The sequence below is a fragment of the Leptodactylus fuscus genome, chromosome 5, assembly GCF_031893055.1.
Source record: "Leptodactylus fuscus isolate aLepFus1 chromosome 5, aLepFus1.hap2, whole genome shotgun sequence".
Classification (NCBI taxonomy): domain Eukaryota; kingdom Metazoa; phylum Chordata; class Amphibia; order Anura; family Leptodactylidae; genus Leptodactylus; species Leptodactylus fuscus.
The window spans coordinates 132,208,535-132,352,713 of NC_134269.1; the positions used below are offsets into that span (position 1 = coordinate 132,208,535).

Below are 144,179 nucleotides of genomic sequence, written 5' to 3' on the forward strand. Positions count from 1 at the left end.
ATCAGGTTCTATAGGGCAGCAGTTCTTCTGTCAACCCCAAGAGGGAAGTGCTAATGGAATATACAACCAATAGGATCTCCTCCCAGTACTCACCCACACTCTCCTAAACCACAAGCCCCACCTGCTCACCGGCATCTGTGACACTAGCTTGGGAGGCAGGGGGTGCCCACTCTGCAGGCATGTAAAGTAGAGAGAAGAGGAGCAAGAACAACAGAGAGCTGCGGCAGCAGCACTTCTGTGCAGTTAAGTTGAGTGATCGGGATCAGAATTCCGTTCCCGATCTCTTTTAGGCGGGATAGGTGTTACCAGTGGAGGATCAGGTTCTATAGAGCAGCAGTTCTTCTGTCAACCCCAAGATGGAAGTACTAATGGAATATACAACCAATAGGATCTCCTCCCAGTACTCACCTACACTCTCCTAAGCCACAAGCCCCACCTGCTTACCGGCATCTGTAACACTAGCTTGGGAGGCGGGGGGTGCCCACTCTGCAGGCATGTGAAGTAGAGAGAAGAGGAGCAAGAACAACAGAGAGCTGCAGCAGCAGTGCTTCTGTGCAGGTAAGTTGAGTAATCGGAATCGGAATTCCGTTCCCGATCTTTTTTTAGGCGGGATTGGAACCCGATCGCGATTGTGAAATTTACTCGATCGCCGATCGGGATCTGATCCTGATCGCTCAACCCTAATGGAAACATATAAAGTATAGTTGAATGTGTCTATGAAAAGCTGGCCAGCCTTGATGGTCCAAAATAGATCTGTATTTAAGAAGGTAAAAACATGCACATTTATATATTTGGCCCAGGAAATATAAACTTTTGAGCACAACAGTACTCAGACCAAAGGCAAATTGTGATGAATCTAGCATTGTATATCAAAGGTTATATTATCACACTTTTTGCTTGCCTATGAAGCCTGAAATAGAATGCAATCCATCTGTTTATATTTAAGAAAAAATATGTAGGGTATTAGGATTAACAAATGTGCCTTTTGTCAAATATAAATCAGATTTCTTGCAAGTTACACTATGCACCCATAAAAACTTGCTGTTTTAGTGATTCATTTTCGAGTTGTAATCTACTCTAAACTAATCACTTCATCTGCTTTCTCCTGTTATCTATTTTAGTATTTCAATTCCATAAAAAGCTAGTGAAATCCCTTTAGACAAAATACATTCCTCCTTAGCCATTTTTTATTAAAATGTCAACTTGTACCATTCTTTTTTTCTACACAGTCTTAAAACTTATTTTAGCTCTCACATTATACTTTAATAATATTGCAAATCCTATGAACACTGGCTCACATCAGATATTTAGCCTGGATGCATAATACTTGAGAATCCACATTGATTCTCTTCACGGTCTGTCTCTACATTCGAAGATTTATGAATATTAAGTTCTGCTTGCCCCAAAGCAAAAGTATACTCACTAAGATATTTGCTGAGATCAGGAATCTTGATTCCCCTTCAAAAAGCATTAATAAGGTGGCACTAGAAGATGTGTGACATTCAAAAATATGAAGGAATTATTAACTTCTTTAAAATGAGAGAAATAATGGCTTAAAGCACTTGCTTGTAGGAGCCATGTGATGGCCATGATCCATACAGTAACATGTGTTGTTAGTTTTGGCCATATTGTATCAAGGTGAAAAAATGACCATATGCCCATTAATAGTGCAAAAAAAAAAATATCTTTATTATGAATCTGATATTTTTCTTTATGATTGATGTTAGATGTTCAAAATTGTGTTCAGTATAGACCATTGGTTAGCAACAAGACAAATATTGTTATAGAAATATAAATCATTGATGTTTTTCAAATAGTGGCATAAAATTCAGCATAAAAAAATTATAATAGATTGTATAAAAGTAGTTATTTCGGAAACAGTTTCAGCCTTTCGCTGTTACATGTAATATTGATGAATATACAGTATATATTATTTAAAAATAATATATTACCTATAATTAGTTGTAATACACAATTATATTTTTATACACATGAATGTAAATTAAAATAATAAAAATAAAATAACATATTTATAAAAAAAATACAAACACGTTGAAACTACTATGCCGAATAGACCGCAATTAAAAATATTAGTAATATTCTTCATATTCTTCTAGACCTAGAAGTACATTTGTATTTGTATATATTCACATACACGTTATTCTTCTCCTTAAATCATTATAATTACTAAGACCTAATGGACTTTGCGCCTCACATTTCAGGATTCAATGAGATTTCTATCTCAGTAGTATATTATGCCTATTGTCTTCTGAAATTGAAGACTCAATATGTTTAAAACTAGAAAATGTTACATTAATATCTTTTGATGATAATTATGTAAATGGTCAATAAATTAGGGACAACCTTCATCTTGTATAGAGATGAGCGAACACTAAAATGTTCGAGGTTCGAAATTCGATTCGAACAGCCGCTCACTGTTCGAGTGTTCGAATGGGTTTCGAACCCCATTATAGTCTATGGGGAACATAAACTCGTTAAGGGGGAAACCCAAATTCGTGTCTGGAGGGTCACCAAGTCCACTATGACACCCCAGGAAATGATACCAACACCCTGGAATGACACTGGGACAGCAGGGGAAGCATGTCTGGGGGCATAAAAGTCACTTTATTTCATGGAAATCCCTGTCAGTTTGCGATTTTCGCAAGCTAACTTTTCCCCATAGAAATGCATTGGCCAGTGCTGATTGGCCAGAGTACGGAACTCGACCAATCAGCGCTGGCTCTGCTGGAGGAGGCGGAGTCTAAGATAGCTCCACACCAGTCTCCATTCAGGTCCGACCTTAGACTCCGCCTCCTCCGGCAGAGCCAGCGCTGATTGGCCGAAGGCTGGCCAATGCATTCCTATGCGAATGCAGACTTAGCAGTGCTGAGTCAGTTTTGCTCAACTACACATCTGATGCACACTCGGCACTGCTACATCAGATGTAGCAATCTGATGTAGCAGAGCCAAGGGTGCACTAGAACCCCTGTGCAAACTCAGTTCACGCTAATAGAATGCATTGGCCAGCGCTGATTGGCCAATGCATTCTATTAGCCCGATGAAGTAGAGCTGAATGTGTGTGCTAAGCACACACATTCAGCACTGCTTCATCAAGCCAATACAATGCATTAGCCAGTGCTGATTGGCCAGAGTACGGAATTCGGCCAATCAGCGCTGGCCAATGCATTCTATTAGCCCGATGAAGTAGAGCTGAATGTGTGTGCTAAGCACACACATTCAGCACTGCTTCATCAAGCCAATACAATGCATTAGCCAGTGCTGATTGGCCAGAGTACGGAATTCGGCCAATCAGCGCTGGCTCTGCTGGAGGAGGCGGAGTCTAAGGTCGGACCTGAATGGAGACTGGTGTGGAGCGATCTTAGACTCCGCCTCCTCCAGCAGAGCCAGCGCTGATTGGCCGAATTCCGTACTCTGGCCAATCAGCACTGGCTAATGCATTGTATTGGCGTGATGAAGCAGTGCTGAATGTGTGTGCTTAGCACACACATTCAGCTCTACTTCATCGGGCTAATAGAATGCATTGGCCAGCGCTGATTGGCCGAATTCCGTACTCTGGCCAATCAGTGCTGGCCAATGCATTCTATTAGCTTGATGAAGCAGAGTGTGCACAAGGGTTCAAGCGCACCCTCGGCTCTGATGTAGCAGAGCCGAGGCTGCACAAGGGTTCAAGCGCACCCTCGGCTCTGATGTAGGAGAGCCGAGGGTGCACTTGAACCCTTGTGCACCCTCAGCTCTGCTACATCAGAGCCGAGGGTGCGCTTGAACCCTTGTGCACACTCTGCTTCATCAAGCTAATAGAATGCATTGGCCAGCGCTGATTGGCCAATGTATTCTATTAGCCTGATGAAGTAGAGCTGAATGTGTGTGCTAAGCACACACATTCAGCTCTACTTCATCGGGCTAATAGAATGCATTGGCCAGCGCTGATTGGCCAGAGTACGGAACTCGACCAATCAGCGCTGGCTCTGCTGGAGGAGGCGGAGTCTAAGATCGCTCCACACCAGTCTCCATTCAGGTCCGACCTTAGACTCCGCCTCCTCCAGCAGAGCCAGCGCTGATTGGCCGAATTCCGTACTCTGGCCAATCAGCACTGGCTAATGCATTGTATTGGCGTGATGAAGCAGTGCTGAATGTGTGTGCTTAGCACACACATTCAGCTCTACTTCATCGGGCTAATAGAATGCATTGGCCAATCAGCGCTGGCCAATGCATTCTATTAGCGTGAACTGAGTTTGCACAGGGGTTCTAGTGCACCCTCGGCTCTGCTACATCAGATTGCTACATCTGATGTAGCAGTGCCGAGTGTGCATCAGATGTGTAGTTGAGCAAAACTGACTCAGCACTGCTAAGTCTCTGCATTCGCATAGGAATGCATTGGCCAGCCTTCGGCCAATCAGCGCTGGCTCTGCCGGAGGAGGCGGAGTCTAAGGTCGGACCTGAATGGAGACTGGTGTGGAGCGATCTTAGACTCCGCCTCCTCCAGCAGAGCCAGCGCTGATTGGTCGAGTTCCGTACTCTGGCCAATCAGCGCTGGCCAATGCATTCTATTAGCCCGATGAAGTAGAGCTGAATGTGTGTGCTTAGCACACACATTCAGCTCTACTTCATCAGGCTAATAGAATACATTGGCCAATCAGCGCTGGCCAATGCATTCTATTAGCTTGATGAAGCAGAGTGTGCACAAGGGTTCAAGCGCACCCTCGGCTCTGATGTAGCAGAGCTGAGGGTGCACAAGGGTTCAAGTGCACCCTCGGCTCTCCTACATCAGAGCCGAGGGTGCGCTTGAACCCTTGTGCAGCCTCGGCTCTGCTACATCAGAGCCGAGGGTGCGCTTGAACCCTTGTGCACACTCTGCTTCATCAAGCTAATAGAATGCATTGGCCAGCACTGATTGGCCAGAGTACGGAATTCGGCCAATCAGCGCTGGCCAATGCATCCCTATGGGAAAAAGTTTATCTCACAAAAATCACAATTACACACCCGATAGAGCCCCAAAAAGTTATTTTTAATAACATTCCCCCCTAAATAAAGGTTATCCCTAGCTATCCCTGCCTGTACAGCTATCCCTGTCTCATAGTCACAAAGTTCACATTCTCATATGACCCGGATTTGAAATCCACTATTCGTCTAAAATGGAGGTCACCTGATTTCGGCAGCCAATGACTTTTTCCAATTTTTTTCAATGCCCCCAGTGTCGTAGTTCCTGTCCCACCTCCCCTGCGCTGTTATTGGTGCAAAAAAGGCGCCAGGGAAGGTGGGAGGGGAATCGAATTTTGGCGCACTTTACCACGTGGTGTTCGATTCGATTCGAACATGGCGAACACCCTGATATCCGATCGAACATGTGTTCGATAGAACACTGTTCGCTCATCTCTAATCTTGTAATCTCCGATTTAGCATGTTCTTCAAACCTCCTTCACATTAGTCTTTCCAATGTGGTTTAGTATACTTGGAGAATCCGTGGCAAGATCAAGCAGGACACTTATTTGTTCAATGTCTTGCTTTGATCTCAGCCTCCCATTGAAAATAATGGGCAGCAGACTCAAGGGGATGCAGATCCATCAATCATTGCAAATTCTGCTGTGTGAACATACACTAACTCTAAATTTAGAGCAAATTGCTTGAACAATACGGTAGGAGGTTGTATGTTTTTAAACAGTTGTTTAGCTTCCAGAGTCAACAGGGTAAGATATATCCCAGCCATGCGTAAGAGATACAGTAGTACTTGAACGATTGTGAAACATTCAGAATTTTCTATATTTATTCATAAATTTCACATAAAATCAGATTTCATGTCTTAAAAGTAAATAAAGAGAAACAAAACAAATAAAAAATATTGCACTTAATCTCATTTTATAGAAGAAATTTCCACTATCACATTTCTGCCAGTGACAGAAGTATGGAAACCGTTTCTTTTAGTATCTGGCGTGACGCCCTTTGTGCAACAATAACTACATCTAAACATTTTTGGTAATTGTTGATGAGCCCTACACATAATCTTTCAGCAAATTTAGCTCATTCATCCATGCAAAACAGCTTTTATCGGTGGGGTTCCACCAATGAAATGCTCACTTCAGGAGTTTGATTTGGCCACTACAAAATGTTAACCTGGTTTTCATTTAATCATTCTTTGGCAGAATGAATTCTGTGCTTAGCGCCATTGTCTGTATGATCCATATTCTCTTGAGGTTCATCTGATGGACATTTTTCTTTAGAATTTGCTGGTATAACATAGCATTCACTGTTCCATCAATAATGGCAAACCAGCCTGGCCCAGATGTAGCAAAACAGGCTCAAACTATTATACTAGCACCATCATGTTTCACAGAAGGTATGAAGTTTTGTATCTGGAATGCAGTTTTCTGTTCTCCAAACATAACATTTACTATTGTTCAGTAACCTCCTGATGGTGTACTCACAAACATTAACATTAACTAATGTGAGAAAGGCCTTTAATTGGTAAAAGGTTACCTTGGGTTTCTTTGTAACCTTCAAGCCTTGCCCTTGGTGTGATCTTTGTTGGTCAATCACTCCTTGGAAGGGTAATAATGGTCTTGAATGTCCTCCATTTGTTATTTGCTTGCTATCCCAATGGTTCACATGAGTTTGTCACTGACGGATATGTGATACTCTATGATTTTATCCTATAAATAAATCACCAAGTCTAATATTTTTTACTCTTTTCTGGATAAATGGGTGTTGGATTAAGAGATGGAGAATTTTGTGGGGTCTATAGATCAGATCAAATTGTCTAAAGGTATCTACAATTAAAGGCTTCATCCTAGACCCCTAACAAGTGAGGCAATATAATGGATTACCAATTGAGATTAATGAGAATTTTAAAACCATTTGTGCCACTAGTGTTATTCTTTGAAAAATAGCTCTATCAACCTCTTCTACAGCACATCTTCTTGTACTTCTGTTGCTCTCATTTTGTAGTGGCTTAAAAAATAAAAACCTGGGTTGGCCACCTCTTAAATACATGTGTCCACACTTAGCTAATTTCCAATTTACTTAAAGGGGTTGTGCCATTAAGGACACAGGATAGGGTGTAAGTGCCCAATCGCTGGGTTCCCAACCTCTGGGACCGCCAGCGATGAGGAACCAAAAATACCCGAGATTACAGTCTTAACAGCCCCATAAAAGGTTCACTAGCAAATCATATTTCTTCAAGTGTAGTGTCTTAAGATGCCTCCAGGTAAAATAAAACATTGTCCAAACAGGATACCCAACTATTATGTGAAAATAACTTAGTTACCCTAAGCCATTTTTACAGAAAACACTATGTTATAGATGTGGATGCCATTTTCCTGTACAATATTTTGTCAAATAATTTTTTTTTTAGAAAGAGCCATCAGTCCATTATTTTTAAATTCTGTACATACGATGTCAAAGAACAATTCCCGTGTCTACTCTGTAAATATATATTTTAATGATTTAATCACAGATAACCCTATTTTTCCAAATTACTCCCAATCACCGCGTAATATGATGGCGCCATACAAGTAAGCATAATAAATAATCACCCGCATACTGTACAACCAGAATACTGCTGGTGAAACGCACAAGTTTATATTTATCTGCATCCCTTCGATAGTCTTTTAAAGATGTCAGGTCAGAACACATGAAGTAGAATGTCTAAGTGTGTTTGAAATGTTTCTGTCCATTCTTATTTTTCAACTAAATTGACAAATGCTGGCATTGTAATGTTATTCTTGACAGTGCTAAGGTAAATTCATGATGCTAAAGTGAAATGATTCTGGCAGCTACCCGCTTTGCAACAATCAAATTGTGTGTACAGTGAAACCTAAGGCTACCATGTTGAAAAACAGAAAAAAAAATCAGAAAAACAAGCCATTCCCCATCCCACTCCTTGTTATTGGTCAATGCATTGATATTTTCATGACCGTAGATAATTTTGGCTATGGTTTAAATGAGTTATGATACAATATATAAAAATAAAGCTGAACATGATTAAATGAGTAGCAGATAATATAAATATACATATGTAATATAAAACATCTAGGAAGACATTTTGTTTGACTGTATAGATCCTGACTACATGGATTCACACTTACAGTTTAGCATTATTTAGAAACCAGTAGAAATATAATGGATCTCTCTTTATAAAATTGATGTTAAAAAAAACATACATAAATAATTCTTGAGTAAACCCAGCCAAAGACAGATAACATTTGGTTTTAATCTAATACAATACATTTGAATGAATCCTGCTCTAATATCATTTTGGCAGAAACTGAATGATGCCAGCTGGAAAATGTAAAGAAACTAAACTTCAGAATGTGTGAATGAGTCAGGGTCACATGACATCGGGCTGTGGCTGTTCTTTTATGATGTCATAAAGGGAATAGCGATATACAAAATCTGTATGCAGGCTCTGTTGGGTGAATAAAGATATCCTCCCATAGATGCAATGGAGCTGGGGCTGAATACGTCCCTAGTTATTGAATCAGATAGAATATGCAATGGTTATTTTTCATGTCAGATTCATAGGGAGTATGATATTTAAAATTGTCACATGAATTCATGTTCCTGCAGTAATATGGAGTTTGTCTACAGCTGTAATATGACCATGCATACAAGCCCAAAGTAGGACTAAAAAGAAATATACTTCCATATATATATGATATGGACATGTGAATGGATTCAGTCTCTTAGTTCTCTCAGTTTTTATTGTTTCGTTTTTCATTGAAGACGGAAATAGATACAGATAATGTAATTAATGAGATGCAGTAGTTTATGATAATTAACAATCATTTTAATGTCCAAGTGACTAAAAACTATTGGTAAACTTTTATCCAGGGACATTTCTGAAAATACATTTGTGTTATATCACATTTCACAATAATACATTTTACTATTTCAGCCTGAGACTGTGAATGGATCTTTGCAGGTTTCTCCACTCTGCCTAATAGATTGGAGTTCTGAACAGGGCATTTAGGACCTCTTAAAGGGGTTACCCTATTGCAGTCTCAGAAGCCCCACATCAGTGCATGGAACGCCGGCCTTGGAAGCAAACTGGCGTTTTGGTGAGTTCTCCTGATCACTGGAATGACGCTTACTTCATAGCCCGAGGATAAGGAATAAGTGTCAGTAATTAGACATAAATGACTATCTATTACATGGTTACTCGCCTTTTCCTACTGTAATAACTTATGACATTTTTTTCTAAAGAAGGGTTTGTCCAGATTTCAAGTAGGAAAAATGTTCTTTTTTTGGACACAAAGATCTTTACTTTTTCTATTCTGTTAAAAGGTCAACTGATGCAGCTGTCTATATAATTCATCTTAGGACAAGTTCAGTAGTATTAAGGTGGATATTGCATCAAGTATCAGATATAATCACTGGTGTGTATAGATTTACCAAGAAAGCCACACTTTTCAATATTTTTATTCACCATTTATTTCCATTAATCCCTATCCACATAATGAAGTACAAGTATAATACAGAAAGGATGAGGTATGTGTTGGAGAATGAATGTTACAGCTGCCCTCCAGCACTAACCCCTAGGGTTGGAGAAACTCTCTCTCCGTTGGTCCAAGCAATATGATTTCTGGAGTTGACTTAAGGGTCCTTGCACATGAGAGATTCCTGATGGGAAACAATGTGTGTGTGGTTATGATAAAGTGAGCTCCCAAATGATACAGTAATGAGCTAATAGCATTGCATCAGTTCATTACCGGACTGTTCGGGAGCTCGTTGCATCATAGCATCATATCTGACTATGATGCACATGGCGGAGTTCAGTCCAGGTCCTACCAGTCACACATGGACTGTTTTTGACAGTTAGGGCCCTTACTAAGGCCTTCAGAGATCCATACCTAAGATAAGCCCTAACAGATGTCTCTGTATTTTGTATGCACTGGCAGTAATGTATTGTCATACAGACTTCTGAAAGTACATTATGTTAAAAAAATAAAATAGGGATTAAAAATGTAAACTGATTTTAAATAAAAATGGATTTATTTTTTTTAATAATCCAGCCAAATCTAGTTCACTGCCAAGAACATATCTCATACACGTTACTTGCCAAGGATGTATAAGAGCTAAAATCCTGATAGCATTTTAAAGGTGAGAATCTTCCAGCTTAGGTACTATAGATCCCAAGATACAGCTATTTGAAGTACCCCCTCCAGCCTTAAATTCTCACCTAAACCAGTATGGAGGAGGGGGAGAGCAGTCGAGGAGATGACAGACTGAATGAGTATAGTAGTAACAGAATCCTATTCCTAACTGTAGATGTCACTGGGGAGAGGGGTAACTTGGACTATTGAAATTGGTAAATATCCACTTTCCCCCGTCAATCAGAGAACATATGTTACATATTGGGCTCTTCTCTTTTAACAAAAGTAGTGATAAGATGAGCCCTTACTTGTCTAATAAAGTTGGCATTACCATTGTCTTAATATCCCATGATAATACAATCCCTAGTGCTAAATATGGTGACCATTTCTCCAGCAGTATCAGATTTGTGTTACTATAATAGCTGTAACAATTATCACTAGACTAATGTCTCAATGCTAACGCATTTCATGGATGGAAAGCATTTCTGTCAGTCAGAAAAGACATTTTTATCCACTGTCTTTTGCCATTAAAAATCTGTATGAGGCTGGGGCTCCATATTGAGAAAACTCTACCTGCAAAGTGGATGGATTCTGGCTAATCCCATCCACAAATTGCAGAAAAGAATCAGCAGTGGAAATGTAACGATTTCAATTATACTTTTGGAAATGCTGGTGTCTTTTGTATGGGTATAATGGAAACAAGAAGTCTTTTGGAAGACTGCTCAAAACAAAGCGCAATGCATTTCTGCTACGGTCTTTTATGCAGGTTTTCTTGCAGCACAGCGTAGGGCCTTAGTATTAGGCAGCTTTCAGATAAAATGGTAATATGACATTTTTTTGCATCCATTTTATAGACTCAACACCCAGACCTCCAGAGAATTATCAGAACGAGAGTTCTGGTTATCACAGTATTTTCTTACTGCTGAACTGCATACAGTCTTCAACTGCTGTAATAAGTATCACGCGGTTCTGTACATTTCACCTGTATGCTTATATTAGGAAATTGAAAGCCTTTGGTTTACTGGCTGTTAGTGTACAGGTAAAATACATAGTATATATCTGGCAAACCCCTTTAAATGTATACTTCTAATACATTTACTTGTTTTCTATTGTTTTGTATGTATTAGGCTTTTAGTCTTACATAATGCACAAATTTTTCTTTACAATATATTAGACATGCATGCCAATGATGAATGACTTACAAAAAAAATATCTTCACAACACATCTTTTTTTTTTTCAAATTGAATTATAATAGGATCTCTTTTTATTTTATATATTCATTTATTTTAATTTTTAAGACATCTATTTAGCAGATCAATGCCTCAAAATTCTGAAGGTAGTTATGTAGCTATGTAGAACCACTGCCAAACCACAGAGAGGTTGAAAAAGCTTCAGAAATGTGTATGGTTTAGAAAGTATGCACTGCATGTCACGTGTGTGTGTGTGTGTGTATATATATATATATATATATATATATATATATATATATATATATATATTATACATGGTTAAGGGTCACGCTTGGGAATCAGTATGTGTAAATTTATATATATGAAGTAGGAACATTCTGCTTAAGAATAGATGAAAGACAAATAGCCAACGCATTTTAAACTCTCTATCGATAGACAATCCTTGTTTCTATGTGGAATTACAGCAGTTGTAAAACAAATTGTCGCTCACTTCTGTTTGCCATTAGTCTTGTTCAGAAACATTGCTAAAATAGTAAACATATACTGCTCACTTAGATATAACTAATGCTTCAACATATATGGATATTGCTTTTCAGATCACATGTTCTTTAAACAGCAGGAACCAAGAGAATACTGGTAAATTGCTCCATGAACTACTCTTTGCGATACATTATCATAACAACAAAGACTCAGTGTATAACAGACCTACACAAAAGAGCTGTCAATTTGGGAATCATTTTCTACTGGGGATCTCACAAGTTGCAGAGCCATTGTAATCTTAAAACCAAGTGGAGATTCAGAAGAATGTGGCAGCTATCCAATCCGCTCCTAACAAAGCTCTGAACTGAATGGTCCTGGCATTTATTTTAGCAAGAAAGAGAAGGCAGACAGACCGGAATGGTCTATTGTAGAACCATGGAAGTCATTGGTTGCTCAGCTTTTTTTAAAAAATCTCATAAACCAGGAAAGGAAACCATGTTTATTAATTTTTGGGCCAGTGATCTCTAGAAAGTAATTGCAATCCATTAAATACTTAACATAACAGGAATACAATTTTGCCACTTTTAACTTTAGGATTTTTTTTTGCCCGTCTATTTAACCCATTGTGAGTGTAATTTTTAAATAAAGGTTCTAGATGATCAGTTAGATTAATGGGTAACGAGACAAAAATGATGTGTGCCCAATAATTATCACACAAAAGTCATTATTCAAATGGGCATTTTAAATATTTTGGTTCTGATGTAATGCCAATTAATTAAAAAATATCTTTCTAGAAAAACAAAACAAAGTTCTATACATATGACAATCAAATGTATACTAAATGCGTACTAGAGATTTGTTTTGAAAGAAAATTTCATACTCCCAATGTCATTCCCAATTAAGTTCTCCAGGTAATGACCCCATTTGCATAGTGAGCTGAACCCACATGTGGGAATTTTAATGGGCACACCACCTGAGTACATTAATTGAGAGTGACACTACTTGAACTAGTTTTGTGCTTAGCCCACTGAAAATTCTACTCATATTATTTTTAATGTCAAGCTACAAGTCAAATTTCAAGATGATGGATTTGTTCTTTTTTTAAGCACAGAGTGTGAATAAAGGCATTCTGTTATGCACTGCACATCTTTACTTACCTAATGTGTAGTTCTCATTGTGGCCTGCACCGTGTCTTTCCAGCAGCTGGGATTTCATTTCTACATGACTGTGTTGTGTCTGGTTTCCATAAATTTGCACTTAATTGACAGTAAATAATCCATTTCGTTACTAAAATTGCTTAAAGACATTTATTTTTGGGGGTATGAAAGACAGCCAATTAGGGATGGCATTAAAATGGCAGACAAGTGTTTTTACCATATTATTAATGCTAGAAAATCAAGATTCGGATGATATATGTTGCCAATCTAGGAGCAAACTCTATATTTTAGAATAAGCATACTATATATAAAATTTTTAAGGCTAATGTGGCTTGGCTCCGTGCCACAGATTTCACTAGATTCTAAAGAGAAACAATATCCTGTTCATTTCCCCTAAAAATGGCATTTTACATTGTAATACCATTTCAGATTTTTCCTTTCAATAGAATAGAAACTGCAAAGAATATAAAATGCATTTTTATGTAAGCATAGCCTTAATATTACCTATGACATCATAAAAACACCAGAACAAAGGAAACACACAAATTGAAGTTCTGTTTAAATGAGAACTGTTACAAAAGCAATATAAAAGACAATTAGTATCCATGAAAATATGTTTTATAATCACTCACTTCATTGACATCTTATCAGTGCTTGAAGCCTGCATCGTCTCCCATTCTTTGCTCCATATATGACAATGCGATTCTGTACTTTAGTTATCAATATTTGAGCCATATCCTGTAAGATTTGGATATTGATATTGTGGCAATTTGCACTAATATTATATTTATTTATATGCTACAGTAGTGGAAATTGCAATGAAAATAGACTATTATGTGAAAAAGTGAGCTTTTAATATATATTATTTTTTCCCTATATTTCATAATTTCTTGGCCTTCTATACAACATTTTAAAAGTTCTCAAATTTAGTATTATCAAAAATGTACACTATGACATTGTGTCCTAAAACCCAATGTATGATATTCTAATCCCAAATCAAATTCAGATGTCCATTTGTCCATTGAGCCCAATCACTAATGTGCATCAGTGTGCCCTGGGCAGTCATGATGTAGTTATCACTGCATGCTGGGAATATACCACAAGACCAGTCCTTATGGAGATGTTCTGATCCAATTATCTAGTTATCATAATTTGACCCTTTCCCATTTTCCTGATTCCAAAACATCAACTTGAAGAACTATCTTAACTTTTCACCTCCTGCCTGATATAGTCAAATTGTATTCATTGTATCGGTCAGTGTCAATGTTGTGGCTGATAGTTGTTTTCATCTATATTGAATGTAAATTGATGCAAATCAGTTCCGTCATGCTCATTTTTTATCATTGAGATCAATGGGCGCCAGACTTGATGCAAACTTCTAACTTCATCAGTTTTTTGTGTGTGAATCCAGTCTAGCACTATTAAGCAATCCATGGTAATCTAATGGGACTCAAAATATTATTTTCATTTATAAAGTCTTGATTTCTCTAATTTGTCTCATACTGTCTACATATATTCCCTTGTAAAATAGATTAGTTGATCTTTTATAATATAGCAGGATTTGTTTTTCTTACATCCATTTACTATACATTACATAAAAGAAACTTCCAGCTCAAGTCCTACATAGATAATCTACAAGCAATACATGGGGGATCAAAACCCTGCAGAATTGTAGTAGTAACTCTGGATCTTAATACCTGATATAACTAAGGAAAAAAAGCAAAAAATAAGAGCTGGATTTGCAAAGTTTCTCAACTTGATACATGTGACTATATAGGTAAACTGTAAAGTGGTGTATAAGAATTAATATCTGACCACATCCAGACAGATATGAATCCCTAAAAGACAGGAACAGATCGCTTAACCCCCAAAGACACTGTAAGTAAGCAGTAGTTACTTCATAGTTAATATTTAATAACAATAATTAAAAATTTCAAACCCTGTTTTTGCACGTTTTTTTCACATCATTCTGCTCCTGGCCATGCAGATTTTCCATGCAAATTTTCCATTCAACTCTGGTCAGTTGTACATTTATAAAATATGATATTTCTTCATTTTGTGGCATTTCATTAACATTTAGGAATATTCCAAAAACTAACACTGACACCAATACACACTATAATTCAATTGCCAAATGTTTTGTCCATTTCCGTTTATGGAAATCATGTAAATAGCGCATAAATGTACTTAGTGTCTTAAATGGAAAGATTATAAAATATTCAAGAAAAATAACATTTGTATGATTTTACCTGCTTAAAAATGAACAAGTTCCCTTTGTGAAATGACTAAGACAAAAAAGTAAATTGAGATCTCTTAAAATAGCTATTGAGACTTTCCATTCTATTAGGGTAATACATCATCTCCTTTTCAGCAGCCTTTTTTTCCACAATAATATTCATTATCTAAGACCTGTTTCTAAAGGACTGAATATTCTAACAAGACCGTGAGCCTTTAGAAATTCATTTACACCATTTCCATGGGCTCAGTTATGATGAGTATCTTTAGGAAGTTTGTCTTGCATTGTTTAGAAAACATCTTTGTATCCGGTATACAGATCTCAAGCCGACTTCATATTTTATGGAAAACAAATTTAAATAAAATATTATGACGCTAGCTTCAGATGTGAAATATGATCATTAACAAAATATCTGGACACAATTGTAATGTACAGTAGAGACTAAAAAATTGCAACATAAATAGAAATGATTTAAATTAATTTTAATAATTTAGAATGCTGATACGTTTTTCTATTGTATTATTTAGATGCAAATTTAGAAACAGCTTATTTTTGTTTTGTATGTGTGGTTGTGAGGAGTAGAACATTTTTCTTTTCGTTTAGCTTTTCTAGCCAAATTATAAAATATGTCCTAACCTTTTGCAGAAATGTGTGAGCAACAGTCTCTGTTACAATCACATTCTTACCAATCCTGATCATGTGCTGTCTATATTGTGCATATTACTTCAGCAGTTAGCCACGCCCACCAATAATATGATATCGTTACTCATGATAGCAGTAGGTAGGTTTTATGGACACTGATGAAATAGCAGCATAGTAGATGCATAGGGAGACTAGCAACATGTGTTCCTCTCCCCTTCAATACATGTAAATACTTGATCGTCAGAATCATGAAGTGCACATCTTAGATGGTGTATTTTTGACCAAAAATTGAAAAAATGCATGTAACACATACTGTAAATGTATAATAAAGTAAACATATGACAATATACACAAATTATATACATACACACACATGCATGCAGATATAAATATATACTGTTTACATCATACATACATACATAAATATGTAGACATACCCAAAGATTATATGTGTGTTTGTGTAATATCTCTATCTATCTATCTATCTATCTATCTATCTACACACACACACATACACATCAAGACATAAAGAGTATTGCACATGGTCAGAAAGTGTACTGGGGATAAATTAAGAAGATAAGGATGTGAGGAAGTCTATGAGTTTGTACTGGGTGTACATGAAAAACAGCTTTGAGGCTGGGGCCCCACAAGATGTAAATGCCGCGATTTGCCCGCAGTGGAGATACAGCGGGAAAAATCGCACCATTTTACAGTGCAAGCAAAGGGGATGGGATTCATGTGAATCCCATGTCCACTTTGTGGAAAAAAACGCAGTGCGGACACACTGTGATTTGTAAAGCCGTTGCGGGTTTGCAAATCGCAGCATGTCAATTATATCTACGGAAATGCTGGTGGCTTTCCCGTAGCTATAATGGGAAGAGAAAGTCTGCAGAGGAAAACTCCGTGAACTTTCTCATCAAAGCGCTGCGGAAAGAACCGCAATGCGATCACGCAGTGGTTCTTCTCGCAGCGCTTTATCACTGTGTTTACGGCCCATGGGGCCTTAGCCTGAGGAGCAGTTTTTGGATGCTGGGAGAGGCTGCCCGGAGAAGCACTGACACTCCCACAACTACGAAGTGTAAACCCAGAAGTATTGCATGAGCCTGAAAATATTAAGATTGGTAAAAATGGTCCAACCATTCATAAAAGGTACTCATTTATGTTTGTTCATTCAATATATTAAAAGCATTTCTTGTATTTAGTCCCAGAAAATTCCTTTAAGTAAATCATTGCTTGGTGATCCTATGGAGACTCTAATGTACACATGGATCTGAATTAACAGTAAATTTAATTAAGCACTAAGTAGAATAAACCCTTAATTTGTACCTGTTTTCATGGCAATGTGTGTTTAATAGTACAACCATCAGAAACAATTTTTTAAGCATTTTTAGGCTATGGTCCCATGTAGTGAGATGCAGCAAAAAATTCTGCAGAAAAAACAAGGCAGAAATACATCACTTTTTTCTGCAGCATTTTTGCAAAGTTTTCTTTTGCTGACTTCCTGGCCTATTATACCTATTTGGAAAATGCTGTGATTTTTCGCACCATGTGAGTTTTCGCAACGCAGGGCTTCAACCTTAACATTCCCTATGCAAACTTGATTTGAAACTTGTATATACTACTAATCTTCTATTAAAAGTTTGTTTGCTAATAAAACTCTTCACAACTTTGGCAATTACCGTATGTACACTGCAATCCGTCATCCCTCCATACGCCACACACACACAGTACTCAGTGGATGATGTATATGAAAGGGAGGTAAAATGTGGAATCAGTTTACATGGCCCCAATATAGTCATCCATCCTAAGCAAAAGAAAGCACTTAAACACAATAATCCATGTAAAATAAAAATTCTTTATTTTTAAAATAACATAAATCCAGTTAACGGAAACAGTTCAATGTTTCATTTTAGTAAATAATATCTGTTGTGATATTAAAGTAATTTTAAACAAGATTAAAAAAAAAAAATGAAAGCAGATTAAAGTCCATCAGATCTGGATCTACATTATAGAGATATACATTTTCACATTGTTAAATTTTGTTCTGCTCACTAGGATGTTAGTTTTGCGTGTATTACTTAATACACCTTAACCAGAAAGAAAAGCACAGACTAAATCTGAACAAAGTATTTAGTATATGTTTTCTCTACTACAGAGATATTTATAAACACACAATGATAATTCTAGTGCAGAATATTAGCATAATACAAGCTATTTAGAAAGAGATCCCATGTCATTCACCATTTCAGATTAACTGTAACAGCTTTATTTCAGAAGGAACATGTGACTCTAATATTCGTATACATATATACAGTAATAAGTATCAGGTTTTAAATGATTGATCTGGAAAAATAAAAAAACACCAGTAACATAAATACAAATTGACATCTGAATGATTGAATATCCCAGAACCAAGAAGAAGTAAAGCCGATATATACCATATTACATATTATCCAGATTATATTTTTTAACCTTACTATAAAAAACACCTTGTGCAATCTTCCAAGATAGTTTTGGCACAGACAAAAGGATTGTAGACGCCTATCTAGATTTTGTTTCTACTGATATCAAAGGGAGACCTTTGTTATGATAGAGAAGGGAGATAATAAGAAAACCATACTAAGAAGTAAAATATATGGCTCTTTGAAGTCCCTCTGCTTTCATAGACAATTCTCATCTAACACTGCATGTAATTAATAGGCAATCATATATAGAAAAACTTAGGATCTTCAGAGGCAATGGGACAAAGATAATCTTACTGATGCACCTCTAGTTACTGAATCTCAGGCAAATCAAAATTGCTTATTATAGAAATCTAAACATGGTATAAATAGCAATCATGAACACTTCCAAAAAGCACAGTACCTTATGTTCCTTTCAAGTTTATTTACAAGTAATTCACGTCATTAATGGAGATCTAAAAATCCACCAAATACCCTTCCACATTTACAAATGTTCTATTCTCAGTTTGGAAAAATACTCGTCATTATACTTAAAATGGGGTACTCTGGGAAAAGCTGAAAATCCAGTTTTTGTAATGGGATGTAGTTGCCCACCCCTCTCCACCTAGTTTTCAATACGGCAGTCTGACTGTAAGCCCAGGTTTCAGGCACTGGTTACAATGACTGGTTCTTAGAAGTAGTATGATAATTGCTGCTACTATAAAAAATTGAGAGTCTTCAGTAGTTGATACCTTTTTTAATGGCTAACTAAAATGATGACAGATTGCAAGCTTTTGAGCCTCTAGACATGTAACCTATACCTGAGGAAGAGGCCTAGAGTCTCGAAAGCTTGCAAACTGTCATCATTTTTAGTTAGCCATTAAAAAAGGTATCAACTACTGAAGACTCTCAATTAGGGTTGAGCGATCAGGATCGGAAAAGATCGTATTCCGATCAATTCCGATCAGCGATCGAGTACATTTCACGATCAAGATCGGAATTCCGATCCCGATCTTTTTAGGTGGGATCGAGGTCAGAGGTTATTTCCCACAATGCTTTGCTACTGGCCAAGCATTGTGGGAAAAGCTAACAATGTCTGATAGGTCCCATAGGAATGAATGGATGTAGCCAGCACACAGCCTATGCCCCCTACATGCCGGCTGCGTCCATTCATACTAATGGGAGACTAGCTAACATCTCTAGTAGCTAACACTTACATGCACAGATCTCTGGTCTGGTCCCCGCTGCCTCCGCCTCCCAGGTTAGCGTTACAGACCTAGGAAGAAGGCGGGGCTTGTGGCTTAGGAGAGTGTGGGTGGGTACTGGGAGGGTAGACGTCACGTCTCCCCGCCCACACTCTACTAAGCCACAAGGGCCGCCTTCTTCCTAGATCTGTAACACTAACCTGGGAGGCGGGGGCAGCGAGGCGAGAAGAGGAACGAGGACAGCGGGGACCGGACTAGCGATCTGTGCAGGTAAGTGGTCAGCAAGGGGGACTAAGTAGCCAGAGGATTTTTTTTAATCACTACACAGTGTGGATTCTAACAAGTAAAGCGTTCAATATTTAGACTCCATGCTGTGTAGTGAATAGGATCGTTTTTAAAATCCGATCTCTGATTATTAAAAAAATCCCATTGACTTGCATTGGGATCGGAATTGGGATTGGGTTTGAATGGAAAATGATCAGAAATCGGATTTTAAAAACGATCCTAAAATCTCAAGATGAGCTCAACCCTATTCTCAATTTTTTATATTTCGTATCCACTGGCTAACACGGTACAAAGATATTTTTTCCTTAACTGCTGCTAAGGCACTAAAGTATGCAAGCAGGAACAGAACCAGCTATGGTAGGGACAAACTAGATTTGGAGATGGGGGGGCAGATCTTCAGATAATGTTTGGAATGTCCCTTTAACAGTGATTGACTTAAAAGCACCACAGACGTACTGAGCTCTAGGACAAAGAGTGCAGCTAAATAAACAGGACCTGGAACTCATCATTTAACTAATAACTAACCTCGTTTTGGTGTCCCGAATATGATGTGAAGTCATATGAAATTGAAGTGAAATCTATTAAAGCGTATATAATAAGTTATTTTAGGAACATTTAAAGGGATACAAGTTACAGTATTTTCAATAGTGTCATGCCTCTATTTAAAAATAAATTACGTATTGCAGTTTCCCATGTGCTGACCTCTAGTGGCCAAACTGGCTAATCAAAAGCAGAATGGAGGGCCAGTATTAAACTGGTTAAAACTTAGGTCTATGAAGGTTCTTTCTGGCAAAATAAAAAATAGGTAGTCAATATCTGATATGATTTGTCGCCTAGTCTCAGCTTCTATTGATGGAATGCAGATTTGTTCTTCAGTATTAACAACTTTTAAACTAGAGCACCGGATAACTCAACATGGCAGGTCATCTTTTTAATAGATATCTGCCATCACCAGCATCTGTCACACTTGTTTGTGTCAAAAAATGGGCCCATGTTCAACACAAAATGGTCTATATGAGCCTTCTTGGCTGTTCAAAATCTCTACTGTAATGTCATCTTTATTGGGAAAAGGACTGGTAATATCTCAAGGCCCAAACATTCTTGTTGACTGTACAGCATATTATTCCATGGTATTATGACTGTGTAACTGTACTGTACCAAGTTTGCAAGTTGTCACCTCCCAACAGGGACGTCCACCAATCATGAGAAAAGGATCCTCTACTCCTAGTAAACCCAATGCATTGCTGCACCACTTGTCAACACTGGTGCTCAGCCACATGTGGCAGTCCAGAGATAAATGGAATGGCAATGCACCTGTATGACCTGCCATACAAGTCATAAGAAAAAAAAAAACAGGCCATCTTTCTATTGACCATTGGGGTCCCAGAAATTGGACGCTTAAAGATTAGCAAACTGTCACCTATACTGTGGGTAGCTGATAACCTGTAAACATGGTCCAAGTACATTCAGGGTAGCACCCAAGTAAAACACGTTATACAAAAATAAATTAATGTAAAATTATTCATATTAAAAGATTATTATTGATATTAAAAGAATGAAATACATTGGCACTAATAACACTTGTTTTATATGAGCTTAAAAAATTCATGATGACATTGTCTTTGAGTTACAAAGAACCTGCTACAATTAAAGGGGTTATCCAGTTTTTAAAAAAGATATGGACCAAATAGCAGGATGCATCAATACAAAAAACTAATATAGATCCTGTTTATATTTGGCACCGTTTATCTGATTTATTTTCAGGTCATTAACCACAGATGTGACATTTTGTTTGCAAGTTCAATACCCCCACCACCCTTGGGGCAGTTAAGGCAGCAAACGAAACATCACAGCATCATGTGACCTCAGATTTGTGAGTGATTTCATTGCAGGGGAAAGTGGAGAAAATAGGGATACATTTCCCAGACGAGTCATGAGAAATGTAGTTTTTCCGCAGATTCAATGCATGCAAATAACAGTGACACAAGAAGCAGCAAGTAAAATAAAACCAAGCAAAGGCTGAACAAGGGAACAGTGAGTAATTAGCAGTGCTGTGGATGTACTTGCAGATAAAGGGGTTATCCAGCCTCCAAAAATTAAGTAAATGTAATAAATGTTATCACAGTTTTTCTAATTAAAAGTGACACTTTGTGGAAAAGTATGAAGAGAGGTCTATGTGTAGTCATAAAGGTAGACATAACAACACCTTCTTTAAAATATTATAAGATCATGAAAATGTTGTAATGTTTTGGGCTTTTACACTATTGGGGAAAGAGTTGTGAAGATTGTCAAGCAGCGCCTCTAAAGTAGAATGCTAAAAGGTAAAGTTTAATCCTAAAATAAGCTCACATAACACTTTTGGGCATAACACTTGTCTGAACAAGTCAATCTATAGTTGACTCTGCATTCTCTGCTAAGGGCGGGTTCACCTCTGCGCCCTGGTGTCCGCTTTCAGGTTTCCGTCTTCTGCCCGAGAAACTGGACAGGAGATGGAAACCGGCAGTCACTTTTCAAACCCTTTCATTTGAATGGGTTTGCAAAGTGCCGCCCGTGAGTGACTGTGAGAATTGTGTGCTCTCCGCGGCGAAACCGTTTTGTTTTTTTTAACCGGACACAAAGTCAGACATGCAGGACTTTTTTGTCTGGTTAAAAAAAAAATGGTTTTGCCGTGGAGACCACAAAACGCTCACAGATGGACACTGTCTGCCGGGTTTTTGTCTCCTGTCAGCAGAAGACGGAAACCTGAAAGCGGAGACCAGGACGCAGATGTGAACTCGCCCTAAAAGGGGTTTTCTAATTATAGCAAGATGGCCATGTCACTATTATAGTAGGGACAGGCTTTCTAGTTGCCATGGGCAGTTCAGCATGATATTTGCTCCCCTTTTGTACCTTTCCCATTTATTTCCCAGTATTCTTATTGATATAGGAAATCAATGACTGGTAAAACAAAATGAAAAGTACTTTAATACCTTACACTTTTAAAAGAGGTTATGCCACAAGAAATATTTATGGATTTATGGAATAATTTTGTATAGAGGATAAGTTTCAATGGCTAAGATCCTCACTGATCCTGAAAGTAGAGGTGTTTTGCCCCACTGTGAATGTAGTGGCAATGGATGCGGATGCATCCTTTCATCATTTATCTCTAGCACTTTCATTGAAATTAATGTAGTGGCAGTGGACCTAGATGAACCAAAGCTATATTCATAATGGGGATATGTAAAAAAAACAAACAAAAAAACCTTCAGGTTAAGGCCCCACAGGCAGAGCTTTAAGGCATCACAGTTCTTCCCGCAGTGCTTTAAACAGAAAATTTGTGGAGTTTTCCTCTGCAGACTTTATGTTTCAATTATATCTATGGGTAAACATGCTGCGATTTCCAAAACCGCTCCAGTTTTCGAAATAACAGCGTGTCAGAGCCGCGGTTTTTACCAAAAAATGGGCATGGGATTCGCAAGAATCCCATCCACTTTGCAGTTACTGTAAAATGCTGCAATTTTTCCCACAGCGTTTCCTAGGCGGGCAAATTGCGGTGTTTCTGACCAGTGGGGCCCCGGCCTCAGGATCCAAGGCAGTCTCAGAGGTCAGAACTCTACCCATAGGCAATTTACCCTATTTTCTTGGGACAGAGGATAAATAGTTTTTATGGCATAACCCTTTTAACTGTATACATGTCTCATTCCTGACAGATTGATGAAGTTTCAATCCCAGGATCTTCACCAACTGCAAATAAATAGATAAAAAAAGAAGGTCTATAAAAGGTTAATGCTGCAACTAAGCCCCTACTCATTTGAACACTGTCTCCTACTCTTAAGGTTGGACTTCCACAATTCACAAGTGATAGTATTTGCTAAGACTGGAATACCTCTTTAAATTAAATGGGCAGCATAAGAATACTTTTCCAACTTTTTATATTTTTTTTAAATTTGATCTCCAGTAAATCATATAAAATAAAACATTTAGCAGTGCAAAAAGGATGAGTTCTATATATCTAAAAGTCATTTTCAGTTGAAAGTAAAAACTCCAGTTTAGAAGATCAATGTCCTAGTTAGCTTCATGAAGGAAAGCAAATTCCACAGCATTCCATGCAAATTTCTAAGCAGTCAGAAGATTCACAACAGGCGTCCATTATTCCACAATCCATATCACAAGGGCAGTTGCAGTCATCTCCCATCTCTTCTCCGCAGCAGCAACAACAGGCTTCAGAAGTACAAACTCCACAAGAAGCTTGTCCTAATACTATGTTGCAGAGTGTGACAAACTCACAAAATAAGCAAGCTAAGATACAGTGAACACAGCAATCTTCATAAGGTAGGTCGTCCAGATAAGGCGAAGATGATGCGTTGGAGTAAAAGTATAAAAAGGAAAAAGAAAGAGAAAAGTCAATCAGCTTATTAAGCTAAAATAGAATATAACAAACCTAACAAAAAATCTGCAAGATCAATTCAAGTCAAATTAACAAATGGGTTATGGTTTAGAAAAAACATTGATACGGTACAAGCATGCATGAAATATTTATGCAAAATTGTTAACAGGCACACAATTAGAAATTTTTTGAGAGTTCTTAATTTGTTTCAGAGTACTCAATTTTAGTCATTCGTTTGTTAAAAATCTTATAGTATAGCAAAGCAACACAGAACACGAGAATCAATAATGCTAATATACAGTATATTGATATTCAGTATCCAGTCAGGTATGTAAGAGTCCAGTGGATTTAATTTTTTATTTTTTTTTAAATGTAGATTGTGAGCCCCACATAGAGATCATAATGTACATTTTTCCCTATCAGTATGTTTTTGGAATATGGGATGGAAATCCATGCAAACACAGGGAGAACATACAAACTCCTTGCAGATGGTTTTTATGCCCTTGGCGGGATTTGAACACCAGGACTCCAGCGCTGCAGTGCTAACCACTGAGCCACCGTGTGGCCCCCACTGGATTTAATTTTGAACAAAAGGTGGATAAACCGATGTAGCACCAGTGGTGCTATAATATATTTATATAAAGATTTAAGCTAAAGCCCCACGTAGCGGGCACACCAAAAAAGCGCTGCGGGAAAAACCTCAGTGTCAACGCATCCCCCTCTGTATTGACTTTATTTGACACATGCGCAATAACAAAATAAGCTTATGAATGACATTATAGTTTATCTTACGTCATTTCTTCTTTGTGCATGTCCTTTGACGCAAGCACTCAGAATACTCTCACAGGCAACAAGAGATTATTCGATACCTCTAATGAAACTTTTGCTACACAGGTATTTGCCATTTATCTCTTATATGTATACTAATTACTTTCTAAGACACTGTATAAACAGTGAAATGTACCATTTGTTTACAAACCCCTGACTAAGCTGCAAGTGGAGGTAGCGATAAGAATGGGGCTTTACCTTGCTGGTGGCCACTGGGTAACTTTTGTTCTACGCCTTTTCTTTATTAAAATATTGGTTGCATTATTTTTTTGTTGGGCAATTTGTGTTGAACCTTTTTGGTTACCATCTCAGGTGGTGTGTCACTTCTAGAAAAATCCATAATTTTGTGATATTTGTAGCTCTAATAACAAAAAGTTATATTTTATATGTACATATATTTATATGTGTTTTTGAATTTCATTTGTTAAATCTTCTGTAATGTGTGGATGGAATTAGCTAAAATCCATCCAAAATCCATCCACTTTGCAGGTACTTTAAATAGAAGCTTTTTTTTCTACGATGTGTCCGCAATATTGTGCCCTGGTCTTGTTCTAAGGCTCCATGTTGCAGAACATAGCTAAGAAACACTGTGGGGAAAAAAAGCAGCGAAAACACATCACATTTTTTCCCACAGCATTTTTCATTGTGTGCAAAAAGAGAAAAGGACATGGCCCGCACATCCCAGTCTTATACATTGATCTAATGCTTCTAAGCAAATTCTACAATACTGAACATGAAGTTCTTAGTATACATATTGATCAAGGTGTGTAAACCCACTAGCCACTTCACGACGACCTCTTTATATAGTGGGTCCCTACTCTACTGGGTGTGACGCTGCACAGCGACTGCCACAACTGAAACACGGCGCCCACAGGGGGAGCTACCCAGTGGTCCAGCAACACCCCTGCCACCAGGCTAAGGGCTGCACCGCCCCACGGGCACAACACCACAGGAGCAGCAGATACCATGCAGCACCGCACCATGTGAACAGATATCAAAAATTCACCTTATCATATTGCCCCAGTCAGAGGACTGAGAGCTAGTAGGTGGGTTCCATTTTGCAGCCTCCTGTACAGTAGGGACCCACTATAAAGAGGTCACCGTGAAGTGGGTAGTGGGCTTATACACCTTGATCAATATGTATACTAAGAACCTCATGTTCCGTATTGTAGAATTTGCTGATAAGCACTAGATCAATGTACAAGATTGGGACGTGCGGGCCATGTCTTTTTCCTTTTTTGAATACATATAGTAAGTCTGTCCCTTCATTTTTGTTGTTTTTCTTTGGTACCAGAACTTTTGAAAAATATATATATTGAGAATGATGTTAATTTTTGTAGGGAAGGGGGGGCAGTAAATTATTAAAGGGGGTTACCTTGGATTAGAACTCATGACTCATTTTTCACAGCAAGGTCTTCTTTCTCTTCTTAGGAAATTACATCACATCCATTGGTAACATGGCCATGCTGCATCTCAGTTCCAGTCAAATGAATCGTACTGAGCTGCCCCATGGACATTTGACCAACAGAAGTGATGTCACTTCCTGAGAAAAGGATGCCGATTTCATTCTGTAAGAAAACATCCATGTTTCCTAATCCACAATAACCTGTAAAAAAACTGATAGGTCCTCTTTAAGGTGAAAACTACAGTCAACCGTTAGTAATAGGAAAAGTAATGAAACATAAAGCAAAGGCCCAGGTAAAGTTGAAAAGAATGCAGGATAGCACTGCCTGTCCCAGGAAAAAAAAATTTCCACAAATATAACCATATTTAAACTTGTAGAAAATTAAAAGATTAAAGATACCGTATTTTCCGGTGTATGAGGCAACCCCCAGTTAAAATATAGAGTTTGGGGTATACTGTATAAACTCAAGTATAAGCTGAATTTTTTAGCACAGTTTTTATGCTGAAAAAGACCTCCTCGGTTTATACTCGAGTCAGGGTCCACGGAGCACAGAGACCAGCAAGGACCTGCATAAATTAAACAAAAGGGGAGGTTCTTTAGTGCTACTGCACTGTGATCAGCTTTTCATGTAAGTCACGTGACTGTGATGTCATCAAAGGTCCTGTAGCCACTAGAATGTAATATCTGCAGATAAGTCAGTGGCCATTACGTGCAGGATTCATTGTGTTTTATAGAAGATGTCTGTCGTATCGAGGAAGCTATAGTAAAGTGAAAATAAAACACACAGGTACCTGCTGGATTACTATTCATAGTAACGTCAGGCATTTGGGGTTATTAATTTAGTTTCAGTAACTCCATGTGCCTCACATTAGTAGCAGTTAACCCCATCATGTCCCTCATATTAACCCCTGTGTGCCCCATATAAGGGTTACTAATATGTGAGAAACATGAGGGTACTAATAAAGGACCTTAAATATGAAGATACCTAATTATTACCTCCATATGTCCCACATATCAGTAACTCTTATGTGAGGCACACAGGGGGTTAATGTGAGGGACATGCTGGGGTTAACTGCTATTACTATGAGGCACATGGAGTTACTAAGCTGTAATACACATGAGCAGAATTTTTTATCTGCAATGGTGGATACTCGAGTCAATAAGTTTTCCCAGTTTTTTTGGTAAAATTAGGGGCCTCGGCTTATATTTGGGTCGGCTTATACTCGAGTATATACTGTACTTGCCATATAAGACTACCGCTCTTCTGTGGGGTACCTCTTCTTAATGCACACTTACCCCTTGGCATACTTTTTAATGCTTCTCTATTTGCTTTCCAGTCCTAAACCATCTTTTCTGTAAGGAGGGTTCACACCACCGCCGTGGTCCACCCTGAGGTTTATGTCCTAAACCTCGGAGAAACTGGACAGGCGACGGCTTGTGATACGCACGTATCACATTGAAAGCAATAGGGAAAAAAGCCTCCCATTGATTTCAATGAGGAGCACACGTATGCCGGCACCCATAGAGATCAATAGGAGCTGGTTTTTACGCGCTGAACGGGTTTTATGTTCAGAATGAGCAGAGCATATACTCTGTATGAAGGCTCCCTAACTAAAATAGGTGATCATACCCTAGGTATTTAGTTTGTAAGATCTATTCTTATTCAGAACTGCTTCAGTTTACATAACAATACTGCTGCAGTATAATTAATATAATTTACTATACCTTAGATACTTAGAAGGTTCAGTTCTATCATATTGGTCCATTATTTAAGATCTTAGTGGATCCTTGCTATCTATTGATACCTTTGGGTAAGTGCTGACAGTTTTCTAATAATACTGTGACAGCTCTATTAAAGTTGCCAGGATATGAATGGTCCTGAAGAATGGAGAATTAAAGTTCTAGCTCAACATATTACACTATTGCAGTTTCTCTCAATATCCCTCTGTACCTTGGGGGCCATCAGTAGAAGTCTATTACTGGCTACCTTTTTGAGTGTCTCTCCACAAATTTACAATTATATGACTGTTTGTTTTGGGAATTACAGGCAGTGTAGTGCAGACACTATGACTGTTAATAGTCAACACTAACGGTCCCCTAAACTTTTTTTTTTAATATTTATTTATATTTTGATTTTTGTTTTCATCTTTTAATACATCATTAATAAAGATTTATATTTTAACAACCCTACTTAACAATACAGTTGTTAAGTGGACCAATATTTTGTATGAAATAAAAAAAAGTAAAAAAAAAAAAAGTCCAGTTGATAAGAAAAAGATAACTAATGTGACACTGTTTGAACCTGCATATTATATCCGTATAATTGTTACAGCAAACGTTTTATAGAGTAAGTTACAGGAGCCCTATCAGTTTAATGTTAGCTCAGACAAGGACATATTTCTCTATGAGGGTTGGTAGAAAATTATGTTATTAATTATTGGTTAAGTAATGCCGATGTGAGTTTAATGTAAGTGAAACAGTAAATAAATGCACTTACGGAACATTGACCTTGGTCATCCTTTTAGCTAGCTATATTCACAAAGTTCAGAACACTCAAAACAGATCTCCAGGCACTCAGCTGTCTCACAGCAAGAATCAAAAAGGGCAAAGTCACAATCAAAGTGGAAGTTGAGGTCCTCAGCAGGAATTTCCTCAAGGCCCACACAGACATTGGAACAGTAGCCACAGCAGGAATTACAGGCCTCATGCAGACAGGAGCAAACCTGATGTGGGCCAAGGATGAACTCAGTGCACTGACAGAAGAGACAGGCCAAAATCAAAGAAGCACAGCAGTCTAATACAAACAAGAAAGAGTGAAAACTAAAAAGATGATACAGATATAGGCAGAAAAGAATGAAGAAGAAAAAAAACACAACATGGAATACAATTTTTATAAGTCCTATGAAATATTAATTATTTTCTCTTGGTAAGGAATGCTGTTTTGAATGAAACAAATACTTCACTCTTTTACAATATGTCGAAACAAAAGCAAAAAAACAAAACAAAACAAAAAACCTAATTGTATTGTATGCTGTATTCATCTTAATGACATTCCTAATGTAATACTACTCATTAATTGTTCTTTAAGGTTCCTATAGCAATATCTTCATATGCTGAATCAGGAACAATAGCCTATGTGCAGGATTACTAATAGAAAATAAGAAAAACAGAAGAAGAGCAATAGATCAATGCAGACAGCAGTACACACTAGACAATGCTGAAAGACGTCAAAATAATTATCTTTTCACGGTCTAATAAAGAATAGTTATCATTACAATCATACTTGTCAATTGTATTTCTCATTTCTAGAGATAGTAATAAGCAAAAGGGAGCCTATCCAATCTATTATTTAGGATGTTACATTTCCATGTGATGTTATACTTTTGATTGGTAGCTATATTCTAATGCTACAGAATATTTGATACGAGTAGCCACCCTCTTTCTTCAAGTAAAATTACCGTGACACGACCACAACTGTACTGTATTTAATAAGAGTAAGACCGAGTGACAACTGTTCCTAAAATGTACTTGTAGGGTAGTTTATTATGTGCAACATTTTTTTTTTTACACAAAAATTGCAGACATAATACATGGGTAGGGGAAAACGTGTTGCCACTTTATTGTTTTGTGGGGTTTTTTTTGTTGGCAGTACATATTCATTAAAGGAGTTTTGATTTAATGAAGTATAATCCATCATTATCAGGTCTTAGAGTCGGATTTTCTCAGATGTTAGGGGTTGTCGTACTTGTGCAATTGCTGAGGCCTCTTTAGTGTCTATATAGCTTAATCAACATGTACATACTTTACTTAAGTGGCAGCCACGTCAGATATTTCAGCTTCACCATTATCATTTGAATAGAACAAATCTATTATACAAAGTCACTACTTGTTAGGACTGTGCGGCAGGGCCGGCTAAGGTATCAGGGTCACAGCCTGTTCCTCTGTTACTGCTCAGTCCAGCATGCATGGGGTCAAATCCACTTGCAGCCGATAGGCGTGGTTGGTCTTCTGACTGACAATGGTGTTAGCCTATCAGCACCTGGCTTGGGCATCTGGGCTGGCTGTTTAGGCCCGCCTTCCCTCCATTTAAGGAGGCAGGTTTGAGCAGCCCAGTGCTCTAGCCTCAATTGCATTTTGTGCACGTCAGTGCAAGATACTAGTTTGGTAGCAAGCTGCTTAGTTAGGCAGGTAAGGAGAATTTCCCCTTTAACTTAAAATTGTGGGTATCCCTTCCCTTAGTCAGAATTGTGGGAATGTCCTACCTTAGGCAGGCTGCTACCTGTGGTGCTCCACAGCAGGTGGCTGTGGTCCAGTAAGCTACTGGGAGCACATGGTAACTGTTAGTTGTGTTTGGTCTTGCAGCGGAGTAACTGCAAGACTTTAGAGTTCATTTGTCTCTGTCCTGCAGAGAATTATCTTTAAGTTACCTTGTTTACTCAGATGGTGTGAAGTCCGGCTGTGAAGCTAACTGCAGGGCTTAGTTTACACCAGGGTAGCTCTGCGGCTCAGAGCCCAGTTGGGCTCCACAGGATATTATTTAGTTGTGTTGTTTTGTTTTTTTAAAGTAACCTGCCAATCATAACACTACTAAGTAAATGCTGTGAATGTAGATGGAGCAATGTAAACACTGAAGAGGGTGAGGGTCTCACATAAGTGCCAATGCCACTTCAAGCAGATGATTCAGGAATCCTGTGAGTCAGAGCCCCACAAATTTGATATTGATGTTACCCTATCTTAAGAATTGGCCATAATCATTCTAATTGTCATTAAAGTGGTGACTTCCATACAGGTCACAAAACTTAATGATCAAAGGCCAAAATGTATAAAACCTTCTAAAAGTAAAAGCTGTTTGTTGTCCACAGCAACCACACTCCGTGTAGATTTCATTTCCTATAGCGCTCTTAAAAAAATGAAAGCTGTGATGTGATTGGCTGCTATAGACAACAAATAAAGGTTTTTTTGTACGCTTCATAAATACGCCCCTGTATGTGAAGTTTTTATTTAAACTAGTCTCAATCTACATTTTTTTAAAAATCAACTTTAACTTTTCTAAATTCAGATTACACATGTCATGAATGACAAAGAGACATATTTGGTAAGATACAGTGGGGCAAAAAAGTATTTAGTCAGTCACCAATAGTGCAAGTTCCACCACTTAAAAAGATGAGAGGCGTCTGTAATTTACATCATAGGTAGACCTCAACTATGAGAGACAAAATGAGAAAACAAATCCAGAAAATCACAGTCTGATTTTGTAAGAATTTATTTGCAAATTATGGTGGAAAATAAGTATTTGGTCAGTAACAAAATTTCATCTCAATACTTTGTTATATATCCTTTGTTGGCAATGACAGAGGTCAAATTTTTTCTGTAAGTCTTCACAAGGTTGGCACACACTGTTGTTGGTATGTTGGCCCATTCCTCCATGCAGGTCTCCTCTAGAGCAGTGATGTTTTGGGGCTGTCTCTTGGCAACACGGACTTTCAACTCCCTCCAAAGGTTTTCTATAGAGTTGAGATCTGGAGACTGGCTAGGCCACTCCAGGACATTGAAATGCTTCTTACAAAGCCACTCCTTCATTGCCCTGGCGGTGTGCTTTGGATCATTGTCATCTTGAAAGACCCAGCCACGTTTCATCTTCAATGCCCTTGCTGATGGAAGGAGGTTTGCACTCAAAATCTCACGATACATGGCCCCATTCATTCTTTCATGTACCCGGATCAGTCGTCCTGGCCCCTTTGCAGAGAAACAGCCCCAAAGCATGATGTTTCCACCCCCATGCTTTACAGTAGGTATGGTGTTTGATGGATGCAACTCAGTATTCTTTTTCCTCCAAACACGAAAAGTGGTGTTTCTACCAAACAGTTCCAGTTTGGTTTCATCAGACCATAGGACATTCTCCCAATACTCTTCTGGATCATCCAAATGCTCTCTAGCAAACTTCAGACGGGCCCAGACATGTACTGGCTTAAGCAGTGGGACACGTCTGGCACTGCAGGATCTGATTCCCTGGCGGCGTAGTGTGTTACTGATGGTAGGCTTTGTTACATTGGTCCCAGCTCTCTGCAGTTCATTCACTAGGTCCCCCCGCGTTGTTCTGGGATTTTTGCTCACCGTTCTTGTGATCATTTTGACCCCACGGGGTGAGATTTTGCATGGAGCCCCAGATCAAGGGAGATTATCAGTGGTCTTGTATGTCTTCCATTTTCTAATTATTGCTCCCACAGTTGATTTCTTCAATCCAAGCTGGTTGCCTATTGCAGATTCAGTCTTCCCAGCAGGGCTACAATTTTGTTTCTGGTGTCCTTTGACAGCTCTTTGGTCTTCACCATAGTGGAGTTTGGAGTCTGACTGTTTGAGGGTGTGCACAGGTGTCTTTTTATACTGATAAGTTTAAACAGGTGCCATTACTACAGGTAATGAGTGGAGGAAAGAGGAGACTCTTAAAGAAGAAGTTACAGGTCGGTGAGAGCCAGAAATCTTGATTGCTTGTAGGTGACCAAATACTTATTTTCCGCCATAATTTGCAAATAAATTCTTACAAAATCAGACAATGTGATTTTCCGGATTTGTTTTCTCATTTTGTCTCTCATAGTTGAGGTCTACCTATGAAGTAAATTACAGACGCCTCTCATCTTTTTAAGTGGTGGAACTTGCACTATTGGTGACTGACTAAATACTTTTTTGCCCCACTGTATACTGTGCAAAGCATCAGTTTGGTTTAAGTAATATAATGTATTAAAAACCATGGGGAATGTACAAAAAAAACACACACTTATCTTCCCTGACAAAAAAATGCAAAGAGATTAGACTTGTCCAAAATCCTTCAAAACAGGCACAGATACAGGATAAATTCTATGCCCACAACAAAAACAGCAAGCAAATTGCTTCTCCATTCAGATGAGGGTACAAGGGAAACCTGTTCTCATTACTGGCAAAGATCACACCCGTGAGATTCCCACTAAAATACAACTTTCCTCTATCCTGTGGAAAGGGAATATGTTGTAAGCCAACCCATTTAAACTGCAAGGTGTATAAGGGGTTGTCATGTGATAATCTGTGTACATATGCTCTCCAAATTATATGGATGGCCATTCATCATGGAAGCAGATAGCCACAGCTTTCCAGAGAAAATCAGCTGTATGCTTGAAGGGAGTCTGTTAGCAGGACAGGAATTTCATGAAAATCAGAATTGTATTCTTAAGTAAATTAGCTGAAAGGGGCTACAGGGGATTATCTGCTCATGCTAGGGCTTCTGCTGTAGATGATTCTCCCCTAACTATTTCCCAGGTTCATCCCCCATCGCATGAGTGACATTTTCCACTTTATCACACTTTGTATGCAGTTAGTAGCGTTTATCTAGAGCGGAGAGCAAAGAAACGGCAGGAGAGGGCAGACCCCTAAACCTTTTACATAAGAACAAAATACTGATTTTCGTGAAAATGGAGCTGCAACGCAGAATAAGAAAGGCATCTCTGGAGGGTGTAGAAACCTCCCTACCAGCTACTGTCACTAGCCTGACAATGGTTTTCCTGCTGACAGACTCCCTTTAAGATGTCAAGAGCTGGACTTGCTGCTGTCTATTGCCTGTCATGACTACCATTTCAAAAACCTCACACCTTCGAAGGTTAGTCCAGTATTAAATTGTTTAAAACTGGAGCCCCATGTAGTGTAAATGCAGAGGCAAAAACTGGGACATTTTACAATATCTGCAACGTGGATGTAATTCTGGTGATGCGTTTCCGCTGCGTTTTTTTTCCCCACAGCGCTTTTTGGTTGCAGCTCACAACGTAGGGCCTTAGCCTACATGTTTAGATAAGGATCACAATACTGTCATGTGCTTTTCTATGGTAGTCAAAAAATGCTACAAAATTAATGTTAATACCTGCAGAGAGATCAATTGTTAGTTTTGCAAAATACATGTAATGCAACAGGACAATGACAATACAGGAACAAAAATTAGAGGGCCACAGGATGCAAACCGCTCAAAACTGATTCCAAACACTGAAAAATCAAAGTATGACTTAAAGGGGTTGTCCCATCACAAGGATCCTATCTATACTGCTTGTTAATGTGGATGTAAGACTTTTCCTAAATACATTGCTACAGCAAAACTGCTTTGTTTGTCCACTATCTTACTTTATTCAATTCATTGTTGACACAGCCCTGACTTATCTGGTCAAAAGTCAAGTGATGTATCTGCTGCTCTCAGGGGGGAGGGAGGAGGGGCTAGGTGCACGGGATCGAGCCTGTGTTTTTAGCTATTCCTGTGTCTACACCATTTGACCTAGTTCCCTGCTATCAGATAGGGGAGAGGAGCTGCTTTCATTTCTGAACTGTCTTCTGTTCTCCCAGTTATCAGGCTAGCTAACTCATTTGTGTTCATTATGGCAGAGACAGGTAAGTCTCTGTATGTAACACAGAATGGAGTTGCTGCTGCCTGTACTTCATAGTCCAATATGGGTGGGCGGAGCTACATGTGAATTTGGGGGTGGAGCTAAACGGAAGGTTGCATGTGAAACTCCGCCCACCAAATGATGCAAGAAACCAGGAAGAAAGAAGATTTTACAGCATTGAAGACTGCGGAGTATGCGACGTGGGAATACCCCTTTAAGCTATTCTGTAGGGTACATTCACACTACGGTTACTAAAGTCTGTTCTCTTCCATCATAGGATCAGAGCTACCGATTTAAAAAGGTTATCCCACAAAACACCCTTTCCCCATTGCACATTAAGCTTAACATGAATGGGAGTGCCAAAGATAGCCACATGCTTTACTGCAGCTGCCTCCAGAGCTCCCACTGAAGTGAATGGGAGTGCAGTCCACAGGCAGCATGCCAACATATGGCCTGGCTGTGGGGGAAATGTCCTCCCATTTTCACTTTGGGGCATAACCCCTTTAACCACCAATAAAATGATTGATGCAGAACAGAGTACCCTCTCTCTGCATTCACTGTGATGTAAAAAATATAATGGAAACTTTTTTCCGTCTTGTTTGTTTCCTTTTATAATGGAAGAGAAAGATGTACCTGTACTGTCATCACAGTGAAAGCAGACAGAGGGTTTTCTGTCTTTATTAGTAATTCTATTGGTCTTTAAAGTCAGTTGCTCTGCACCTATGATGGAATAATCATAACAGACTTCAATAATGGTAGTGTGAAAGCAGCCTTAAGACTAAAACTGCATCCTGCAGAGAAGATATATGTAACATAAGTCACTATCATGAAACACATGCAGATTCCTAATGATTATGGACCCCTTCCTTTTTTGAGTCAGTGGGGTAACACTGAGTACGATGTCATAATCTATGATGTCTCAATGACACGTCAATATGAGTTTAAGGCTAAGGCCCTAAGTAGTGAAAACAGCAAATAAAATGCGCTGGAAATGCATCAGAGTTTTTATGCAGCGTCTTTCATTGCAGTTTCGCAGAGTTTTCCTATGTGGACTTTCTGCCTCTAATATACCTTTACAAAAAACACCAGCATTTCTGCAGATATAATTGACTTTTCCTGTAATGTGTGGATGGGATTAGCCAGAACCCCATTCACTTTGAGGGTACTGCGGAAAAAAATGCTGCATTTTACAGTACCGGCTTAGTGAATGAGATTCTGGCTAATCCCATCCACACATTCATGTTTTCCCTGTAGGTTTAGTAAGGGAAGACAATCCGCTGAGAAAAACTCAGTTATTGATAAGTTAGTTATAAAAAGTTGAATTTCTCAGTGTCAGAACATAAAACCAGAATAATCCCAATGGAATCTGTGTGAATTGCCCTACAGTTCTATGTGATCAGTTTACGACTAAGGTTTGCATCGCCAGGTTCCTTTTAAATAAATCTTTGCCCACAATGAATATTGTGCACAATTTAATGGAACTGAAATAAACTTTTGATATATGACATGTGACTTTTGCCTGGGTGTTATTTAAATATGCCAATGTACGGAGAACAGTGCTTTAATCTTTCTTCTTTCACTTTCATAGTGTTTTGAAAAAGTAATGAAAATATTAACAAAATATTTTTTGTTAAAATACAGTATTAAAGTTGCTCTGGACTCTGTAGACGGCATTATTGAAATGAATATACTGCTGAACAATGAAGTAAGGAAAATACTAAAGTCCTCAGATAAAAATAAAATATTACAAACAGCAAATGTTCATAATACATAAACTCAGATCAGTAAGGAATCAGTTTACCTTCTGGTGATGAGCCAGGTTTTTGAGAATAGGTTGAACTCATTTTGCTTTTTTTGCTGCTGTCACTGCTCACAGACAAACTGGACTGGATCTTCCTGTGCATTTTTTGAGAAACGGGAGCTGATAACTTTCTATGATCTGCAGCAACATGTTTGACCCCATTGTGGATTCCATTGATATTAGTCAGACCTACATGACCATTTTGTATCTTGCCAGTTTCTTCCTCGCTCTGTTCCAGTGCTGAAGTATTTGGCTGAGGCAAGCTCTGAGGTTGGGCTTAAACATAGAGAGAAGAAAAAAAAAAGAAGAAAAGATGAGAAAGATTAAACAGAATTCTATAAAGCCACAGCCAGAGGAAATCTGCTAAAAGAAATAAAAAAAAAAAATTAGAAAATGAGAAACCTCTGACATCCTTCTGCCTTGTGATACACATATTATTATATCTTCATATACATAAACACATACAGAATTCCATCTATTATACGCTAATGGTGGAATCTACTAACAAAAGGAAACTTTTCACTAAGATTTTGCATGTAATTTCATTGGTTGCATGATAATGCCAAAAATATATTGATAAGTAAATTGGCTCCCTGTAAAAATAACTGACCCTTGTGGTCACTAACTCCCTTACTCCGCAATGCTCCCTTCACTTTGAGCCCCTGCGAGAAAAGCACATTACAAATATTTGTCAGTCATAATGGAGTACAACCAATGAATACTATCACAATACTATAAAATATGCAAAAAAAAAGCAACAGTATCTAAATAAAAACAGTAAAGCTGAAATTGTACATGGATACCTTACAGACAAAATGTAAGTTATTAAACTACCGTATATACTAGAGTATAAGCCGACCCAAATATAAGCCGAGGCCCCTAATTTTACCACAAAAAACTGGGAAAACTTATTGACTCGAGTATAAGCCGAGGGGGGGATGCAGCAGCTACTGGAAAATTTCAAAAATTAAAATGGTCCAAGTTTTTGGGTGCAGTAGTTGCTGGGTGATGGGAAAGGGGAGGGGGTGTTTTGGTTGTCTGTCTGTCTGCCCCTTCCCTGAGCTTGAGGACTAAGGTTTTTGTTTTTTTTCCCCCACTTGGAATTCAGTCTGGCTGAATATAGGGTATCTACAGTGCTCCTGTTCCATCGGGAAGGGGTTAATAGGAGCACTGCAGATACCCTATATACAGTACACTTTCAGACACAGGAATACCTAATGTGTTTGTGTTTCACAGTCATTTTCTACTCTTATATGTATTCTAGGGAAAGGAGTAAATTAGAACTTTTATTTATTTTTATTTTTTTTAAAGCTTCCTTTTTTCACTATTTTTTTTGGGGAAATTCTATACATTACTAATTGTAGCTGGTCATAGACACCCCTCCCTCCTAAAAAAAAATTATATATATATATATATATATATATATATATATATATATATATATATATATATATATATTTTATTTTTTTTTTTCTTTTTTGCTTGATTCGAGTATAAGCCGAGGGGGGCTTTTTCAGCACAAGAACTGTGCTGAAAAATTCGGCTTATACTCGAGTATATACGGTATAAACTGACAAGACTAGCATTAATGACATTAATACGAGGTTGAGAAAAAGAAAACAGAACTCCTTTCTACCAACTTCATCCTATCCAAACTGTATATACCCCTTATAGTCAATGAACGTCACTCCCTATTAAACTCGCTGGCAGCTTTGTACTGACTCACGAGAAAGAAGTTTAAACTTGTTGTGCCATTGAACACAATTCTGTTCCTCCACGTCATATCCTAATATAGCCTTGTCTTTAAAAAGGTCTTCTTCGATCAGCATAGTGCTGTTGGCAATACAAAGAATCTAAAGATAAAAATTAGCTATAAAAGGAAAGCTTTCTTAAATATAAGATTTTTCTTCAAAACAACACTGTAGAGTCAGTTTTAATTTTGAGTCGCAGTTGGAAGACATGTTTCAGCTCCAAATGTTTCAGTATGTATTTACATGATGGAGATAAAAAGTTTGATGTTAACATTTTACTACAGTCAATGTGTTATTTCTAATTAAAATACACAAGCCATTTATGGAAGAGTTGTAGCTGAAGTTGAGATTTGGAAAACTAGTGTCAGAGATGAAAGGTTGTCTGACCGGTTCCCAGGCCCAGCTTAAAAAAGGTCGTCTTCCGGTAAGTATAGTACTACTAGAGCATAATGTGATAAAGAAGCATTGAATGTATAGAGGGATTTGTTGGACAAGAATGTTATATGGTTGGCTAGTTATCTGATGACTTACTTGAATGTACAGCTACAATCATGTGTGTGTGTATATATGCAAGGAGATAAAAAAAAAAATCCAAGATAGCCACGCTCCTTTAGATGGAACCAATGGACTTAAATCAGGAGAGCAACCAACAAGGGTGCTCATCCAATCCAGTGCTAGGTGGTAGGCTTCTTATGAAGAAATCGATTAACAGATCTGAGGATGCTAGGAGGGCAGCGTCCACTGGCTTGCCTCTACCAGATATTTCTGAAGTCATGTAAAATCAGGATAGGTGGTAGGGAATAGGTCTCCCAAAATTGCCAGGATGTGCGCTCTCCCTTGGGAATATTAGCCATGATACGCTTGTGGTACTCAATAAAATGTAGAATTTTATTGGTAAGTATAACGGGTTTCGGGGCTTTATTACACGCTACTTAGAGCAGTGATTTTCAACCAGTGTGCCGCGGCACACTAGTGTGCCGTGACACATGGTCGGGTGTGCCGCGGGGAAAGTTCCCCAGACGCATGCCAAGATTGGCACGGGAGACCTATTTTGCTGGCACAGCAGCCAGTCCCCGTGTAAATGTAGACGGAGCGTCCCTTCACTGCTCTGCTAGCTAGAGCTGAGGTGTAGGACACGCCCCCTTCTCTCCCTGCCCACCAATCAGAGGTGAGCCTCTCACTGCACAGGATAAGGGCTCCTTGGACCTGCTGCTACATGTGAGGAGGAGCTCCTGCCGTCTGCAGCCCTGAATAGGAGAGGAGGAGAGGAAGCTGAACAAAGTGAAAGTAAAAGAAAACACCAGGTTAGTAACTATTCTCATTAATGTCAGGCATTTGGGGTTATTACTTTAGTTTTAGTAACTCCACGTGCCTCACATTAATAGCAATTAACCCCATCATGTCCCTCATATTAACTCCTGTGTGGCTCACATAAGAGTTAATAACATGTGTGACATATGGGGGTACTATATAATGAAGATATTTACTTAATTATCACCTCCATATGTCTCACATATCAGTATCCCTTATGTAAAGCACACAGGGGGTTAATGTGAGGGACAGGATGGGGTTCACTGCTATTAATATGAGGCACATTGAGTTGTAACCTGTAATATACATGACCAGACTTTTTATACACAACTGTGGATAAGAGTACAGACTTATACATTTCTAAGGACCCATATATACAGCCATTCTTTTTGTGGCTGTGTATCTGGGCCAAATTGAAGAGCTGAAAATTATAGAGCAGGTCCTATATCTGTCCTATACCTACCCTATATCTGTCCTATATATACCCTATATCTGTCCTATACATACCCTATATCTGTCTGCATTTGTGGCCCTGTCAATTAATTTTTAATGTTTATATCAGTGAAAACCACATGCGTGCCACTTGTATGCAGAAGGCGTAAGGCTGAGGCCCCACGTTGCATAAACGCAGCGTTTTTGTTGCAGATTTTGCGGCAGTTTATTTCAACCAAAGAATCAACCATTTAGAATCTATATTATTAACTATATGTATAATATGTACTGTTTTAGTGTCATTTTGTGCCATTTTGGTTGGTGGTGTGCCCCGGGATTTTTTAAGTGTAAAAAGTGTGCCGCGGCTCAAAAAAGGTTGAAAATCACTGACTTAGAGCATACAGCGCTTGTGGTTTCTTCTGCACGCGGCTGCATAACTACAGAGTACTTTGGGATCTGATGAAGGGGTACGCTCTAAGTAGTGTGTAATAAAGCCCCAAAACGTGTTATCCTTACTAATAAAATTATATTTTTTATCTAGTACCAAAAGCACATCATGTCTTATATTTCCAAGGGAGAGTGCGAATCTTGACAATTTTGGGAAACCTATTCCCTACCGCCTAATTATATATATATATATATATATATATATATATATATATATATATATATATATATATTAACCCTTTAAGCACCAGGACATTTTTAGTTTTTGTGTTTTCGTTTTTCCCTCCCCACATTCCGTTTTTCAGCTCACAGACTCACATGATGGCTTACTGTTTGCAAAGCAAATTGTCCTTTCTAATGGCATCATTCAATATGCTGTGCAATGTATTGGGAAGCTGAAAAAAAATTCAGAATGAGGTGCAATTGGAGAAAAAAATGCATTTGTGCCAATTTCATATGGGTTTAATTTTTAAGGCGTTAACTGTGTGGTAAAAATTAAGTTACCTGTATTCTGCAGTTCAGTACGAACATGGCGATACTAAATTTATACAGTATTGGCAATGTTTTGATATCTTTAAAAAAAAACAAAAAAAAAACCTTTGACGTAACTTTTTCATATTTATATGTATAGAGCTGGGAATGGCATCTTTTTATGGTGGACAAGATGATATTTTTACGGATACCATTTGGAGATTGATCACTTTTTATTCAAGTTTTTTATAGGAGGTAAAGTGGTGAAAAAAAATGCTTTTTGGCCATTTTGATTTTTTCGACGCTACACCGTTCACAGTATGGGATAAATCCTTCCCTATCCTACTAATATCCTACTTCCTATCCTATCCTACTAATATTATAAATGTAAGGGGGCGTTCACACTACCGTCTGTGTCCGACAGGTAGTGTCCGCTCCTAGTGTCCGTTCAAAATCTGGCACGGACATTAGGAGCGGACACTAGCTGTGTCCGTGACACCTGTCATTTATTTAAATGGACATTGGGTGCGTTCTTTTGCACTCTGTGCCCTTCCTTCACTGTCCACTTGTAAAGATGTCCGACTTTTCAAGCGGACAGAAAAAACCTACATGTCGGGCTTTTTCTGTCCGCTTGAAAAGTCGGACATCTTTACAAGCGGACAGTGAAGGACAGGCAAAAGAACGCACCCGATCGTCATTTAAATGAATGACAAGTGTCACAGACACAGATAGTGTCCACTCCTAATGTCCGTGCCAGATTTTGAACGGACACTAGGAGCGGACACTACCTGTCGGACACAGACGGTAGTGTGAACGCCCCCTAACTCGATAACGCAAAAATGGCTGATTGGATTTGGATTAAATTAAACTGCTTTTGTCAGCAGGACTCTCTCAGGTAATTGGAGTTTGTTGATAAAGCCAGGTCTGTTATCTCTCAGGCAGAGGCTAGTATTTTAATATCTTAATAGTTCAGGCATTTTGGAGCATGGGGATATCTAATGTGTTTATGTTTACTTTTGTTTATTTACTTTTATATGTGATTTAGGGAAAGGGGGTGATTTGAATTTTTTTTTTTTTATAATTTTAAAAACTTTTTTTTCTTTTACTTTTATGATCAGACCCCCTAGGGATCTTAAAACCTAGGGAGTCTGATCGCTCATACTATTCACTGCAATACTGTATTGCAGTGAATAGCAAAATGCCTTCACTTGTATTGCACACTGCCTCTGGTATTGTGCAATAGATCTAATGCAATGACAAGCCTAGGAGCCTTCAAAAGGTTCCTAGGTGTCATGGCAACTGATCGCTGCCCTCTGACATTCAGGAGGGTGGTGATTGGTGGAAAATGACGGCGCCAGTGATGCCTGCGCAGTTTAGACGCCTCGGTACCATTTCATTGCAGCGTTCAAAGGGTTAACAGCTGCGATTAGTGCAGGCACCGATCACGGATGTTAGCAGCAGGCCCTGGCCGTGTTACACAGGAGACATCTGCCTTGCATGGAGAGAGCTCAGCTCCTGGGCTCTCTCCATACATCCCCATGTGACCAATGATGTATAGGTACGCTATTGGTCGTTAAGGGGATATATGTTTTGAGTAAGTGACAGGCAAAATGCTGGAGTCCCGCTATATCAGCTCCAGGTTTCTGACCTATGTGTGGTTCAGGACGGGTCTGGAATACGTTTTAGCCCAAGTTGTGGTTCATAGGCTCATTACTGGCCCACAAAAAGCCGAAGAGTCTGCACTTCAGGGCAGAACCAGGAAGTGAGAGGACGCACCTGGGTCTGTCCTGATACTCAGTCTGGTGATACTGCATCGTGCTAATTTGTTCATGTGGCTGGCAGTAATTTATTGTGATTGTTTAGTTAGGATGAGCAGGATTTAGTTTCACGTCTTTTGCCTGAAGTTAAGGCTGTATTTTATTTTGCTAATTTTGGGCCTGAAGAGAAGGTTTATTTATTTATTCTGTTTCTGTTCAAAATTAACCTGTATTTTATATATATATATATATATATATATATATATATATATATATATATCCCCAATAGTGTTCAAGAAACTAGACCTACGGCAACTGGATAAAAGGTGGGACTTGCTACAATTGTTTAAAAAAAAAAAAAAAAAAGGGGTTATTGACTTCTTTACTTTTTTGTTCCATTAAAACAATTAAAAAAATCAAAGCTGCCATTTAATACATTTAGTAAGTATTATTAATTATAAAATAGGTTATATATGCTAGCACTAGGTCACAATAGCATTAAGTTATGGTTTGAATCTAGAATAACTGCTCATTTTAAATGGATTAACTCATTATTTTAATTTTTTTTCTGTAGTAATACCAGGTGCATTAAAAAAAAGGAGAAGATTTGTACCCCTATAGCTCACCATAATCGAACCCTAAATTAATTTGTAAGGGTTTATTTTACCGATAGCAGTAAGAAGCTTAGTCCTTAAAAAACCCCATAAAAGATATTACTTAAAATACATATACAAAATGAAGAAGGTTATAGGGCCGCCTTAACAGACAAGTGGAATGAAACATTATTGATCTATTATTCTCAATAAGTAGTCTTTCTTTTATACACGTGACGGCTCTGAAAACTAGACTAAAGACCATTTGGCATTTTCAGAGGTGTAACTTGTGCAAATTCAGCTCTATTGGGAGAACAATGTTATCTTCAGTCAAAGATATAAAAGACACAATACAGAGTTGGACTTATGAGTTGTTTTGAATTATTCATATTTTGCCTGTATATTCAAGAAATTTTTACAAACTCTGCATTTTATGCCACATAATCGCACACATTAAACGTACAAAGAAACTTTTTGACAAACCTTTTCTTTCAAAAAGTGGCATTTTTATGTTAACTTTCAACATTTGCTATATCATTCTTAGGAGACTATTCCCTTTTACAAAAGATCCCATTTACACTCTTTCGTACAAGCAAAAATTGTATTCTTACTATTCAGCAACAAATGCAGTGCATGTCAGAATGTAAAATAACAGTTGTGTGAACACAGAGCATCTGCAGCAAAGACAGGCTATACACTCTATTACTGAGAATTCACAATTTCCTACACATTACAACAGAAAAGATTCCCATTTGACATTCACAATGAGCAGTTTCAAATGTTTTATTAAAAAAAGAGCTTTAAAGAAAAACACAGTATACCCAGCTGATTTCAATATTTTATACTTCACTGACTACACAATTGGGATTAAGTATATAGAATTAATTTAAAAGATTCACTGCACTCCTTTAAATGCTGTATACTAGGCACAAATCTGCCTCACTAAAGAAGAGCAGCACAATCCACACAGCAGTGTGATATGCAGTCGATATTTTCCATATAAAATTATTTTATAGACAATCAGAATATCTTAAATGCCCTCCATGTTTATACGCATGTTTCATAGACTGCATACTATTTTTTTTTCCAGCCATTATAAGAGGACAAGATACAAATTTTAGAACAACAGCCGTTATTGAAAAACCACATAACCTGTTAGGCCAGGTTTACATGTCGGAAAGTAAAAAGGAATTTGAGGCGCTCTTCCATCTCAGATTCCTCTCCACTTTCTATCCCTGTGCTTTCTGCTGCAGCTTTACTCGCTTAGCCTTAGGCCTGGTTCACATCTACACATGGCCTTTCGTTTGGGGAGTCTGCTTGAGGACCCCCCAAACGGAAACCTAATCCACATGAAAAAGCGGTTACCCAAGGAAACCCGCGGACCTCATAGACTATAATGGGATCCGTGTGGTTTCCGCACGAAAAATACGGAGACAAAAGTGCTGTTTGCAGGACTTTTCTCTTTGCATTTTTCATGGGTAGAGGGGAACAGAATGGCCTGAACGCAGATGTGAACTGGGCCTCTTACACACTTGTTAACAGGATACAAACATTCAATTAATAATTGCCACATTTGTAGGGTAGTCTCAGCCATTCTCTTTACCATCACCTTATTCCCCCATACACGCCATGGACAGTGGACTCAACAGTGCATGTCTAATAAATGGTGAGAGGCAAGGAAGCCATTGCCAGACTCACTTGGAGACAGCTTATCTCCCCATTAACAAGCAGATTGCTATAGGGGGGGTGGGGGTGGGGGTGGGGCGTCAAACACATTAGTTGTTCAGCTGACAATTATCTCATATGTATCAGCAACTAGAAGCAGGATTAGGCCCAATTATTATTGTACAATTTATATGTGTATATACATACTATAAAACTGTCAGCTGAATGTATCTGACAGCTACTACAGCTATAAATGTATCTCTCCAGACCTCCCCTTCCCCATACAGATGCATGCTTGGCTCATCCAAGCATTCATTTGTTCTGAATAGGCAGAGTAAAACACACTCAGACAATTATACCAGCAACTTATCTATGCAAAAGTAAGAATATTGGGCGTGCTAAAATGCTGCAGGAGGAGACATGGGAGGCCCCTATAAATACAGTGGGGCAAAAAAGTATTTAGTCAGTCAAATCAAATCAAATCAAATAAAAAAAGCTTTATTGGCACGTCCGAATAGATATTTGGCATTGCCAAAGCTAGTAAAGTGTGTGTGTGTGTGTGTGTGGGGGGGGGAGAGTTGGACTCGGGTGGGTGAGTGGTGGGGGTGGGGTGGATGGTTTGGGGTATAACAGTCCATGGAGTCTCATCTTCCTCTTCGTTGGTGACCGTTATATGGGGAGGTGGGGTGGGGTGGGGCGGTTGGTTTGGGGTATAACAGTCCATGGAGTCTCATCTTCCTCTTCGTTGGTGACTGCTATATGGGGAGGTGGGGGTGGGGTGGAGCGGGTGTTTTGAGATAAATATAACAGTCCGTGGAGTCTCATCTTCCTCTGGTTTGGTGACAGCTGGACACGTATTGGGCAGCGATCTCCACAGTGGCCTCTTCTTCTCCCAGTAGGATGTAGAGTTTCCTCTTCTCGTCTGCAGATATGAAGTCTGGGATGTGGGCAGAGAGTCTTTGGTAGTAGACGGCCCTCACAGCTGAGTATTTGGTGCAGTATAGCAGGAAGCTACACCAATAGTGCAAGTTCCACCACTTAAAAAGATGAGAGGCGTCTGTAATTTACATCATAGGTAGACCTCAACTATGAGAGACAAAATGAGAAAACAAATCCAGAAAATCACATTGTCTGATTTTGTAAGAATTTATTTGCAAATTATGGTGGAAAATAAGTATTTGGTCACCTACAAACAACAATCAAGATTTCTGGCTCTCACAGACCTGTAACTTCTTCTTTAAAAGTCTCCTCTTTCCTCCACTCATTACCTGTAGTAATGGCACCTGTTTAAACTTGTTATCAGTATAAAAAGACACCTGTGCACACCCTCTAACAGTCAGACTCCAAACTCCACTATGGTGAAGACCAAAGAGCTGTCAAAGGACACCAGAAACAAAATTGTAGCCCTGCTGGGAAGACTGAATCTGCAATAGGAAACCAGCTTGGATTGAAGAAATCAACTGTGGGAGCAATAATTAGAAAATGGAAGACATACAAGACCACTGATAATCTCCCTCGCTCTGGGGCTCCATGCAAAATCTCACCCCGTGGGGTCAAAATGATCACAAGAACGGTGAGCAAAAATCCCAGAACCACGTGGGGGACCTAGTGAATGAACTGCAGTGAGCTGGGACCAATGTAACAAAGCCTACCATCAGTAACACACTACGCCGCCAGGGACTCAGATCCTGCAGTGCCAGACGTGTCCCACTGCTTAAGCCAGTACATGTCCGGGCCCGTCTGAAGTTTGCTAGAGAGCATTTGGATGATCCAGAAGAGTATTGGGAAAATGTCCTATGGTCTGATGAAACCAAACTGGAACTGTTTGGTAGAAACACAACTTTTCGTGTTTGGAGGAAAAAGAATACTGAGTTGCATCCATCAAACACCATACCTACTGTAAAGCATGGGGGTGGAAACATCATGCTTTGGGGCTGTTTCTCTGCAAAGGGGCCAGGACGACTGATCCGGGTACATGAAAGAATGAATGGGGCCATGTATCGTGAGATTTTGAGTGCAAACCTCCTTCCATCAGCAAGGGCATTGAAGATGAAACGTGGCTGGGTCTTTCAACATGACAATGATCCAAAGCACACCGCCAGGGCAACGAAGGAGTGGCTTTGTAAGAAGCATTTCAAGGTCCTGGAGTGGCCTAGCCAGTCTACAGATCTCAACCCTATAGAAAACCTTTGGAGGGAGTTGAAAGTCCGTGTTGCCAAGCGACAGCCCCAAAACATCACTGCTCTAGAGGAGCTCTGCATGGAGGAATGGGCCAACATACCAACAACAGTGTGTGCCAACCTTGTGAAGACTTACAGAAAACATTTGACCTCTGTCATTGCCAACAAAGGATATATAACAAAGTATTGAGATGAAATTTTGTTACTGACCAAATACTTATTTTCCACCATAATTTGCAAATAAATTCTTACAAAATCTGACAATGTGATTTTCTGGATTTGTTTTCTCATTTTGTCTCTCATAGTTGAGGTCTACCTATGATGTAAATTACAGACGCCTCATCTTTTCAAGTGGTGGAACTTGCACTATTGGTGACTGACTAAATACTTTTTTGCCCCACTGTATTAGATGGCGGGTTAGGCCAACATACAGCTACAGCATTGTGTGTAAAACAGCTTAAAAGGGTTGTCCCATAACAAGGATCCTATCTATACTGCTAGTTTATGTGGATATAAGACTTTTCCTAAATACATTGCTTTATCAAAACTGCTTTGTTTGGCCGCTGTCTTAATTCATTCACTTCATTGTTGACACTGGCCCTTGGGATTATCTGCTCATTTGTCAAATGACATAGCTGCCTGCTCTCGGGAAGGGGGGGGGGATATGGACGGAGGGGCTGACAAGCAACGGAGCTCCTCATATAGGGGAGGGGGGAGGTGAGAGCTCCAGGATTACTGTGCTGTCTATCTTCAGCTTCTCCACTTATCAGCCGGTTTAATTGAATTTGGCTGATAAGGGCTGAGATAAAGAGTCCGTTACCTCTGTATGCAATGCAAGCTGACTCAAATCCAGCTCTGCTACATCAGTTTCCACATCAGCGTCAGATAGCAGAGCAAGTGAAACCCCCGCCCACCATTGTGAGAGAAATCCAGGAAGTGAAGAGAGTGCAGAGCCTTCAGGCTGCAGAACAAGAGTTCTGGAAATACCCCTTTAACAACTGCATGCAGTATCATGGCCTTAGCACTAATACTGTAGCTATACATGCACAGCTAAATTTGGGAAGTACTGCAAATCCCCTCTATAGCATGCGTATGCTACATGGTGCAAGAAGCTAAAGATGTTCTTTTTTTATTTTTTGCTTTGTATCAACACATCTGTTATTATTAAGCCGCGTTGATGCCGAGGCTCCACGTGGCTTAAACGCAAAAACCACGGCTTTTTACAGTCATTGCAAAGTGGATGAGATTCTAGTGAATCCCATCCACACTGCGGAAAGATACGTGCAGTGGACACGCTGTGATTTCTAAAACCGTTGCAGTTTTGGAAATCACAGCATGTCAATTATGCCTATGGAAATGCAATCAGTTTCACTGTAGGTATAATGGATGAAGATATTCCGCAGATAAAACCTCTGCAGACAAGAAAAAAAAAAAAAAACTTCATGCTTTTCCACCATGGTTTTTCCCGCAACGCTTTTTTGCTGCCGCCTGGTATATGGGGTATAAACCTGGTATATTAAGTAGGCATAAACCTTAAAGTGGTGCTATACATTCAACAATGATCACTTAGATGGGTGATATATTTTGACTTCAACACCTGTTGCGCAACCAAAGATCCCTATGTTGCCGCAAGACCTGAAGTAATACAAGTGAATAAGGTCGCACTGTGACCCTAAGATTGCTGTGGCTACAACTTAGAGTTGCTAATATATTGATTGCAATGTGACCCTATTCACTTGCTTTACTTCAGGTGTCGCAGGACTACAACGCAATCTTTGGGTCCATTCACACGGAGTTAACGCGCACTCATTTTGGCAAAATTTTGACGTGTATTTTTTACACGTGTAAAAATAAGACTCCCATTGACTTCAATTACATTTTTTTTTACACATGTAAAAAAACACGCCAAAATACACGTGTAAAATGTCATTGAAGTCAATGGGAGTCTTATTTTTACACGTGTATTTTTTTTTTTTTTTTTTGTTAAATGTAGATTGTGAGCCCCACATAGAGCTCACAATGTACATTTTTCCCTATCAGTATGTCTTTTTTTGGAGTATGGGATGGAAATCCATGCAAACACGGGGAGAACATAGAAACTCCTTGCAGATGGTTTTTTGCCCATGGCGAGATTTGAACACCAGGACTCCAGCGCTGCAAGGCTGCAGTGCTAACCACTGAGCCACCGTGTGGCCCCCTACACGTGTATTCTTGACACTTGTATTTTGATAAAATGAGCACATTTACTCTGTGTGAATGGACCCTTTCTGTGTGAGAGACAAGTCGCAGCCAAAATTGCAGTGTAGCCCCAGTGTAAAACTAAAGGAATTTTATACTGAAATTAAATGCACGTTCATTAAATGAGCGATAAGATTTGCAAATACATTATATTTTAAGTATAGGCAGCTGAAGTGTTCAATTCGATGAACGCCAAATACTGAAAGTAATGAACTCATTTTAAACATTCACTTTAACTGAGACTTTAATCTGATGAATTAGTAACAAATTCATTAAGGAAGACATATTTCACTCCATCTCTTGGGGAAATTTACACATTAATAACTGGATTAATTAAACAGGGGTGGCACTTTCTTGTGAATAATTTTACTTTACAGACTACCATGGTGAAACTCATATTGCGTTAAGGCTGTATTTTAGTAATTATGCAATTATTCATTCATCTTTCATTCTGAACATAACAATGTAAATAGAAAAATGTGAACATAAAAATGACTGAAATACAGTGGTACTTCAGAGTGCAGGCACATTGGAAAAGTAAAAGTGTGTGAATATGTTTTTAAGTAAACACTCATGAGAAATATAAGGTACGCCCCCTTTGAATTCTATGGTTTAAAACAGCGGTTCTCAACCTGTGGGTCATGACCCCGGCGGGGGTCGAACGACCAAAACACAGGGGTCGCCTAAAGCCATATTTCCGATGGCTTTAGCAGCTGAGAAGCCGCGCTACGTTTTGCAGCAGGGTAGATCCTAGTGGGCTGAAGGACCTGTGATGATGTCATGATCATGTGATCGGACTCTGTGGGCGGAGCTATTCAGTACAGTGCCGAGTTACACAGGAAGAGGAAGCTGCAGTGAATGGAGACTGGAAGGTAAGATGGAGAGAAGAGACAGCATGTGTAAGCAAGAGGGGGGAGGGGGTTCAGGCTGTGTGTGAGTATGATAGAGGGGTTCAGGCTGTGTGTGAGCATGATACGGGGGGGTTCAGACTGTGTGTGAGCATGATAGTGGGGTTCAGGCTGTGTGTGAGCATGATAGGGGTGGTTCAGGCTGTGTGTGAGCATAATAGTGGGGTTCAGGCTGTGTGTGAGCATAATAGTGGGGTTCAGGCTGTGTGTGAGCATAATAGTGGGGTTCAGGCTGTGTGTGAGCATAATAGTGGGGTTCAGGCTGTGTGTGAGCATAATAGTGGGGTTCAGGCTGTGTGTGAGCATGATAGGGGGATTCAGGCTGTGTGTGAGCATGATAGTGGGGTTCAGGCTGTGTGTGAGCATAATAGTGGGGTTCAGGCTGTGTGTGAGCATAATAGTGGGGTTCAGGCTGTGTGTGAGCATAATAGTGGGGTTCAGGCTGTGTGTGAGCATAATAGTGGGGTTCAGGCTGTGTGTGAGCATGATAGGGGGGGTTCAAGCTGTGTTTGAGCGTGATAGGGGGTTCAGGCTGTGTGTGAGCAAGGGGGGGGGTTCAGCAGATTTTGTGGAAGAGAGCTTTTGTGATTAATCACTATGTTTAAATTATGTTTGATTTGTAGCAATGAATACATAATGCATATCAGGTATTTACATTCCAAATCATAACTGTAGTAAAATTAAGGCCCGTTCACACGGGCACAGATTATGGCGTGAAATCCACGACATAATCCGCCCCCTCACAATGGAGGTCTGCCGCTCACGGGAAAATAAAGCGGGTTGCCCTTCAGGCGGATTCCGTGGCTCGGTGAGCCGTGGCGTCCGCCTGGCGGCAGCAACCTCCGGAGTTGGCCCACTAATTTGAGCCGACTCCGGGAGGGGGGGAGGCCATGACAGTCGTGGCAAGCATGTTTTGACCCGAGAGTGATGTGGCTCCCCGCGTCACTTTCAGTGCCTAAATTCGCTATACCGCCCCCTGTGTGAACTAGCCCTTACAGTTATGAAGTAGCCACCAAAATTATTTTTTGGTTTGGGGTCACCGCAACATGAGGAACTGTATTGCGGGGTCACGGCATTAGAAAGGTTGAGAACCACTGGTTTAAAATATAATAAATAAGAAAAAAAAAAAAAATTAGGTATCCAAAAATAATGTTTTTCATAAATGCCATAAAAAAATGAAATACTGCAATGCACAAATTAATGTGTTTTGGTCACTGTCTCCATCAAAAAAGCAAAAAGTGATCACAAATTTGTACATACTGTGATAGAGTGAAGGGTGTGGTCTGGGAAGACCGGCATGTCCCAGCCAGGCAGCTAAAGGGTGTTTGGTAAAGGCCCACACCAGGGAGGTCAGCTGACTAATCAAGGCCTGATAATAGTCTGTGTGTAAGACTAGCAGTGTGGCATCACACTGACAAAGCTGACCTGTCCAGACCGGACCATCAAAACAGGTACTGTGCCACCCAGGGCTGTTGCCAAGGTGGGAGACTGGTAGCCAGTCTCCTGTATAGTCAGGGAAAAGTTTCCTTACGTTTAAGTTAGTTTCTCAGCCGAGAAGGGTTTTGTTTTGTTTATTCTGTGCCTCTGCAAAGGCAGTGCATGCGCTACAAGTGAATAAAGCCTAAATTTGTGTGCAATCCAGTGTGTGTGTCCCTGTTTCCTGCACTCCAAGCATTTACCTGAGCGATTCTCCAAAATACAAAAAGACAGAACCAATCACATCTACAACTTGCTGCAAATAGAGCTCTGACAACAAAAAAGTAAAACATTTATGGATGTCAGAATATGGTGACCTCTAATAAATTGTTCATTTTGGCTAAATGGCAATTCATTCAGTAATAGTAGTACAACATAATAAAAGCTATATAAATATGATATTACAGTTAATGTAATGATCTTCCGGAGAAAGTTGCCATGTCATTTTTAATGTACCATAAAAACAAAACATAAAACATAAGCGTTAAGTCACAAAAGGTAAGCACCCATTATCAAAACAGTCTAAATAAAATTACAGCATAACTTTTATGCCGCTAAAATCATATATCATTGTGGTAGACTCAAATGTCCAGACAATACACAAATACATATAGTGTATAGTAGTGAAGGAGTGTGGATAACCAGATATACTTCATTATGGGGATAACTTCCATCCTTAGGGAAAGACCACCTTTTCAGGTGTGTGGAGACTTCTATAGCCATAGTTGCTCCACTGCAAGGGAACATGGGAAGAATATGCAAATCTGTCTCCCAAGATGTAAACAGGGAGACAGTGGCTCTGTTATGCCGCCCTCTATGGGAAGCACCCTGAACATCATGCCTGACTTTCCCAGAAGTCTTTACTGCATAATGCGGGGTTATAATCAAATCAATTTCTCAGCTACGGACGGCACCGTTTCTGTCTGGTTGGACTTCATCAGCGCAGCCTAATTCTACCAAATCTTCTACCAAATCAATCCTCTCTAGGCCGCGCTGATGAAGTCCAACCAGACAGAAATGGTACCGTCCGTAGCTGAGAAATTGATTTGGTTATAACCCCGCATTATGCAGTAAAGACTTCTGGGAAAGTCGGACATGATGTTCAGGGTGCTTCCCATAGAGGGAGGCATAACAGAGGCACTGTCTCTGCTTACATCTTGGGAGACAGATTTGCATATTCTTCCCAGATATACTTCGTAAACTTGATACTGTAAATTTATATATATATATATATATATATATATATATATATATATATATATTTTGAAGGACAAAGACCCAAAGCCACCTCCAAATTATACAAGAACTATTTAGGGAAGAAGCAGGCAGCTGGTACATCATCATCAAGAGCTCCTACAGCGGAAACCAGTGCAGTGTGAAGGTGAATGGGAAAAGGACCGTATACTTCCAACAGGCCCGAGGGGTCAGACAAGGCTGTAGCCTGAGCCCAACGCTCTTCAACATCTATATCAATGAACTGGCTACAGCCCTGGAGGCCTCACCAACCCCAGGTCTCACCCTGAATGACTGGGAGGTGAAGTTCCTGCTATACGCCGACGATCTCCTACTCCTGGCCCCCACCGAGAAAGACCTCCAAGAAAGCCTGTCAGTGCTGGAAAAATTCAGCACCACATGGGCCCTACCCATCAACCAGAAGAAGACCAAAGTCATGGTATTTCAGAAGAAGGGCCACAATAAAGCCTCCACCCCACAATTCACACTGAACGGCTCCACACTGGAGAAAAACAACAGCTACACCTACCTGGGGCTGTAGCTCAGCCAATCAGGAAGCTTCAAAGCAGCAATAGAAACCCTGAAAGCAAAAGCCTGCAGAACCTTCTACGCCATCAGAAGACAACTGTACCACCTCAAACCACCGGTGAGGGTCTGGCTGAAAATATTTGACGCAGTCATCTCCCCGATCCTTCTCTATGGCAGCGAGGTTTGGGGCCCAGCCACCTACCCAGACCAGTCAAAGTAGGATTCCAGCCCAACAGAGAACTTCCACCTGGAGTTCTGCAAATACCTGCTCCGTGTCCATCGCAACACCTCCAACATGGCCTGCAGGGCAGAACTAGGCAGACTCCCCCTATGGCTCACCATACAGAAGAGGGCGCTAGCTTTCCAGGCACATATCCAGGGGAGCAAGCCTGACTCCTACCACCACCAAGCATGGCTAAGCCACCTGAGCAAACCAGACACTCACCAACCAACCAAACAACAGCCAAAGACCAAACCAAAAACACCAACAGATGATAACCAAGGCCGAAATAAAGGCGACCACAGAGGCAAACAGAGAGAGGTACATTGAAGAATGGAGAAATGAAATAAATAACTCCAAGAAACTCACCGTGTACTAATCCCTACAAAGGGACTACATCATGGCCACCTACCTGGAGAGAATACGCCACCCCAAACACAGACAGACCCTGAGCCGGTACAGACTGAGCGCCCACAACCTAGAGATAGAGACGGGGCGATACAGGCAGACGTACAAGCCACGGGAGAACAGACTGTGCCAGCACTGTGACCAGGGGGCCCTAGAAGACGAGACCCACTTCCTGCTACACTGCACCAAATACTCAGCTGTGAGGGCCGTCTACTACCAAAGACTCTCTGCCCACATCCCAGACTTCATATCTGCAGACGAGAAGAGGAAACTCTACATCCTACTGGGAGAAGAAGAGGCCACTGTGGAGATCGCTGCCCAATACGTGTCCAGCTGTCCCCAAACAAGAGGAAGATGAGACTCCACAGACTGTTATATTTATCCCAATACACCCTCCCCACCCCACCCCCACATATAGTGGTCACCAACGAAGAGGAAGATGAGACTACACGGACTGCTATACCCCAAATCAACCGCCCCACCCCACCTCCCCATATAGCGGTCACCAACTAAGAGGAAGATGAGACTCCATGGACTGTTATAACCCAAACAACCCACCCCACCCCCCCATACCCACCACTCACCCAACCGAATCCAATCCCCCCCCCCACACTTTACTAGCTTTGGCAATGCCAAATACCTATTCGGACGTGTCAATAAAGCTTTTTGATTTGATTTGATCTGTAATGGAGTGTATGGAGTGTATATGATTTTTGCAGCAATTTATTTATTTTCCACTGCCCATTTACTTCTGTGAAGTAAAAAAAAAAAAAAAGCCCAATTTTTGAAATAGCCCATTTTTAGTGATATGTTAATTATCCAGCACAGAGCACCGGAAGCCTTCTAACGATTCCTTGAGAACTGTAGCATCATCAGCCTTCCCCTTCTCACCACCTTCTTCTTTACACAGAACCCTCCTCCTCCAGTTCTTCCCTGCTTCCAGAGGGCAGTAAGAAGGGGAAGGCTGATGATGCTGCAGTGCGCAACCAACAGTTAGAAGGCTTCCAATGCTCCGAGTTATTTAATTTGCATATCACTAAAACCGGGCTAATTTAAAAATGCTGGTGCCGATGAAAGCATAAAAGGTATCCCTGGAATAGCCTTACTAAATGCTATACAAAGTTATGTTTAGTTAAAAATGGCTATTGCCAACGATAGACTCCCTTTAAATTAAACATCTTACTTTATTATAATTTGATATTTCAGGAAAACATTAGCAAAATCTTTAAAAACTTTAGTGTGCAAGAGCAATGTAGCATACTTTCCACTGATACTAGTATTATGTATTATTATCATTCTGTACTAGTCATTATGCTTATTATAGTTTATTTCCACAGAGAACAATAGAATTAGGAAGAAGAATCCCTTATTCTCCTAGCACTTTTGAAATAATAAATAGTGGTGCATTGCATGTTCCTTTAAAGTACATCAATAGGTGAACGTGAACAGCCAAGACATTAACATTCAAATTATAAGGTGAGCATCTAGGTTGCTTTAAGTTGCTTTGTGAAGTATCTTTTGTCAGCAATTATTTTTGAACATATTCAATGCAGTAAATAGCACATACTGCATCTTCTATAACACTGAAAGCATACATTAACATGATAACTAGGCACAATCCTTTAAGTCATTTTCCTAGTCACTGAATTTTTTATGCCTTTCTGATCTTAATAAGAAAACAAAGCAACCAGTAACATTATCACACTGAAATGCTCCAGAAAAGTGTTCAGGTACAACAAAACAGAAACTTGAAAGGACTCTCCAATTTGTTCCAGGAAAAAAAAAAATATTCATTGCTTTGTAATGAAAATAGATGACTCTGATTTCCAGCTCAGATGCAGTTGTACTATTCAGCAGAAGGAATTTCAACTCCAAAATGCTTAGAAAAACATGTAACGGCAGCAAATTCATAACTATACCATAAATAGAAAATTGTTTTAATTTGTTTTACTTAAAAAGGAAATGGATATGCATTCGCTTTAAAAATAAAAACCTCAAGTATTTCCTGAAATATAATCAACATACAGTAATTTGCAGAAGTTTTAGGATGTGCAATGAAGGATGCTCTCAAAAAATAAAAGTGTTAATTTATATTTTTGTCAATTAACAACATCAAGTGAATAAAAAAAGAAGAAATCTGAATGAAATCAGTATTTGGTGTGACCACTCTTTGCCTTCAAAACAACATCAATTCTTCTACGTATACTTGCACACAGTTCTTGAAGGAACTCAGCAGGGAGGTTGTTTCACACATATTAGAGAACTATCCACAAATCCCAGACAGATTGGATGATGATGAGATTAGGGCTTTGTGGGGGCCATATTATCACTTCAAGGACTTTTCCTCTAAAGGGTGGTCACAAAAAATATCGCTTTTATTTACATTTATATTTTGTTCATTCACTTTATTTTTTTATTCTTTTTTGTTAATTAGCAAAAGTCTCACTTCTGTTTTTGAAAAACCATTGTTTAGATATCATGTCCCACCAACCAACCAACCTAAATAAACTGTTGAACAACTAGAGCAAAAGAGATTATGACCAAAGTTAGCCATAGTACAAAAAGCATGTTTTCGTATAGCTGATAATTGCAGGAGCATTTTGGGATTTGTGCCAGAAATCATGCTTACCGTGAACCAACAGAACTGTCCACTATATTGCTGATAATGTTATTTATAGTCAAACGACTTATATAATGCCAGGTAGAAGGAAGCTACAATACATCTCAATAATGAAAATGGGTTCTTCTGTGGGATTGTAAACACATGAAAACTTACTTTAACTAGTTATAGGAAGAGTGCAGCAGCTTCATCTAGTCATTGAGCTAAACTGACATGTCCTTCACTGTCTGACATCAGCCTGATACCCTACCAGGCATCGGGTTTCTGCTTTATTGTACAGTGTAGTGGAAATAAGTCCCTGAGGACTAGTCCCCACTGGTCCCGTAGCAGGAAGGCTCATATGCAGCAAGGGCATGGCTGCGGTCCTGTTCCTATGGAAGCCCAGAGCCTTCTGAAGGTTCCCAGGCCTGACATAGGAATATAACTATTGAGACTGGCCGATGAGCAGCCTCAATAGTTATGCAATGAATCTTCCATAGATTTGGGACTTGCAATCAAAAGATTGCTGGTTCAGGCTTTTTAGGGAACCAATAGAATAGTTATAGAATAAAGTTTTTAAAAAACAAAAAAAAAAAAAAAAATTACCCCCTTTCCTAGATTTGAAATAAAGATCAATTAAAAAAAAAAAAAAAAAAAATTATACATCCCCAAGTCCGAAAATGCACGGTCTACAAACGTGTTCATTTTAATGGTGAAAAGTTGCAATATCAGACAAAGCCTTTGGACAGGCATTGTGCAGAGCAGATGGATAGACAGTCCTATGTATACCATTTACCAAAGATAACACAAAAATAACAGCCTCCACCAAATGATTATTTCGGAATGAAACCTAATCTTACAGTAAAAAGACAAATGCCTATATGGACTTAATGAAAAAAAAGTGTTGCAGACATAACAGAAGTAAATATGAAATTGTCCCTTGTCCATGAGATGCATATATGACTCCAATCACAGACAATTTGGTGAAAAGACTAGCTACGTATTAAGTGTTTGTGAAATTACCCCTAGACAAGTCACAGTTATGTTGTATTTTTACAATAAACCAAACATGTAACATTGCAGCAGATGTTGAAAAGCAGACTTTCTACAGCTGGAAACAGTTTGAGCACCAAATCAAAAGGACCAATATCATATTGCACACATAATGTCAAATGTACTTGCTGCTGAAAAATACAAACAATATATTTTATTCAGGCATGAGAAATGTAGAGAGAATGTTACTGAAGCCAAGATACCATCCGTTTATTCTGGGACAAGTAAGGAATTTCTTAGAAACTTGCAGCTACAAGTTTTGTAACATGGTAAATCTAGTTTTCACACTTAACAGTAAAAGGATTATTTTATTAAAAGGAAAGTATTGCCTACATTTTTTTTTTCAGACAATAATAAACTTTTTCTAGTTAATTTCTATTTTCTGATTGTAGATTCTTTAATTGCTCATTATCTTCTGTACATGATTATGGGGAAGCTATTTTGCATGAACTCTAGTTCCATGGAAGCAAATGGGTCACTACAAATGTCATCTTATGTGATCTACACTGTGTACTGTGAAGGTATAGTGAGATCCAGATAATCAGTTAGTATACACAGTTCCACAGACACTGTCCCTTTAGGAAGAAGGGTGGAGCTACAGACTGGAGCCTCTCTTTGAGTTCCAGGTCAGAGTGCAAGAGAGAGGAGAGGTGTGTGGAGGTGCAGTGTGTGCTCCAGCTGCATGGTGTGTGAGAGGCAGCAGAGAGTAGGCCGTGGACCTGTAAAGGTTAGACCTTGCAGGCACGGAGCAGCAGTCATAGGACCATCAATTCCTAACTAGTGTGTGAAACACTTAGAAAATTGAGAAACTCACTGGACCCTAGCCTGGTGAATGTAAGATTCATGGAGGCTCAGTAACATACAGAGTTGGGGTGAGTGTGTGCATCCAGCATCCCAAAGAACTCGCGTTACCTGCTGTCCAGAAGGGGTATCTACACAGTTTTACTTAACCTCTGACCTCCGGGAGTGCAGGACCAGAGGAAATCTATTAAAGATTTTGAGCAGCAGTGGAAGGCTGAATCATACTAGTGGTAAAAGGGAAGACTGGCATCTCACTATACTGGAGCAAGGTGAATCCTCCTGTAAAATATGTTATCTCCTGCTGACTACAAAAGTAAACTGTGTTTGGTTAACCCCTGTCTGGACTGTATTTTTTCATCGATCCTCTGTTACTCCTCCTGGAAATCACCCCTTCTCACCTATATCATCTGGCCCTGGGACCTGCCCTGGTTGGGGAGGGTATAACATCTGGCACTGCATCACCACCTATTCCCAGAGGCCCTGCCTACAGTGCCCGGCCTCACCTCAAGCCGAAACCCCAACTGGTGTCACAACAAACTTTTATTTTTCTTTATTATTTTTATTCCATTTTTTACTTAACACTTCCCTTTTTCAAGGCGCTGCTGCCCCTGGTGTCAGGCCTGCTCGCACCGTGAATCCACAGAGACTGAGCCGGGGCAACTCAGATCATTGGACACACACAAACCACTTCTCACTGGTCATGGAGGACTGAGAGGAATTTGTGGGCCCTCATTCTCATGTTTAATGATGGACCCAGATGATCCCCAACTATGACACATTTGTATCTAAAAGGGGTACCATGTCACCTTAGGTTGCCTTTCAAAGCATAGATAGCCCACACATGAACAACCAAGTATTCTGGGAAAAGAATAAGCAAATAACTTGTCGTTGATTGGAAAAGAAAACTTGATCTAGCACCACCTTTCGGAATGTAGCTCCCTATAACCAGGCTTTCATTTATAGGTAGCTACCTTCCAAAATGTGGTGTTAGAGCAAATTTCCTTTTTTCACCATGGAGGACTTATCTGCATATTTTTGGGAAAACATTAACATTCAGAGATATGGCACTGGACCATAGAAACCTAAAAACTGGAAAGTTCAATGATTTTTTTGGATGACTGTTCTAGGAATGCGCAGGCATAATTGATGTAATGGTCATTGTGCAGAAAGGGGTAGTTATGACTATTACCTATTTAAATGGTGCAGATGATAGAGGTGTTATTTTTCATTTTAATCCAGCCTGTCATAATGAGATGATTGTGTGCACCGACTGGGGGCATTAGCACTGGGTGTCTACTGTAGAAAACAGTAGACACCCGGTGGCTATGGCGGCCGCCATAGTTAAACACCTGGCATCCACCGGCAGAAGACGGAAACCTAATATGGAGTGCCGAACGCTGGTGTGAACCCAGAGTAAGCTGACCCTCCTGCTACAGTATCTACACTGGAGGCAATTTTTCCTGCCTGCATACCCCCTTTTAAAGTCAACACTAAATCTAGAAAGGTGTTAATTTTTCCTGGCTCATTTTGGTTTTGGCAGAGAGACCATTGAGCGGTTGAGTGCTTAGACATGAGACAGAGCTTGGCAATCTTGGTCTCCTACTGAAGAGAAAAAGGGAAGGGCTCATCCCACATCCAGTAACTCTGGAAGGGTTTTCTGGGCTTATAAGACTGATTTTCTATCCTGTGGTCTCTTCATGGAAAGCCAAGCAAATTGCTGTACATTATATAGTGACTGGAATAGTATTGAGCTGCAAACAGGAGCAAAGAGCACTGTTTTTGCTTCAAACAGCTGATTTGGAAGGTCAGAATGTAAGTGTAAGGCTAGTTGCAGACGACCATGGCTGTACAGCTGCTGTGAATTAAAAGGCACGAGTGGTGCATGGGGGACCTGTGCTTCGGCAGCCCTTTCATTAAATGAATAGGAGCCACAGAAGTAGGACCGCAATAGGATCTGTTGCACATTTTGCAGCACGTACTGTCGCCCTGCACACGTGACTGTATCTCACGGTCATGTGTACAGGCCCATAGAAAAGAATGGGTCTGCTATCTAGGAAAAACACACTAAGGCTGCGTTCACACGTAGTAAAGTGGAGCGCAATCTGCCAAATTGCGCTCCACTTTACTACGTGTGAACGCAGCCTAATCTTGGCCACGGTCGTCTGCAAGAGGCCTTAAAGGTCTACTAGATTTGCATCTTTAGCTGCAATGGGAGTGAAAAACATTTGACTACATCTACTGAATATTCAATTAGGTGCTCCAATATGTTCAAAAGAAAGAATAGATTGTGCCCTTTTTTTTGGAGACATCTCAAAATAATACACAATAAAGGGTAATATACTCACTTTTTACAATGGCATCTGCCTTATTTGCCAATATAGAACATTCGTCTAAGTCTGTTTGTACGCCTTTGTTCTTGAAGTATTGACTTTGACTTGTATTTTCTACATCCATATTGTCCTTTTCACATTTTTCTGAAATTAAAAAAAAAAAAATATATACATATATATATATATATATATATATATATATATATATATATCTCTATAAATATATAAAAATATAAAATAAAAGGTCTAACAATATCTATGTTTATATTTATTATATTATAGTCAAAACCGCATTAAATCAAACAGAATCTTTGCCTAAAGTGAAGAAAAGCCTAGTTATGCCTTTGAGTAAAGGAGTTCTCCCATCTCAGCCTTTCAGCCAGGCTGTTTGCACTGTCTGCTTCTCACTTCCTGTATTTCTCTCCCCCTCCTCCTTCCTTCTGAACGGGACACACAACATTTCTGAAGGTCAGATAATCTGCAGATTCTCGAACAGAATGGATTCACTGTTATCTGTGTGTTTACATAGAGAGATAACAGACTCAGCTTTATCAGCAAAGTGCAATTAGCTAAACGAATTGTCCTGCCGGCACAGAGTAAGTGACATCACTTGTCCCATCTCCCGGGTCCGTGGCTATAGCAACGCATTGTTAACAATGGGAGGAATAAAATCACATACCAGGTAAAGAAAGCAGAATTTCTAAAGCAATATATTTAGAAAAAGGCTTTAATTTACATAAGCTACCATAAGTTACGCAAAAACAAAAAAAAAGGTTGTGGGATTTTTTTTTAATGCACATTTTTTTAAAAATTATGCAACTATGAAAGTTTGCAGAAAATACAGCTATAACAGTGCAAATGAGTAAATATATACACGAAGAAGACAGGAGAATACAATCACCTGCGAAAATAATGGATAATAAGAAAGCGGTTTCAAATTAACAAAACAACAGTAGTCTTGATGTCGTTATGTGGATTGACCAAGGAAGAAGAGTAAAGGGGGGGGGGGATGAAAAGGAGGAGGAGCAGAGGGGAGTGGGAGAAAAAGTACATCTCGTGTTGGGCAAGGCACAGCAGGCAGAGGGGACAGGCCACAGGATTGTCAAATCAATTTGTCAGAAAAAATCTGTGAATTACAAAGTCAGATCCAAGGAGCCCAAATTTTGCAGTATTGATCATGCGTGAATCTACTCCAGCTCAGTAATTCAGGTTGTGGGATTTATGTACACTAGAACTGAACGTGGTTTTATGTTTTTGTAGAGGACACTTTTAGTGGTATGAATAAAAGTTAACTTTTTTATTTTTGCGTTATTACACCTTATATCCTAGTGCTCTTGTATATTCTTTTGAGGTTAATATCAATTCATATCAATCAATTATAGTTAAGAAGCTCCCAATCCTTTGAACAGCTGAGGTATTATAGGGATGATAAATCCCTTATCATAAATTATTAAAAACAGAAGTCATCTTGGAGTTCAGTGACCTGTATAAATTGCAGAAACATGCTTTCATATGAACAACAAATTGGTTACTTAGATTGAGATCCTAATGAGAGTAAAGAGTGAGCACCCAAAATCTGGTTCTTTTTGAAAGCTATACAAAAATAATTATTAATAAGATATGTATTTACAATGGTTGGAAACTATTATTTTTATATTTTAATTTATTGTCTTATAAAATTGCTCTCTCTTAAAAAGAATATGCAAATAGTCAGAAGGGTGTGATAGTGAAACCTCACTTAGCACATAAGTAGTCGTTGCAAGTTCCAGGAAGGCTTTTGCATCTGTAATGAAATGTCATGAAGATTTATGCATGTGAGTCATAATTCTGGAACTTAGTGCATCTGAAAGAAAAGAAACTGTCAGCCAGCAGTTAAGCTGTTGTTAAAGCGACCCTGTCAGTCCCTGAAATGTCTTATCTAGGACTCTTAAAAACTTGAACTTACAAATATAGAAAACAGCAGATGAAATAAGCTTGCCTTAATAAGTGGCATAGAAGTCTCAGTAAGACTCATTGATCTCAAGCAACAATGAAGTGGCTAACCACTTTAATTTGTTTCATGTGGACTGAAGAGGGGGTAACATAACACAAAAAAAAAGATAAGAAGTTTGAGGGAGGGTACTGAAAGTGATAACCATAAAGAAGTAAAAACATTTTCACCTGCAACAGACTAAAATAACCAGTAGCGGCTACAAGCTGCTCTCTTCCTTCCAGTTACTTTTTAGACTCTGTTTAGCCATTTCTCACCTTTACTTTTTTAAGGGCTATCTATAATATAAGTGGCATGGGAGAGATGGGAGTCTTTCTTCTGGAGAAAAAGTAGTTATTTTGTACCCCTTTCAGGTAAGCACTTAACTACAGATTTCCTACCATTTTTGATCAACACAAGGAATTCTCTCTTATATTTCTAAAGTCACAAGAGGAAAAGCAGCCATTTCAGCTTCTGTAAAGGTTGTCAACAGTCACACAGCTTGCCTCCTAACTGGCCACAATTCAGTGGGACAATCCCAGATTCTGGGTGCTGTATCAGATGACGGGAAGGTATGTTCACTCCCTGCTTCACCATTCAGCCCTGCCTGGTGCTCCCAGGGTTTTGAGAGCAGTAAAAGGTAGGAGTAGGTGTTGGCTGAAGTCAGCAAGCAGTCCTTATCAGGTCTCTTCAGACCCCAGAGAATAATTATAAGAAGCCTATGGTAGATAAGCATAAAAAAAAAATTGTGTTATTCACCTCCTCTAGGCTCCAGCGCTGGTTTTGTTCACACTTGAGGAATGAAGTCAGAGACTACTAAGACCAACGTCATCATGCTTGATTCTTTGTGTCACGATGCCACATGACCATTGAGGCTTAATCACAGGCCTCAGCAGTCCCTGACATTATTCAAGAGCTGGGAAGAAGGCGAAAACCAGCTCCAGAGGCCTTAGGAAGTGACTAACACTGTTTTTAATGTTTGCTCACCTTCCATGGACCTCCGCGAGTTATACCCTGGGGTCTGAAGAGACAATAATAGCAGTTCCAGTTCGGACATGTACAAAATGCCGTCGCTTATCCAGAATGACAGTTGGTTTGGGATTTCAGGTCGGGGGCATAAAGAAACATTGATGGGAATAGATAGAGGCAAAGTACAATTGGGCAGGGCTGAAGATGGGTGCATTCTATCTCTCTTTCAGTCCTTTGAAAATCTGGAGGTATACCACAGTAATACTGGAATGAATGACATCATTGCTGAAGTGGTGTAACAAGCTAATTTTGTGCATTTGATAGGAAATGCAGTCTTCAAAGTTGCTGGTACTTTAACCCCTTTAATAAACAGGTGTGAAAGGGTCCTAATGCTCAGGCCTGTTTTATTATTTTTGCACACATGTGGCCCTAAATATTACAGCCACAAAGAGGAAATTGAAGCATCAGCTCTGCTGCTTCCTCTATCCATTCTGAGCTATGCAGTGTGCAAAGAGAAAGACAAAAGTAGTAAGAAAATACTTCTTTGTTCTGCCCAGGGTTTTCCTTTACCGTTTACAGCTGGGGATTCTGCTTCTGCTAGATTGCAGTGCATTCACACAGAGTTTTGTGGTGATGTTTTTGCCACAAACCTTGTGTGAAGTATCAGCCCTGTAAAAACAGAATCCCATTGAGTTCAATGGGTTCCGTCTCACACGCGCGACACATTGAAATCAATGGGTAAAAGAGCCTCCCATTGAGTTCAATGTGTAGCGCACGTAAGACAGAACCCATTGAACTCAATGGGATTCTGTTTTACAGCGCTGCTTCTTTACACAAGTTTTGTGGCAAAAACAGCACCACAAAACTCCATGTGAATGCACCCTAATGCTGAAAGACGTTTAAAGAGTTTAGGACCTGCATAGGCTAAAGTCAGCGGGCAGTCCTCATCAGGGTAAAACCAAATGAGGTATCTTCATTAAGGGATTAAACTCTCTCAGGCTGGGGCCCCATGGGACGGAAATATTGGAATTTGCCCGCAGTGTATACACCGCAGGAAAAATTGCGGTGTTTTACAGTCAGGGCAAAGTGGATGGGATTCTAGCGAATCCCATGTCCACTTTGCGGTAAAAACTGCATCGCGGACACACTGCTATTTCCAAAAATGTCAATTATATCTACATAAATGCTGGTGGCGTTCCCGTAGATATAATTGAAACAGAAAGTCCACGGAGGAAAACTCTGTAAACTTTCTGTTTAAAGGGCTGCGGGAAGAACGGCGATGCGTTGCCGCCACGGTTTTTCCTGCAGCTTTTTATAGCTGCAAGTTGTCCCGTAGGGCATTAGCTTAAAAGAGGTTTTCCCTTGCAGATCCAAATCTAAGAACAGCAAAGCTCCCCTGCTAAGCTATTCTCAGAGCTCCAATAAAAGTGAATGGAGATAGCAAAGTATGTGTGGTCTTCTATCCTTTCATGAGATGTTACAACTTCCCCACCACTCTCAAGGCATGTATAGGTCCCAGAGGTGGGACCTCCATCCATCTATCTATTTAAGACATATACTTTAGAATACCCCTTTAATAAGCCACACATGGCAGAACTCTGAATGCTCACTCACATTTTCTAATGGCTATGTGTAAGAATAAGTGGTCTCAGCAAACACAGGAAAAAAATCTTTACAGTATATAAATCACATAAAATGTATGCTAGGATCACCCTTGCACTGGGCTCTCTATCATTTGAGTCTGTCAAGGGAACCAAACAACAGAGAGCTGGACCGCTAAGACAGCAGTTACCCACAGACACCTGCAGACTGCTGGTGTTGGGTTTCTGCCATTTTTATACTGTGAAACCAGCAGAGAGAAAAGCATTTCTAGTGCTGCCCCTCTTGGGGGAATTCACACTTGCATTCGTTGTCCAGTTTGTGCATTCCACCGAGTTTCCGCCTTCTGCCCCGGCGAAACTGGACAGTGGACGGAAACCCGTCAGTTTTAAAACCCATTCACTTGAATGGGTTTGCAAAGGTGACCGCCCGCATGCATTTTCTGCCTGTCCATGGGGAAAACTTTTTTTTTAGCCGGAAACAAAGTTGGACATGCATGTGTCTGGCTAAAAAAAAAACGGTTTCCTCGCGGACAGGCAAGAAGCCGCACACGGACAGACACCTTTGCAAACCCATTCAAGAGAATGAATTTTAAAACTGACCGCCAAGTTTCCGTCCCCTGTCCAGTTTTGCCAGGGCAGAAGATGGAAACCCGGCGGAATGCACAAACTGGACAACGAGCGCAAATGTGAAAGGGGCATTATTCAGGTCATGTCTACATACTCATGACTCCCAAACACTTTTCACATAGAAAAAAAAAGATTTGTACAGTGAAGGATACATAAGTATTTATAAGACTACATATTTTAACTGCATCCTGTTAAGTATGCTTCCAGGTATACAAGAGGCAATATATGTTAATTACTCCGTATTATAGCAAAGTCAAGATCCTGTGTCTTTGGAACTAAATTGTTCCTCATTTTACTGTGTCATAGTTTAGTTCTGATTTTCAGAACTTACAAAACACTGTAGACAGGATGCCAGCAAATGTTACAGACACAGCAACACATCTGTTGAATATTTTACCCTTTGCAGTAAAAAATATATTCTGTCAACTATGTTTGACACTGCCAGGCATTGTTGTGAAATCCTTGTCTATAACAACAAAGGCATTATGCGAGAAAAGCTTGTGTTTTAATTTAGATCTGTCTACATAGTTCAGCAATAAACAAGTTTATGAATAAACCCTTGTAAAGTTTACTGCAATGCTCACTGTGCAAAAAAAAAAAAAAAAAATCAGTGTGGTTTGACGATGACTCATACAAGAAATTCAAAAACCTGAAATTGGGCAAAAATATCACAGATTATACCCTGTGGATAAACAGCAAAACAAACTGGACGACAACTAAAACAGACTACATTCAGCTACATTCACATTCATAATTCTATTTATTTTTTTTTGCCTTTACAAAGCCAGAAAAAGAAAGATGAAAGTTTGGAGTATACAAGTTTAGAAAATGTTATTCTGTAGCTTGTATTTCTTTAGCCAGTCTGGTCTATGGTCTGTATCTTTTCAAAGGATCTGTGTTTAAGGGGATGCAGTCTAGGTCCTGTATTAGATTAGTGAGTCTGAACTATGCCTTGTACTTATTTTAGGATGTGATGCATGGACCACAGGTGCCCATTTTCATAATCACCCTGATGTTGCTTTAACAAAGATTGGCAAATATAGGTTTTTTAAAATTGCAGGATTGAAACCGTAACAAAAACCATACAAATAAATACAGCTCCACAAGCTGTCTTTTTTTAGGCAAATTATGAAAAATATGGTTGGTTTAATAATTTAATTAAACCTCCTGCCCAGCTGTACAGATATTACAAGGCCATTACGGTTTCATATATGTTGACGTGCACACATAAAGATAGTGTAACTATCCAAGGATAAGGTCCCACGCAGCAAGCTGCAGCAAAAAACCCTGCAGAAAAGACAGTAGCAGAAACGCATCACGTCTTTTCCTGCAGCGTTTTTCCACAGAAAGTGTGCAGTCTTTCTGCCCCTATTATACCCATACAGAAAACACCAGCATACTAGACATCAGCCGTACTATTACGGCAGATGTTGAGAAAGGGTTAAACAGGACAGAAGCAGATCCATGAAATTACATATTGTTTGTGAAAAGTTATTGGGAAAAACCTAATTACTGAATTGAGGCACATAATGTATAAAAGTCGCCAAAGCTCTGCTGACTCAATAACTACAAAGTTCAAACCTCCTGTGGCATTGACATCAGCCTAAAAATGATGCTAGGAGCTTATGGCACGGGTTTCCATTGCCGAACACCTGCATGAAAGTCCTACATCTCCCAGCACAATGCCAAACACTTCACCCCTTCGTGTAAAATCACGTACATGTATGTAATTAGGTGTGAAGGGGAGGTATAGAAAGGGCCCAAGAGCTGAGCTCTCTCCATACATGGCATATGCCGGCTGTATAATACAGCCAGCACCCACCAATAAAAGCTGCGATTGGTGCCGACATCTATCGCAGCTGTTAACACTTTAGATGTCACGGTTAAATAGGACTGCTGCATTTAAAGTGCGCAGTCGCCATGGGCACCGCCATCTTTTCCCTGATCATCAGAAGGCTGCGATCGATTGTCTTGACCGCTAGGAGCCTATTGAAGGCTCCCAGGCTTGTCATTACATCAGTTCTATTGCACGCAGCCATAGGCAACGTGTTATAGAAGTGAATCGATTTTTCTATACACTGCAATGTACACTGCTCAAAAAATAAAAAAAACACTCAAATAACACATCCTAGATCTGAATGGATGAAATACTCTCAATGAATACTTTGTTCTGTACAAAGTTGAATGTGATGACAACACAATCACACAAAAATCATCAATGGAAATCAAATTTATTAACCAATGGAGGCCTGGATTTGGAGTCACCCCCAAAATTAAATTGGAGAAACACACTACAGGCTGTTCCAAATTTGATCTAATGTCCCTAAAATATGTCAAAATGAGGCTCAGTAGCGTGTGTAACCTCCACATGCTTGTATGACCTCCCTACAACGCCTGGGCATGCTCCTGATGAGGTTGCGGAAGGTCTCCTGAGGGATCTCCTCCCAGACCTGGACTAAAGCATCTGCCAACTCCTGGACAGTTTGTGGTGCAACGTGACACGCTGGAGGCGCCACCAAAAGACAGGCCATTACACCAGGAGACGTGGAGGGGGCCGTAGCAGGGCAACAACTGAGCAGTAGGACCGCTACCCCCGCACTTGTGCAAGAAGGAACAGGAGGAGCACTGCCAGAGCCCTGCAAAATGACCTCCAGCAGGCCAGAAATGTGCATGTGTCTGCACAAATGGTTAGAAACTGACTCCATGAGGATGGTTTGAGGGCCTGACGTCGAGAGATGGGGGTTGTGCTCAGGACGCTTGGCGCCAGAGGGGTTAAAGCCCCTGACCGATGCGGGCACCGGCTGGGAGCATTAGCGCATGGTGTCTACTGTATAAAAAAGTTCAACACCCGGCATCTGCCGTACTAGTACGGTGGATGTCAGGAAAGGATTAAAGGGATTCTATCATTAGAATCCTGTTTTAAGCTAAACCCATGTTGGAATAGCCTTAAGAAAGCCTTAAGCCTTAAGAAAGGCTATTCTTCCCCGCGCAGCTGTTCCTTAGATATCCCGATTTTTGTCCATATGCTAACTAGTTTTCTCGCATCACTGGGGGCGGTCCCCAGCACTCAAACAGCAATGAGGGCGCCCCTTGTGCTGCGAGAAAACTATCCAGCACCGCCTTCTTCTTGTTCACTGCCTCTGCTGCTTCTTTCTTATTCGGCCACAGGAAAATGGCTGACTGCGCATGTCCATTGGCCATTTTCCTGTTGCCTCTACTGTTTGACCACAGGAAAATGGCGACAGACATGCGCAGTTGGCACTTTTTGAAGACGACGAGACGGAACAAGGAAGAAGAGGCGAACAAGAAGAAGGCTGCACTGGATAGTTTCCTCACCCCCAGTGCTGTTTGAGCGCTGGGGACAGCCCCCAGTGCTGCGAGAAAACTAATTAGCACATGGAAGAAAACAAGGATAACTAAGGAATGGCAGCGCGGAGGAAGCATCTAAAGATAGGCTATTCCGACGTGGGTTTAGTTTCAAACGGGATTCTAATGAAATCATCCCTTTAAAATGTTCATGTTTGCTTTGCTATAGTGTGAAAGAAGCGGTTCCATGAGTGATTGACATCTCCTCCCTGATAGAACTGCCACCTTGATTTTATAGCTAAGAATGAGCAGAGACTTCAATAAATAATATATAAATGATCTATAAATTATACTGAATCTTTTCCCATAATCTTTTCCTATACATCAATCTGCTCAGCTACTCCTACGCTATAGAATGCTGCCTGTAGATTGCACTTAATTTTCCTGGTGACAAGTTCCCTAGACATTTTGGACTATAGTATGCTTACAACTTTGTGGAAACAGTTTAGTACAGACCCTTTTCTATTCCAGCAGGACTACATTGCAGTGCACAAAGCAATAAAGACATCACCAGATGAGTTTGGTGCAGAAGAACTTGAGTGGTCCACACAGAGTCCTGACTGCAGCCCCATCAAAGATGAACTAGAATGCAGACTGTGAGCCAGAGCAAAATCATATGCTTTAGGTGTGGTTCCTACTGCATTAATGTTTTGCTCCTTTGCTAAATAATAAGTGTGTGAAAGGAGATTCAGCAGATTGTTGTAAAATAGCTGTTTATTAGGTTTGTTTCTACTGTTTTGCTACTTAAAAAGAAAATGCTTGTTGACTTTGCTGTGAGGCATTTGGGGGTTGCAAAGTCTCAGCTTAACACTTCAATGAAGAGTTAGCTAGTGCCCCCAGGAATTTAGAACAACTAAGCAAATACATTTTCTAGTATCAGATTAATCAAGTAAATTGTTCCATAAGACACTTTAGTGTGTCTCATACAAGCTGCAGTTGTTTAGATGGAATGAGTCACAGAGAAGGTATGATAATTAATACGTCTTGTAAATAGCTTTCTCCAGACATAAGGAGAATCATATGGACTTTGCTTTGATTAAAAGCCTTTCCGATGTAAATTCACTCACACTAGAATACAGCCTGCAAGACATCAAAAATAAAACTCTTCAAAATATTTTTGTAGATTTTACACTCTCTCATAAAATTTCAGCCGGAGACCAACAACAAATATAATTAGTGTACCCTAAAGGGAACTTGTTTTTATAGGATTAGACAGCACATGATGCTAGCAGAGTGGTCAACTTTGTTGTATTTTAATAACCGAAAGCCTCAGGGTAGAACAGTCATGACTGAGCCCAGTCCACACGTCAAAGAGCAAATTATTCAGTCATAGAAATAACTTGCATTAAAAAGTTTACTGCATGAATCTACAACGAACAGCAACTATATACAGGACATTGTAGATGGTGGACTGTGTTCAATGAACACGATGAATGAGGCCATCACAGACATTTCTGCAACAAATCTGCTTCGGCTGAATTATTAAAAACAAAATAACAACAACAACAACAACAACAACAAAAAGACAGCTTAGTGTCGGTTTGTAGGAGATTAACAAATATATTCCAGCAATTTCAACCACTTTTGGCTGCAAAGGGTAACACCTATATCTGCCACAACTTTCTATAACAAGCTTAGGTTACTCATGTTGATGTAAGTTGTTTGGAGTTACTGCACGTGTGCATAATGTGCTACTGGTCACTGGGAGGGAACTGTTGGGGTACACCAGAGGTGTCCGATGGCTAAACATGGGGACAGATTTCATGGTTATCATCCTACAACCCATTTCCTTATTTATGACTATTGCTACTTTGAAGCTTTTTAGTTGGAACATTAGGGATACGAGCCACATCAAGAAGAGGGTCATAGTGCTGTCACATATAAGTCGCCATGCATTTCCATAAAGTATGCAAGGAAAGCACTTAGCCCCAGGCACAGTTAGATATTTGAGCAAACCTTGGGTACAATGGTCTAAACACTCAACATACACATTATACCCCAGGGCATGTTTCTTTTGGTTCATAGGAGTTTATGCTAGGAGGCCAACCAGACCATCTTGGACCCAGAGGGTAAATACATATTTGTCCATGCTTTCATTAATTGATGGCACCTTATCCTGGGCCTACAATTACAAACACCACCCTCCCTCAATACTAGCTTTTCCATACTCCATCAACCTGTCCTTTTCCCTGCAAGAGTAATACATATGGGAGGCTACAACATAGTCCTGGATCTATTGCTGGATAGATTACAAGACCAACAAGCTCAGATTGGATTCCTCTTGGGAGACCATGCCTCTGGGAAAGTTCTTTGGGAAGGTGGGTAGGAAAGCTTTTGGCAAAATAGCGACCCAGCTGACAGAGTGTACTCTTGTCATTCACTTGGATGCCATACCACGGATAGATTATGATTTAGGGAATGCATTTCTATATATGTGGCCATTGTAGATATTCATTATATAGAGAGGGAATTACTCTCCACTTTTCTTAGAACTCCAAACTACGCAACAGGGACAAGATCTGAATGGCGAGTTCACCGCTTTTGGCTCCAACTCACAGAATAATTAGAGAAAATATCTGATCAACTGTAGGTGTTTTTAGAATTACGAGAGGGTGCAGTTGACTCTGGTCTGCTCTAGGAAACCTTAAAGCCATACTTATGGGGATATCTTAAATCTACCATCTTCTTTATCAAGAGAGAATCTGCAGGCCATGAGGACAAGCTAGTTCGGGAGTGTAGTGAGAAGAGGAGGGACTTTGTAGCTAACCCAAGGGCATCAAATAGACTGGCCTAGCTGCAGGTGGGCCATAAGCATTTGATTCATCTGCAAGAAAAATTTAAGCGGAAATTGTTCTTCTCTAAACAGTCCTACTTTGAATTGGGTAACCAATTGGGGAAACTCTTGGCCCACATTGTCCATCAGAATACTGCATCCTTGGCTGTTCTTAAAATTCACTCCTAGAGTGTGGAGATACTGATAAAAACGACCACAAATTATCACGATTCCAAGGCTTTTAAAAACTCGATTCAACTCTACTCCCAGCAGTTTAACTGCTCTCAAGAAGATTTGTAGGCATAATTGGATGTGGTGAACTTTCCCCAATTAACCAATGATGACCGACAATTCTTGAGCTTGGACATCACTGATGTCATATTAGATTCGAACCTGTCTGATATGGCTAAATGGAACTAACCAGACCTAGATGATCTCCCTTTAGAGATATATCTTGAATATTCTGCACAACTGCAACCCCCCATTTTTAGAAATGTTGAAGGTCGTCCTTGATTTTCCTATTCTGTCAGACTCCCTATATGATGCTACAATAGCGGGGCTTCTGAATCCAGGCAAGAATGGAATTCCCCCTGAAATGTACATCTTTTAGGCTCATTTGGTTAATAAATGTGGATTACAATTTATTAATGAAAATTCTAGCCACACGATTCAACTCTGTTATTCTAAATGTAATCCACCCTGACTAATCTGTCTTTATTCCAGGCAAGAGCACCTCAAACTATACTCAAAGGGTGCTGATAGTTTCCCAAGTAGGAGAGACTAGAGGAGAACAATGGGCATTGGCCTTCTTAGATGCAGTCACAGCCATTGATTTTGTGGAGTCACTGCGCATTTTCACCCTAGCGATAAAACCTTTGGCTCTCCAGGTGAGTCAGAATCCGGTATATTGAAGGGTATCTTTGGGTGATAGAGAGGACCTTTCTCTCTACGGCTATCCAGATACCGGAAGATTTCTGCCCTTTATCAGTACCATTACCAGTAGTTGAAGAATATATACATATATATCTCACTCTATCTATATCACCAATGTCATTCATAGGTCTCATGGGAAGAATGTTTAGCCACTGCTGGGCTATGTGGAATCTAAATGAAACATATGGGGGATCTTTCTGCTGTCCACTCTAGGTCGTGTTAATATGATTCTCCTTCCTAAAGGTCTGTATTTACTGGATTGGTCCCCACAACTTTCTTTAAACAATTCTTTTATAATTCCGATCAAGCCATAAACTAAGCATGAGTATCAAAGATCCAAGGCCCAGTGTGGTATGGCTGAACCTGACTTCTATTTATATTTCTAGGCTGGCCAGGAATATGCAAATCTGTCTCCCAAGATATAAACAGGGAGACAGTCCCTCTGTTATGTTGCCCTCTGTGGGAGGCCTCTCACTTTTACCAAATCAATTCTCTCTAGGTTGCGCTGATGAAGTCCAACCAGACAAAAATGGTGCCATCCGTAGCTGAGAAATTAATTTGGTTATAACCCCGCATTAGGCAGTACAGACTTCTGGGAAAGTCGGGCATGATGTTCAGGGTGCTTCCCATAGAGGGCAGCATAACAGAGGCACTGTCTCCCTGTTTACATCTTGGGAGACAGATTTGAATATTCCTCCCATGTTCCCTTGCAGTAGAGCATCTATGACTGTATACGTCCCCACAAACCTGAAAAGGTGGTCTCTCCCTAAGGATGGACGTTATCCCCATAATGTAGGCTGGCCAGCTCAGTTTTCTTGATACATGGACCCAAGGCACTGCTTCGGCATCCATGGAGTACTACTAGGCATTACATTTAGGTATATTGATACATTATAGTCAGTGCTGGAGAAACCAACCATGTTACTCCATCGTCTTATTATTTCATAAATGGTCAGCACAGATGTAGAAGGCTGCCAAGGAGATTTCTAATATATATATTTAAATATATAATTATATATACACATACAACTGTTATTAAGACAGTCCACATTTATTCTTAAACATAACATACAACAGTGCCTTAGGAGTCTTATGTAACATCAAAAATGTCAAAGATGTTTGATAAATATGGATTATAACAGCAAGCAGATTTAAAATTTGTGCAAGTCATGTGGACAAAGTGTATGTTGCGAATGATCACTCTTTATTGTTTACAACAATTAATATCATAAATTGTTGTCTCTCCATGGCAGGCCTTGACAAAAATTACTTGTGACAAGGAACTAAAATGAAATTGCCTGAGGACATCAAAAACACTGAATTTAATGTGTAAAAAAAATATTAAAGATCCATCATCCAATTCACTAGCAAGCAGTCATCACTAGAATTACCAGCATGCCACGATATCATCCCACACTGCAAGATGTAAATGGAGCGATCAGACATTGGCATTTTCTGGTTTTACAATTTCCCTCAGCCTTTTTTTTTTTTTTTTTTTTACAAACTTTCAATACCACCCCAATATCTCTTTATTTTGTAAACTATGCCTGGGTTACAATGGGCAGACAAAGATGAAACACATATAGTAGTACAATTAATGTTCATGGTATTGAAACTCCAACAATGTAGCACATGCAATATATCCTTTATAAAAAGGGAGAATATAGAAACTATAGTTTAGAACATATACCCTTTTAAATTCTTTCAGTTAAAAACTCAATACAGTTTGACAAATAACTTTTTATTTTATAGAGGTAAAATAAAATACTGATTTACACCCACAAACCATTTTGTATGGTCAACTAAGTCAAATATGACTGCGGAAAAAAAAAAAAAAAAGTTAGAGAAGCAGAGTCTCTTGGAAGCAAAGATGGTCAGAGGATTACCAAAATATGAAAACCTGCATCTATAAAATGTGGAACAATGTCACCAGTAAAGTTCCTAAAGGTTAGTTCACACGCAAATTACGCGTGTGTATATTCCGTTGCGGCTGCCGTGACGGGATGCCGGTGCAGTGCACGGAATCCCGTTGTAGCTTTACGCTCCGGATTAGGCACAAATGAATGGGCCTAGTCTGGAGGGTGCTGCTGCGAGGCGGACACCGTGGCTGATTCAGCTGCGGAATCCGCCTGAAGAAAGGGCAGCTCATTTCTTTTTTCCGCTAGCGGCAACATGCCAAAATTCGCCCCCTCTTGCCCCGTGTGAACTATCCCTAAAAGTAAAAGTGCCAAGACACTAAATATTCCACCATCTACAGTATACAGTATAATATCATCAAAAGATTCAGATAATTTAGAGATATGCCTGCAGTCCAGACCTTTCACCAACAGAAAATATTTGCACATTATATGACACAAAAAACAAACAAACAGCAAGACGACCCAGAATTATGGAGCAACTAGAATCTTACATCAGACAAGAATGGGACATCATTCCCCTGCCAAAACTCCAGAAACGCGTCCCCTCAATTCCAAGGCACTTGCAGACTACGCTAAAAAGAAGAGAGGATACTACATAATGGTAGACATGGCCTTATCCCAACTTTTTTGAGATGTGTTGCTGCCACCAAATTCTAAAAATGTCAAACTTTCACCTTCTGATATGTGTCCTCTTATGAATAAAATATGGTTATATAAGATTTCCAAATGATTGGATTTTCCTTTTCTTTACATTTTACCCAGAGTCCCAACTTTTTTTTTTTTTTTTAAATCGGGGTTATAAATATGTAGACCCTATAGAAGAGATTTATCAAGCAAAATACAGCAGAATTCTGGCGTAATTTGTGCAACCCCCCCCCCCCAAAAAAAAAAAAAAAACCTGACACTTCTAAAGTGTGGAATACTTTTTAGACTCTTTCATGACTCATAGGAAAAGATGTTTAGCAGAAAGGAGGAGTGGCTTCATACTGAGGTGGACATGGCCTACGTTGCAACGGCATGTACCAAAAATGTGCCAAGATATTGCTGCATTTTTCTGGTGCAAATTAAGCCAACTAATAGTAGGTATAAACTTAGGCTAGAAAATCTAACAGTAGAACAGGTTTATCAAACAGTATCAGACAATTTAGCACAGCTAAGGCTCCACGAGACGTAAATAAGGCAATTTGCCTGCGACGGAAATCCGCAGGAAAAAAATGACAGTGTTTAACAGTAAGGGCAAAGTGGATGGGATTCTGGCAAATCCCATGCCCACTTTGCAGTAAAAACCACATTGCGGACACGCTGCGATTTCCAAAACTGGCACGGTTTTGGAAATCTTATCATGTCAATTATACCTTTGGAAACACCAGCGAAAGTCCGCAGAGGAAACCTCTGTGAACTATCTAAAGCGCTGCTGGAATAATCGCGATGCGTTGCCACCTAGGTTTTTCTCGTTGGGCTTTTTTGCTGTGGGACGCCCCATGAGGCCTTAGCCTTAAACCGTATTAGTAAATCTACCCACATGTGTTACCATATAGTACTTATTGCCCCAGTGACCATTTTAAAAGGAGTTGTCTGTGACCGATGAACGATCCCTAGAGTCTCCACTGAAATTCCTTCACCCTGCAGGAAGACCACAAGTATTGGTGGGATTCCCAGTTGTAGGGGCTTTTGGAAATTGCAAACGCATTACCTACTTCTGGATGAGTGAGGACAAAGTCCATCAAAGAAAAACTGACTTAATGGACAGTTATTCTGTATTCATCACATTCTTCTGTTACAAGTCTAATATCATATGGAATGATATGAAAACTCAATTTTTGCTGCAATAAAAGAGTTTAACAAGGGGTATATGTATGAAATGTCTCACATCACTTTGAACAAAGGATTATCAAATAAGATCATGTCATTTGTTCACCAAAATGGGCCCTAACAAAAGCTACATAAAGCAGACTATTGATGAACTCAGTTACCAGACAATGACACAACTTGTGCAATGTAACAAGCAGGCTACTGTTAGTCACTAAACAGCGCAGAGGTGAATGTTAAAATGAGCTTTGTGTTTGAACTGAGACACTATGGAATACAGCAGAATGTGATACACTGCCCTTTTCATATACAAACATGTTTATCAACCAGCTGTGGATTTCCAGCCTTATCAAAAAAGCAATACAATAAGGAAAATATAGTACAGTGAATCATTCAGAAGTCTCATTTCTCTGCTAAATGATCAATAAAAGCTTCATTACAACAAGATTAGAGACTAGAATAATCTCATATAATAACAATTCCATCTGTTGTTCCATTAGTACAGACTATTCTACAAAGCAGCATACATTCTGCAGTCAGTCATATATTGGATATTTTGGAAATCAATGGTGGCACAATTTCCCAACTGGGTTCTAAGGAACTGTAATTTTTCATGAAATATGGTCAAAAGTTCTCCAGAAAACAGTATCAAGAAGAATCATAACTGTTACAGTAGGGATGACAAACTGATCTCAGCCCTCTCAATGATGTCCAAAGTGGAGGCAAGTAAAGGCAACAAACTCCAGGCCGAATGTATCACTACATGCTATGTTCCAATCACACTAAGATTCTTTGAGGTCTCTGGATGGGAAAGGTTAGGAATTGCTGCACTAATTATACAAGTATAGGCTCATCACATATTAAGCTGCTTGTTTAAAAATAGAGAAAATAATACCCTGAGACTACAAGGCCCTTCTCTTCCAACATATACCCTGCAGCAACTACTTAATAAGGAATTGTACAATACAGCCTCAAGAGAACTACTACAGTAAAATCTTAGGAGATTATTATACATATACACTTAAAGAGGTCTTAGCTACAGATAGTTATTACTCTCCTTAGTATAAGGTGTCAGACCTCCACCAAACAGCCATTTACAGCAACTTTTGGTGTTGAAACATACACAGAGAATGGAGAATAAAGCTAACAGCTCTGACATCATTCAAGTGAATGTGAGCTGATCTGCAGTTAGGCCTTATTCACATTTCAGTGGTTTGCATCAGTGTTTTTAAACTAAAACCAGTCATGCAGACACATAGATAAAGTAATAAGGAAAGATTTGTACCAGTTCTAAAGTTTTGAAACCTCTCCTAGTCTTGGCTTACAAATACTAATGTGCAACATTGACTGAAGCAATGACATGTGAATGAGGCTTTACATCTGAGCATGGGTTTCCGTTTGGGTAGTCCGCTTGAGGACCCCCTAAAGCAGACCTGGGCAAAGCACGGCCCGCAGGCCATATCCGGCCCTCTGACTGATTCAGACTGGCCCGCACAGCTTGTCTAGGGAGGCGTGTCTTAGTGCCGGCAGGACAGTGCAAGAAGATGGAGACATGTGGTGTGTGTCCTAAGGTACTGAGAGGAGAATGTGAGATGCAGGGTGGAGAGTGTGTGTGTGTGTCTATGTGTCTGTCTGTATGTATGTGTGTCTGTGTGTGTGTGTCTCAGTAACCTAGGGGCAGAGATGGAAGGGGAATGTTATACTAGAGCAGAGATGGCAGATGGAGGGGGGGACATGAAACGGGGCAAATGAAGGGGGATATGAAACGGAGGGAGAAATGGAGGGGGGGACATGAAACTGAGGGTAGATGAAGAGGGCACTTAAGCTGGGGGGACATTAAACTGGGGACAACTGGAGGGGGCATTAAACCATGGAGGAAGCTGGAGGGGGACCAGTCTGCCTCTAGTTGCCCCCAGTTTAATGTCACCCTCCAGCTACCCCTATGGTTTAATGTCTGCTTCCAGCTTCCCGATTTTAATGTCCCCCTCTAGTTGCCCCCAGTTTCATGTCCCGCTCCAGCTGTCAATTTATTGCCCCCCTCCAACTACCCCCACTGTTTAATGTCCCCCTCCAGCTTCTCCAGTTTCATGTCCCCTCTAGTTTCCACCAGTTTAAACTGGAGCACCAGGAGAGGGACTTAATACTGTGGGGCAGTTGGAAGGGAACATTATAATGTGGGGGCATATAATGTACGGGTGACTGTAGGAGGATTATACTTTATGGGGGCACATGGAAAGATGATTGGGAATGGGCGGAGTCATCGCAGAAGTGGGTGGAGCTAAATTTGCCATGGTGCGGACCTCTAGAATAGTTTCAATTTCTTATGCGGTCTCATGGGAAAATTAATTTCCCACCCCTGCCCTAAAGGGAAACCTAATCCACATAAAAAAAGCGGTTACCTAAGCAAACCCATGGACCCCATAGACTATAATGCGGTGTGTGTAGTTTGCATTCTATAAAAGCAGGGAGAAAAGTGCTGCTTGCAGGACATTTCTCTCCGCATTTTTCATGCAGAGAGAATGGAATTGCCCAATGCAGATGTGAACGGGGCCTTAGGGTGCATTCACACTGAGTAAACGCTAGCTTATTCTGAACGTAAAACACGTTCAGAATAAGCGGCGTCTAAAGCAGCTCCATTCATTTCTATGGGAGCGGGGATACGAGCGCTCCCCATAGAAATGAATGGGCTGCTTCTTTCACTCCGTGCAGTCCCATTGAAGTGAATGGGGAGTGCCGGCGTATACGGCAAGCTCTGCTCATGCCGGAGCGTACACGCCGGCACTCCCCATTCACTTCAATGGGACTGCACGGAGTGAAAGAAGCAGCCCATTCATTTCTATGGGGAGCGCTCGTATCCCCGCTCCCATAGAAATGAATGGAGCTGCTTTAGACGCCGCTTATTCTGAACGTGTTTTACGTTCAGAATAAGCTAGCGTTTACTCAGTGTGAATTCACCCTTACTCTGATGTATATTCCTACAGTTCAAATCCAAGGCTCACATTGCTGTCCAGCAAATCCACACAGGGATTAGTACCAATAACTTTCTAACATGCTACTTATTTCCACCGCAAACTTTTTCTATAGCAGGTACACACATTTGCATAAACTGGATTTAATACAGTTTTTGATGGAACACCAAAAAAAAAAAAAAAAAAAAAAAAAACACAATTGAAATCCGTGTCAAATCAAACACATATGAATGGATCCTGAAGAAGGCTTACAATACAGACAGCCCCTTTAAGGAAGAGTACACATGACCAAAGACAAGAAAAACAGAAGAGGCAAAGTAGTTTATTCTATATCAAGATTCTTAACTAGGGCCAACCATCACAAAAGTCCACCGAGATGCCATGTAAGCACTGTAATAACAAATATCTTGCAGAAATCTGAAACTGAGGCCTTGTGCAAGTTCCCAAATCTGAGCAGTTAACAAAACAGAACGCTGAAAACCAACTTGACAAGAAGCCCAGTAAATAAATAATGAAATGAACTTTTGTTCAGAAAATGCCCTAATGTTTCAGAGAAAGATACACTTCATATTCACGACTATTTCCTGTACACATCTGGCATTTCAGCTTTATAATCAGTGACTGGGAAGCCAAAGACATTAACTCATGACTTCACACTGTACAGCAGACCTGCCAGAGGGGCCTTCCAAATTCAAGGGGCCGAGCTGCAACCGTAACCCTGATTTCTCTGACAGCAAATTCACAAACCTACAGAAAAAGACTTTCACACAAACACATTCATAGCACATGTATATAGCTATAGTCTCATTCTGAATTTTATACTAGCAAAATATCCATTGTAGCAGATCTCTGACCTGTTCACTTAGGTTATTCATAGAAGACAATACAACGTTTTATGAGAACCGCTGATGTTCAGAGAAATTATTGGCCGCTCACCAGAGAAGGTAAAAGATCACTTGGATAACTGTTCTAGACGTTAGGCCAGCACTCGTAGAGCTCATACGCGTCAGTTGCTAACACTCAAATTTCGCCTGATGTTAAGGGGTTAAACACAAAGACGATCTGGTCCCTTACTGAAGCCAGTGGAGACACTATGGATCATTTAAAAGGTCAAAAGAAGAAGAAGTCAGAAAGAACCATTTTTGAATGTGAGACAATAACCCATTCACTGCTACAAAAGGGCTGGGCTAAAACTAATAATGTAAAGCAGAAGCAAACTATCTCCATTCTCTCTCAGTATTACAGAAGCATATCTGCCAAAACTTACAATACTAATGATATTGCATTAACATTCTGGACATTCTTCATCATTTCCATGGACTGACCCTCAGTTTAACAGTGATTAGGTATCATACCCTGAAAAATACAGACATAACACTGATAATAAAATATGTTTGTGTGAGCAGGCCCTATGCTGCAGAACCATATGCTATTCTACAAGCCAAAACCTCACCCTTGCTAGCAAAATGTTATTGTGAATGCAGAAAAATGATCATGCTTTACAGATATGCTGCAGTAAATGATACCGTACAACTTTTCTGATGGCACAATCTGCTACAGAAGAATCAGCAGTATGTATAATTGTAGGAGAAAGAGCCATTGTTTGTACTAAGAGTGATAGCATCAGCTCGGAGACTGCTTACAAAAACAGTATCTGTACAAAGTTTCCATATATACCCACCAAACATGAAAGTCAGGAACTACTACATAACATAGCTTAGGAAAATAGTGATAAACACTATAGAGTTTACATCACTGCTGCAAGTGAAATGTGGATCATGACAATGCCAGAAAGCAGAGCTGAATGTGAGAACAACAGCTTACGCTAGGTTCACATCTGCGTTCAATGCGTCCGTACTATGGTTTCCGTCTTCTGCATGGCAGAAGACGGAAACCATAGATCGGGTCCGGCCGTGCGCGGCGGTGAGCGTTTTAGGCTCTCCGCCGCGAAACCGGATTTTTTTATCCGGACACAGAGTAGTGCATGTCCGACTGTGTCCGGATTATAAAACCCGGTTTCGCGGCGGAGAGCGCAAAACGCTCACTGCCGCGCACGGCCGGACAGCTTTCTCACCCATTCAAATGAATGGGTGAGAAAGACTCCTGCAGGTTTCCGTCTCCTGCATCTGTTTTATGCAGGAAACGGAAACCTGCAATAAGGAAAGAAGAACGCAGATGTGAACGAGCCCTTAAAGGGCAACTTTGGGCACATTCATTGGGAATGCTTTCTTTGTTTGTTTGTTTTTTTCATACATATTTCAGTACTTCAATTCAAGTGAAAAAAATTCTCTAAACTACTTGCCCATTGATTTCAATGACAATTCGCCTATATAGAGCGGTTTCATCATATGTGTAAAAAAATTCTGTGTCAATGAAAACAAAGAATTGGCCAAATCCTGGTATCGGAACATAAGTTAAGTTTGAATGACAGCAGGTAGCCACAAGAGGATTACCACTACTGAATGTGGCTAGTCAGAATGAGGATTCAAGGCAGTGTAAACTGCAGCAAAAATTCTGATTGCTGCTGCCAATTTCTTTGCAAATACACTTTATAACCGTACATATCTACAAGATATGCCATAAATGTCACACCTTCTGAACCTGCACTTCTATGTAGAAAAGGGGCCGCTTGACAAGCTTAATGAGGCAACTGAGGAAGGGAAAGAATGGAGAATTAGGCTGCATGTGTGTGGCTCTCGTCATTCAAAGACATGCAAGCTTCAGTAAATAACTCAGCACATTATATGGGTGTTTCTGAGTCTTCTATAGAAGTAAATGAAGAAAGCCACACACGTGCACATTCATTCATTCATTCCCCAACTTGAAGCTGGTTCGCCAGGGCTTGGGAGGAAGGGACTACAACTTTTTATATAGGCGCAGGTCCAAGATGTGGGATACATATCAGTCAGGCATTTATAGCTTAGCCTGTGTAAGGACTAGTTCACACGTGAACTGCCCGCGCGGGTTTTGACACAGAGAGAGACGCGGCGAGCCGCGTCTCTCTCTTGTCAAAACCCGCCCGCCGCGACCATCGCGGTCGCGGCTTTCACCTCCGCTGTCGGCTCAAATGAATGAGCCAACATGGAGGGTGCTGCAGCCGGGCGGAAGCCGTGCGGCGCAGCCCGTGCGGCGCAGCCCGCGCGGCTTCCACCTGAAGAAAGAGCATGTCGCTTCTTTTCTCCGCTAGCAGCAGCCCGCCGCTAGCGGAGAAAAGAAGCCCGGCGGTCTCCATAGACCACCATTATAAGGGGAGGTTTTGGATGCGAAATCCGCTGTCAAAAACCTCCCCTTATACTCACGTGTGAACTAGCCCTAAATGTCTAAGTTGGTAATACCCCTTTTAAATCTAATTAACATTAACAGCTTTATAAAGACAAATACAAATGAAAATGTCAAGTCATTGGAGGGAACTTATTAAAGGGGATATGCCATGTAGAATTTTTATCCCATATCCATAGGATGGAGGATAAATTGCTGATTGGTGTGGGTGTAACCACCAAGACCCCCTCTGATCATGAGATTGAAGTTTTACCACTGTTGTGAAGGCAGCAGAACCCCTGGTGGATGCCAACAAAGCCCAGCCCCTATTCAATTCAATGGGAGCAAATGAGGTAGCCAAGTGCTGTACCTCAGTTATCTCCTGGGTAAACAGGGGTGCAGCGGTGTCCACCAGGAATCCTTCACAGCAAAGTGTAAAACATCCCCTATTGTCAGGATCAGTGGGTGTCTTAGCAGTCATACCCCCAGCGATCAACAATTTGTCCTATATACTGTGCATGTAATAAGTACTCTGTCGAGAATTGCAGCTCAGCCCTAATCACTTAAATGGGACTGAGCTGCTGCTTTATCAGTTAACCAACAGATGTGATGTCATCAGCACAGGGAAGAGGCCAGAGCCACAGTCTATTCAGCAGCTGATCGGCAGGAATCCAGAGTATTCCTTAAATACTGTTGTGTCCCCTGACGAAGCCTGTGCGAGGCGAAACGCGCGTCGGGTGTCCAGGTCCTGTGGGTAGGCATTGGCCATTTTTTATTCATGATTTATTTTTTCCAGCTTGGTTCTGTTTGGGCTATATTATATTGGTTACACTAGGTGGATGTTTTTGTTATGGATTATGATTATTCCTTCTGGGGTATGTTACAATAACTGTTCAGCACGGTGTGCCCTTGTTTATACTTTTTTTGCACTGAGTGTTTATTTATTGTTGCAATTGCCACATTTTACCTTGCTTGGTTAGTTTATTTAATGCCTTATTAATATATTTGCCACCCACTACCTGGTTATTATTATCAATATTTGTCTGGGGTTTTTCCTCCATCTTATTTTATATGTAATTATTGTTTACAACTGTTGTTGTATTATGTATTTTTAATAAATATTTATTGTATTCGTTATCATCCTGTCTTTTTTAGACAATATTTTTATTTTGCTTTATCAGTTAACCAACAGATGTGATGTCATCAGCACAGGGAAGAGGCCAGAGCCACAGTCTATTCAGCAGCTGATCGGCAGGAATCCAGAGTATTCCTTAAATACTGTTGTGTACTTCTTAACTTATGAAGTAAGAAGTGTGTTAGGCTGAGTATCAGCAAAAGACAGATAAAGCTCTTGGAGTAGGATATAAGAAAACTGTTTAAAGTACAAAAAAAAATCAAAATGCACAAAAGATGAACAAAGAAAAAAATGAATATAAAACCAGTTACAAAGAGAGTGGATGTGTTAAAAAGATTCCCCGTGGGGGGAGAACAAATTAAGAGAGCAACAAGTAAGTGGTTGACTTTTCCTCCCCTCTATCAAACCCAAGCTTCTTTTTAAAGTCTGAAGTCCCACAGACATATATTATATACTAAAATTAAAACATTGACCTCCAACTATGGTCCAAAAGGTAGACAGGTTCAGCCATAGTTCAGGACTGATCTTTACATGTCCATTCTGCTAAACTGAGCTACTATGATGTAGTAGATCGCTTTATAACCTCTCCGTGACTTATAATGTCATTAGATCTGTCAAAAATCACATGCCAATTCTAGTCATCGGCCTACGCTAATGAGTTCAGATTCTTCGAACCCCAACCAATCAAATGTTGATGACTAGAGATAGGTCATCAATATGCATGTCCTGAATAAGCCCCTTAACAAGAATGACCACTTACCCTATGTAATGTCACAGGCTAAAGGACACGACAATGTACACAACATGCCCCGTTTGATGGCATTGTGTGCGTCAAGCTGGTCCTAAAGAAGTACAACTAGATGCATTTTTCTGGAGATCAGTAAATTATTGTAAATTTAAAGACAACCTGACAATGCTACTGACATGTCTGTTTTAGCAAATGTTTTCAACCCACACAAAGCAATAGTTCATCAGCGTCTTTTCTTAGAACACTGTGTTCTATTTTTCTTCTGTTACTCTTCCTGGAAAAATATAAACGGTGGGCTACTACTTCCACTATTCCCTTGACTGTATCCCTTCAAATTCTGACAATGTCCAATAAGTGCTGATAGTGTAGAAATAAATTTTAGGAATAAACTTTTGACAAAGGGAATGGCAACAATTAGTTGTAATGTCAGTTTGGGCTACGGCTACACATATAATAGTCACTCAACATAATAATATAATGTAGCGCCACTATATTTTAACATTTGAAATCTTACTGTTGAACAGACAGAAGTCCCAAGGCTGCCTTAGCATTATTCATACATTTCCAGAAGATGTAACAGAGGGATAACACAATGCCAGGCTCCTATAAAAGATGTGCTATCATTCCTACAAGATGGTTTTATCAAGTTTTGTCATCCTTGATTACTGTTGACCATTTCATTTAATTCCTTTCCGAATGGTGAAGACTAGGGGTTTGCTTTATTGGAAGGAATACTTATGTTATAGATATTTAAGGGTTAATCGTATATGAAATTCAAGGAAGTGCAATAACAAAGTAAGGAAGACAAGACAAGCATATAAATGTCTGAGAGATTTACCCAGGGGGAGGGAGATCAGGAGGCTCTCTTCAGCTGAAGTATCTTGTTCAGGCCCTGTAGGCCCTGGAGAAAAAGGTTCTTTCACTTGGGACATCTGCCAGGTCTCTCCACAAGAAACGCAAATGTAACCAAAGACAAATATGTAGAAAGCACTGCATGAGGAAACACAAAACACATGATTTTCTGTGCAGAATACATTGAGCATTCATAAAGAGTATCCACATCCACAAGCAGTATACAAATAGCAGTTCGTTTGATGTTCCAGGCTAATGGTTTCTGCTTACTATATGGCCAAGTCCACAAAGGGGAGAGATGGTGTGGATTTTTAGGGAAGAAATGTGGACAAAATTTTGACATCAATGGAAGATGTAAGTGGCACTCTGCATTAGGAGAGCTGTTGAGATACAGTCCCAAACCAGTAAAGTAATAGAAATAACTTGCATACCCATGTAGGTCAGATACTTATAGCGTCTTATTTATTAATCGAATGGCATAAGATGGGAGTTTTCAGTCAGAGAACTTTGTCAGACACGCGTGCTGCCTTTAGGGTTAGAGATGGTGGCTCTGAGCACATACCCAAAGTCGCAACTCTCCCTAGGACCAAAGGGAGAATTGCAGAGGTCTCTGACTGAAAACTCACATCTTATACCATTCGTTTAATAAAGAAGACACCTGACCAACTTGGGTGTGCAAGGCTTTTTTCTCTATTAATAGATTTGATAGTATTTAAAAGGCCAAAGTGGTAACTAGTTAGCCACTACCTACTTGTTATCTTCCTGAATCTTACAACATAACAGCAGTAAAGTAAGGTGAACTCACAAACCAATTCCCCATAGAAAGGACTGAAGTATTGACGATTTTAGCTGATTGGAAACTTGATTCCTTATATTTTAAAGATGCTATTCAATAACGTGAACAATGTCTTGAAATAGCAACATCAGAGCTGGGCATTTAGTGAAGTTTAGAGGCTTCAGCGCCACTCCCTGTTCTCTAAAGCCGGGTTCAAACTGAGTTTTCTGGGCCGGATTATGAAGCGGAATCCGCATCAGAATCCGGGTCAAAAAAACGCCTCCCATTGAATTTAATGGGTTCCTTTTTACACTAACAGTTTGTTCCTACTCACGGAAAAAAAGAAGCGACATGCCCTTTCTTGCCGCGGGGTCCGCAGCATGACACTCCCTCCCATCTAGGCCCATTCATTTGGGCCTAATCCGGAGCAGAATGCCAGTGCACTGTATACACTGCACCAGCATCCAGTCACAGCTAGCCATGTGAACCCGGCCTTAGGGCCTTCTGACGGACATCAGGGACCACTGCAACCTAATCACAGGCATCATGAGGCATAGACACAAGTGCTGCAATGCTCTGATGTCAGTCAGAAGACCGGAAGAAAAGAGGGAGTCACACAGAGAGAGGTGAATAACACTGTTTTTTATGTTGCCTCCCTTGGGTCCCCACTTAATATACTCTGGGGCCTGAAGAGACCCCAGAGTATTATAATAGCAGTTTCGGTTTGGACATGTTTGGTCGAAACAAAACTGCTGGTGGAACCTCACAAATATTGTAATAACTGACAGAAACAAATTCACATCACTTATCTGGGTTGACTTTCGGTTTTGGTTATTTTTTGCTTAATTGTCAAGCCCTTGTATGAACAGTGTCTGAACAGAGTTCCTTGGGTCCACTAGATAACATTATTCTGGGAGCCCACCCGCTTAACTACACCATACTACTCTTTCCATTATTAGCCTGGGCCCAGCAGAGGAACCTCTGGTAATCTGTTTAGTCAGTCTGACATTAGATATGAATATGGGCTCACTCTAGTGAATGCCTAGAATGTTTGCATTGAGCAGAATATACATTGTAACAGGACATTGTGGCATCTGCTATAAGTAGTACACAATGAGATTAATAGTTTTAATAGTTTTTTTCCCCGTAAATGGAATGTGGGAAAAAGCAGTAGACCTGGTCCATCTTGTGATTTTTTTTCCTGGTTAGTAATAAATATTTTTCTTGCCCATTTTACCCTCTTTTATCCCACTGAATATGTAATGAAGATATCGGTTCTTGGCGGCATTACTTTATACTGTACTTGCAGATCAAGGCTACCTTGAAACTTTTTCTCATTAATTGTATTGAAGTCCAAATGGATGCATTGAGTTATATGAAATATTGCAGACTGTAGCTGTTACTCAATCACAGTGTAGCCCAGGCCTTACCCTTTAAATTTAATTTGCCATATTTCCGCCCATCTTTCCAATCTATGCAAAAAAAAAAAAAAAAAAGAAAAGAAAAAAAGTTCCTCTGTAGTCCCTCCCAAGACATCATACAGTACATCTGAAGATACCCTCTCTCTGCTTAGAAAAGTGGTGGTAAACATCTTGATGTAATTCACTTCCTTGCACCACATTTTCCAGTACCAGTGCTCTTTGTCCCATATTCATATGACAATTCCAGCTCTAGCAATAGCTTAACCCTAGCAAAACCCTACAAATGTACCCACACCACAGTTACAGTAGGTCATATTTACCTACATGGAATCTGGGCTAGTATTCATGTGGATCGGGCCAGTATAGTCTTGTGTCTGTATGATGCTGTTAATCCTAGTACAGAAGTCACATCTACAATATACAGAAGACTAAAGCTGAACTACATTGAACACTCATACCAGTCAGACACGTTAGATGGCAAAATCAATCAAAAGATGGTGCTGGCAATAAGTTCCTGTCAGATAGAACTGACACATTATTATTATATTAGATTATTATTCTACATGCCAGTCCTTCCTCCCCCAATGATGCTTTATAGAGCAGTCAGTCTTTCCCAATACACAGGTCACACCAAAACTGCTTTATCTGCCAACATATGCGCATAGAGGAATTATTGGCTGAACAATACGGCGTGGATCTTAAGAGAAAGCTGCTTCTAAAATCCAGACACTTTTTGGGTGGGTTTCTTTTTTCAGCCACTTTCCTGAAAAGTACATACCAAATAGTAATAGAATGTATTGGGAATTATATTTCCCACAAATCATTTCATTTAAATGCGAAAATCAGCTTGTAAAATGTTTCAACACGTGACCTTCATTTTTTTTTCCACAGATCATTTTATAAGATAAGTATTGTGAAAATACACATTACCCAATGAAATCAATGCGGATTATGGTGCAAAATATGAGCTTATTACGTAGTGATAAATGTTGTGTGGCCATAACCCGAGGCTCTATACACATCAGTCTAAATTTACTAAGAGGGCGTTCACACTACCGTTGGTGTCCGCTCAGCTGTGTCCGTGGCTATTGTCCGTACAAGATTTCAACAACGGACACTAACTGGTCCATTTGCAATTTCCATTCATTTGAATGGGATCTTATCTTGTGTCTTTTAGTGTCTGTTTACACCCATGTCCGTTTTTTAAAGCGGACAAAAAAAATCCTACATGCAAGACTTTTCTGTCCGTTTTTTTTTTTTTAACATTGAGGTCTATGGGCAACGGACATATAACGGACAGTAACGGATAGCCATAGGTTACTGTCTATGTCCGTTATGATAGGTGTCCTTTTTTTTTTCTTAAACGGACACCTTCTGAGCAGACACCAACGGTAGTGTGAACCCTACCTAACAGTTATGCAAACTTACACAGGCAGTCTAAAAATGTGCCAGATTTATCACAGTGGATGATACCGAATGATAAATCTGGTGTATCTTTACACTGTCTAGTCTACGTTTCTACCACGTTTTAGTTGGTTTAGACTAGGTTCACATCTGCGTCAGAGTCTCTGCCAGTTTCAGTATAAAATGGTAGAAACCCAATGAACCAAGGGTAAGCACTGTTTTAGTGGACAGGCTCTCTCTCCGTTGTTTGGGTCCCTGGGCAGCCCTGAATGATGGAGAGCCCAGCGTGAACCTAGCCATACTATGAGACTGAATTTTACAAGACAATTTTTGTGCACCTTGGCGCATTTGCCTGAGAAGTCACATCCGCATATACAGCAAGATGTGCAAACGTATTACACTGTGTCAAAGTGGTGTCATATGTATGCCAGTGTCCAGTAAGGGTTGGTTCACATCTGCGTTTGTATTCCATCTGGGGGAATCCGCATGAGGACCCCTAAATGGAATACCGAATGCAACTGCAAGCGGTGTGCCAGTGAAAGCACACGGACCCCATAGACTATAATGGGGTCTGAGCGCTTGCTGCCAGATCTTTGTAGGGATCATGTGGACAGGAAAGTAATTCACCATCAACTTTCCTGTCCGCATGATTCGTGCGGGCAGCGCGCGGCCAGCACATGGACCCCATTATAGTCTATGGGGTCTGTGTGCTTTCACTGGCACACCGCTTGCAGTTACGTTCAGTATACCGTTCAAGGGGTCCCCATGCGGACTCCCCGAACGGATTACCAAACGCAGATGTGAACGAGGAGTCAGAGAACCTAGAGTGGGAGGGTACAGAGCATGCACCTAAACAGCTGACTGTTACATACTTCATTGTAGGGAATGTACATTGTGAGCCCTATATGGGACAGTGATGTCAATGTCAGTAAAGCACTGCGGAATATGATGGCGCTATACAAGTATAATAAATAATAATAAATATGCTAACAAAACATTTATCACACAAGATATATCTAATTTTAACATAGTTTTGTAGAGAAAATTGTATTATGCTATTCTATTCCATACAGAAATAAGCTATTGATACACAATCCAGCCAGAACAGGGTCTTTGTCAGGTGATGGTGCCCAATGTCCAGGTCTGCAATATAAACTGGTAGCCTTTCCCAAAACACCATAAACTGTATGCTAAGTGGAATGTGAACAGTGCCTAATGTGCACAGGGTATTTTGGGCTAAGTACTGAGGTACCTGTCCTGTTTGTATACGCTTACAACTGTGAGGTAAAATAGTGTATTATTCCCCTCAGTCCTAGACTGTGACATCACAACCCCTCATGACATAAAGTTAGCTTTGCAGAATCTAACAGGTCGCAGCGCTACTTCTGTACAAGACTTCTACTCGGAGCCTGAGAAGTTTGCGGACCCGGCTGAATGTGACTAGACTAGCCTGTGTGTGACACTGAATGACAAGGCAGAGTGAGAGGAAGCAGAGGAGCAGAGCTGTCGCCGAGTGTCACAGCTGCGGAGAGGAGAGAGTGACTGACTGGCAGCCGGGTTATCAGTGTGAAGGAATGACAGAGACTCTGCAGGCAAAGCGTCCCGCTAGATAAGAGCAGACTGGCCAGGAATGCACACTGAGCAGCCACACACTCGTTTTATGCTTTTACCTCACTGAAGAAACTTTCTTTCCTTCCCTCACTCTTCTCTGTCGTTTTCAATCCTTATTTTCATCATTTCCGGAGACTCAAAATCATCCCCCTGTGGCAGGCAGGAGGCAGCCGACCGCCCTACAGACAAAGGAGGAGGTTTAGAGTTGCCGCCTCCTGCTCCCTCACTCACTCAGTCACTACTATACAGAGGTGCTCTCACTGAGGCTGCAGCTGTGAGGTACGAGGACTAGTAATGGAGAGCCCTGTACAGAGCTGCTCTGTAATGAGTGACTAGCACAGCTCCACACCCATCCTGTCAGTCCAGTGCTGAGGCCCAGGCGATTACTCACTCATCTCCTCACCAAGGTGCAGGTTACTCCATCACAGGCTCCTCATCTGGAGAGTTTAAGAAGCTCCTTCCATATGCAAGTAGACATACATTAGCCAGTGTACAGCAAGTATGATTCTGCTTGGGGCAAGGTATACAGCCGCTCTGTTACTTGTTGTGTATGAGTTTTTACTTCAGCCAAATTCCTCTCAGAAGTCTGCTAGGGGTGTTCCCTGTCCTCTGCTTGTGTCAATGACTGACAGCTGCTGATAGCACAACACTTTGGCATGCTGGTATTAACCCCTGAACACCAGTGTGCTGGAAGAAGGAGCACTTGGACTACTAGTTGTGATATCCACTAATAGCTTGGCAGTTGTAGGCCGGGGCCACTTGTGGCGTAAACGCTGTGGTTTGTCCATGGCGTTTTACGGTCACAGCAAATTGGTGACATTATAGCGAATCCCATTCCCACTTTGCAGGAAAAGTACGTGCAGCAGACATGCTGCAATTTCCAAAACCGTTGCTGTTTTGTAAATCGCAGCATGTTGTCTAATACCTATGTGAAGGCCGGTGGGTGCCCTATAGGTATAATTTAAGCAGAAAGTCCACAGAGGGAAACCGCCAGCGTTTTGAGTAAGCATAATTGACATGCTGCGATTTCCAAAGCCTCAAAGGTTTTGGAGATCACAGCGTCTCCTCTGTGAATATTTTTCTGCAATGTGTGGATGGGATTCCTATCCGTTTTGCAGGGAGCGTAAAACAGCAGTTTTACTGCGGCTCTTCCACTGCACCCAAACCGCGGTGTTTACATCATTTTGGGCCTCAGTCTTTTACAGTCTAATATATTTTACTACCTTAAAAATACCTATTTTAAAAAAAAAAAATACATGCATAGTTTTGTCAGTTTTGAAAATCGCAGCATGTCATTTATACCTATGCAAAATGCCAGCAATATCCCTAGGGGTATAACTGAAGCAAAAGCACCTTTATGAAAAGCATTGCAGGAAAAACCACGATGCGTTGCTTTTGCAGTTTTTTCCACAGCGCTTTTTTGCTGCGGGACGCTACGTGGGTCCTTAGCATGCATGGTACTCCAAAATAATGTCAGGGGTTAAGGTCTCACATACAATATTTGTGCTTATTGTATTCCAATCCATACACCTTACTCAACACACACACAAAAGGGGTACTCTGCTTCCACACTCCTATCCAGCTCACCTGTCACAAGCGACCCGTACAATCGCACATCTACACACAGAGCTGCCACCACTCGTCACTTAAGGCTAAGGCTCCATGTAGCGTCTCGCAGCAAAAAAGTGCTGAGGCAATGCATCACGGTTTTTCCTGCAGGGCTTTCTCCTTCCATTATACATAAAGGAAAACCACTGGCATTTCCATAGGTATAATTGACATGCTGCAATTTCCAAAACCGTGATGGTTTTGGAAATTGCAGCGCGTCCGCAGTACATATTTTCCCACACTGTGGCAATGGGTTTCGCTAGAATCCCATCCACTATACAGTGACTGTAAAACGCTGTGTTTTTTTCCATGGGTCCCTGGCCTGAAGGGGTTGCTTGGGGCAATAAGTTTTTTTTTAAATAGGCTGAGGGAGGTGAAAAAAATATAAAACAAATCATACCTTTCCCAAGTGCTCCGGGCCCTCCCAGCATGGTACAATCCCACCAGTCTGTTGTTGTCTTCCGGCAGAAGTTCCCCGCCGTGTGTCACCGCCGAGGCCAATCAACGCCCTCAGTGAAGGACACGTGACTATCTGTGATGACCCCAGTCCCTTCTTGAGCCTGCTGATCACGTGACACAAGAAACACTCTAGCATACACATACTGACACATTGAAATGAAAACCCCACTATGACAATGCACACAACAGTTAAGACATAACTAGGACATATATTTTGTACAGTATAATATATATATATTTCATCATATCTCTCCTTTTTGTGGTGACATGAGGAAATAACTAACAGGTCATTACCCAGGCACATCTCCATTGCAGGCCAGCACCCCCCACTGCTCCAAGTTAAAAAATAACCTCCAGGTCTGGTCCCCACCAGCCCCATGTTTTAAACGTTACAGGATGGCTCCCACACTGCGACATTGGGTGATCTGACTTATTCTTCTGACAGCCAGGAGCCTTATGTAGTCTTCCATGCTTGTCATTGCACTATAGCTATTGAGGCTGGTCTATGATTAGCCTCAATAGCTATGTAGCAAATCTCCCATAGACTGCAATGCAGTTGTATTGTAGTCTATGGGGCTTGCAATCAAATGATTGCAGGAAATAGTAAAACATTTAACAAATGTATAAAAAAATAAAAGTTGAAATCATGTCCCTTTCCCTAGAATATATATAAAAGTAAAATATTAATGTGAAACACATACACATTGGGAAAAGAATCAAAAGTGCCAAACCACCGTTTTGCCTCTGAGAAAAATTAGAATAAAAAGTGATCAGATCACTAGACATTCCCCCCAAAAAAGATGCCCTGGCATCCCTGTCTATGGAAAAAAATTTAAAAAAGTTACAGATGTCGATATATGGAAAATAATTATTTTCTGCAAGGTTTTAGATTTTTGTTAAGGGGTTAAAATGAAAATAAAACCATATAAATTTGGTATTCCCTGAATCCTACCGTAACATAGAATATAGGTAACATATCATTTTGGCTGCAGGATTAACGTCTTAAAAACGATGCCCGTAAGAAAGTCGCACAAATACACTTTTTTTTTCAACTCCAACCCCATTCTGATTTTTTTCCAGCTTCCTAGTACATTGGACAGAATAATACATTGTACCATTATGAAGAACAATTTGACCTGCAAATATTAAGCCTTCACATGGCTCAGACAGTGGAAATATAAAAAAAAGTTATGGGGTTTGGAAGGTGGAGAGTCAGAAACGAAAATTGAAAAATTTTATGGTAGGAAGGGGTTAATTCCAACAGCATACAACATACATGTGCGCTATTCTAATATGCCAAATTCCAAATGAAAAAGAAGCAAAAATCGGGTCCAGCAATCAAGGAGGAATCCAATAAAAAATTAAAACTTAACTTTTAATGTTGATGCAAACAACCATGATCAAAAAACAGTCCATGGATTAGACTGATGCGTTTCGAGAACCTTTCCGTTCCTTAATCATAGTGTTATACGCAAAATCACGGGCACAAAATAACACGGCTTATACGCTCCTAACTCCCATTGAAATCAATGGGAGCATTTTGAGTGCATCATCTGCCGGCATGTGTATACGTGCCAGATCACGCTCAACGTTACATCGTGTGAACTTACCCTAAATCCAATGGTGACTTCTCTCTTCTTATTTTTCTGGACCTCTCTGCAGCTTTTGACACTGTTGACCATCAACTTCTCCTCATTATGCTCCGCTCAGTCAGCCTCAATGACACTGTGCTCTCCTGGTTCTCCTCTTATCTCTCAGACTGCACTTTCAGTGTATCATTTGTGGGCTCTGTTTCTTCCCCTCTTTCCCTTGCTGTTGGGCTTCTTCAGGACTCGGTCCTAGGCCCCCTGCTCTTTTCTCTCTACACAGCCCCCATTGGACAAACCATCGCCAGATTTGGATTCCGGTACCATCTTTATGCTGATGACACGCAATTATACACATCTTCCCCTGCACTAATACAGAACATCAGTGACTGTCTTTCTGCTGTCTCTAATATCATGTCCTCGCTCTATCTGAAACTAAATCTCTCTAAGACTGAACTACTACTGTTTCCACCATCTAATAGATCTATCCCTGATATATCCATTGCAGTCTCAGGCCTTACTATAACTCATAGGCAGCATGCCCACTGCCTCGGGGTTATGTTTGACTCAATGCTTTCCTTAACCCCTCATATTGAATCACTCACACGCTCATGTCACCTCCACTTCAAAAACATCTCCAGAATACGCTGTTAGGGACATCAAGGGGTCCCCATAATAGAGTATGTTGCAGAGTTCCAAATTAAATATCAGGCCTGGAGAAGTCACACCCATCATTAGGCCTGGAGAAGTCACACACAGCTGATGGTGTATCAAGTGAGTTCTAATTTAATGGTGCAAAAAGGTAGTTTAAATACAGTACAGACAAAAGCAGGTTGGACTATTCTAATAACATAACATGGTTGGCATAACATGATTGGTTGTAGAGTTATAACATAAACCTGGCACATGATTATTGACCGAGGCCTAATGTAATCTGCATGTCATTATTACTTTCCAAACTGGGATGGACTTTTTCCTTAAACAAAGAAAGTTTTAAAATACTTATGTGTAAACTAACATCTCACACTATGTCTATATGTATATATATCATGGCAAGATAGATAAGATTACATGCTGGTGCCAATCAACTCCAACTTTGAAGATAACGAATAATAGGCTACATAAACTCCGTCTACACACTCTACACACTTTAAGTGTATACATCGAGTAAAGGAGATAAGAGATATACAAATAGCTAACTGCATCTTCAAAAGATGAGACCCTTGAGATAGAGAGAGATAAGGATTCGTCCACACAGCACTCCTTACCACCCAAAGGGGCCTCTTAGACTTTTAACAAACATACTTATACAGTTTGTATGAAAAAGGTTACAAGATGGCTGACAAAATACAAAGATGGAGGACTTAACTCTAACAACGCCCTTTCCTTACCAGAGATACATTAAAGACACTTATTGTCTCTCTGATTCATTATTGGCTTGAACACTGTAACTCCTTACTAATCAGTCTTCCCCTCACTAAACTCTCCCCTCTACAATCTATTCTGAAGGCAGCAGCCAGGCTCATCTATCAGGCTAGATGCTACAGCGATGCCTCGGGTCTGTGCCAGTCACTACACTGGCTGCCTATTCATTATAGAATAAAATATAAAGTTATCACCCTCATCCACAAGGCTCTCCATAATGCTGCAACTCCCTACATTTCCTCCCTCATCTCTGTCTACCTAACACTTACATCCTCTATTATCAGAACCTCCCACGCTCGTATACAAGACTTCTCCAGAGTTGCACCACTTCTCTGGAATGCTCTGTCCCGGACAATCAGATTAACTCCCAATTTCTACAGTTTCAAACGCAAACTAAAGACACATCTTTTCAGACAGGCCTATCACAATTTCTAATGTAAACCCTTCCATACCATAATTAGAAGCCCCAAAATTTAACCCTCCTCTGTCCCCGCACATGATCCCACATGATATGATGCCATTTCAGGCTAATTTTATATGTCCAAGCTCCATCCACATGTCAAAGGACGCGACTAGTGACAGCTCATAAAGTTTTATGTTTGTGTAATGACAGAAACCTTTACAACATTGTCTGACCAATGTATAAGCAATGCCGCCCCCTCTACCTCTTGTGTCATCCCCTCTACTTTCAATGTATTACGCGCGTAATACCTCTTGTGTCACCCCCTCTACTTTCAATGTATTACGCGCGTAATACATTGAAAGCATAGGGAAAAAAGCCTCCCATTGATTTAAATGGGGAGCGCACGTATGCCGGCTCCCATTCAAGTCAATGGGAGCTGCTTTTTACGCGCTCATTCTGAACGTGTTTTTACGATCAGAATGAGAGCAGCGTTACATCGTGTGAAGGCTCCCTTATTTGATACTTTATGAAGCTGATTGTTTATTGGATTTCATATTCTTTTGTTATACATTATGGTTTCTTTGTATGTTAGGTATGATGTTAATTTTTCAATAAAGAAAAAACAGTTTTCACCAAAAAAAGATTAGAGATAAGTCTGATCATAGAAGTTTAAAGGGAATCTGTTACCAGAACCCAGCATATCATCCCATCCTTGCAAAAAGATAAGTTAAAGTCACCTAAATCAAAGTGTTTGTTCTCTTTGTAAATTGGTGCCTCCATTACCAAGATATCATCCTTTTTTTATAAATATACAAATAAGCTCTTTGGAGAACCCAAAGAGAGTAGCGACAATGCCCTTATTGCTCTAAAGAGTTTAATTACATACTGTCGAAAATGGCAATAACTCAGAGTGCTTTGCTTTACAAGGAGAAGAAACAATTTCAGGTAACTCTAACCTATCTATGCGTGGAGCTGGATTCTCGTGACAAATCCCCTTTAAAGGTACTACTGGTACTAGTACTTCCCCTTGCAGTTAGCATTCCCCAGGATTCACTCTTACATTCCCTCCTGCTTGTACCATTTTTATGCCGATGACATGCAATTATATATCTCATCTAGTAAAATCTCCCCTTCATTACTTCAAAACACCAGTGTATCTGTCTCAACATATCTTGTCTTTATCTGAAACTCAATCTTTCAAAAAGTGATCTAACTCTAATATCTCCATTTCCATGTGTCTCCATAGCTCCTAGGCAGCATGTCTGCTGTCTCAGGGTCATATTTGATTCCAATCTTTCCTTTACCCTTTATCAAAAATCCTTAGGGTTCATTCACATGGAGGAAAATGGTGAGGAATTTGGTGTGAAATTTCAGCGCTGAAAAAAAAGCCTCCCATCAACCTTAATGGGTTCCTGATTCTGCTAGCAGAAAAGTGTAGTAATACATCTCACCAGTCAGCTGCTGGTTAGTCATTAAATTGCTGGTTATCCACATAATCCTGCTTCCGATTGGACTGCTGGACATCCTGCCATCGTGCCATCCTGACATCCTGCCATCGATTCATCTGTTGTCATAGAGGTTGTTTCTCCTCCTGATATCCTGTGCTTTCTCTTTTGGACTTCCTTCATAGTATTTTGATTATGGCAGCATGTTCTTTCAACAGAAGGCACAGATATTCCCAAATCGTTATCCATAGTACTGCACAATTCATTTCCATCTGGGGCACAAACCTCTTGGGTAAAGTTTATCCCTTCTCATTATTAGAGGCAGAGGCCATGTCCACCTATGTTTAGAAGAATCTATAGGGAGGATTCATGCTCAAATCTATGTATTCAGCTGAAGAAGTCTTTTTCTTTGCAAAGAAGAAGAATGCACCTTTGAGACCCTGCTTAGACTATGGAGATCTAAACATGATCACAGTAAAGGATAATTATCCTCTCATCTCCGTGCTGTTTGATCTGTTAATGAGCGCTACCACCTTTACAAAATTGGATATTTGTAGAGCCTATAACTTGGTCTATATTAAGGAAAAGGATGAGTGGAAGACACATTTTGTAATACAAAACTAGTTGGGACCAATATGTATAGCAAGGTAAAATATCAACATATCCTTATTCACAAATTACCTACTAAGCAAAAAAGACCCATTTTCCATTAAACAAAAACCTAACTTTTATTTGTCAACTACTAATGAAACTATGGTATAAGGACCTATTGATATGGAGGAATGTCAAGCGGAATTCAGCAGATCCTTTTTAATTTTTTGGGCTTCTGACTCCACACAGTGGGGAAGAACCTGCCTCTTCTTAAAATCAGCAGCCAAATTCTGCTGTGTAAACATACTCTAAAAGTGAAATATAATAAAGTGTTTTAAAAACCCAGCGTGAATCTCACTAATTTGATTTGCAGATTTACCATTTATTATTGTGTAATCAGAGAGCTGATGTGTCCATTTCTACTTATGATTCTTTTATCCTACAATGCTAAATTACATTTTACTTATCTATATACGGTTGTATTTATCTTATATGCAACTGTTCTCCATAATACTGCACTGAATACTAAAACCGCACAGTATACAATTCTCATATCCAAACTTGAGTATTAATCCATCGGGCTACTGCAGTCCATCCTCCGTTATTGCAGTGCAGTTAGTTGTTATAAGGGATTCTCAAAGGCGGTTATTAAGACAATCTAGCAATACAGCCCCCTGACATGTCACTTCAGATCAATCATCCATAAGGATGGTAGAGTTATGGCACTGAAGATTGGTTGTTTTAAGACTTTGGATCCCATCTGGAAAGGATTTGTGAGTAAAGCAGCCATCAGCACCCCATTTAACTCTACTGATTTGACAACAACAAGAATCCTCTGAAACCATGGGCACCACCACTGGGCATCATCAATTAGCCAGTCATGGAGTATAGCATCACTCATCATCACATTAGTCAGAAATATCCATGAACCCACTCTCTTTTATATTTAATGAAGATACTGAATGGTGAATTCTGCTGGAATGAGTTAAACATTTTGTCACCATCCACAATAATCCTCATGAACTGGAGACTAAATATTTGACAAAGTCATTGGTCTCTGTCCTTTGTCTTCATCCTCACATACACAGGAGCAGGCATAAAGCCTAGGAGTTATGCCTTATTGTACACCATTGATTCATCCAACTGCTGTCTGGAATATCCTGCATACATTGTGGATTCCAAATGTATCCTAGCCCAAGTAGGAATATCTTCTAAAAGACTGACCTTCGTGACACTTTCCCTGAGACTGAGAGGCTGTCCTTTTCTGGGCCTTTTCATCACATTATCATGCCACCCTGGAATTGTATCTCTTTGGACAGTACTACCAGTGACCTCCACCTATACCAATGTGAAATCTTCTTCTCGGGCTCTTTCTGGTTTCCAGCAGCCAGTACCTGCTGCCTCATAGCCTTGGATCTTGATTAGACATTACATTTTATAGGTGGCTCAGGGTAATTTGGTAGCAAGGTTTATAAAGATGGTACATTTTGTTACCATCCACTCCTCAGTTAAATTACACATACAGTTTAGTACTTTCATATAAAACATTTCTTGTCCTATAGTTTCAGACTGATAAGTGCAAATTATGTCCAGGATCTAGAGATCCTTGTTTTGACGTCTGGATATTCTGTTGATTTTTGCCTATAGGCTTTTATCCTCAAACCAATGAGCAGATAAGATTGATGAATGAGTCCCTGATAGTTTCTCCTTCACAGGTTTGAACCAAGGTAACCAGTCTCCTACTTGGCAGAGTTTGCCAATAATAATCACATCGTCTCAGCTTTAGAAAATTCTCAATTTTTAAGCGGTTCTCATGTTCCAACCCAGTCTTCTTTTTCCTCTCGGTCTGCTGTATCCACAGGCAATGGCATCTACAAAAATAGTAGCTCTATCTGGGAACAGTAAATTAGGCAATGTAGGCTGAAAAACAGCAGACAGGAATTGATGTAGTGAATATGTGGGTGTGACCCTTAACACTCTTACACAAGGTATACCCCCAACTGGTAGCACAGACTTCATTTGATTATAACCCAAATTGTTAAAGAATAATCTATGTTTATGCAGAATATCAAAATGAAAACCCCTTTCTATCTCTTGCAAAACTTTTGCAATTCTTTTGCATGTCCGTGATTAATGGTCACATGAAACATTTTTTGCTTTCATTTGCTGTTATGTGTCACATGCTGTGTCATTCGGGTAATTGTTCTTATATACTTTCATGTGTCATTTAGTAGTTGCAAAACATAACTAGCACTCAGCTTTCCAAGTATTATAATTCAGATGCATCATGAACATTGCAGAAGCATAGTTACTTTACTGAGAAGGTAATAAATGAATGTAAATTCAGGCTGAAGAAATGTGTTGTTACAGCCCAGTATATCATAAATGATGTCACAAGGACTGAAAGCCTATGTCATATAATAAGGTAAATACAGTTGGACACAGTTTTCTATTAGCAGAAATTAATTGCAAACTATTACTGGTAAATGCCACAGGGACCAGGGCCAACATCATTAACTCCATTCTCTGTCCAGTGCTGGAGACTATGTTGGAGTTCCCTGTGAAGTTGATATAAAGTAGTGCTGCGTTTCTGTGGCACCCCATCTTTCATTTCTGTCCTGACTCTGTGATGTATGGAAGACTGTACGGTTATGTATACATGCCTATCCATATGAATCGATGGACCAATGGGAAAGTTTTATTACCATATGAGCTATAATTGCTATTTTTGTGATCCTTTAATAAATTGTAGAGCATGAATATGAGTATAGTGCAGCATATTCTCATGAATACACTACATATAAACCATTATTAAGCAACAGACGCTACATTTTCTTCATTTGTCTGCACCTCTCACACTAAAGTGCTGCATTTTAGATGCCAGTGTTTTCAATTTAAGTAAAGAAATGCTGACAGCAGTATTCTACAGATAACCAGCCCAGTGACAAAAGCTCAGCCAGTGAAGATATACAGTACAGCTCATACTGACAAGGATTTCAGCTCAGACAAAGTACTGTACTTACTGCACAATTCTCTTTTGATGTCCAGCAAAGTTCAGTGCTGCGAGTTTCCTGTAACTCCGTATGTATGTATAGTATACAGATTCCACTAACGTCCTTTCCTCTGTTGAGGGACAAAAACTTTCTTCAGGTCTTCTGTTATATCTTGCCCCGCATGTTTAAACGTCAGTTCCCACAGGGTGACTCACGAAAGTACATTACAGCAAGTCATGGGTATTCTGCAGTTCAATATGCAGTTCTCTTTAGCAGAGGCCAAATGTACAGACACTAATACATAGAACTGCTGCTGTACTCTGTAAGTTAGCAGCCATTACACAACTCGGCTCCAGAAATTTGCATAGTATAAAGCTACAACACCCCCACATACACATACCATCACACGCCATCTAGTGCTTCACAGCATATATTTGACTTTGGAGAAGATAAAGCTCAGTTTGAAACACCCAGTTGACAGCAGATGAAGTGACTTTCACAGTATATCATATAAACAGATGCCAAGGACAGCACCAGTGATTCATCATATTGAAATTTGCACTAGAAACTCTTTTGCTACAATTTGGGTCGTTTAAGCAAGAAAGGATTATGTTTGCTAAAAGTGCCAGAAAAAGAATTTGCCTTCCATGGAAATTAGTATAATTCTGTGTTGTGAAATATTGTACGTCACATAACCACAAAAATAGGGCATCCTTTACCAGCAACTGCTCATAGTAGCTAAAGCAAAGAGATTTGTTACAGTAATGCGATCATTCTCTGAATCCAGCTATTTCTAAATAATTTGCTATGATCAATTTTATCATAAGAAAGTCAGAAAACAATTAGTGATGTGCGAGTGACTGTTCTGGTGGAGGAGATCATGCAGAGAGTGATAGATCACTACCTATGACCTGTAAGCCAAGCATCTGGATCACATTAGCTTAGTGCCAAAGGGAAACAATCATGTCTTTACCGTATAGATTATCTCAAAACCATAACAGTCTAATTCTACATATGATTTCATTTATCAATTGTTGTTTTTATAGGAAATTATCTGTATATTCCATTTCACTTCAGACATCAGTAGTTGCCAACTAAGAAGCATTTTTCTTTACATTTTGCAATGTTCTTATGTTGATAATTAATGTTTTATCATGTAATATCACAATGTAGGATCTTTTAAACAACATGACACAACTTGGTGAACATTTTATCAATTAGCTCAGTATATGGTTGAATGTAAAGTATGCTTCCTCATTTTTATTTTACAAATTTGTTATAACGTAGTTTCATTTTATTTATATATATATATATATATATATATATATATATATATATATTTCATTTATAAATCGTATCTAAGCACCATTTAGAAGCTGAAGCAAAGTTTTTCTCAAAGCATGCTTTCACAGCACAGAAATTTGGCAGCTGAAATTCTTGGCTATGATACAGAGGCACATTTAATACAGTTCTACATACTGCTCTGTAATGAGGGATTCTTTAAGGGCTGAAAGCCAGCTGTTAACTTAAAGGGAATGATTCTGGTTCAGCCACTTGCAGTACATGTTAAGGCATGAAGGAACTGCGAAGTTTTGCAAGTTGCTACTGGGCTATACTGTATGTTACTAAAAGCACGCATTTTATTTCATGACCTAAAAAAGTTTGGTATAGAACAGACAGCTATTACTGTAACACAAGTTCCATCCATCCTCCAGAAATGTTTTATTATTTAAAAGATAAATAATAGTTTAAAGATCTGAAACGTAAAATAATATGTATAATATTTGGATATTGTAGTATTTACGAGAATATCCAGCACTTTAATGCCTCATATTAACTCCAAGTGTATTGCTTCCTACTGTACCTCTAATGTTATACAACCTTTCTCTTGTCAGATTCCACAATCATGCAGTTTTATACCAGACACCATATTATGGGTCCTGGACCTTGTGGGGGACCTGAAGGTCCCCTGACACTTAAAGTATACCACTATTTTAAATGGCACAAGGTAAGTAGAGGACCGTTAAGGGCTAGTTCACACAGGGGCAAGGAGGCGGATTTTGATAGCGGATTTTGCCTCAAAATCCACCTCCATACAATGGTGGTCTATGGAGACCACTAGTGTTCTTTTTTCCGCTATCAGCATGTTGCCGATAATGGAAAAAAGAAGTGAGCTGCCCATTCTTCAGGCGGAAACCGCGGCTCACCGAGCCGCGGCTTCCACCTGGCGGCAGCAACCTCCTGTTTCCGCCCATTCATTTGAGCTGACTCCGGAGGGGGAAGCCGCGACCGCGACGGTCTTGGCAGGCGGGTTTTGACCCGAGAGTGACGCGGCTCCACGTGTCACTCCTGGTGCCAAAATCCGCCCCACATGCCCCCGTGTGAACTAGCCCTTACAGATTTTGCAATCGTGTTCCTCGACATTGTTGGTGTCTCTGTATGGTTTTATTCCTTGTGTTCTCTATTCTTTGCTGCAACAGAGCAATGGTTAATTCTCTGGATTCTGAGCTTGTTAGCCCAGCTATAGTTACACAGTCAGACCTTTCAGTCACTGCCTGAAAATAGAGGTATTTTCCTTGCAGGTCTTGTTATTGTATTGTGTTATGCCCTTGCTACTGTACTGCAATTTTAGTTCTTCTCTGGCACTCTTTGGCTTATTCCTGGCCTTGCTTTCTCTTGTAGTTTCACTTACATATTTGACAACCTGTTGACGACCTCTGGCTCGGCCCTGACCATGTTTCCAGTATGCTGTGCTACTGCTTCCAATCTGATACTACTTCAGTAACTGTGACCCATAGATTCTCTGCAGCAAAGTCCAGATCACTGTATAGATGTTAAACAGTAAATACCAGGAAATCCTATAGACACCACACCTTGGGTTATCTGTTGCTAGTCGATTCAGAGGGCTCACCTCCAGTATAAGAACAGCAATAACTACATCATTTGCACCAATCTCAACCTAGACCTAATGTTGTTTAGGAACTACAGCACAGCCCTGTTAAAACTTCTTTGTGAGTGACGTCAATTACCTTTGTGAAAATCAAATTTGTTTATTTCTGCATTAGATGTCAGAGGTTCATATAAAACCAAAATGTCATTTAGTTATGTATGGAATTATAAATAATATTTACTTAATTGTCATTATAATATCTCCTTCCCTACAGAAATTAAGGGAATTGTCCAACATAAAACAAAAATGGATCATGGAATGGGAGCCAATCACTGGTGACCTCTACAAACACAACATGTAAATGTTGAGGACGGTTAGTATGAGGTAACCATTGCATTGACTGGCTGCAATGATTAGATAATTTCCCAGTTAGGACGTTATTACTTCATATCTGGTAAAGACCGAAAATGCAAGGTATCATGCTGACAGCCCTGAAACAGGATTTTTTACATGACCAAAATCACACTGGCAACTCAATTATGTTGCCATAGACAGCACATTGCTGAACAGCGCTGATGATACTGGCAATATAATTGTATAAGCCTCCTAAGTGAATGATAGGCTTCTCCAACTTACTTGGGCCTGTGAAGACACCCTTTGGCTTCAGCTTTTATAGGTTATCCCTAACTGTGCTCTGTTGCCTTGCAGCTATACCTTCCATTGTCTGCTTCTATGGTGTGGCCATAAACAGTTGCTGTATGACTGAGCTAATTCAGTGAAAAGATGCCTGACTTTCATTTTAGTATGCATCTAGCCTTATATATTTCTGTATTGAATACCTGTGCATGACCTAGCAATCAACTATGATCCTAGTATGCCTTTTAATCCCTTGCCTGAAATATAAAGTTACACTTATCTTTCAGACTACTGGCTCTGACACCAGGCGCCGTCTGGCCTCACTATAGTCCTGAATCCAAATAACAGTCCTATCATCTCATAGTTACATAGTAGATGAGGTTGGATGAAGACATTGGTTCATCAAGTCCAACCTATAACCCTACAATCCCCTACAGAGTTGATCCTGAGGAAGGCAAAAAAAAAAAACATGAGGCTTATGCCAGTTGCCCCATTTCAGGGGAAAAAAATTCCTTCCCGACTCCAATCTGGTAGTCAGTATAAAAACCCTCAACGTGTTCTTAAAATCTAGAGTCCATAATTTGTAATATTGTTCTCCTCAAGAAAGGCATCTAGGCCCTTTTTGAACTTGTTCAATGTATCCACCATCACCACTTCCTGGGGCAGAGAGTTCCATAGCCTCGCTGTTCTTACTGTGAAGAATCCCCTTCTATGTTGCTGGTGAAACTTTCTCTCCACCAAACTTAGAGGATGTCCCCTTGTCACTGTCGCTGGCCTAGGAGTAAAAAGATCATTAGAAAGTTCTTTGTGTTGTCCCTTCATGTATCATGTATTTGTACATTGTTATTAGATCTTTCCGTAGACATCTTTTTTCTTAACTGAATAACCCCAAGTTTTTAAAGTAACATTGTACTCCAATCCACCCATTCCTCTAATAATTTTGGTTGCCTGTCTTTGCACTTTTTCAAGTTCGATTATGTCTGTCTTGTATACTGGGACCCAAAATTGCGCACAATAGCCTAAGTGATTTGTATAGAGGCATAACTATGTTCTTGTCATGAGAATCTATACCTCTTTTGATGCATCCCATAATTTTATTTACCTTGACAGCAGCTGCCTGGCACTGTTCTTTAAAGGTAAGCTTGCTGTCCACCAAAATTCCCAAGTCTTTATCATTGGTAGTCTTAAAGGGGTTCTCCCATCTCAGTCTTTCAGCCAGGCTGCATGCAGTGTCTGTTTCTCACTTCCTGTATTTCTCCTCCCTCCCTTCGGAATGGGACAAACAACACTTAAGCAGAGCAGATAATATGCAGATGTCAATACAATTGTTAGTAACATATCTATCTGTATATTTTGTGTCCTAAATGTAAACCTCCAAATGTAAAGCACCATGGAACTAATGGTGCTATATAAATAAACAATAATAATAAAAATAATAATGTGCATGGGCACATATGTGGACAATATTACTGTAAGGCATATACTAAGTATGCACTCTCACCGTACTGAGGCAATTAGGGCACTATTGCTGTAATTATTGCATTATAGGGTCTTTATGACATTGAGTAGTGCACTAAAGGGGGAACAGTTACTGTGCAGAATCAGTAAACAAGCACTGTGTTTGAAGACATTATTACTCTGCAAACACATTTAAGGCAGTGTGTGGAGGCTATGTGTGTGCTGTGGATATACCAAGAGGGTATATTTGCAATCTGGCAAATCAGTAATTGACATTTAGTTCTGAAGACCTTTGGCAGAGACTGCAAAAGTAAAGAATATAAAGCATAATAAATATGACAGAAGGATAATGATATAAGCTATAGATAATATAGCAAAAAGAGATATATAAATATATATACATTACCGTTCAAAAGTTTAAGGTCACTTAGAAATTTCCTTATTTTTGAAAGACACAGTTTTTTTCAATGAATATAACATTAAATGAATTAGAAATACTAACTATACATTGTTAATGTGGTAAATGACTATTCTAGCTGCAAACATCTGTTTTTTAATGCAATATCTACATAGGTGTATAGAGGCCGATTTCCAGCAACCATTGCTCCAGTGTTCTAATGGTACATTGTGTTTGCTAACGGTGTAAGAAGCCTAATGGATGATTAGAAAACCCTTGTACAAGTATGTTAACACAGCTGAAAACAGTTTTCCTGGTTATAGAAGCTATAACACTGACCTTCCTATGAGCTAGTTGAGAATCTGTAGCATTATATTTGTTAGTTCATAAAACTCTCATAATGGCCAAAAAAGAGAACTTTCATGTGAAACTTGACAGTCTATTCTTGTTCTTAGAAATGAAGGCTATTCCATGTGAGAAATTGCCAAGAAACTGAAGATTTACGACAACAGTGTGTACTACTCCTTTCAGAGGACAGTACAAACAGATGCTAACCAGAGTAGAAAGAGAAGTGGGACACAACTGCACAACTGAGCAACAAGACAAGTACATTAGAGCCTGTAGTTTGAGAAATCGATGCCTCACAGGTCCTCAACTGGCAGCTTCATTAAACAGTACCCGCAAAATGCCAGTGTCAACATCTACAGTGAAGAGGCAACTCCGGGATGCTGGCCTTCAGGGCAGAGTGGTAATGAAAAAGCCATATCTGAGACTGGTTAATAAAAGGAAAAGACTAATATGGGCAGAAGAACACAGACATTGGACAGAGGAAGATTGGAAAGTGTTATGGACAGATCAAAGTTTGAGGTGTTTGGATCACACAGAAGAACATTTGTGAGACGCAGAACAACTGAAAAGATGCTAGAAGAGTGCCTGACGCCGCCTGACACCATCTGTCAAGCATTGTGGAGGTAATGTGATGGTCTGGAGTTGCTTTGGTGCTGGTAAAATGGGAGATTTGTACAAGGTAAAAGGAATTTTGAACAAGGAAGGCTATCACTCCAATTTGCAACGCCATGCCATACCCTGTGGACAGCGCTTGATTGGAGCCAATTTTATCCTACAACAGCACATTGACCCAAAGCACACCTCCAGATTATACAAGAACTATTTAGGGAAGAAGCAGGCGGTTGGTATTCTAACTGTAATGGAGTGGCCAGTGCAGTCACCAGATCTCAACCCCATTGAGCTGTTGTGGGAGCAGCTTGACCGTACGGTATGCAAAAAGTGCCCATCAAGCCATCCAACTTGTGGGATGGGCTTCTGGAAGCATGGGGTGAAATGTCTCCTGATTACCTCAGCAAATTAACATCTAGAATGCCAAAGGTCTGTGATGCTGTAATTGCTGCAAATGGAGCATTCTGTGATGAAAGCAAAGTTTGAAAGAGAAAATTATGTTGAATAAAAATCATTATTGGCATTTAAATGATTGGCTTAATTAAAGGCTGTGTACAGTACAGCATACTTTGGTGAGTTGAGGATGCCTTTCTACCTGAACACTTAATGACATATTGTATAGTTCTCACAGAGGCAGATGTTACATATGTATCTTGCCAAACTAGTACTAACTCTGAGATAGAATACTTGCTTACTGCTAATATTGATAGCTAGTGTTCTCACCCAGCAAGACATACTGAACAGTACAGGAAACTTCACTGAGCAGAGGATATGCCTGCCAGTGTTTTAGGAAAAAGGAATTTCAGTCTTCTGGTTCTCAAGTTTCTCACGCTCAAACCATTTTGTTATTTTAATTGAGTTTTAAACGGGGTCCTGTGCATTTATGGGCAACATAATGAAAGAGCACCATATGCAGGAATTAGTTTATATATTATTATATAATAAAGAAGACAATTTTATTTAATGTTCCCTTGCAACAGCAGGTTGGTAGAGGTCTCTACAAAACTACTACTGACGCAGTGATGGTTCGGTATTGTGTTATGAAACACTATAATAAGAAGATGTAGCTTTTGGACTTTATTTTAAGAATAGAGAAACTTGGAATGCCTAAAAGGCTCAGTAACTTTTGTTCATTAGAAGTGCTACTTTTTTTATGGAAGACTTGGATTGCACAACTGTCACACTGCCTTCAAAAAAATGGAAAAATCAATTTACAGTATATATTATAGAACTAAAATAGGAATCAATTTACAAACTATTATGTTGAGATAATGAATCTACTAATTCTATGAGGAATATATGAGGGCAATAAATTGCTTTTGTTATATTCTTTTGAGATGTCTTGGAAACTTAATCTAAATATATATTTATAACAGTCCCAAGACAGTATTTAGTTTTTGACTACTTTTTCAAGGGAAATCAGTTCATGTACTCTTGAGAATCTAATATTATTTTCTGTACAATGTAGCCCAATTATACAAATACTTTCTGAAAATAAAAACCAATGCCTGTTTCAGGAACTTATTTCAGTGACCTATTTGTTCATTAAAAGCTTAATCTATGAAAACTTACGCAGCTTTCAATACAGTATGTGAATACAGAAGTTTAATTTAATGTTTGTCTGGTTTAGAAAATCCATTTTCAAATACTCTACCCTATTTTAAAAATTCTGTTAATATATAGGATTGTTCCATTTAGGGCATTGATTTATCAACCAAAGTTTGAAGCGTCAGTAAAGAACAACATTCCCTTTATAGGACATAACATGTCCATAAATTCAATAGAGAGCCCAATATTTTATTGGGAACGGCAATGCTAAGGCCACACGTTGCATGAATGCAACGTTTTTGACTGTTGTTGAAATGTAGGAGGAAAAGAAAACACTGCATTACAATACCAACAAAGTAAAAATTTGTTTAATCTCATCCACATATTGCAAAAAAAAAAAAAAAAAGCAGCAGAAAGGCTGCATTTCTGAAAATCACAGCATGTTAATTTTAGCTGTGAAATTGCAAGCTTCTTCCTCTATAGATTTAAAAGGGAAAGAAAAATTGCAGAGGAAAACTCATCAATAGCTGCGTAAAAAAAACTCAGTGTTTTTGTTGTGTTTTGCTATATCGGACCTTAGATTAGAGCTATTTTTCTCTTGTGGTCCCATCACAGGAAATTTATATACTTGTTTTAAGGTTTCTCCATTGTTTAGTAGTGGGACTCCTTGTAATCAGGTAATCATCAAAGGGATAGCGTTATGGTTAATTTATTCTCATACTGTGCTACACAGAATAAAGCAAGTGGCAAGGTATCAGAAACAATAAATATAAACCACTTCACAAGATAACCCATAGTATGGCGGCTGTTGAGTCTTTAAATATGGCACCCACTTAAAAGCAGTTTCCAGGACTCCTGTGGTAATGGCCGCAATCAGAGAGGACTGTTTATGTGCTACTTCTTAGAGTCATTCCTGCTTCCCCTTACTTTCCCCTTCCCCCAATGTCACTCAGCTCCCATGTTGCAAGAACAAGGGAGTAGAGATGAGCGAACAGTGTTCTATCGAACTCATGTTCGATCGGATATTAGGCTGTTCGGCATGTTCGAATCGAATCGAACACCGCGTGGTAAAGTGCGCCATTACTCGATTCCCCTCCCACCTTCCCTGGCGCCTTTTTTGCTCCAATAACAGCGCAGGGTAGGTGGGACAGGAACTACGACACCGGTGACGTTGAAAAAAGTAGGCAAAACCCATTGGCTGCCGAAAACATGTGACCTCTAATTTAAAAGAACAGCGACGCCCAGCTTCGCGTCATTCTGAGCTTGCAATTCACCGAGGACGGAGGTTTCCGTCCAGCTAGCTAGGGCTTAGATTCTGGGTAGGCAGGGACAGGCTAGGATAGGAAGGAGAAGACAACCAACAGCTCTTGTAAGAGCTAAATTCCAGGGAGAAGCTTGTCAGTGTAACGTGGCACTGACGGGCTCAATCGCCGCAACCCAGCTTTCCCAGGATCCTGAATGGAATACACTGTCAGTGTATTCCCGTATACCCGATATATACCCCGATACCCGTTCCAACGGTGTGCCCCCCCACCTTCACCCCAGAAATACCCTGCAAGTCCCCTAGCAATAGAATTGGGGCTATATACACCCACAATTTTTACTACTGGTATACAGTGCCATTGTCTGACTGGGAATTCAAAGAATATATTGGGAATACAAATACCCTCATTTCTTGCTACTGCCATATAGTGCCAGTTTCTGACTGGTAATTCAAAGAATATATTGGGGTTACGTGCACCCACAATTTTTACTACTGGTATACAGTGCCATTGTCTGACTGGGAATTCAAAGAATATATTGGGAATACAAATACCCTCATTTCTTGCTACTGCCATATAGTGCCAGTGTCTGACTGGGAATTCAAAGAATATATTGGGGTTACGTGCACCCACAATTTTTACTACTGGTATACAGTGCCATTGTCTGACTGGGAATTCAAAGAGTATATTGGGAATACAAATACCCTCATTTCTTGCTACTGCCATATAGTGCCAGTTTCTGACTGGGAATTCAAAGAATATATTGGGGTTACGTGCACCCACAATTTTTACTACTGGTATACAGTGCCATTGTCTGACTGGGAATTCAAAGAATATATTGGGGTTATAAATACCCTCATTTCTTGCTACTGCCATATAGTGCCAGTTTCTGACTGGTAATTCAAAGAATATATTGGGGTTACGTGCACCCACAATTTTTACTACTGGTATACAGTGCCATTGTCTGACTGGGAATTCAAAGAGTATATTGGGAATACAAATACCCTCATTTCTTGCTACTGCCATATAGTGCCAGTTTCTGACTGGGAATTCAAAGAATATATTGGGGTTACGTGCACCCACAATTTTTACTACTGGTATACAGTGCCATTGTCTGACTGGGAATTCAAAGAATATATTGGGGTTATAAATACCCTCATTTCTTGCTACTGCCATATAGTGCCAGTTTCTGACTGGTAATTCAAAGAATATATTGGGGTTACGTGCACCCACAATTTTTACTACTGGTATACAGTGCCATTGTCTGACTGGGAATTCAAAGAGTATATTGGGAATACAAATACCCTCATTTCTTGCTACTGCCATATAGTGCCAGTTTCTGACTGGGAATTCAAAGAATATATTGGGGTTACGTGCACCCACAATTTTTACTACTGGTATACAGTGCCATTGTCTGACTGGGAATTCAAAGAGTATATTGGGAATACAAATACCCTCATTTCTTGCTACTGCCATATAGTGCCAGTTTCTGACTGGTAATTCAAAGAATATATTGGGGTTACGTGCACCCACAATTTTTACTACTGGTATACAGTGCCATTGTCTGACTGGGAATTCAAAGAGTATATTGGGAATACAAATACCCTCATTTCTTGCTACTGCCATATAGTGCCAGTTTCTGACTGGGAATTCAAAGAATATATTGGGGTTACGTGCACCCACAATTTTTACTACTGGTATACAGTGCCATTGTCTGACTGGGAATTCAAAGAGTATATTGGGAATACAAATACCCTCATTTCTTGCTACTGCCATATAGTGCCAGTTTCTGACTGGGAATTCAAAGAATATATTGGGGTTACGTGCACCCACAATTTTTACTACTGGTATACAGTGCCATTGTCTGACTGGGAATTCAAAGAGTATATTGGGAATACAAATACCCTCATTTCTTGCTACTGCCATATAGTGCCAGTTTCTGACTGGGAATTCAAAGAATATATTGGGGTTACGTGCACCCACAATTTTTACTACTGGTATACAGTGCCATTGTCTGACTGGGAATTCAAAGAGTATATTGGGAATACAAATACCCTCATTTCTTGCTACTGCCATATAGTGCCAGTTTCTGACTGGGAATTCAAAGAATATATTGGGGTTACGTGCACCCACAATTTTTACTACTGGTATACAGTGCCATTGTCTGACTGGGAATTCAAAGAGTATATTGGGAATACAAATACCCTCATTTCTTGCTACTGCCATATAGTGCCAGTTTCTGACTGGGAATTCAAAGAATATATTGGGGTTACGTGCACCCACAATTTTTACTACTGGTATACAGTGCCATTGTCTGACTGGGAATTCAAAGAATATATTGGGGTTATAAATACCCTCATTTCTTGCTACTGCCATATAGTGCCAGTTTCTGACTGGTAATTCAAAGAATATATTGGGGTTACGTGCACCCACAATTTTTACTACTGGTATACAGTGCCATTGTCTGACTGGGAATTCAAAGAGTATATTGGGAATACAAATACCCTCATTTCTTGCTACTGCCATATAGTGCCAGTTTCTGACTGGTAATTCAAAGAATATATTGGGGTTACGTGCACCCACAATTTTTACTACTGGTATACAGTGCCATTGTCTGACTGGGAATTCAAAGAGTATATTGGGAATACAAATACCCTCATTTCTTGCTACTGCCATATAGTGCCAGTTTCTGACTGGGAATTCAAAGAATATATTGGGGTTACGTGCACCCACAATTTTTACTACTGGTATACAGTGCCATTGTCTGACTGGGAATTCAAAGAGTATATTGGGAATACAAATACCCTCATTTCTTGCTACTGCCATATAGTGCCAGTTTCTGACTGGGAATTCAAAGAATATATTGGGGTTACGTGCACCCACAATTTTTACTACTGGTATACAGTGCCATTGTCTGACTGGGAATTCAAAGAGTATATTGGGAATACAAATACCCTCATTTCTTGCTACTGCCATATAGTGCCAGTTTCTGACTGGGAATTCAAAGAATATATTGGGGTTACGTGCACCCACAATTTTTACTACTGGTATACAGTGCCATTGTCTGACTGGGAATTCAAAGAGTATATTGGGAATACAAATACCCTCATTTCTTGCTACTGCCATATAGTGCCAGTTTCTGACTGGGAATTCAAAGAATATATTGGGGTTACGTGCACCCACAATTTTTACTACTGGTATACAGTGCCATTGTCTGACTGGGAATTCAAAGAGTATATTGGGAATACAAATACCCTCATTTCTTGCTACTGCCATATAGTGCCAGTTTCTGACTGGGAATTCAAAGAATATATTGGGGTTACGTGCACCCACAATTTTTACTACTGGTATACAGTGCCATTGTCTGACTGGGAATTCAAAGAGTATATTGGGAATACAAATACCCTCATTTCTTGCTACTGCCATATAGTGCCAGTTTCTGACTGGGAATTCAAAGAATATATTGGGGTTACGTGCACCCACAATTTTTACTACTGGTATACAGTGCCATTGTCTGACTGGGAATTCAAAGAATATATTGGGGTTATAAATACCCTCATTTCTTGCTACTGCCATATAGTGCCAGTTTCTGACTGGTAATTCAAAGAATATATTGGGGTTACGTGCACCCACAATTTTTACTACTGGTATACAGTGCCATTGTCTGACTGGGAATTCAAAGAGTATATTGGGAATACAAATACCCTCATTTCTTGCTACTGCCATATAGTGCCAGTTTCTGACTGGGAATTCAAAGAATATATTGGGGTTACGTGCACCCACAATTTTTACTACTGGTATACAGTGCCATTGTCTGACTGGGAATTCAAAGAGTATATTGGGAATACAAATACCCTCATTTCTTGCTACTGCCATATAGTGCCAGTTTCTGACTGGGAATTCAAAGAATATATTGGGGTTACGTGCACCCACAATTTTTACTACTGGTATACAGTGCCATTGTCTGACTGGGAATTCAAAGAATATATTGGGGTTACGTGCACCCACAATTTTTACTACTGGTATACAGTGCCAATTTCTAACTAGGAATTCAAAATGCGCAAGGCTCCCGGAAAGGGACGTGGACGAGGCCGTGGGCGAGGTCGGGGGAATGGTTCTGGGGAGCAAGGTAGCAGTGAAGCCACAGGGCGTCCCGTGCCTACTCCTGTGGGGCAGCAAGCATTGCGCCACTCCACAGTGCCAGGGTTGCTTGCCACATTAACTAAACTGCAGGGTACAAACCTTAGTAGGCCCGAGAACCAGGAACAGGTCTTGCAATGGCTGTCAGAGAACGCTTACAGCACATTGTCCAGCAGCCAGTCAGACTCTGCCTCCTCTCCTCCTATTACCCAACAGTCTTGTCTTCCTTCCTCCCAAAATTCCGAAGCTTTACAGAACAATAACCCAAACTGTCCCTGCTCCCCAGAGCTGTTCTCCGCTCCTTTCATTGTCCCTCAACCTGCCTCTCCACGTCACGATTCCACGAACCTAACAGAGGAGCATCTGTGTCCAGATGCTCAAACACTAGAGTCTCCTCCATCTCCGTTCGATTTGGTGGTGGATGACCAGCAACCCACCCTCATCGACGATGATGTGACGCAGTTGCCGTCAGGGCATCCAGTTGACCGGCGCATTGTGCGGGAGGAGGAGATGAGACAGGAGTTGGAAGAGGAAGTGGTGGATGATGAGGACACTGACCCGACCTGGACAGGGGGGATGTCAAGCGGGGAAAGTAGTGTGGATGTTGAGGCAGGTGCAGCACCAAAAAGGGTAGCTAGAGGCAGAGGCAGAGGTCAGCAGCTTAGGCGAAGCCAGGCCACACCCGGAATCTCCCAAGATGTTCCAGTTCGTACCCAGCCCCGAAAAACTCCCACCTCGAGGGCACGTTTCTCGAAGGTGTGGAGTTTTTTCAAGGAATGCGCCGAGGACAGATATAGTGTTGTCTGCACAATTTGCCTCTCGAAATTGATTAGGGGCTCTGAGAAGAGCAACCTGTCCACCACTTCAATGCGCCGTCATTTGGAATCCAAGCACTGGAATCAGTGGCAGGCAGCAACGGCAGGACAAAGGCCGCCTGCCGTTCACGCCACTGCCACTGCCTCTGCCTCTGCCACTGCCACTGCTGACTGTGCTGGCGATGCACTCCAGAGGACGAGCCAGGACACCACTTCATCTGCCTCCGCCACTTTGTTGACTTCTACCTCATCCTCCCCTGGTCCTGTCTTATCTCCTTCTCCTGCACCATCAAAGGCACCATCAGGCGTTTCTTTACAACAACCCACCATCTCTCAGACATTGGAGCGGCGGCAGAAATACACTGCTAACCACCCACACGCGCAAGCCTTGAACGCCAACATCGCTAAACTGCTGGCCCAGGAGATGTTGGCGTTCCGGCTTGTTGAAACTCCCGCCTTCCTGGACCTGATGGCAACTGCGGCACCTCGCTATGCCGTCCCTAGCCGTCACTACTTCTCCCGGTGTGCCGTCCCCGCCTTGCACCAGCACGTGTCACTCAACATCAGGCGGGCCCTTAGTTCCGCGCTTTGCACAAAGGTCCACTTGACCACCGACGCGTGGACAAGTGCATGCGGACAGGGACGCTACATTTCACTGACGGCACACTGGGTGAATGTAGTTGAGGCTGGGACTGCTTCCCAAACTGGCCCGGTGTACCTCGTCTCCCCGCCTAACATTCCTGGCAGGGACACGAGAAGAACACCCCCCTCCTCCTCCTCCTCTACCGCCTCCTCCTCCGCCACCGCCTCCTCCTCCGCCACCGCCTCCTCCTCCGCTGTTAGATTGACCCCAGCTACGAGTTGGAAACGTTGCAGCACTGGCGTTGGTAGACGTCAGCAGGCTGTGCTGAAGCTGATCAGCTTGGGGGACAGACAGCACACTGCCTCCGAGGTGAGGGATGCCCTCCTCGATGAGACGGCAATATGGTTTGAGCCGCTGCACCTGGGCCCAGGCATGGTCGTTTGTGATAACGGCCGGAACCTGGTAGCAGCTCTGGAGCTTGCCGGACTCCAACATGTTCCATGCCTGGCCCACGTCTTCAACCTAGTGGTGCAACGTTTCCTAAAGAGCTACCCCAATGTTCCAGAGCTACTGGTGAAAGTGCGGCGCATGTGCGCCCACTTTCGCAAGTCGACAGTAGCCGCTGCTAGCTTAAAATCTCTCCAGCAACGCCTGCATGTGCCACAACACCGGCTTTTGTGCGACGTCCCCACACGCTGGAACTCAACGTTTCAGATGTTGAATAGAGTGGTTGAGCAGCAGAGACCTTTGATGGAATACCAGCTACAAAACCCTAGGGTGCCACAAAGTCAGCTGCCTCAGTTTCACATCCATGAGTGGCCATGGATGAGAGACCTTTGTGACATCCTACGGGTCTTTGAGGAGTCCACAAGGAGGGTGAGCTCTGAGGATGCGATGGTGAGCCTTACAATCCCGCTCTTGTGTGTTCTGAGAGAATCCCTGATTGACATCAGGGATAACTCAGATCACACAGAGGAGTTAGGGATAGCATCCGATCCGTCACAGCTGGAGAGTAGGTCCACACATCTGTCCGCTTCACTGCGTTTAATGGAGGAGGAGGAGGAGGAGGAGGAGGAAGAAGAGTTGTCCGATGATGTGATGGTGATACAGGAGGCTTCCGGGCAACTTCGAATCGTCCCATTGTTGCAGCGCGGATGGGTAGACATGGAGGATGAGGAGGAAATGGAGATTGAACTTTCCGGTGGGGCCAGAGGAGTCATGCCAACTAACACTGTGGCAGACATGGCTGAGTTCATGTTGGGGTGCTTTACAACCGACAAGCGTATTGTCAAAATCATGGAGGACAACCAGTACTGGATCTTTGCTATCCTTGACCCCCGGTATAAAAACAACATCTCGTCTTTTATTCCGGTAGAGGGGAGGGCCAATCGCATCAATGCTTGCCACAGGCAATTGGTGCAGAATATGATGGAGATGTTTCCAGCATGTGACGTTGGCGGCAGGGAGGGCAGTTCCTCCAGTAGGCAACCAAGTTCTCACCGGTCCACACAAACGAGGGGCACACTGTCTAAGGTCTGGGACACCTTGATGGCACCCCCTCGCCAAAGTGCCGCCACGGAGGGTCCTAGTGTCACCAGGCGTGAGAAGTATAGGCGCATGTTGCGGGAATACCTTTCCGACCACAGCCCTGTCCTCTCCGACCCCTCTGCGCCCTACACGTATTGGGTGTCGAAGTTGGACCTGTGGCTTGAACTTGCCCTATATGCCTTGGAGGTGCTGTCCTGTCCTGCCGCCAGCGTCCTATCTGAGAGGGTGTTCAGTGCAGCCGGTGGCATCATCACTGACAAGCGCACCCGTCTGTCAGCTGAGAGTGCCGACCGGCTCACTTTGATAAAAATGAACCACCACTGGATAGAGCCTTCATTTTTGTGCCCACCTGTGTAAAGCACCCCAACATGAAACTCCATGTCTGTACTCAACCTCTCCAATTCCTCCGCATCCTCATACTCATCCACCATAAGCGTTGCACAATTCTGCTAATACTAGGCTCCCTCCAACATGATTTCCCCCAACTCTGCTGGTTAGAGGCTCCCTCCACCCTGATTTCCACCAACTCTGCTGGTTAGAGGCTCCCTCCACCCTGCTTTCCCACAACTCTGCTGGTTAGAGGCTCCTTCCACCATGAATTTGCCCAAACTGGGCTGTTTAGAGGCTCCCTCCACCATGAATTGGTCCAAACTGGGTTTTTTAGAGGCTCCCTCCACCATGAATTGGTCCAAACTGGGCTGGTTAGAGGCTCCCTCCACCATGAATTGGTCCAAACTGGGCTGGTTAGAGGCTCCCTCCACCATGAATTTGCCCAAACTGGGCTGGTTAGAGGCTCCCTCCACAATTAATTGGTCCAAACTGGGCTAATTAGAGGCTCCCTCCACCATGAATTGGTCCAAACTGGGTTTTTTAAAGGCTCCCTCCACCATGAATTTGCCCAAACTGGGCTGTTTAGAGGCTCCCTCCACCATTAATTGGTCCAAACTGGGCTGGTTAGAGGCTCCCTCCACCATGAATTTGCCCAAACTGGGGTGGTTAGAGGCTCCCTCCACCATGAATTGGTCCAAACTTGGCTGTTTAGAGGCTCCCTCCACCATGAATTTGCCCAAACTGGGCTGTTTAGAGGCTCCCTCCACCATGAATTGGTCCAAACTGGGCTGGTTAGAGGCTCCCTCCACCATGAATTTCCCAAAACTTGGCTGTTTAGAGGCTCCCTCCACCATTAATTGGTCCAAACTGGGCTGATTAGAGGCTCCCTCCACCATGAATTTGCCCAAACTGGGCTGTTTAGAGGCTCCCTCCACCATGAATTTGCCCAAACTGGGCTGGTTAGAGGCTCCCTCCACCATGAATTGGTCCAAACGGGTTTTTAGAGGCTCCCTTCACCATGAATTGGTCCAAACTTGGCTGTTTAGAGGCTCCCTCCACCATGAATTTGCCCAAACTGGGCTGTTTAGAGGCTCCCTCCACCATGAATTGGTCCAAACTGGGCTGGTTAGAGGCTCCCTCCACCATGAATTTCCCAAAACTTGGCTGTTTAGAGGCTCCCTCCACCATTAATTGGTCCAAACTGGGCTGGTTAGAGGCTCCCTCCACCATGAATTTGCCCAAACTGGGCTGTTTAGAGGCTCCCTCCACCATGAATTTGCCCAAACTGGGCTGGTTAGAGGCTCCCTCCACCATGAATTGGTCCAAACTGGGCTGGTTAGAGGCTCCCTCCACCATGAATTTGCCCAAACTGGGCTGTTTAGAGGCTCCCTCCACCATGAATTTGCCCAAACTGGGCTGGTTAGAGGCTCCCTCCACCATGAATTGGTCCAAACGGGTTTTTAGAGGCTCCCTTCACCATGAATTGGTCCAAACTTGGCTGTTTAGAGGCTCCCTCCACCATGAATTTGCCCAAACTGGGCTGTTTAGAGGCTCCCTCCACCATGAATTGGTCCAAACTGGGCTGGTTAGAGGCTCCCTCCACCATGAATTTCCCAAAACTTGGCTGTTTAGAGGCTCCCTCCACCATTAATTGGTCCAAACTGGGCTGGTTAGAGGCTCCCTCCACCATGAATTTGCCCAAACTGGGCTGTTTAGAGGCTCCCTCCACCATGAATTTGCCTAAACTGGGCTGGTTAGAGGCTCCCTCCACCATGAATTGGTCCAAACTGGGCTGGTTAGAGGCTCCCTCCACCATGAATTTGCCCAAACTGGGCTGTTTAGAGGCTCCCTCCACCATGAATTTGCCCAAACTGGGCTGGTTAGAGGCTCCCTCCACCATGAATTGGTCCAAACGGGTTTTTAGAGGCTCCCTTCACCATGAATTGGTCCAAACTTGGCTGTTTAGAGGCTCCCTCCACCATGAATTTGCCCAAACTGGGCTGTTTAGAGGCTCCCTCCACCATGAATTGGTCCAAACTGGGCTGGTTAGAGGCTCCCTCCACCATGAATTTCCCAAAACTTGGCTGTTTAGAGGCTCCCTCCACCATTAATTGGTCCAAACTGGGCTGGTTAGAGGCTCCCTCCACCATGAATTTGCCCAAACTGGGCTGTTTAGAGGCTCCCTCCACCATGAATTTGCCCAGACTGGGCTGGTTAGAGGCTCCCTCCACCATGAATTGGTCCAAACTGGGCTGGTTAGAGGCTCCCTCCACCATGAATTTGCCCAAACTGGGCTGTTTAGAGGCTCCCTCCACCATGAATTTGCCCAAACTGGGCTGGTTAGAGGCTCCCTCCACCATTAATTGGTCCAAACTGGGCTGGTTAGAGGCTCCCTCCACCATGAATTTGCCCAAACTGGGCTGTTTAGAGGCTCCCTCCACCATGAATTTGCCCAAACTGGGCTGGTTAGAGGCTCCCTCCACCATGAATTGGTCCAAACTGGGCTGGTTAGAGGCTCCCTCCACCATGAATTTGCCCAAACTGGGCTGTTTAGAGGCTCCCTCCACCATGAATTTGCCCAAACTGGGCTGGTTAGAGGCTCCCTCCACCATGAATTGGTCCAAACGGGTTTTTAGAGGCTCCCTTCACCATGAATTGGTCCAAACTTGGCTGGTTAGAGGCTCCCTCCACCATGAATTTGCCCAAACTGGGCTGTTTAGAGGCTCCCTCCACCATGAATTGGTCCAAACTGGGCTGGTTAGAGGCTCCCTCCACCATGAATTTCCCAAAACTTGGCTGTTTAGAGGCTCCCTCCACCATTAATTGGTCCAAACTGGGCTGGTTAGAGGCTCCCTCCACCATGAATTTGCCCAAACTGGGGTGGTTAGAGGCTCCCTCCACCATTAATTGGTCCAAACTGGGCTGGTTAGAGGCTCCCTCCACAATTAATTGGTCCAAACTGGGCTAATTAGAGGCTCCCTCCACCATGAATTGGTCCAAACTGGGTTTTTTAGAGGCTCCCTCCACCATGAATTTGCCCAAACTGGGCTGTTTAGAGGCTCCCTCCACCATGAATTGGTCCAAACTGGGCTGGTTAGAGGCTCCCTCCACCATGAATTGGTCCAAACTGGGCTGGTTAGAGGCTCCCTCCACCATGAATTTCCCAAAACTTGGCTGTTTAGAGGCTCCCTCCACCATTAATTGGTCCAAACTGGGCTGGTTAGAGGCTCCCTCCACCATGAATTTGCCCAAACTGGGCTGTTTAGAGGCTCCCTCCACCATGAATTTGCCCAAACTGGGCTGGTTAGAGGCTCCCTCCACCATGAATTGGTCCAAACTGGGCTGGTTAGAGGCTCCCTCCACCATGAATTTGCCCAAACTGGGCTGTTTAGAGGCTCCCTCCACCATGAATTTGCCCAAACTGGGCTGGTTAGAGGCTCCCTCCACCATGAATTGGTCCAAACGGGTTTTTAGAGGCTCCCTTCACCATGAATTGGTCCAAACTTGGCTGTTTAGAGGCTCCCTCCACCATGAATTTGCCCAAACTGGGCTGTTTAGAGGCTCCCTCCACCATGAATTTGCCCAAACTGGGCTGGTTAGAGGCTCCCTCCACCATGAATTGGTCCAAACTGGGCTGGTTAGAGGCTCCCTCCACCATGAATTTGCCCAAACTGGGCTGTTTAGAGGCTCCCTCCACCATGAATTTGCCCAAACTGGGCTGGTTAGAGGCTCCCTCCACCATGAATTGGTCCAAACGGGTTTTTAGAGGCTCCCTTCACCATGAATTGGTCCAAACTTGGCTGTTTAGAGGCTCCCTCCACCATGAATTGGTCCAAACTGGGGTGGTTAGAGGCTCCCTCCACCATGAATTTGCCCAAACTGGGCTGTTTAGAGGCTCCCTCCACCATGAATTGGTCCAAACTGGGTTTTTTAGAGGCTCCCTCCACCATGAATTGGTCCAAACTGGGCTGGTTAGAGGCTCCCTCCACCATGAATTGGTCCAAACTGGGGTGGTTAGAGGCTCCCTCCACCATTAATTGGTCCAAACTGGGCTGGTTAGAGGCTCCCTCCACCATTAATTGGTCCAAACTGGGCTGGTTAGAGGCTCCCTCCACCATGAATTTGCCCAAACTGGGCTGGTTAGAGGCTCCCTCCACCATGAATTGGTCCAAACTGGGGTTTTTAGAGGCTCCCTCCACCATGAATTGGTCCAAACTGGGGTTTTTAGAGTCTCCCTCCACCATGAATTGGTCCAAACTGGGGTTTTTAGAGGCTCCCTCCACCATGAATTTGCCCAAACTCTGCTGGTTAGAGGCTCAATCCACCCTGATTTTCAAAACAAATGTTGGTGCCAACCTCAACTTACTACAAGGGCCAAATTCACTGCTGGTGACAAGCTCTCCTCACTGCAAGTGCCAAATACACATGTTTCAAGGTGTTTTCCTACTGTCAGAGAGGTGGTATTGAGTGTGTAAAGTGTGTAGTTGTTAGGCTGTGATGTTGGGGTAATAGAGGTCTTTGGTGTGTTAGATGCCCCCAGACATGCTTCCCCTGCTGTCCCAGTGTCATTCCAGAGGTGTTGGCATCATTTCCTGGGGTGTCATAGTGGACTTGGTGACCCTCCAGACACGGATTTGGGTTTCCCCCTTAACGAGTATCTGTTCCCCATAGACTATAATGGGGTTCGAAACCCGTTCGAACACACGAACATTGAGCGGCTGTTCGAATCGAATTTCGAACCTCGAACATTTTAGTGTTCGCTCATCTCTACAAGGGAGCTGTCCAGTCACTATGTCAGTTGGGAGCCTTCTGATGGCATCCAGGTCTGCCATAGTAATATAATTATTAAAGATTGCCTGAAAACCGCAAAACAGTTTTTTTTTTAAACTGGACACAGAGTCGGACATACAGTACCCTGTGTCCGGTTTTAAAAAAAAATGGTTTTGTGGCAGAGAACATAAAACGCTCACTGGCGCTCACGGCCGGACCCGGTCTGACAGGTTTCAAACCTGAAAACGGAGTCCGGGCGCTAGTGTGAACCCAGCTTTACAGTTTGCCACAAGCCATATATGGGACACAGCAAACATGTGGAAGAAGGTGCTCTGGTCAGATGAGACCAAAGTTGAACTTTTTGGCCTAAATGCAAAGCACTATGTGTGGCAGAAAAGTAACACTGCTCATCACCCTGAACACGCACCATCCCTACTGTTAAACATGGTGGTGGCAAAATCATGCTGTGGAGATGCTTTTCTTCAGCAGGAACAGGGAAGCTTGTCAGAGTTGATGGGAAGAGCGATGTAGCTAAATACAGAGCAATCCTGGAAGAAAACCTGTTGGAGACTGGGAAGGAGATTCACCTTCCAGCAAGACAATGACCCTAAACATACAGCCAGAGCCACAGCGGAATTGTTTAGATCAAATAATATTCATGTATTAGTATGGTCCAGTCAAAGTCCAGATCTAAATCCTATTGATCATCCGTGGCAAGACATGAAAATTGCTGTTCATAGGCGATCTCAATCCAGTTTGGCTGAGCTTAAGCTATTTTGCAATGAAGAATGCGCAAAAATCTCAGTCTCTAGGTGGGCAAAGCTGTAAGAGACATACCCCAAAAGACATGCAGCTGTAATTGCAGTGAAAGGTGCCACAACAAAGTATTAATAAACTTAAGCTGCTCAGATCATGTTTAAAGATGAATTTATCAGATTTACTTAGCTATGAACAGTAGTAAAGATACATCATTATGTAAGTTAAACTAATAATTTGTTGATGACATCTTCTTCCTTGAAAGAAGCATGTAACTAAATCTCTTACATAATGGGAAATCTCTTCTCTGTTGGTTCAGGAATTGAATTTTAATTGATATGCAGTAAACAAAATATTGAGAACTCGGTTGATGAACCAATACTCTCCCAAATTTACATAAAGGACTGTTTAGGAGAAAGGATGTATGGGGGCTTGCAATCTTTTCATAATAGGATAGGACTAGGAAACATTGATCTGCCAGGTTTGTTGGGCCGCCAGACTGCGAGCAGAGGCTTGGAGGAGGGCTTCATCTACCTCCCTTACAGAATTTTTCTCTAAAAGGTTTTTGTAGTTACATTGTACATACATTCACTGTTAGTGCAGTCCTGTCAATATAGCACTGGCTTATAGAGTATATCTTCTGCTTTTATCTGTCTTTTATTTAGAATGGCATGTCATCTTATAATCCCTAGTTTATATTATTGTCTGAGTTAATTTTTCAATTATTTTTAAAAATTACAGAACATAAAGATAGTATATGGAAAAATATGTCTTAAAAAGAAGCACAGCTTTAAGCTGTTAAAACAGAGTTTGATTCACATGCTTTGGTAAACTGCCAGCTAGACTTTGCCATTCATTAAATATAAGTGTGTTTTACATTTGGCTTACAGTGTGAGAGATACCAGACACTGGAACAATGGTATATTGTAGGTACAGATAGTTTCCATGTAATTATGGCGAGAACTAAAAACCCGTTACACCCTCAACAGTCTTCTTTAATATATGATAATTTAATGTTGTAATGCATTAAATTTTTAAGAAATTTAAAAAATATACATTAACAGCATTTTCTGTTAATATTTTAATTGTAATTTTGTGTTATAAAAAAATAAATAAAAATGTAATTTACATCAAATTCACATCTGGCATATGTTTTTCCTGGATGCATTATATTTGCCAATAGTATCTATATAACCACATGTATAACCTAAAATCTGATCGGGTGATCCACACCTCCTCTTTGTGTCTGGTTTGGTTTCATACCTGAGGCCCATTGTGTTTCAGGACTTCTCAGAGTATCACAGTTTATATAGCTATATGTACAGCGGTCTTTTGCTTCACTGATGTTCAAAGCAATGACAAACACATGTTAACACAGCGGTTTTCTTCCTTCCAGACAACCTAATATTTAAACCCAGGAGCTAGCTTTTGTGACTTTGATGGATTTTAACAGACAAATGCTGAAAATTGTATCTGCCCATATGCTTTTTAAATCAAAGACAATAGCCTTGTGTGTAAAAAATAAAAGGATAAAAAGGTTCTGTAAAGTCCATTCAAAAGTTGGTTGGCATTGAATTCTTGAGTCTGTTGCAAGTCAGTAAATTTTCTTTCTTGCTGTTTTACCTAGAGTCTAAACTAGACTTCACCTATTATGAATAAAAAAAAGGTAATGTTGGATAAAGGTGCTATTGAATAACACTTACATGACACTTGTAGTCTACCATACTATAATCTAATTTTCTGAGAACTTTTGGGTTTTCCTTGGCTGTAAGCCATAATCATCAACATTAACAGAAATAAACACTTGAAAAAGTTCATTCTGTTTGTAATGACTCAATAAAATATATGTGCTCCACTTTTTCAATTAAATTACTAAAAAAAAAATAACCTTTTGATTATACTCTAATTTATTGAGTTATGAGATTTGTTTTGTGAGTATTCATGAGGTTTACCTGTGTCAGTATTCTTTATGACTTAGCCAGAAGGACTACTTGTGGTCTCTCCACACACCAAAGCATAATTATCAGAGGGGAAGTACCGAATAATAAATACTGATACTCATCTTCTCACACCTTTCCTGGGCTCCCTTGCAGCATTCAGTGCTTTATTGGGATTCGAGGAGCTGGTAAAATTGGTGATTTTTTTTTTAAATCATATTTGCTTTTGATATTGCTTAAAAGGGTGGCTGCTTTTAATCAGCTGATCATTATCCCTATATAGTAATTCTTAGTGCTGTGAATTTCACCTACGTGTTATGACTAGAGATGAGCGAACAGTAAAATGTTCAAGGTTCGATATTCGTTTCGAGTAGCCCCTCAATATTCGACTACTCGAATCGAATATCGAACCCTATTATAGTCTATGGGGGGGAAAATGCTCGTTTCAGGGGTAGGCAACGTTTGATCAAATTATACTTACCAAGTCCACGAGTGAGGGTTGGGCTGGATCCTCCGAGAAGTCTTCTCCGTGTAGCGTCCCCGCGGCATCTTCCGGCTCTGAATTCACTCTGCCAGGCATTGGGCCTGGGCAGAGCCGACTGCGCATGCTCGCACTACAAGCGGACATGCGCAGTCGGCTCTGCCCAGGCCCGATGCCTGGCAGAGTGAATGAAGAGCCGGAAGACGCCGCGGGGAAGCTGCACGGAGAAGACTTCTAAAGGTAGGAGAAGAACCAGCGTTGATTGGCCGACTGTATATCATTCGGCCAATAAATACTGGTTCTGCATCGAACTTTTATATTCGAACAGCGAGTGGTACTTGATCGAGTACAAGTATTTCGAATACCATAGTATTCGATCGAATGCCTACTCGATCGAGTACTACTCGCTCATCTCTAGTTATGACGCTTGCATCAAAGCATCATGAGTAGAGTAGATATTCCAATTTGTTTGTTTTTTTACAAAACTAAACAAATGGAGATTTGTTTTGGGTAAACTAAAATGGCAGTCGCATTATAATCTGGGGTCTCTTCAGATCCCAGAGTATAATAGGTGGAGGCCTAGTGAGAGGTGAAAAAAATAAAAAATCATTCATACTCACCTACCCTTACCTATTTTGGGCCTAGTCGCAGCATCCAGTGCTCTCCTGGTTACGCCCAGCACTCTTCTATGATGCCATGGGCAGGGGATAACCGCTGGGGCCTGTGATTGGACCACCAGTCACATGGGTACGTCTCTGAAAGAAAAAACACTCCAAGTAAGACTTGTTACAGTCCGTTCTTAACTTCAAGAAAGCATTCACCTCTGCAAATCATGTCTACTTCACCAGACTCATTTCTTTCCTAATCCACAACTCTAATTAGTTATTTAATACTTTTAACTCCTCTCTCTGTCCCATGTTGCCCTCCAGCAGCAGTTCTCTCAGCTTAAGACTTATTTCAAAACCAAAAATGACACCATCAAAGAGAGGCTCAACTTTCAACCCTCACAACCACTTTACTCAACTGTTTCATGCTCTTTCTCCATAACCTGCTTCTCCACCGTCATCAATGAAAAACTTGCCACCCTAATTTCAAAATTGCACCTCACCAACCGTGCGCTCAATCCAATCTAATCACATCTAATACTCAACCTCACTGAAGGGTTTATTCCTGCTTTAACCCACCTCTTCAAGCTATCTATAATCAGTAGTACTTTCCCTTCTGCTTTTAAACATGTTACTGTCACACCAATCCATAAGAAACCATCCCTCAACCCATCTTCTCCAGTCAACTGCTGCCGCATCTCACTGCTCCCAATTGCCTCAAAACTCCTCAAACAACATGTCCACTTTCAATTAACTCACTATTTGACAGACTACAGTCAGTCTTCCGACCCCATCACTCTACTAAAACTGCCCTAACTTAAGTCACAAATGACCAACTAACTGCCAAAGACAAACAGCACTACTCTGATCTCTTCCTCCTAGACTTTACCTTTGACACAGTTGAGCCCTTCTCTTACTACAAATTCTCTCATCCCTTAGCCTCACAGACTTGACCCTCTCCTGGATTTCTTCATCAATCATCAACATCAAATTCAGTGTCTACCACTCACATGCCATCTTCTCACTGAACCCTCTTTGTATAGGCATCTCTGAAGGCTCTGTTCTGGGACCCCTCTTATTCTCCATCTACACCGTAAGCCTTAGCCAACCCATAGAACCCCATGGATTTCAATACCACTGTTACTCCAACAAAACTCAGATATATCTCACTGGCTGTTAGGACAGTGTGGCAGCTGCGGCCAAGGGGTCGGGTCGCAGCCCATTCCTCTGTTGTTGCATCTTGTCAGCTTTCACCCTTTCCTCCTTTATGGCAGCCCTGCTTAGCAGGGGTTAACTTCCTTGCAGAAGCTGGGTGTGGTTGGTTGTCTGACTGACAGGGGTGTCAACCACTGTCCACACGGCGTGGGCAGGTGGGCTGGTTGGTTAGAACCGCCCTTCTGCTATTTAAGGAGGCAGGTGGCTCAGCCCGCTGCCCTAGCTTCATCTCAAAGTGCGTCCTGCGTGTGTGTGCAGGTAGTTGGTTTGGGCAGCAAGCTGCCTTTTGTAATAGAAGCAACTGTGTTTATGTGTCTCTTTATGTTTGTGGAAGTGGGTCTCCCTTCCCCAATTTATATTATAGTTTGTCTCTGTCTAGCACAGCAGTTAGGCTAGACTTTATTTTCTCTTGCGGCTGCTCTTGGCTGCAGAGGCTGTCTCTGTGCAGTTAACAGAGATTACCCAAGCGGTGATATAGCCTGGCAGTGACGTTAACTGTTGGGCTTATTCACACCAAGGTATCCCTGCGGTACTTAGTCCAGTTGGGCTGTACAGGTTCTGGCCCAGACATTTCTGCTTTGTTTTCCAAAGTGCTTAGTGGCCATAGCTTTCTTCCTCTATTCCCCCTTTCTCAAACTCAACATGGAGAAACTGTAATCCATCATCTTACCCACCTCCCACAGCCCCTTCTATCTGACCCACCTATCAAAGTTAATGATTCCATACTTAGCCTAGTCTCACAAGTCCATTGCCTTGAGCTAACCTGTGACTTTACCCTATCCTTGAAGCCTCACATCCAGGTCCTCAACACCTTCTACTACTTCCTCAAGAACATGAATTGAGTCCTTTCCTTTCCCACCCCATTAAACTACAAAAATTTCCTCAGAATCTCCCACATAAACTTCGGAAATAGCCTTCTCCATGGCCCTCTAGCAAATGCTCTTGCTCCCCTCCAGTCCAGTCCAGTCCTAAACTGCTATCTTAATCTAACTCTCCCCTTGTTTTCCATCAGCCTCCTCCCTCCCCAGCAAATAGAGTTTGAAATGTTAACGCTAACATACAAGGTCATCCACAACTTGTCCCCCCATTCATCTCCTAAACTTCTGCTACTTACCCACATATAATCTCTGATCCTTTCTTTGCTGTGCTCATATCTACTCTTCACACAACTACCTCTAACGCTTCTCCTGTGCGTCCCCCATACTCTGAAACACCTTACCACCACACAAAAGACTGTCCCCCACTATTCCAAGCTTCAAGAGAACCTTGAAGGCTCACCTCTTTGGGAAAGCCTACAACCATCAATAACCTTGCTGCCACCACACCACCATCTGAACAATTTATTTATTTTTTTTTTTTTTTAATGTAGATTGGGAGCCCCACATAGAGCTCACAATGTACATTTTTCCCTATCATTATGTCTTTTTTGGAATATGGGATGGAAATCCATGCAAACACGGGGAGAACATACAAACTCCTTGCAGATGGTTTTATGCCCTTGGCGGGATTTGAACACCAGGACTCCAGCGCTGCAAGGCTGCAGTGCTAACCACTGAGCCACCGTGTGGCCCCTCCATCTGAACAATTTCTACCCTCACCTACTGTCTCTGCCCTTCTTTCCTTAGATTGTATGGGCCTGGCAGACAGGACCCTCTATTAAACTATACAAGTTGGCCATTGTTAGTGTTGTACTTGTTTTGTGTATTTTGTGCTTTCCATGCAAACCCTCAAATGGTGCTCTGAAAAAAAGTAATAGTAAGGTTGCACTAATAAAGCTGTATGAGCTGGTCTTCAACCAATGTCTTTTCATGTACAGATCCATAGTTTCTATGCATGCAGGCTTACAGATAGATAAAAGCATAATATCCTGTGGAATAATGTGTGCTTGTGGGGAGTGAACAGAGGAGGGTTAGTATGGGGAACGTAAGTGCAGAAGTGTTAGATTAGGAAATGTGATAGGCCTACCTGAGGAGATTTGTTTTTTGGATTTTCTTGAAGTTGGGTGTTAATCTGATTGCTTGGTTCACTCATCGCTAGTAGTAATATAAAAGAAAGACTTCCATCATGGATTTCTTCATATTGGGATGATTGTTAATTTGCCCAGACTTACTAACATTGTTCTAATTACTTATTTTTAACTTCCTGTTAAAGTCAAAACAGAAAATCACTTTCAACACCAAATACTGACATGTGTAACATACAAAATTTTTCTCCAAATTGCCTATATATAGTATTGTTCTTACACATTCTAAATACAATTTAGAATATACATATTTGTATATTTTAGTGTCACTATGAATTGCAGCAAATGAAATCATTAACTATCCTTAAAAGAATAGTGTTTGTCCCCATTGTAATTGACTTTTGAAATGTGAGACATTCATGAGAATGACAATACTAGATTCTACATTACGTTCATTATTTATGTTCCATTCAGACATAGATGAGGAAATGATTAAAGCTTGTATTCATCACTACACACAGAACAGTTAAATGTTCTTAAAAAATCAAGGTCATAAAGAGTGAGTAATACGTACTGTATGTGTACAGATGCAGCAAATGCTATTGCACTTGCTGAAGCGTGTTAATGTAATATGCTTAAGGGGTGCAGCATGCAATCACAATTCAGGTAAAAATATCAGACAGCACAAATGTGCCTTTAACTTCATGTTAAGATTTTATTGTTTTAGTCCTCAGTGCAGGTCAGTGCCTTTATCGTCAAGAATTGCTTAGTGATGCACATACCAGAACCTTTGCTCTTATCACTACAATATTTTGTCAAAACATCACATAGTTAAAAGATAATGCCAAACTTTGAAATAAACTGAAAAGAAAATATTTAACATCTCCTTTGTTTTATATACTGCCTATGCACTTGTAAGGAAATTCAATAGAAAAATAACAGAAACCGCTATGCTGAATAACCTTGTATGTCACAAATTTGAATATTCTGATGCCTCTTCTCAAATGCCGGGGGCTTTGTCTTTCATAACTAATGAGGTGCGACAAAGTACATGGATAACAATAAATCACACCAATATCCCACAAAGAGCTTTTTGGGGTGATTGTATGGAAGTACGTGGCTATTGTTAAATCACAGTTAGAATATGAAATAATAGTGTCATATGAAATTAAGGATAAAGTGGTAGAATTCTACACACTTAAGTTTTAACGCTGCAAACATGAGGATAAAGAATACCTTGTGAAGCAGTATTTATATAACAGAAAAGAAGAAACATGTTTGGAGTCACATTTAATCCGAGATGGAACTACAAGCAGTAAAGTTAAATCAGTGGATACATGAAAGTACTGTAAAAAGCAGGGTTGCATTCTAAATAAGAAGACTCAACGTCAATGCCAGTAATAACTGTTTATTCAGAAATGAAAGCAGAAGATGTGGTCAGCCCTTAGCAAATACTATTAATATTTGTAAAATAGAGATGCTCTTTGATTTCTACATTCACAGACCTGAGTTTTCTCAACTTTATTTCTTATGCCAATAAAATGTTGGTATTGTAGATGCACATAACCTACATACTATATGTAGACCTTAATTTTATGAATATTTTATGAATAAAAACTGAATGGAATTACTGTTGTATTCCTTACGTTTGAGTTAGAAAGTAGCTAAAACCCACACATTTATATAAAATGAATAGAAGTCTATTAATATTCAATAAAAAAATATGTAACAATACAAAGCCAACAAAAAATAATGAATGATATAATGATTGAGAGACTTCAGAAGTCTAAGCAAGTAACAGAAATACCAAGAACATGATAAACAGGGGTAAGGCATATGTACTAAAGAATGTTAACAACATGTGTAAGGAAAAACTGTGAGTGATCATGGGGTGGTCTATGTGTGATGACTACATTTATTAAGAGAAATGTGTGAGTAAGGAGAGTAGCTGAAATAAGGTAACATTTGTTTTGTGATCTCAAGAAATATAAAACTCTCATGTATGCCTTAAATAGCACTATACAGCAGGCCCAAGGTATTCTCTCTGGCTGGGCTGAGATTAGATTGCAAATTGATCTTTGAAGAAGTGTCAGGTAACCACTCCTGCCCATGAGTCTGGTATAGTGCTTCTGCAAGATCTCCCTGCGATCAGGTGCGGCTCAGGCATCCAGGAGTTAGTGAATGTATGTAGTTTGAGTCATGGAAGTCTGAAACAGGTGTGAATCGGGGGCTGACTGCTTATGTGGTGAATGGAGTCTGGTGTGAATGGTATGAAACTTTATCAGGTAAGAATACAGTGATGGGAGGGGCAACATAGTGGCTCAGTGGTTAGCACTGCAGCCTTGCAGTGCTGGAGTCCGGGGTCAAATCCTGCCAGAGACAGCGTCTGTAAGGAGTTTGTATGTTCTCCTTGTATTTGCGTGGATTACCTTCCATGCACCAAAGAGATACTGATAGGACAAAACATAAAAAAGTATATTGTGAGCTCTATATGGGGTTCACAATCTACATAAAGAAAGAATACAGTGAATGGTATTTATCAGTGAGATTTGATTTGCTTACTAAAAGGTTCAGCATAGAGCATTATATCAGTTGTTGGAGAACCTTAGAATTCTCCCAAGGGCCTCATGTTCATAAGAGGTGACTAAAAAGGGTCTGAGTATGATAGACACCTATTCTTGTTAGGAAAGATTTAAGTTAATGGACATAAACTGCCCAGAAGGATTCACAACACTGTTGTGTGGAAAAACATACCCCACAGTCAAGCTAGTCCTATATAGAGGAGGCTAGAGAGACAATGCTAACTACGCTGGAATCAGAGGAGCAGCACCTATTAACAAATGTTAAGAACTGGAGTTGATGACCATGCTCTGGCCCACTGTGGATTGGTAAGTAACAAAGTTGTGATTACTACTAACATTTTACTGAAGGGGGCAGCTTGTTCATTTCTGAGCCCCTGCACATTATTGAGTCATTGGTTACACACCTCCAATGAACTCTATATGCTATGTATGGCCATTGGGCTGGATTATTGTAATCTTTATAAGAACTCCACACAATGTATAGCCATTAAGCTTGATCTTTATAATCTTTGTAAGATTGGTTATTACCGCTTAATATAGCCACCTTCACATGTTTGTACATGCCACTTTTGTTTGGTTGATATATACCATTATATTTGTCTTTTATTTGTCGTTTTGATTTTTTTGCTTCTCTCGGTGAGAATTTTTTATATGTGTTTTATTGAAGAAATGTATACACTTGAGAAAGGGCTGTGTAGCCGGAAACGCGTTGTGTGTCAATAAAGGAGTATCCACCATTTATACCAGGCGATCGCTGTTTCTTCCTTGGCCGAAACCTATTTGGGGCTGGTCCGCTTTTCTTTTTTTTTTTTTTTCTTTTTTTTTTACAGCAATAGCTCTCATTTCTGTATAACATCTATGGAAGTTAAAACCAGTGAAGGTATTTTGTTTGAATGAAAGTGTTAAAAGTCCATTAAGTTCAGTCACGAAATGTTACTATATTTCTGCTTTGATAATACTTCACTGTTCAACCCTTGCTTTAAAGTGGTTGTGACACAAATGACACTTATTCCTATCCATAGGATAAGGGATACGTGCCAGATAACAGAGTATCACAACCCTCTGTCCTCTTGTCACCCCTTATCTCCTCATAGAATGTAAGCTCTTGTGAGCAGGGTCCTCACTCCTACTGTTTGATGTTTATTTCTTTGTCACTTTGTAATGTCTCGTATTGTTTGTTCATGTGTCCTCTGATTTGTGAAGTTCTACGGAATATGTTGGCGCTATATAAATAAAGTTGTTGTTATTATTATTATTATTATTATTATTATTATTATTATTATTATTATTGATAATGGGGGCTAGATAGTTCTACTGAACATTCTGAATGGAGTGCTAGAGTGCATGCTTGGCCAGGCCTTTATACCCTTCTATAGAGATGCTGTACATTGCCATGTGCACCCTCACTCCAGTCACATCAAGTATTTAGATGTAGACTAGAACAAGATGAGGATTCACCTGGAAAAGTCAGTGGACCACGCTTCCACAGGATGGTTAGATTGATAGGATAGACCCTATAGACCCTATCAATCCTATCAATCTAACCAGCCTGTGGAAGCGCGGTCCATTGATGATTCCAGGTGAATCCTCATCTTGTCCTAGCCTACATCTCCCACACCTTTGGGTGTCCAGACCCTTTTGTATCCTACATCAAAGAGGAACCCTCTGTTTCAATCTTTTCTATTGCCATCACAGTAGTTGTGACTTTTTCACAACCACAAAAGGTGAGAGTTTATTTATCTCTGAATAACTTAACCTTACTGTGAAGTAATTCATCATATGCAGCTCGGTGCTGTTTCTTCTGTGTTTTATCAAGTATTTAGAGCAGGGGTCTCAAACTCGCGGCCCGCGGGCCGGATGCGCCCCCCCGAACAATTTTGTGCGGCCCGCACAAGCCTAGGGACGCCGGATCCAAGTTGAATCCGGACGTTTCACCATTTTGCCCACAGGCAGTTTTATATACTGCCGGAAAGCTGACAGTGCGCTGAGTTCAGCACACTGTCAGCTTTCCCGATGTGGGCCCAATGTGAAGAGCTTACGGTCCGGTACCGTAGCTCTTCTATGGTCAGAAGAGCGTCTCTGACACTCAGTCAGAGACGTCCTTCTTCACAGCACAGCCAATCGCGCTGTGCTGTGAGAACCGGGAGGAACGTCCCCCTCCCTCCCTGATAATGCTCGTCTATGGACGAATACTGCGAGCAGAGGGAGGGGGCGTTCCTCCCGGCTCTCACAGCACAGCGCGATTGGCTGTGCTGTGAAGAAGGACGTCTCTGACTGAGTGTCAGAGACGCTCTTCTGACCATAGAAGAGCTACGGTACCGGACCGTAAGCTCTTCACATTGGGCCCACATCGGGAAAGCCGACAGTGTGCTGGACTCAGCGCACTGTCAGCTTTCCGGCAGTATATAGAACTGCCTGTGGGCAAAATGGTGGAAGGTCCTCTTTAAACATTGAGGTGGAATGAAGGGGCTCATGACACTGGGGGCAGACGAAGGGAGGGGGGAGAACGGCATGACACTGGGGCAGAAATGGAGGGACATGAATCTGGGGGCAGAGATGGGGGGACATGAATCTGGGGCAGAGATGGGGGGACATGAATCTGGGGGCAGAGATGGGGGGACATGAATCTGGGGGCAGAGATGGAGGGGACATGAATCTGAGGGCAGAGATGGGGGGACATGAACCTGGGGGCAGATGAAGGGTGTATATGTAACTAGGGGAAAGATGGAGGGGGGACATATAGTTTACGGGTGACTGTAGGAGGATTATACAGTGTGGGGGCACATGAAAAATGAATGGGCGGAGTCAACATAAAAGTGGGTGGAGCTAAATTTGCCGCGGTGCGGCCCGCCGACTGGCTGGGATCTTGCTCTGCGGCCCACATGCTGAGTTGAGTTTGAGACCCCTGGTTTAGAGGAACTTTTAGACCCCTGTTCTCCTGGTCACTGGTTGTCCCAACTTGACATTTATCCCATAAGTGGATAGGGGATAAGTATTATTTGAAATCCAATACTTTTAAGATTAACAGGTCTGTATTTCATTGTAAAAAAAATACTTCTTATTTTTTTAAAATAAAACTTACTGTTCTCTTAATATGACAACCTTGTATATAAGGATAAAAACTCATCTTGACATGGAGACAAATCTACAGAAATAGAAAACATAAATTACATATTTTTTATGCATATTTTACTAGATGGATAATAAAAAATGTGAGAAGACAACGCTACACACAGAGATTAATACTTGTCCCTGTGTCTTCCCCAAATTAAATACCTGTTAAACAAATATTTCATGTTTCAGACATTTTGTTTTATGAAATTCATCCTGCAAGAAATTCTGTTGTATATATAATTACAGTTGATGACAGTTATTCTACATTTTAGTGCTGCTTCTGCACCATGCTGATCTCAGTTGTCGAAGTGGTTCGGCTCCTGGGACTTAGTAGGTCTATATTTCATTCCTCTTCATCAAGTAGAGGATGCTTAATCTCCATTATGTAATACTAGCTTCTGCCCGCGACTTCGTCTGCGGGTTTTTGGCGTCAATGATCCGCCTATATTCAGCAAATTGCTGCTGTCGATGTTTTGCCTGCTCCGGCATTTCGGCAGCTCTCAAGCTGTCCTGCTGTTGAACTTGTTCCTCACACCGTGCCTGTGATTGTTCCGGCATGTCAGCAGCTCGCTGGGACCCCATATAATGAGCGTGTTGTTGGCGCTGATGATCCGCATGCTCCGGTGTTTCAGCAGCTCTCAAGTTAGCCTGCCGCTGAACTTGTTTCTTGCACTGTACCTGTGATTGTTGCAGCATCTCAGCACCTCACTGGAACATCATATAATGGGTGTGTTGTTGGTGTTGGTGACTGCCTGCTCCGGCGTTTCGGCAGCTGTTAAGCTGGCCTGCCGCTGAACTCATTCCTCGCGTTGTACCCGTGATTGTTCCGGCATGTCAGCAGCTCGCTGGAACGCCATATAATGAGTGTGTTGTTGGAGTCGATGATTCCCCCACAGCTGTGCTTGAGGAGAAGTCTGTGACTTCTGTCTACCTTCATAGCTCTCATTATTTGCGACAAACTAGATTTTCTTTTTCCAGGCATGTTTAAAATTGGCAAACTGCCAATCTGGATTAAAAGTGATTGCCCATGTCAGTGTGTGAGCACTGCCTGGAGCAGATCAGATAATATGCTAGTATGTATACACAAACCACTGAGGGTTAGTGTGTATTTACACAGAGAGACAACAGCCCTGGCTGAGATAAGGAACTGCCAAGAACTGATTGATATAGTATGTGAACATAAATTCCTAACAGTCATGAAGCCATGTCATTTACTGGAATAAAAAGTAGCCTATATTTTAATCGAGGTTACAATCTATCTGTGTGCCGAGTTTCATTCAAATCCGTTCAGCCGTTTTTGCGTGATCGAGGAACAAACATGCAAACACACAAACATCCAAACACACAAACTTTATAATATTAGTAGGATTTGCCCCTCGCAATGTTGCTGTGGTATAATGTTTATTATGTCTACATCTGTACTCTTCTCAGTTTATAGAAATCACAAAGAGAACATGTCACCATGAAAATGCAATGTAATCTGCAGGACATTGTAGAGCAGGAGACACTGAGCACAATGATATATAGTTTTAAGTCAGTAGAGGGAGGAGGTAGAGCAAACAAGGGAATTAGGATTGGATCCCATAACTTTAACTGGAGTCAAAACCAGTCTGAAACCGCCAGATCCAGTTGCAACAAATGCCTGGACTAGGTACGTTATTATTAAGTCCCTGGATAATGTCCTTTTATTCAACCAGCATATCACAAGCTAATGGCATATTTCTTTCTATCCCTCAACTAATCGTACTGAATAGTATATTGTAAAAGGCAGCTAAGTAGCAGATTCAAGTCCTCAAGTTAGCAGAGGCCAATTGGAAAAATGACTTTTGAACTTTTGAAAGTTCATAAACCTCACAGCAAAATAGCAGTGAAAACATGGTGAAACACAATTCTTTTCTTACTGCAGCCATTGACACCTTTTTTATGCCCATGTTAGGTTACTTTCACACGGTGTCACCCCCATCTGCCCCTGTCTGTTTAAAGTATTAGCAGGGAAAGCTTCCTGCACATATATCGAATAGATGCTTGTGATGATTACTCTTCCATGACACTTGTTACCCATAGGGATCCATGTAAAAAATGTATACCACATGGCATTTGTTATCTCTAAGCTTCTGTATGGCATTGCAATGGTCTTTTGCCAATTTTCTCTGTTAAGGCGACAATTCACAAAACAACCACTTAATTGGCGCACACAGATGCATACAGGAAAACATAGCTACAGATGTAGTAGTGCTAACCTAAAGAAGCTTAACCCCCAGAATTGGAAAACTGCAGATCCCAGGTGGTTAACCATTTAGATGCAGCAATCTATAGTGAATTGAGGCATTGGCACCTCTGCGGATGCAGGGTGCTAATGCCTTTACCGATAACTTTACATGGCAGCTTGTGACCTATTGAAAGCCTCCAGGCATGCTGTCAGTATTTCTGTAATAGGCTGAGCCAAAGGCATAGATTGTGAAAGACAGCATAATACATTGCACTATTTAGTGAAACCAAGTTGCAATGGACAGTAAAATGCACTATGTAAGCAAACAGAAGATCACAAGTTCAAGTCCCATAGGGGGAATAAAAATACATTTATGTTAAAAAATTTAAAGTTTTATTTTAAAAAGTTAATTAATCCACATCCCAAAATGTTTTGTGTATATATTAATGTATGCAAAATAAAGCACAACACATATTGAGTATTGCCGTATCTGTATTGACCTGAGCAATACAACTGCAATGTTGTTTTCCCTTTTAGACAATCTAAAAGACATGTAAAAATGTAAAATAAAATCTTAAAAAACAATTTCTGAATTTGACTGACAACTAAAAAGACATTATAAGTAACAGTCAAAAACTGTAATGATCCCCAAAATGGCATCAATAAAACTGGTCTTCCCGCAAAAAAAAAAAAAAAATTATCACAAAATTCTGTTAACAAAAAAATAGTTAAAGGGGTTGTCCCATCTCAAAGATCCTATATATGCTACTAGCTTATGTGGATTTAAGCCTTTTCCTAAATATATTGCTTAAGCAAAACTGCTTTGTTTGGCTGCTATATGAGATTATTCACTTAATTGTTTACATTGCTTTACCATAACCACAACCTGGGGATAGTCTTATCTCTCCGCCCAGGACAAATGATGTAGCTCCCTGCTCTCAGGGGGGAGGGGGAGCTGAGTGCTCAGAGCTTGCATTTCTGAGCTATTTATCTCTCTTCCCAGGACAAGTGACGTAGCTCCCTGCTCTGAGTGGGGGAGGGGGAGCTGAGTGCTCAGAGCAGCTTGTATTTCTGAGCTGTTTATCTCAGGCTCTTCTAGTTATCAGTCTGCTAATTGGATTTTGCTTATAAGGGCTGAGACGGGGAGTCTGTGACCTCTGTATGTAAACATAGACCTAAAACGGAGTTTATTGCAAGCTGACTCTTGGTCCTGTAGCATGTAAGTTTGGGATTCTCAATGCTAATTTATTTACAACCATCCCTCATTACTGACTGCAAACATGTACTGCTATGAAGAGAGCTAGCAGAGCTGGCTTTGTCTGGGATACAGCAAGTGAAACCCTGGCCACCAATTCACCGAGAAAACCAGGAAGTGAACAGGAGCATACAGCCTGAAAGTTGGTGAACAGGAGAGTTGGGAATACCCCTTTAAGTCTTGAATGGGTCTTGAAAGTGATGATGCAAAACAAATCAATGTATTCATATTAACCCAGTGAATAGACTTATCAGGTTATTTCCATGACATGTTATTGGCACATAATTTATAACATAAAAGACAATGGCAGAATTGCTGTTTTTTTCTTTTCTCTTCCAGAAGTTAATTAATGTAATATATCTACCCCAAAATAGTGCAGAAAAAAAAAGTTATGACTGTTGGCATATAATGACAGAAAAACACAAGAAATGGTTCGGTCACTAAAGCCTAAAACAGACTGAATGCTAAGAGGTTAAAAATATTGAATATTGAAAGATATACAGTAAATCACAACACTGAAACAAATATTTTGTTAATTGCTCAGTAAACAAAACGTATTATATACCACTAATATTTCGTTTTCCTTAGTGATGTCCTTGTTTGATGGTTGACCTCCAAGAGTTCTTATACAAAGCATCTCTTGAGAAGATTTAGCCCACAGGACTTAGTTGTCAATCATGCGGTTCACCTTTTACAGTTCAAAATCTGTGATGTATGACTATATTAGGAAAAAATAGACTGCATGTAAACATTGATGCAAATCATTTATTACAATATGTGTTTACTTTTTAAGAATCCATGTGCATATTAATCAACAGTGAAAAAACAAAACAAGCTGAAACATCAAAAAAGTCTGTATTATCAGATGATCTGAAAAGAGCATGTTGTAAACCTAACTTACTGTCATGTTAACATCTGCTTAACCAGAGGGTCAAAAACCTTGTCTGCATCTTTAAACATGACTTACATATTCCCCAGAATGCCGTTGGCAGTATTCCCATTGCCCATTATTCCCAATTACCCATTTGTTTTGTTAATTGCATTGATCTTCTGAGTCAGCAACTACGACTGAATTGTTTGACTTTGTTCTCATTAAAGCCTTTTTGCGCAAAATGTGTGTGATGTCAGAATCAAGAGATGGAATAACAAATCATATTTCCTTCACAGTAAAGGATAGCTAAACTTCTTTCTTTTTTGATTAATTTCATGCCTGACTCAGTCAGAGATTAGGCTCTGACACATTTTATAATTAAATATTGAAATCATAAAGTGCAAGAATGTTTAATTTTTAAAATATGAGTTTTAATTTACCTCATACAGAGAATAGCTCTGGTCACCTGTGGAGATGCATTACACACTACATTGCCTAATGTATGATGCCTGAATAAGACTGAGCATACAGTTAAAGTAAACTAATGCAATTTACTGAATAGCAGTCAAATATTTATCCAGTTGATGAAGCAGACTTTATGTAAAACTCTGACAATAATTAAGGAAAAGCCTTGCTTAACCTCTGTTATACTGGAGGAATCAATACTCTCCAGTCTATGCTTTGTGCTGGGATATGAGCCTGGCATGCTGGGGTTACAGTGTGTTCTCTCTCTTTTAACATATGCTCTTATGATCTAGCAGATGGCTGATATTTGGTTTATCATATTCATGATTGAACTCTGGTTGATGCTGCAGCATCCGCCTGAACAGGCAAAGATCTTATTCCATATCATCCTGTTCTAAAGAACAATTGTTTGTTTAAGGCAATTGAAGACTGAGAATATATGCAGGGAAATGTTTGTACACCTCCAGAGCTTCATCTTTTTAGAAATAGAATGTTTGTCGATAAAGGTGGTAAATATTTATATGAAGGGTTATTTACACAGCGACATGGTTACTTATTTTAGAATAAAGCTTGAAACAAGATGTTTTATGATTCAGAATTACTGGAGTATATGGTGAATTTTTGTGTGATTTTATTTTTGTTATGATACAAGGCAAAACGCAGTCCGAAAGAAAATAAAAATCACAAAGTGTAGAGATAATGTTTTTCAATAGTCATAATGATAATACCTATTACCAAATGCTGAACATGAAGCTTTTAAAGAGAGCTTTAGATACAGAGGCAAATAGTGGACCCCCAAGGTCATGATTAAATTGGTGTAGGCTAACCTGGGGTGCAGAGCTAATGGGAACTTTTGGCTTCTCACACAGGAATTGTCTTCTCAGTTTGGTTTGTTGAGATTGTGCCATATGTGCCAGGGGCAGTAGCAAGCCAGGAAGATATATGGGTACATCAGAAAACATTGCACCAGTTCACCATCCAATAGTGTCTGGTTGGGAGTCCCTACACCAACATGTGAAGGTAAATGCCAAGCCACCCAGAGGATAAGCTAAAAGATAAATGGTAATGGTTCAAGATTATAGACTTAGCTGAAGTTTTGACTGTACAGAGCTGAGATTGTACATCTAGGCAGAAACACAGAATCAGGCAACAGTAATATAGTAAAGAATCAGGCATAATGACAAGGCATCATAATGAATTTCATGAGCAATAAAGTTAAAATTCCCTGACAGAGTGACATAAAAGAAGCAATGGTTATCCTGGTCATACAATAGGACCAGCTGAGGCATATAGGGTACAGAGAAGAAGCAAAACTTAACAAGTTAAACAAAAGTTAGACAAAAAAGAAATAGTCCTTAAATTTATTATTTTTTATGACTACTTTAAAGTACTCTAAAACTCTTAGAAACACTTAGCTGCATCTCCATTTGCAAGTTGCTTTGAGCATTGCATTGTTTATTGCTGCATCTCCTGCTATGGGTAAAGGATCAATGTTCATGAGAGTATGGCTTTAAAAGTTATATTTAGCCATTTCCAACCTTTTCTATGAAAGTTAGATTAGTGTTAATAAGACTGCTATTATAGCTAAACATGTAAGAGAAAATAACCACTGGTAAAGGGAATATGGAGAAAACCAATATATCTGGAATCATAAAAACATTTTGAGGTCTATTTGCAGCAACCCATCAGAGGGAATCCGGAGGTTGAGAGTAATAGTAGTAGAAGCAGCACTTGTCACAGTGGCTTATTGACTCAACCAATTCCTCCAGCTTATATCCTGCGTTGGCTCTTGAGTTAGGTAGGGGTTGGAGTCCCCATGATGTTGTTACAGGAATTAAGAGTCAGGGTACTTATGGTTGCAAAGAAAACACAGAATTGCAAAGTATACTAGGCAGGTGGACAATTGTGGGGTAACTATCCCTATCACTCGTCCTAGCAACACCTGCCTAATGCCAGAGTTTTATTCTGATAAGAGGATGTCTCACAGGATACATAAATAGAGACCCTCAGAACTTGCCGTAGCAGAGACTCAGGGACACAGTACCCAGACACCAACTAACGCCAACACACCAAAACACTAACAGTAGGCAAAATAATATTCAGGCTAAGCCAGAGGTCATAAACCAGGACAGAGAGATTGACCCAAATAAACTAACGGGAGAGTTATCAGACAAAGCCTTTTGGTCAGTAACAGTAACGCCACGGGCCCCACGAACACTATTATTATACTTGAGGGGTCTTTTCAGACCGCCGAATATGATGATCAGAGGTCCGGTCGAGGTAAGGTAACATAAAAAATAGTGTTACTTACCTCTCCACGCTCCTTACACTCTTAGGGCCTAGTTGTGTGACGTCCCTGATGTGACTTTACCGGCACCTGCAACCCGGGTCATTTGACGTCCGGACGTCATTAAAGATGGCCAACACCACTGAGGACTGCAGTGGAGCCAGGGATAGGTAAGTAACAGGTTTTTTTATGTTTGTATCCCCCCTTGGTCTCCGATTATCATACTCTGAGGTCTGAAAAGACCCCAGAGTATAATAGTTGTATACAGGTGTTCATTATGGAGCATAATACTGTGTGCAGGGGCCACAATGGGGCATAATAGTATGTGCAGGGGCAACTATGGGGCATAATACTGTGTGCAGGGGCCACTATGGGGCATAATTCTGTGTGCAGGGGCCACTATGGGCCATAATAGAGCACGCAGGAATGCAGGGGGGGGGTCAGTCGGTCAAGGTCTTCGGTGTCGGTCAGGGGGGGCATGTTAAAAGTTCGCCATGGGGCCCCGCTAGCTCAGTTTTCTCCCATCCACAGGGGACCAGCCCATTTAAGGGAAAGATAACCAGTTACATACTAAACTATGTGCACATTGCAAATAGTGCACCATATCAACTATCAACAAGTATCAACTGGCATGCGGCATATTGAATGAGTTTTTAGATGTAGATGTGAAATGGTCCTTAATTTAGTATTTTGGTGCACCCATAAATTAACTGTGCATTAGAAGGACAAATCTGTCTAACAGTAATCACTATTTATCTTCACATTTACAACATGCTTTCCAGTCTGATGATGGAGGGCAGAAAAGGACCATTTAGACTGTCCTTTCACCTGAACTCTCCCATTAATATATATAAATATACTAAAAGGGGGACCTGGCTTTGCACGGTTATATTTCATTTATTGTTTGTGTAGTGGCTCCATAAGAATTGTCCAGTTTTGTACTGGTGTTTTTTGCATGTCGTTTGTGTGTGTCCATAAGTGTTATGTGATCATATTTACAAAAAAATGTGACCTGCTAAAATATTACTTCAGTTTATTTAGGGTACGTAACCCTCTTCTTAGTGATGTTAAAAATATAGCACTTGGCTAAAAATATAAGTAAAATGGCTAAATACAGTACACTTTAGAGGGATACATTTTAGTTCACTCCTCCAAGCTCTGATTCCTCCTGTATAGCCACAATTAACCAAACATATACAGATTGTAGGGAAAAGAGGTAATGATTGTTTCCTCCCTCTTTAAACTTCCCCTATATCTTACTGTCAATCTGCATATATCACACTGCTTTTAACGTCCGCAGTGTTGGTATACCCCGATAAGTACACAGGCTAGGGATTTTTACAGACACACCTGTACATACGGGGAGTTATACAGATCGATCGTCGGAACGAGGAAATGATGGCTACACTCCATTCCACACAATCACATCTTAACTCTTTGCCCAGTATTCAGTGTTCTGTTACCACCATCCCTCTATTAAGTCAGTGTCTTAGTCCAATAGGGTCGGTCATTGGTA

At 40.7% G+C, this 144,179-nt stretch overlaps 1 protein-coding gene across 3 annotated transcripts; it reads right to left on the bottom strand.

The window, feature by feature from the left end:
* Positions 1-23,427: 23,427 nt before the first annotated feature.
* MDFIC (MyoD family inhibitor domain containing) lies at positions 23,428-101,935 on the bottom strand. Of its 3 annotated transcripts, none has more exons than XM_075274289.1 (5): positions 91,139-91,304; positions 85,855-86,006; positions 60,956-61,084; positions 36,540-36,815; positions 23,428-24,045 (listed from the first exon to the last, which is right to left on the bottom strand). In XM_075274289.1, exons 2-5 carry the CDS (start codon positions 85,946-85,948, stop codon positions 23,798-23,800), a joined length of 747 nt encoding a protein of 248 aa, XP_075130390.1. In that variant the 5' UTR covers positions 85,949-86,006; positions 91,139-91,304; the 3' UTR covers positions 23,428-23,797. The 3 variants fall into 3 exon arrangements, with proteins under 3 accessions (XP_075130390.1, XP_075130389.1, XP_075130386.1); XM_075274288.1 differs by lacking the exons at positions 23,428-24,045; positions 91,139-91,304 and adding exons at positions 28,757-29,136; positions 101,620-101,935; XM_075274285.1 differs by lacking the exon at positions 23,428-24,045 and adding an exon at positions 28,757-29,136.
* Positions 101,936-144,179: the final 42,244 nt, after the last annotated feature.

Excerpts from the sequence above, each read along its gene's own strand:
- MDFIC (XM_075274288.1), bottom strand. The coding sequence starts at position 85,948 with ATGTCCCAAGTGAAAGAACCTTTTTCTCCAGGGCCTACAGGGCCTGAA. Across the intron at positions 61,085-85,854 it reads CCTGATCTCCCTCCCCCTGG|AAAAATGTGAAAAGGACAAT; the intron begins GTAAATCTCTCA and ends TTTTAATTTCAG. Across the intron at positions 29,137-36,539 it reads ACCTGGCTCATCACCAGAAG|ACTGCTGTGCTTCTTTGATT; the intron begins GTAAACTGATTC and ends TGTTTGTATTAG.